Here is a 144,179-nt window from a genome sequence, read left to right as displayed (position 1 = left end):
TATACATTACAATTGATACACATTGCATGATCGTTCGACTGTGTAATTGATCAGCGCATTCTAATTTTGCAGTAGGACATTGTGACCACGATACAGTTGTCATTAACACTAGGTTTACGGGCATTTATCGTGTAGGTATCTCCACGGCACGCGTCAACGAACCCGCAGATTTTCTTTAAAAAACAACTTATTTTATATAATACACAATTTATGATCTCTGAAATTAATGCATAGCTATAGAGATAGGTATACCACATAGAGAATTTCGAGGTTAGAAAGCATTCGAAATGCGTCAAAATGACGCGTCCCGTAAACCTAGTGTTAAACGGTTAGGCTTCCTTGATACCGAAAAAATCCTATCAAGAATTTTAATTGCAACGCATATAAACGAGTGAACCTCTCCCTCGATATCGGCCGAACAAAGCCAACAGCAGTATCAGAGAGTATTGTGGAACATACACTTTTCGCATGTATACATTATGCAAATTGATTCCATCGATTGGCCGTTACACCATACACGCGTACATAGACTTCTCATGCGTTACAGTGACGCTGCTCTAGCTTCTGCTCTCCAACAACGCAACTGTCCAGGGACTTCCATTTACCGGGCAATTTCTAGAAAATAGCATCGTTTTAGGGTACGGGGCGACAGGCGCCGGAAGAGTTACTCGAAGATTACTTTGCTATTATTTCCGCGTTAAGATTAGTTCCCTTTTACCTAACCCAGACCAAAACTATTTTGAAAATTCTTATTATATTTGTTCTATTCATTATATTCTTAATTCTATTTCATTCGAAGTGGTTATGGACTATGCCGTATGTATATAATTTCCTTTACGTGTAGTATTAAGAAATGCCACTCACGTAGTATGGAAAATTGTATCGATTCAATTTTTATTTTTAATTGTTCATTTAATGACTTCTCTCCGTCTCGTCGATTACAAAGTCAGTAGCGACGGAAAATGATGTGTCCAAGCCTGAATAATATTATTTTCTGGTTTTAAGACATTCGAAGAAAAGACGATTTAATAGATTCATTAGACTTTTGTATACAATCTGCAATTCGTAGATACAATTTTTTTGTATGACATTACACGCTTTAATAATTTTTACGTTAAAATGTGAATAATATATTGATTTTTAGCATATGGTCATTAACAGTAGTGTTTCCTATTTGGCTGTAGAATCGCATGTTTCATTTCCCATCATGCCCATGTAAAAAGGAATCTATTATAATAACATCTTATCCTATTCTGTAGCGTTATCTCTACGTGTCTTGTATTTCACGAATATATTCAGATTTGTTATTGCGTTTTCTGTTTCTATAATGATACCCCTACTATTATCCCCTTAGAGTCCCTATAAACTGTGCTGGAACTTCATCGTAACTTGACTTTTACTACTTTCTTGATAATGTCGCACGCTCTTGTATCGAATCGGTTCATAACGCGTAGGAAAGTTCAGTGGAGAGTAGTTGAAATGCTCCGGCAAGAATCGTATATTTCTCGATTAAGGGGCACGTTAGACTTTCAGTTGCTATAAAACGTTCCCTACGTGTATTGTTGTACATATTTGGGACATTGACTGTCCTCAACGCTCATAAAATAGGATGCAACGACAATCTTCCCGTCGATGTATCCGGCTTGGTTGGTTTTGCAGTCTTTTCAATAACGTTTTTTTTTAAATCAACCCAATTCTGCTATCTTGCTACGGGTGCACGTATCTGTGAATCTGCGAACCGCTCAATACGCCGAGCAGTATTTTATTCGAGTTTACAGACGATTAACGATCACTCTAATTATCTTAAAATGTTCCTTAAAATGTGGGAGTAATGAAAGAACCGATGATCGTGTACCGTTTATATTGACGCCACTCTTCTCAATGGTACGGTGCGATTAAAGTAAATGGGCGAAGAATACAGTAAAGATACGAGAAACGCGTGTAAAACCAACAATAGTGGAGCGGTCCGTTAGTATTTTAGCGATGATTAAAAACGTTCAATGAAGTGGGCGGTCAATAGCGAGTATAATTCGGTGTTCGTCGATATTCACGAATAGAAATATGAAAAACATCGGAAAATTACGCGCGGATATGAATGCTTGTAGAACAAGCGGTTGATCAATAAACCGTCACAAACGCGCTGTTTTATTCGCTACATTTATTATTCACGAACGAGAGAATATTCGCGTAACGGCGGAGCTCGTTAAATTTATAACGGCAGATTAATGCAGCAACTGCCGTACCTAGTATTTAACTGTTTCACTTTTTCGCAGAGCCGATATTTGTATCGGAGTATGTATTTATTTTCGACGAGGATATTTCATATCGAGGACTACATATTTTACCAAGCGAGATTCAACATTCATCAAAGATGGCGTCCCGTTGCATGCAACGGAAAGAAACGTCGATGGTACAGTTTTCTTTCCTGCCTTCATTGCTCCTTTCTTACAATACATACCCTGAATACAGCTTGTTCACCATGTCAACGGCATTTTGTGGTAAATTGTAAATTTATTAATGTAATTTAATTATATAAATCCACTAAATAATAATATTTCAACAATTTCTTTATTAGAATAAAAATATTGAAAATACATATGTTACAAAAGAATCGTTATACATTTCATTAGATTATTATGACATTATAATTAAATTTATTATTAATCTATTTTTTTCGAGCAAAATTCATCGAAAGTTTTGCACTCGATACTTTAAACAGTGAAGTGATGTGCAGTTATTTGAATCTTTGTAAAAAGTAGCCAAATATGGAGTACCATTTTGCTTTTCGAATGTCACTCTTGCAAAATCAATCACATCAAATAAATGACTTTTATGGGTATTCAGTTACATATTTACGGTCAATTTAAGAGCAGTCTTATACATATTCCTAACGTTATGAACAACGTACAATGTTGAAATAGGTACCCCTATGAAATAGGTACCCAAATATAGAACACTGACATTAGGTACAATAGTTTCATGGATAACAAACAAAAAGTAGTTTTTTTCTTCTTGTTGCTTAAGGCACTTTGGTTATAAAACCATGTTCTAAAATATTAAATAAGAAATAGCTATTACAAATAATCACATATCCAAGTGTCAAACTCTGAACTAGCACATTCGTCATATTCCAAATTTGGAATTTCACTGAGTTAACAGCACGGTATTCTGCTTTTCTAAAAAAATCACACAGCTTCGTAAATACTTTTGAATATCACGGGCAGATGTGTCAACAAAAACAACAACAAAAAAACAAATAAACATAGTAAAATAATAACAAATACGACAAATACATCAAATTTATCAATGTTAAAAGTTTTCGAACAGTAGCAAAACAAAACGATCCTGCCACGTCACTAGCGTTTGTTTGATTGACGAGTCACAATGCGTGCAGTGCCAAAGTGAGTGTGTGGGATAGGTTATAACAGTTGGATAGATATTCATTTGTCATATTTGTAAAAATAGGTACACTATTCCATATTTGACCTCTGTGTTCTACTTTTTACAGAATAAAAACTTGAAACTAGAATAATCACTTAAAATAATTTCAGTCAAATAACACTCAGGTCTATATGAGTTCTATACATATATAAAAAGTGAAGGATAAGAACAAAAGCTAGATACATCTAAATACGGATTCGAAGGACAGGCCAGTGTGGCGCCTAGATTCCCTGAACTTTACATACATATATCGTATATCGTGATTGCTTCATGTAGCAATGGTAATAGGCGTCAGTAGACACACGCTTGGCCATCGTCCCTTTAGTAGTAACTGGAATATCATTAAGAATCCATACGCAATTACAAATACTACGAAACCAACTTCGCAGAAGAATTTTCTCAACCGCGTCAGAATGGTTGAAAATAATTTTCACCCTACAGAATGTTAATACTCGGACATGAAGAAAATTCTCCAAACCAATGTAAAGATTAATCGGACGAAACGTAAGCGTTCATTACTGTGTAAACGCCTCATACCAAACTATACAGCATCGCTATTGATTCCTATCGCGTGTTTAATTCCGTTGTAGAAACGGAAAAAAGAAAACACGTACAAAAACGATTTAACGATTGCTCAAGAGCAGAACATGGTTATAATGAGGGTTCATTTTCGCTTGCAGTCAACTATATGCAATTATCTGGTGGTAATGCTCGAAAGTCGTTAGTAAGATTAGCCGTTTTCTTTCGAGAGATTCCTTCGGCTCGTTATCGCATGGTTGAATTATATAACTGAGCACTCTGCTCACAAAACATGATGCATTACAATAAATTGCAAAATTTTCTAGTTCACGAATTGATAAGGCTTTGAATCTTCTCTTTGATTTCGAATTTAACAAGTTCAAGATAACTAATGTATATGAGTTTAATAGTGTCACTCATTTTTACAACGCCGTATAGGCTTGTTGCGGAACTGGCGTTATCCCGTATGGGGGATGTGCGATCGGGGTGGTAGAAATGAACTGAATTTCGGACGGTCTAATGGAGATGCACGTAGTTTTATTTAATGTCACAATGATCAAGCGTAAAATAACTGCATGTACTTAATTTAGAATAATAAATATAATTAAACACACTTGATGTTTCACGGTTTAATAATTTACTGGTTATAGCTTAAAAGCTACGTTCCACGTGAGTGGTAACGATTGGCTAGATAAAGAACGGTAAGCACGTGGTGATCGATGAGCGATTATAACGATTATAAAGAATCCAGAAGTCACCGGAAAACGCAGTGACGATCTGAGTTGCTCAGGAAGGAGAATTGCGCGCCTGACCGAATTGCGGGCCACGCGCACACGGTAATCGCGATTATTACGCCAATAACGTCGAGGCGTTCGATTGGTTCTATCGCGCACCTTGAAGGCTGCCGAATTCGGCACGAGCCTCATTTCCGGAACAGGCTGATTATATGTATACATATAGAGTGTATGTCAGTGCTTCTTGTGTTCTTCAAACTTGTTAAAACTGTTTCATGAAATTATTAAAGCACAACACACTAACTTGGAATCTGTATATGAGTTGTAATCTATAATTTTTTGGAAATTCATACAAATTTTTGTTCTTAGTTTTCTAACCTCAATGATATTATGTTCTGCAGATTTTTCTTACAATTAAAGATGTTATATAATTTTGAAAATGTTATGAATTACTTATAAATGTATGTGCTTACAATAAGTGTAATATATTTAACGTAATAGAATAAAATAGCCACAAGCTAAAAAGCCGCGTGACGAGACCTGCCTGCTGTTTCACGCTCTAAACAAGTCACACATGGAAGTACGGAATGTAGTCTTCAAATTAGATTACCAATCAGGACATTCAGTCGTTCAGTCCTGAAATGGCTATAAAATGGGCGTCTTTAAGGCGTCATGTGCTATCTGGGATATGTATAAGCCTTCAAAAAGTGGACGGTCGCGCATATTAGGTGATAAGTACATCGAAGCGAAAGGGTTAATACTTATCCATGTACAGTTGTACTACAAATATCACTTGCCTTAAGCCTAATATGTACCTTGTGTCAATGTAACACAGTTTTCTCCTAAGAAATAACGTTATTTTTTAAAATAAGAAAGAATTTGCACATTTAACTATTTAGAACTTCATTATATTAATTTTTATCACAGGGTTAATTTGACACCGAGGGGCATATTAAATTGGGAAAATGAGGGACGGATGAGGGTTAACGTTTTCCTTCGCCGTTGCTATTTCTTCACTCACTTAATCAGCCACCTAGTCGGAATATTATAACTGTTTCCCTATTTATGTTGGCCTCCAGCCGGTCTCACCGACGCGACACGTCAAACAACAAGACCATAAAACCGTACCCTCTGAACAGGCTAAGAAAGTCAGCATGGTCAAATGTTGTATTTATTGGTTAAAATGATTGCATTCAGTTTATGTCTTAATGTTACATACCATTATAGTATTTTATGTATTTTACTGTACACTCGTTTCTGTACTATATTTTGTCATAATTAATTTCTTCTCTTTGCTTCCTATATTATCTTTGGAATATGTTTCAATTAAAATAATTGTATTATGTTTATATCTTAATGATCAATGTATTAATGCACTGCATTTCTTCATATTATGTTATATTATGTTATGGTTTATTTATACGTTATGTCGCGATGCGAATTCCACGTTATTAAATATAGTCCGATTTATGTCGGGTTTGGACTTATTTTCATCAAGAGAATCTCCTACATTTATTCATAACAGTTTTAAGAAAGTACACTGAAAGGAGTAAAAGTTTAAATTTTTATTCATGGGTAATTCATTCCGTGTGTTACATTGTAACCCGAGGGCCCGAGAGTCGGTTGCCGGCGGACAGATAACATCTCTACACGCCGAGGCTACGAGCTTCGAGCTTCTAGTGCCAGAGCCTCGGGTCTCCCCTGCGATCATAAATCTGTCACCCGAGCTCGTTCAAGTAGCTCGAACAAGCTCGAAGTATCAGTTCGTTCGAATAAGCTCGAACAGCAAAGCTCGGTTACCCATCACTACCTGGATCACCTCTAGTCAAACGTATCTTTATTATTGGCCGAAACGGTACACACACAATCGGACTGTGTGACGAAGAGAACGAACGAGACACATCGAGACCGAGTAAGATAATGCGAACCGCAGCGATTACAATGTAACCATTGGCTGGTGAGAGCGTCGCAGGCGGCCTACGTAGTCGAATCGAGTGGAAAGAGATGCTTTCTATTTCTGTTTTTCACTCGCTTGTCCTTTTCTATGTCGAAACACTATAAAGACCAGCTTCCGAGGCTCGACTTTCGAGCAAAAAACTGATTGACGAGATGCTGACAACTGTCCGTACTCACCGTGAGTGTGACTCCGCGGAACGGAGGCATTCACACTTCTCGGGACATTACTGTATATCGTAAGAATATTATCAAGGAAATACTGTATGGAACATTTATTCCATTTATTGATTATACATTTGCAACACTTTTTGAATGTTCAAATAAAGTATTTAATTATATACTAAAATTGAAGACCCTACTATAAATAATGAATTTTAATGGTATATTGTTTTATAAAATAAATATTTGAAGCTGTATTCCCATATGTAGAATACTTAGAAAACAACTGTTTATAACTAGCTTTTTTTGATACCTACTGGAATCTGCGCAAACAAATTTATATTAATAACCTACCCTGATAACCAATTGTGTACAAGTTTCAAGCAAATTGCCAGCAAATAATGACAAAAATTGTCTAAAAAACCATAGCCATCTGTTTCCGCATTTGGCTTGGGTTTTGCAGGCAACGCCAGATGACAAAATGGTAAAGCAAATTGGCAGCAAGTCTTGCAACATAACATATGTCAAATTAGAGGCAAAAACGTAACAGAGCCTGCGCAGGCAAATTTGCTGCATATGTTGCCAATTTGCGCGCAAGGTGTTTATAGCAAATCTTGCATGAAACTTGTACCCATAACTTTACAACAGGCATTGTACAAAATTTGGTTTTGCAGGTTTGGCTGACTGAGACGGTACAAAAAATAGGTCATTTGGTTAGAAAATGTCAAGGTGACCTTGAAATCCCTGAAATGCCTCCACTTACAAAAAAAGCTCGTGCCTTATAAGAGGTACCCCTTGATGCCATTTAAGTTCCACGCCTCAAAATTTTCTTAAAGTGTACCGTTAAGTCTCTGGCACATTTCAGTTGGAACACACTGTACAACCTATACTTTCTTTGCATATGTGGAATAAATATGTGCAATATACCGTTTCAAAGTTGTCGTTGTTTAGAAGTAAATTACATAATACACATAAAAGAAAGAATGAAGTCTCCACAAAGGTATATGCAACCTTAAAGTCTACAGAACATATCTTTAAGATCGCTATGGTATTTGTAAATAGTCACAAATTCGTATGACGTGGCGTAGTTCGACGTAGGACCGGTTGGAACGAAATGTAATGTCAAGTTGAAATCAACACAGGACTGTAAAAGATTAACAGTAATGGAAACATCAAGCACAAAATTATGATAAGACAAATTTATTACGAGATGAAATTAATGACAGCGGAACACACAGATATAATGTGAATTCTTTATTCTTAATACTGAAGAGAGCGTTTCGTTTGTATGTCATCCAGTATTGTCCTAAGTTCTTCGTCCTCTAAACGTCCTTCCAAACTGGGGATCAAGGCTTTCGCTTCCTCAGGCGTTTCAGGACAAAGATTCGCCAGCGATGCAAGTTCAAATTTGTGAAGCTTCTTCTGCATAAGTAAACTGTGACATAGACATTTTTGTCGAATCATTATACTAATTTCATGCATTACATAAGTTATATTAATGTACGAGGCATACTTACTTTCGAACTGCTGCGATGGTCTCTTTGTTTTTAAATCGACGGAATCTATTCGTGTACGTTAAACTCTTCATAAAAACTTCCGAGAATTCTTGTTCTTCTTCGGCGGATTCGTTTTGTGCTTTTCTGTGCTCCAATAACATCGAAACTTCCGAGATTAACAGTGTCTCTGCATTTTCAAATTCTAAAGACAAAAATATTTATACGTGGAGCTTCCCTTAAATGATTGGCAATAATATCATTACAGGGTTATTCTTTTCAATTAATTCTGACCACATAAAAATTTCCAGATGTATTTTATTCACGTGGTCCTTTATAAAATACATTTCATTAATATATTGTTAAAAATTATATAAAGCATAAATAACATATTACACGTATATTTAAATGTATTAGAAGCATAAGTATGCATATAATATTATTACTTATTTATTTGTACACTATTACATACACTGTATATATTACTTTCAGTCAATTTCCTTAATTGCTGTATTCTGTGAAGGAATAGTTTGTTATAAGTCTTAATGTTTAATATCACAACTCCGGCCGTACACACAATGTACAAAATATTTATAAAATTTGATTTCTTTTTACTACACTAACAAAGTGTATGTCATTGATGTGATTTATTTATGTATCCTTTTTCAGTAAGAAAATCATAGATTTTACGTGTTTTATTCACATCAATTTTAAGCAAAACCCTAGCTTGTGCTAATCTAAGGTAACCATTCTTCTTGTTTTCTCCTATTAAAAGTTGCTTAAAATCAACATAATTAGCAGGAACTATGCGTGTAACTGAACAAAGTTCTCTTTCAGCCTGTGTAAGTTTTTCATAACCAGGAAGACCTTTTATTATAAGAGGTGGTGCTGTTTTCCGTTGTGAGATTACATTTGGCATTGAACTAGTCGAATTAATATTGCAACCAGGCAATATAGATTTCCAACTGTACTCAGGATTATTTAAATATTGCTTTCTCTCCCTCTCATTTTCTTGTCTGAGTTTGCTCAATTTTTGGAACATTACAACACTGTGAAAATATTTTAGACCATTATTACGGAATTCAAAGAGTTTATTCAAATAATTTTGAAGTTTTCCTATGCGATGTAGCCCTTCCATAAAATAGTCAAATTCTATACCACCCATTAATTGCATGAAAATTAACAATCTCTCTGCAAGGGTTCTAGTTACTGTACATTCATATCTTTGTATCCAAGACATGGTTTTTCTAAATGCAATCAAACCATGATCTCGTATGATCTTTCTTCTTCTCATACGTTCTTTCAATCTATTATTATAGGATTGCACAATAGCTATGTGCAGCGCTTTTCCCAACTCATAATGATCATCACTTGCATCAAATTCATCATAATTCAAATCAGAAACTAATAATTCTGCATGATTGTCAAAATTGACTTCAAAATCTGACCTTGTTGCATTATATCCTGCCAAAAGTTTACAATTGAGAGTGTTAGTTGCAAAACGTGGTGGTTCTTCCAAGTCGTGCAATTTGAATAAATAAGGTATAGGTTCACAACCAAATAAACTTGCTTCAGTTTCTTTGATTCTTGGCAAACCAGGTAAACTGGGATTATCAATATAATATTGAAGATAATGATTTTTACATTCTTCTGGTGACTTTTCTTGTATTCGTTTTGATATATCTTCCCAATTTCCAAAACCACACTCTTGCAAAATATCAAGAAATTCTAATTCTTGCTTAGCAGTCCAACCACTTCCGTGGATCAGGGGAAACTCGTTCTTTATGATAATATAGTCATGATTGTTTTTATGATCACCAATTTCCGATCCACTGGAGAAACAAAAGGGACACAGATCCGTGTTATTACACACCGCGCAACGAATATAAGGCTCCGTCAAAGCAGATTTGCATACGCGACATGTTGGGTCTGAAGTAATGATTTCATCCTTCACGACTGACACGTCGAGTTCAACGTCATGCTCGATTTTTTCTGTTCTACTCGATGAGCAGTCTGAAAGAGGAAAATCGTTACTTAAGGCCATGCCGCATAACCAATTAAATTTGTGATATCGACGTGTCACATTTTTTGTTGCATGACATCTCTCACCGAGAGAAAGAGGATGAACGTCACGAAATAGAGGTTAGAATCAGTCAAATAACTTGCATCTTAATGAATAAAACGTACCCTTAGGAAACTGCAGATCAGCCGCGTCTTCTTCAGTCATATCCGTTAAATTTGGATTAGCCATGGCTTTTTGTATGTTTTTATAAAGTTCAATGTAAAAACACAACCTCTTTTCATATGTTTATGTACTATTACCACCGACTAGGTATAGAATAGACCTATCATCCAATGCTTTTTTCTGTCCCACGTTCATAGGAATACGTAACTGTACGTAACCCTGTTACCATTTTAGTGTCAATACCCGTCGTTACCGATAAAGCATGAATCCTGAGTATTATTAGCACAAATGAAGTGTTATATATTCCATTCATATCGCGTGTACTACCACCGACTAGGTATAGAATAGACCTATCATCCAATGCTTTTTTCTGTCCCACGTTCATAGGGCTACGTAGCCCTGTTACCATTTTAGTGTCAATACCCGACGTTACCGATAAATCATGAATTCTGAGTATTATTAGCTCAAATGAAGTGTTATATATTCCGTTTATATTACGTGTATCTATATGATTTGACGGGAATAAAAATATCCGATGCTTCAGTTTAAGGTTATGGAATAAATATGACTGTCATGAAACATGAAACGGGAATGTATATATTTTTTCACTTAACTATAAGACAATCTATTCTAAATGCATCGTTAATGGAAATTTTAAAAAAGTTTTTTAATTCCTAAGAACAATCCTTTAAAGTCGAAAATAAATAATACATATTTTTTTAGTCTTCATTGATAAAGAATAAGCAAAACACACTACAACTTGCAATATTGAGAAAAAATTGTTTAGTTTTATTCCGGATGTTTTCATTTTTTTTTTTAGAACATAAAAGATATATCTTGTCCAGATCTACAAGTTTTGTCTGATACCTTTTCTGATACAATCAATAGTTTAAAGGAGACTCGAAAGAAACCGATTTTATGAGTATTTAATTAATTATTTTAATGTTTAAGAGCCTGGGAGCATATTTTCTCATTACCCTATCGAGCACAAATTTTGCACAGATTATTTTGTTATTAATTGCACCTATTCTGCGGGGTGCTGCAAGAAAAACTGAAAAAATTTTTATCGAGAGTAAATAAGAGCCACCCTAGTGTACATACATATGTATATCTAACACGTATATCTATTGTATCTGATTTAAAAGACGTGCTAGTACGCATGTTAATTGCTTTTATACTGAATTGTTCGATTTCGTATTCGAATGGCATGTTGTTTTACTGACCTTCACGATTTTACATATTCAAGCTGTGTCTACGGACCTTTCGTGATTACCAAGGTTCGATGCTCTTAATGTACTTAACGTACTTGGGAGTTATTTATACTTCATACCTTCTTAGTTCTTCTTTAAATGTTGTTTAAATTAAATTCAGAGACTTCTGAATAAAACAAAAGTGCATGAATCTCTACATTTTAATACGATTTAATGGGTTTAAAAGTATTGAATGAAAACAACATAATAGCAGATAAAAAAATGTTTTATTAAACAGCTTAATAGACATCTGTACACTTCATATTTATTTTCAAATACATATAATAATTAACAAAGAGAACTTAGTTCACATTTTTTGGTTCAAAATTTGAGAAAAATTATTGACTTGGGAACAGAATGGATAGAACGAAATATAAAATCTCTTTCCAGTTATGATACATATCAACCTACTGTGCACATTCGATTTTCATTGCTTTTCATTTGAGCACTTAATAAAATTTGTAACCTCTTATAAAATATTCGAAGGAATTATTTATATAAAACTTTATCTTCTTTGACTAGCAATTAGTTTCAAATATTTAGTCGGTATTTTACTGGGGGTACCACCTCCTTTTGCGGTCGGCCCACGAGGAGACAGCGTCGACAGGTGACCCCTCGACGCTGTAGGTAGTAGATGGTGGGACGGCATACAGCCGTTCCAGGAGCCGTCCCGATCCAAAGAAGAGCCCTCCCTCAAAGGCTAGAGGGAGGGCAAGGGCGGAGCGGGTCGCGGTGAGTGGTCGAACGATCCCGCGGTCAGCCCTCATGTCCGAGAGGGTCACCGGGGGGGGGGGGGTTAGCGGGTGAAACCCCGCATTAGCCGTCTCTGCCCCCAGCGGAGGCGGTGCACCTTTATCAAGGTTCCCCCCAGTAAAAAAAAGTGGTATAACATGCGGTGAAAGATTGGTTGCAAAAATGTTGTCCGATATTAGTTCAAAGGCTGGAGGATATGTTCTACAATTGTCCATTGTCCACGGGCAGAAGGGCCTCGGTGTCCCTAGGAAGCCCAAGCTTTTAAAAATTATTTTTTACGTCTGGTACAAAGTCATAAAAAAAACAATTTTTCAATAACTCAGCAGTCATCCAGGCGTATGATTCAGCTTCATAAATAACAGGCAAGTGGGTGCGACCCTTAAAAGCTTTAGGCTTCTTATGTTTTCCAATAAGAAAAGGTGTCAGTTTGTGAGACTCTGAAGCATTTCCACACAGTAAAATACTTAGACAATCTTGATTCAATTTAATGGATTTGATGGACCTTTCTTCGCCTCTGACTAATGTCGTATTCCATAGACAATGCCATACAAGGACATTCTCGTTAGCATTGTACACCTGACAAGGGGATAAGTTATGCTCATTGACGATAGTATCGAATGATACCTTATACAGAGTGTAACAAAAATTTGCCGACTTGTTTGTTGGGAGTTTCGTAGTACTAGCGCGGTGCGTAGCCAACGCTATCGCGGGTCCTCCGCCGGCACACTCGCGCGCTGATTAGTCGGAGTTTTTCGTTAATATCTCTGTAACGAAGCCTCAGATTACATTGTTGCTAAGGAAAAAGTTGTTCCAATTCACCCCCCGAGTGTCCCATTTCCGGGTCGAGCAACATTTTTGTTACACCCTGTATATATATGTGTGTGTGTGCGTGTGTGTGTGTGTGTGTGTGTGTACAGGGTGTAACAAAAATGTTGGAGGATCCGGAAATGGGAGACTCTAGTGATGGGACACCAAGCCGGATTCAAGTCGATCAAGTCAGACGACGTCACGGGGCCTCGGTTCGCGGCGACGGTATCTAATCCCTATAAGTCTTCGGCGACCGATGCTCGGGTTACAGAACGAATCACCCATGAATAAAAATTTAAACTTTTACTCCTTTCAGTGTACTTTCTTAAGAATGTTATGAATAAATGTAGGAGACTGTCCTGATGACAATAAGTCCAAACACGACATAAATCAGACTATATTTAATAACATACAATTCGTATCGCGACATTAAAGGAAAGGTGGGATAATTGGTCACAGTTTTGCCTTTTCGTTGAAATAAAAATAAGTGTTTATTTTACTTATATCTCATCATTTGCATAAAAATTCTTAGTATTGTTGTAGTATTCTAACTTGCAAAGATTCGATAATAAAAATCTACTTTTAAGTATTGAACTTGGTGCCATTCGTGCATTGTTTTATTATGCTGATATAGTATTGGATGTTCTATTTATTTCTTGAAACAAAATTTAGGTACTTTGCTGCTGGTGATATCTTGTGAAATGTGATTGCAGCATCTTACATTTAATTGTATACGTAATTATTTATTTATATAATTATGTAATGCAATTTTGTATTTTAACCACAGTTAAATAAAGTATTTGGAATTATTAATTAAGAATGTTCAATCTGTATACATAAAAGAAAAAGTCTTACTTACTTCTTTAATTATAATTTTGTTTAAAAAAAATTTGACCAAATCTCGAAATCTACACGAGCGAAACCGCGAGAAAAAAGCTAGTAAATCAATAAGCGGCTTATCGATTTCCAATTCATTCCTATCAAATGTGTATGAAATTGCTGGTTCGAGGTTTCCGTCTACGGCTCGGTTCGACTCAAACGGCTCGATTACCCATCACTAGCCGTAGGCCGTAGGTATGCCATCGTTCTCCTGATGGGCAGAATTGTAATAGGGGACATGAGGCAACAGCGTAAGAAAACTCGATCGGTCCGGTAACAGCGGTAACAGTACCTTCGCGTAGTAGATACACAAACCCAACTTGATGGTAACGGGGAACAAAATTTATTTATAGGTACTGCCGTTAGATGTCGTATCATCAAGCCGTCCCAGTTATCGGTTACATATGTGTTTTCGCTAGTGTCCGATTGTTTACATCAGTACTTCGATTGATTCGGAGTTAGCCCCGAAGGAGTCTCCTCCCTTAAGAACCACTAACTTAATGTAACATCAATGGTATGTATCCCTATTTTAAATACATACTACAGTAAAAGGTTTCTTTCTATATTTCAATTTCATACATAAATATGTACATTCTACTTTGCTAAAAAAATACGTAATGTTAAGAAAAAGAAAGAATGTAACACAAACTTTATTGAAATCCTTTTTACAAGTACTTTTTTTTAGATATGTATGTATGTTTCGAAAATCGTCCTAATAGACAAACATTTTGTACGAATGCTTGCGTATACTACGAGCTTTCTGTTGTACAGTTATGCGTGTATAAAAGTTATATTCCTCTCATTATTATTATACAGTTAACTTAAAAACACAAAGGAAATTCGAAAGAATGGAACGTAGATATATTTCTCAATAATAACAGTTAAAGACTTAATTAACAAATTTAAAATTATAATCTTCCTTCGAATAAATCATATTTTACAAAAATATGAATTTATATAGAAATCTGTGGCCTAATTATAAGAATATTTCATCGATCAATTTGATCCTCTTCACACTAAAACGTTCCTTATTAAGCCAACGTGAACTCGCCTGCGATCGTGAAACAGTGAAAAATCGTTTAGCTTTTCTCTCGCAACGGCAACGCTCTCCGGACAAGAAATATGGCCGACATGACGAAAAACAAAATGAACATCGCCGTGAACGACGACAACGTGGGTTATTGAAGGCGAGATTTCGGTACGACGACACCTGAAACTCCTACATCGTACATAATAACGTCGGTCGTTTCTTCACATACGGGAATCGAAAACACAGTGAACTATATACATATCCTCGATAGGCCGAATATATATATATATCGAGCGCGTTTCGCGTCGACCGGTGGCTTCCGTTTTCGCGACAAAAGGTGACTTTCTCAAGAACCGATAATGAACCCTGAGGAGCCGGACTTCTCGAACGCGAGGACGTTGCAGCTTCACAACCTTGAGGTAAAAGATGCTGTAAGAAACGAGAGCATTCGGTCAGCACGGGGAAACATCTTTGACAACGTCTATAAAATGACTACCGTCAACGGGTAGGTTTTGTTTTGTTGAATTATTGAAAACTTTGTTTACTCTACATATTTTGAACATTTCTAGTAAAAATTCGTATACGTTACCAGAATACGTAAATTAATCACTATGAGTAATATTTATTGTATGACCCTCTTCTTGGAGTAATCAGATCTTTTTCATTTAAATTGTTTGTTAAAAGATTTACCAATAGTGTATTGAGCATAAATACGCGATTCGTCAATGATTCTGATGATTTTAAAAATTAGATGTATAATGGATCGCTGCGGCCATTCTACCACGGAGTATACCAATTGCCTTTAAAGAATCCTTTTTATTTGTTCCATTGAAAAGCATTTTCATATGTACTAAAAATTCGGTATAAAGGAAGTCCCAAACAAAAGCAAAATACATATTTGCAGCTGCAGCGAAATTCGTGTGTTTGTTCACACCGAAGGGCGAATTTGTCGCTACCGCTTTATAACAAGTGCATCATATTTTGTTGTCATGCGTTGAATTGCGGTGATTGAATATCATTCATAAATTATGAGTAAGTCTCTTGAATTTCCATATCTGGATGTTCTGACTGAATATTTCGATTTTCTAAATTATTGGCAGATTGTTTATTGGCTTTACTATTTGTACAATCAATATCGCTATTTGAAGCAGTTGTAGCATAAATCAATTAACGATTAAAAGCTTTCATTTGGTTGGTTCTTACTTATTTTTTACTGTTATTTATTATTTATATTGTCACGATTTTAGAGCGGCAGCAAAGAAAACACCTTGGACAGAGAAATATATCCGCCGCGGAAAAAAACGCTACAGATTCGCAGTCTTAGCGGAAATTGTTTACAACGGTATGAACGCATAAGCCGCCACGTTCACTATACTGTTGTGAAAATGTAGCCGCGAAATATTCGCTGATGCACAGTGGCACAGAACGCCGATTTAGGAGTTCAGAAGTTTAATTTGGGTGTAAAAATGGGAATTTCAAAATCAAACCTGGTAAGCATGTAGTTAATATTCATATTTATTAAAAAAAATACAAAATAAATAAATTAATATTGACCAACAAAATTCAGTTATTGACCCGAAAAATGAACAAAAGAGCAGAATTTTTAATGTATTATTTAAACAAATGAATTTTTTTGAAATCTATTAATATATCTGAATACCTTATAACAGAACACACAATACTGCCATTTAAATCGTTTTTGTATCTCCAATAGTTTCTAAGATATTCGACCAAGCTTGTGTCACATCCGTAACTTTGAGGTCTGTTTTCACTCCTTCAATATGGATGGTAGGAATTACACTAGTTCACCAAATCCAAAAAATTCTATGTGATACATCTAAATTTGTTTTCATTGAAGACAAATACGTAATTCGCCAAGAAACGGGAAAAAATAGGGAAAAGGTTGAGAATAGGCACTTCTATTCTAACGCCCATAATTTCGGTAAATTTTCGATTTCAATTTCGGCCCCAAAAAATGAAATTTTTCTAAACTATTGGTCCGATTGGAAAATAATGTAGGAACGAATTGTATGTAATTTAATTACCGTTCACTTAAGAGTCGTCGCGATCTAATCGGTCATCTATAACGCGAGACACGACCAAAAACGTCGGGTCGTCTTTTTAAAAAATTTCCAAAATATTCATCGGACGATATCTTAAAAACGTATCCATAGAATTACGTCTCATGTCGATTTTTGAGTTTAGACGACCACCTTCCATAAGAATTTTCTAGTGGAGACTGGATCACCAAATGACTGTAAACTAGTGTTATCGAGAATGATATACGAGAACTTGTAATTGACAATGATAACACCGTAAACAAATTCTGTTTCTTTTGTTTATACAAAAATTATCATTAAAAAATATTACATAACAATTTTGTATTCTTTTAATAAATATGAATATTAAATACATGCTTACCAAGTTTGGTTTTGAAATTCCCATTTTTACACCCAAATTCAGCTTCTGAACTCCTAAACCAGCATTCTGTACTACTGTGTGACGTTGCGAATGTTTCACGTTGGCCTGCGGGTTCCTTAACAATGACTAACGAATTTGTTAAAATGTACATACATATTTGACAAACAGGTTTCCTAGTTTACTATACGTGTCACCAATAAATTTCTATTTTTGGGGAACATTAACACTAGAACTACCGGCGCTGAATGTACTGTTACGTGTGAAGAATTTTCTAACATACCCCTCGCTCTGATAGTCTGAGCTGGTACCCGGCAAAGAAAAACGCCCTTACGTTTTCGTTATCTCCTAAGTAAGCGAGGGAGTAAAACCCGTTCCCACGGCGTGATAACCAAAAAACGAAGAAGCGTGACGCAACTTCAACCGTCAAAAATTTCCTTATATGGAGATTTCATAGCATTCCCACCAATTTCTAGGCCTATATGTATAAACCCGTTGATTTCAACCCTCGGGGGATCAGAAGCTCATCTCGCAGCTCCTCAGCTACGCGCTGAGTACGTCTGCAAAATCATATCCTAGTGACTCCCCGATTTCGCATCGGGTTCGTTCACGAATTTCATCTTCCTGCACATGAGGCAACAACGTCAGAAAAATCGATACTGTCTGGCAACATTGTCTTCGCGTAGCAAATACACAAACCCAACTTGATGGTAACGGGGAACAAAATTTATTTGTGGGTACTCTGCCGTTAGATGTCGTATTATCAAGCCGTCCCACATATCGATTATGCGTTGCCGCTAGCGTCCGATTGTTTAGATCAGCGCTTCGATCAATTCGGAGTTGACCCCAAAGGAGTCTTTTCTCCCCCCTTAACAGGTTGAACGCCACGGGGGTCACCGGTGACCGGCACTTAACTTGGCTGTGACGCCATGGGGGCCACCGGTGACCGACGTGCCCGGATTGAAAAAAAAATAAGAAAGGTAGACAAAAGACAACACTTATAATTTCTTATTATTATCATCGTTGATGTAGTGGTCTGAAGAAATGAATGCAGTATAAAACATTTGAAAATAGTTTTATTTATACATTTAATATAGTTTTATTATGCGCGCACGCTACGATGTGTCGTATTAAAACATTCTAAACAAAGGAAGAGTGAACCAGCACAGTCTTTACAATATGTCACGACTATTTTGGTACAGTTTTTTGCAATTATTCTTCCTAGCTTCTCTGAATTTTTTTGATAACAAATTTTGCAAAATCTTCGCGCCGTTCGAGCTTTTCCCGGCATTGCTTTTAATTCATGTCGTGGTTTTTTCAGCAACCTTTCATGTGGAGAAATGGAAACTTCAGCTTCATGATCACGACATTTTGTTAAATACATTGCCACTTTCATTCCGAATTCGGAAATTTGAATATCTTTCCTTGTTTGAGATAAATGACAATCGCGCGAAATCGTACTCCAGCGCCACGGAGGTCACCGGTGACCCCCGCCGAAATTAACATGCCAATCATGTTTATACGTTGTAAATTATCTATTGTAGATAATATTTCAACATTATATGTATCGCTAAATAGAAAGTTCATCGTGGCGCCACGGACAATCCCGGTAAAATTGGCGTGGCATTTAACCTGTTAAACACTTTCTTTTGACTTCGGAAATTTTTCACTACCTGTGGGGATTGGAACTCGTGACTTATGGATTACTGGACAAGCTACTTCCTAAATGAGCCGTGTAGACCTTCTGTTACAAAAATCATTTTTCTATATACAGCGTATTTCAGGTAACTTGACCACCTTAAATATATCGCTTATTTTGTATGATAGAAAAAATATCAAGGGAGAAGAATATCCTGTTCGAAAGCGCCAATACGGTGATGGGCCGAATTTTTTTCTCAAGGTCATTTTTTTCGAGATTTCAAGGTCACCGAATTTTTTTTTAATGGGACTATATATTTTCACTACAATACTCTTATAGCATATAAAAAAACAAATCCAACGAGGTGCAATATGTTGACCTTCACGTGACCTTTAGCGAAAAAATCATGAAATGTTTGTCAGTAAGCTCAGTACGCGTTCCAGGACGGTAAATGAAGGAATTTCAATTTCATTGGAACAATCTTCAGCTAAATCTTCATTTTAGAAGGTGTTCAAAATGTGCACCATGAATCTGGATACATTTTTGGAGGCGGTAAATAAATTCTTGCTGTACATTTTTAAGTTGCTCTGCAGTAATTGATCTACATTCATGTAGAACCCTTTGTCGCATGTTTTCTGCCTATGAAAGGAGAATACGAATGTCTGTTCACAAGCACCAGGGACAATTACACGGTACACTGTTCCAATGAAATTGAAATTCCTTCATTTACCGTCCCCGAACGCGTACTGAGCTTACTGACAAACATTTCATGATTTTTTCGCTAAAGGTCACGTGAAGGTCAACATATTGCACCTCGTTGGATTTGTTTTTTTATATGCTATAAGAGTGTTGTAGTGAAAATATGTAGTCCCATTTAAAAAAAATTCGATGACCTTGAAATCTCGAAAAAAATGACCTTGAGAAAAAAATTCGGCCCATCACCGTATTGGCGCCTTCGAACAGAATATCTTCCTCCCCTGATATTTTTTCTATCATCCAAAATAAGCGATATATTTAAGGTGGTCAAGTTACGTGAAATACCCTGTATATTGTTACGCCTTGACGTTCCGTCACACGACAGAACAGTATATTGTATAACACTACACAGCACAACGTTTATTTACAACTGTATAACTGTACAACGTTAATTATATACAAATACATACAACTTAATTATAATACGTCTGTTCTCTTTTATATCATATCAGAGTCTCTCTTTTTAAATACTGGCGGTTGTCAGCGAAACGACTGACCGATCCACAAATCGATCCTCGAAGTCGAAGGCATCTTCAGTTATAACGCGAAGCCAGCTTCGTGGCTTCAAACGTCACAACAATATGTTTTTGATGTATATATGTTTCTACTGTTTTTATCGGTTATATTCAAGCAGTTTTGTGTGATACGTTAGCATACTTTCTTCTAATGGAATTTCTCCAGTGCTATTTTAAGCCTGTTTAATGAACACTGAAAAATACGTTTACCAATTACGCGATAGTGAAAGTAGACGCTGTGAGAGTGGAGTACACGCTGCATCGATACACTTTCAGAGATTTCACTGAAGACAATGCGTTACTTCCGTTCCTATGCAAACACACGCATAAAAAGCACGAATTCTGATGAAGTTTCTACCTATAACATGGATCCTCTGTTCAGTGATACAGGTACTATTAGCTAGAAGCAAGTGAATTTTACTCGGTCACCTACAGTTATTATTGATTCCAAGTACTTGGAAGTACCGATCATTAAGTATCGATAGTCTCGTAGAAGTATCATACTGATATCGATTATATTTGATACTATTCAATACGGTATCATAATTTGCGGGCTGGAATAGATAGGATTGATACGGTACCATTTCGATTACTACAGTACCTACGCGACAAAAAGATAGCACACTCAATAAATGTAATGTTTTCGAAATTCTACATAATAAAATCCGCTTTCGTTGTTTATAGATATTTATTACACAGTACAATCTATTAGTGTAAGAAATTGAAAGAAGTCCGATTATTTAAGTATGTAACAAGATAACTAAAAATCGTTGCGACAAAATTGTTTGAACTTGTACGTGGCCTAACGAATCTTTCCGGCACGTCGTGCTCTCGCGAATCGTTACGGCGCTGGGAATGTCTGTGTGTCTTTCCAAATCCTTTCCAATCTATCCTCCCACTCAAGTGGAACTGCGATGATGCAAGCCAATCTTTACTGAGTGATCTCCTCCGGAACTGAGCAACCCTTGAAATTTCTCAGTAATTTCGTCTGCGCGTTTGTCAGTTTCCTGTCTCTCGTTGTATCCGTAAGTAGTGATGGGCACCATCGACTAAATTAAACTATCGACTAATGATTATTTAGTCGCAATATACTATCGACTATTTAGTCGATAGTTTTTAGTCGACTGAAATTTTGCTTTATAGGTTATGTATAGATTATGTCATCAACTTTTCAGCACCATTGGTGTATTTACCTTTGGAAATGTATTAGTTCATAGATAGAATTTCAAAAATATAAGTGGTAAACAAGTTTTTTTAAACAATTACCAATATTCGATTTTTTGTAAACTATTTAATATTGGCACTTAAAAAATTAACCGCTCTAAATTTTTTATGAAAACCAATTAGGTTATAAGCAATAATTCGCACAGTTCTTGGTAATGCATAAAAAAATATATGAAAAAATTACAATTCGTTTGCATCGCGAAGAAAATAATCAAGATCCAGTCAATAGCGATCAATAGCTCGATAGTTCGAGCGTGTCGCTTGAAGCGACTAAGTTTAATCGACTAAAGTAGACGCTTCAAGCGACTAATATTAGTCGCCTGAAAGTAATCGCTTCAAGCGACTAATATTAGTCGACTGAAAGTAGTCGCTTCAAGTGACTAATATTATTCGCCTGAAGTTAGTCGCTTCAAGCGACTAAAGTAGTCGACGATTGAAAAGTAGTCGACTGAAAGTAGTCGTTGGTTACTATCGACTTAGTCGATAGTTTTTAGTCGATGGTGCCCATCACTATCCGTAAGACGCCGGATTTACGACCCGCGCGTCCGCATTCAAAACGTGCCTCAAAGTTCTCATTGCGCGTCCCTCTCGGGACGACCCCTCGGCACCCGGTTCGGTACGTGGCGAATTATTCTGCTGTCGAAACAAACAAAAATAATAGCACATAATTCGAATGTTTTTATAAATATCCATGAAAATTATTGTTAATATTTTATATATGCTCCGGTATTCTATACAAGTTTCGACATACACTTCAGTAACAATTTATATAATTTTTATTATACTTCTTTACGACCGATTAGAATCCGTTTTTGCTCATTGTAGATATTGAAGTCTGTAACATTTTCAAATTGCCTTCCTTTTTCATACCCATCTCTTATCCAATCGTGCCCAACAATCAGGAAATTTCGCTGACCACTGTATGTAAAATATTTTTTTTCTTTTGATCGAAATAGTCTGTTAGGCACTCCGCAGTATGTAAACGTTCGTTGTCTTGTTGAAATATACAACTTTCATCAGCGATTGTAGTTCCGCATTTGTTGTTTATTATTTAAAATTACAAAATAGTGTAGTTATACAACATTGTCCACCGCCATATCTAGCAGGACCTTCTCAGCTGGAACCCAGCTGACCTCCAAAACTATTTACCTGATTAACTTAAAATTTGGACACATTATTCCTTGTATGTACAATGATTTGCAATGTAGTGTATGATGTTTTTAACACTTTAATTTCTTTAACTTTTATAAACAGACAAAGTTAATATTCTCCAGTGAACAATTTTTTTGTCATAAAGCTGTCATTTCGTTGGTTTCTTATTTGGTTCTAATTTGAAGTTAATCGGATGACTATTATCGGAGATCCGATGGCTGCCAGTTGACAAGGTCCTGCCAGACATGGTGGTAGACAATGTTGTGTACTCCCCATTAAATAATAGCCAATGTATTAAAATAAAGTTATATGTTCCCTAACACCCATTAACATTAGAACTAACAACACTGAATGTATACTAAATTAAATTGTATAATATAGTAATATACTCAATATATAGTAGAATTTAACGTAATATAATATAACATAAAATGTTTAGTAAATTAGAAGCCAATGTAAATTTCGCCTAAAACACTATTATAATTTCAGTAATCCTAAAATAAGAAACCTGCAATCCGTCATTTTGACGGGTTTAGTAGTTCTAGTGTTAAGAAGAAAAAGATATAAATATTTTATTCAATAATTACCCGAGTATAAAATTTTTAATTTTCCTATTCTCTTGAACCTACAAGGTATACCTTTTTAACGTAACCACTTAAAAATGTTGTGTAACAAATAATCATTTTACTTGGGCAAATGGTACAGTTGACAAAGTATTATTTAGAAGTCATATTTACGTTTAAGAGTTTTCAATAGCGAATAATTGTAAACAGCATTACAGACAACTTGGAATGCGAGGAATTAGAAGAAATTTGCATTGTACCATCAGACGTTCGTTTAGATATGTCCGAGGGTCAGGTGACGGTCACTCTTCTGAGGTCATTGAAATTCAGTTAGTGGAAATATACAGTCTCGTTTCACAGGTCTCGTGTCGCGCCAATTTTATGTGATTTTCCATTCAGGTCGCGTGTGTCACCGGTGGATCCACGCTGGCATGTTTACTATACAGGGTGTCCCACCTAATACGGAACACATACATATCATCTTTACCCTTAATGACGTTTCAAACACGGTTTTAATAGTTTCAGAGAGGAGTATTGTATACGGAACATTTTTTTCTGACCATTATTATGGGTCACGAGTGACCCGGCCATCAACTTTCACGGTCCGGCATGCGATGATTAATATATCATCGACATCGTGTGCATCGAAAGTGAAAAAGTACGTTGATGTAAACTCTCACGTCCTGAACCGCAGACAATATCCGATCTATAGTTATACGCGTGGCACGAAGGTATGTAGGACAGAATGGGTTAATTGAATAACATCCGTGGTAGGAGGAATGAATTTCTGTATAATTCCTATTATCATAAAGTAGTCGATAAAAATGTGAATTTTGCATAATCATGGACTTTCTAACTACGTTGGGCAATATTTAAAGTAATTTCTACGTACACACTTATTTAAATAAAAATTTTGGAAATTCAAATGAAAAGAAGAGATGCTTGAAGGAAGTGCAAACAGGAAATTATAAATAAATTGTTTATGCTATTACTAAAATGCATTTCGTTCATGTAAAAACTTTAGTTGTCATTTACAATTAAAATCATGTGCTCATTTCTTTTTCATCACATATTATTTGAACAAAATTTTGCCCAACACTGCTGTACAATTATCATTCCTGTATTATGTGTCGATGAAAATTAAAGAATTCCTCGGTGACCATAACTCACTTTCGTTGCGAATCGAATTCTCAGTGCTACCTATTACCTTCAACGACGTTCGTGCATGCTTACGTAAATAGCAATTTGCGCTAGAACCGCATAATGTCGTGGTGTTCGCGTCCAGGAATGGGATTTACGGTGAATCCAGCGAACTGCCTCAGCGGTTGACTGCTCGATGAATATTCATTTGGGTCTCTGCGGGCTTCCTAATAATCACGCGCAACCGGCTAATCGGTAGCATTCTACAATTAAAGAGGGTGTTTACGCCGCAGTCGGACAATCGGACGAGATTCACAGATTAGATGTACAACGCATGTGGATGGGTTACTTTGCAGTTGCGTGAATTGTCGCAGATCATCAAATCGATCTCGAAACGAGCTGAAAATGACAATGAGTATTATTCGGCATTTACCAGAAGCAACGATCGCTAGCCAGCCACACATTTGTCCTCCCCGTTCGAATCGAAACGATATGATTTTACGATGCCAATGATCGATCGATTGGTGCAAAATATAGTCGTCAGAATATTTTCTTTATTCCTTCTCTTTGATCCATCAGTTAATGTCGTCACAATCGAATGATTCATCGGGATAATATACTCGCCCATTACGTCGTAGAACGGAGGATATAAAGTTCGTCGCAAGTCGTACCTATGGTAATTTGGGTGACAAAGAAAAAAGTTCATATAAATTAAAGTGTATTAGGTGTACCAATAAGTACTACACTATTTTTTTGTAAATAATGATACGAGATATTCTAAAACAAAATATTTTCCTAACCATTCACCGAGTAACAATGTTATAGGGCGCTGAGAAATCAATATGAATATTAACGAAACTGCAGAGATTCTTGGCTTTCGTAGAAACAAATACTGATTTCGTCAAGAAATAGTGGATTACTGATTGGCACATCCAATATTAATGAAGGCATTTCATAAATTTGTGTTGATGTTACTATGGATGTTTATATGAATGTTAGAAACTTAAAATGGCGTATAAATACATGTGCATCTATATAAGTGCATTTCTTTATGAAAGTTTAAAATAAAGAATTACAATAATTATTTTGGAAAATATTAACGCGCATGCCTTCAAACCATTGGAGAACCGTTTGTTACAGGATATGACTTTATACACAATCGGCGAGTGATTCCAAAATATTCACCAATAGTGAATGTATTGAAAATAAAGTTTGAAAATTTATATTGCGCAAACGAGAAACATAACTTAGGATAATATAATTAAATTTAAGAATAAACATTTCCTTATTTATATGATCGTCATTGTATTTTTTCTTCAGTATTTTCGTATCAATCTTTTCGCTTATGGAAGTATCTTACAATTGAAGGGTTGGGTACAACAAGAGGAGTAGCGCTCAAAAATGCGAAAAAGTATCGTCTACATGCTACAAAAGATTAGAAAATTAAATGTTGTTAAACTAGATTTTAAAAAATATAGTGTAGTAAGGCTCATCACGACACACAGTTTTTCTATATACAGTTGTTTTATCCAATCATTATTATTCGAGATAAAAATTATAAACGAAAAATTTGTCTTCGTCCAAAGTCAATATTTTTTGTAACATAAACTGCGATAACTTGAGTAAATATGAATGGATCGTCATGAGATTTAAAACAATAAGTTCATAAAACTCTAGCGAAGCCGTAATGTGTATGCACAAAACCTATATGTTATAGATATTTCCCAACGAAAACTGGATATGGTCGTGTTTTAAACTGAGTATATTTTTTTCCTCGTTAAACTTGCCGACCAGTTTGTTTCATTTGTCATCAAAGGTATGTACCGCCACTATTTTGTCTGGTCAACGACACATTCGTGGAAACTAATGGGGTGGGTATTCTTGGAAATTCAATTAAAATGTGGTCACGAGACTGGTATAACGCTTTATCATGACTAGCATCAAAATTCAGACGACATCACATTTTCATTTATTTCGGAGCCAATAAAAAGATTGAGCGAAACCGGCTTAGATTTCACATCGATTTCGCATACGCCTAACATCGTAACAATAAATTTAAAATTAGTTTTGTCATGGACCCCGAAGTATCGGAAAATTCCCTTTTCCCATTAATATGCAATTACATGCGGTATCGAGATTCGTGGATGCACGAAACCTCCAATTACTATTCCACCTACAATATTCGACCTTTCTTCTATTACTGTCGTCGCGACTCTTATTCTTATTGTGCAAGATACTATTGGATGGATCCAAAAAATTGTCTACTTTCGTTAAATAACTTAAATTTTGTACAATATTAATTTTATACAGCGTGTATAAACTTTACCTTATAAAAGTAAATAATAAAATAGTAATATTAGATTGATGCAAATAGTCTGTCTTCTTTTATCTGAACCTTTACTTTCAACTACGTACATAATTTCTTTTACTTCATAGAGGAAGATACATATTATGTTAATGTGAAATCTAAATATTTTATTCTAACAGCTCTGATCCACCATTACCCAGTTAACTGGTATAGATAATTTAATTCGTCATATGTGTTTGACATCATCTCACAGTGGTTTTTAATCTTTCTGCAGTGTTTTGCCTATATTTGTTGTAGAGTGAGATAGATCAATGATTTTTATTCTTCTTTACATTTGCTCTATAGTATATTTAAAATTTAATTTCCAAGTGTATGTTTTAGAAGGTTACGTACTTATTATTACTTATAGAGTCATTCCACACCAAATCGATTACATTTTGCATTCTCTATCAGGTATTTTGTTCAAAATTAAGTATGTTGCAGTCCACGAGAAATCAAGAGGGGTTCAAGTCATCATTTTTCTGTTCCTGAATTTGTTTAAAAAATCAGAAGTTTAGAAAAGATTAGAATCAGCGCAGGAATTAGGGCGTAGAGGTTTAAGGAGGGAGTAAAGGAAGGGAAAGGAAGAAAGTTAGTAAAAGAATGTTTAAAAGAAAAAAAAATCAGTAAAGATGCAAACTAAAAACAGGAGTATCTAAATAGAAGTGGTATAGATATAAAAGGGGTACAGTTAAGACGGGAAAGAAGGGAAGAGATCACAGAGAAACTAAGAATGAGGGACTCCGAAGTACAACAACAAGTGCAATATAATAAAGTACAAAAATCAAAGTAAAACCGAAGATGTAGATATACAGGGTGTAACAAAAATGTTGTAGAACCCAGGATTGGGAGCCTCGTGGGGTAATTTGAAACAAGTTTTTCCTTCGCAAAAATGTCATCCAAGGCTTTGTTAACGAGATATTAACGAAAAACCCGGACCAATCAGAGCGCGAGTCTTCCAGTCGAGTTCCCGCGGTAACGTTGGCTACCAATGGCAGCGTCTAACCAACGTTACCGCGGGAACTCGACCGGCAGACTCGGGTAACATTTTTGTTAAGGAAAAACTTGTTTCAAATCACCTCACAAGTCTTCCTTTTGCGGGTCCTTCAACATTTTTTGTACACCCTGTATAAGAACGATGCAATTACCTGGATACCTAAAAATAGAGGGAAAGGGTGGTAACCAAAACCTGATAGCACAGACGAGGTGTGGGTCATCAGAATGTTGGAACAGGTACTGGGACACGAAGGAGAAAAGGCAATGCGAGCTTTGCGGAGGGGAATTTGACAATTTACATAGTTAGAACATATGGCAAGAGAATGCATGGAGATAGAAAGTGATATTAATCTAGAAGAAATAATAAGTGAGAAAAGAATGGAAAATACGGTAGAATGACTGAGAAAAATTAGAGAAGAAGAGAAAAGAAAAGTCTAAAACTAGGAACAATTAGGACATATGTAGGTAATCAGCGGATGTAAATAGATTTAGATAGATGTTATAGGTAAGAGAATGTGTGATCGATAGGAAAAAATATGAAAACCGAGTTCTTTTCATGGCCGGGAGGCTGAAAATAAATTATTACTATTATTACCTTGAACATTATTTAAACATATTTAGATGTCTATAATAAAATAACAATTTATATCCTTTTGTTCGGAAGAGTTCAGAGAATTATTTCGTGTCGAAAGAAACTGAATAACTATTACTGTAAAAGCACAACACAACCTATCAGGAACGCCTATTGAAGATTACAAAAATGAAAAAAATATTTTTATTCGTTGTACAGTGTAACCTTTGACTTTGGACGGAGCTGTAATGAGTGGTAATGAACTTATCTTCATTTAACTGTTGGTAATTAGTAGCCTGACAGTTCATAAAAATGTTGATGGGTTCGAAAATCCATAATTGGTGACATTAGAATTTAGATTTCTCTGTTTCCGACCACTTTACGGCGGTTGAATTTATATTTGTACATGTACAAAATTACTCAGGACATTATCCTTTATAATTATATCAAGGACGTTGAAATCGAAAAGGTGTTCCCTACTGTACAGAGTATTAATAAACATGTAACACACTTTTACGAGGTCGATTATTCACGCCAATTTAAGACGAAAATCACGAATAACAAAATCCTGCATACAAGAATTACCGAAAATTTTTGTTAATATTTAATGTAATGTCAAGTGCCGGTAATGAAACGGTCATTTCACGTGTAACAATCTAATAGAATGGTTGCGATGTTAAGCAATTCCTATTCATTTCAATTTTATGAATATAGTCACTTGAATTGTTCGTAGTCTCCTATACGTATCCATATTTTCATACAAGTGGAACAGAAAGGTCAGTGTTATATAAACTGCCAGAATAGTGGAGTGCGGTGTATATCGCTATTGAAAAGTTTAATGGCCGAAAAGGTGAGGTGTAGTTTTGAACGTAAGAGTACACAGGGCCGATCGCCGATAAAACGGTCACCGTGGCTCGAGACTAACGGGATAACTTCGATAAACTTTGGTTATACATTCTTACGAAGCCACTCCTAGTAATGCCAATGCCCGCGTCTCTGTTTATAGGTGTCACGGTATGCGTAGTCCAGACATTTACGATAACGGCGTGCATAATCGACCCAATTCGACTTATCCTAGTTTAAGACAGGTTTCGATGTTTTTGCAAAAATAACATTGAGCGAAATTCAGGCATGTAATTAACAGATAATGGTCGTTTATTTCGTAGTTCGCAGGCGATGCTTTTATTGTTAGCCTTGTGGCTATAATAATAATGATATAGGTCGCGTTCCGTGCTGAAACCGACAAACTTCTACGGTATTATATTCTTGTTTTATATTATGAAGTTTAATGTCGCATCAAATGCTTGAATTGGTTATTAGCGTCAGATTGGAACAAGTAGGTTGTTGTAATTTGCATTATTTTGTCGGTTAGCTCGGTTTCTTTAAGAAATATTAGTATCATAGGAATCTTGTTTGTTGTAAAATTATTTTTTTAAGGTGGTTTCAATCAGATTCTTTTGGCGTAACATTGAAAATTACAGACAATCTAAAACGATATGTTCGACACTTATTATGCAATTACAGGCTTCTGAATACGTTGGATCACATTTAGTTATTAAATGGGAGTGTGTATGACCTTAAGCTTATTGTTGGTATAGCCGATTTTTAGTTTACTGATAACTGTTCTTTTCTGCTAAGACTTGAGTAATGTGTGTTGGTGTAATGTTCTTCTATTTTCTTTTCCAGTTAGTTTTCAGATTTGGGGGCAGAATTTAAAAATTGTCTGTCATTAGTACGAAGGAGAAAAGTTTCTCGATATTATCTTTAATTGCATCCTTGACTGCTTTGTCGGATTTTTCATTTCTTATTACTTCGATGTGTGACAGAATCTAGACAAAGAATATTGTTTCTTTTTCTTTTTTGATTTTATCGTAAGTTCCTTAAATGTCTTAACATTACATTTTTGGCTAAGGATTTATCATTTACTCTTCCGTATTCTTGTCAGGTAGTTTTCAATGAAGAAGTTTATGCGCACTATGAGTCAGCTTTCATTCAATACTGCACCCTCATCCTTACAAAAATGTTTGGTAAAACTTTAGTTTAGGGGTGTCAGGTCTAATGACCTTGACCTTGACATATGTTGTCAAGGACAGTCTACTGAACGAACTCCAAGAGGTTTTAGTCGTCTAGCAGCCTCACATGTTGGCCTAATTTTCATTTCGGTATATGAAACAGTCGTATGGATTCCTAGATCACCAATTTTTTTTAAATGAATTTGCATATTTCACACTCTGAATAAATTTAAGATGCGTAGTCTTGATTAATCATTACTCACTTTGAATTACTATGACATTCAAATCATCTCACATTTATGCATATTAAAAGACATACAGGTTTTATTTTAAGAAATGTTAGTGAGGTGACCTGAAATATCTTTAATGCCTACATACCCAGAAAAGTATAGGGAAACAAGCATTTTTAATATCGTTAATATTTTTCAGAATACTGAACAGTTACTCATTAGGTGTTTCTATCTGTGTAAATTTAAGAACTAATAGAAAGTAACGTTTATTTAAGAAATTTATTTGTTCATTTAATTGATAATGATCATATTCAAAATAGTAGCGAATTAATCAGATACCATCCGATCAAGATGAGGTCTGTCGAATCTGACAGTTCCTGCTCCCGAACACCATTTTATTTACGTTTCGTCTACATACCGGTTCGGAATCTTAATCAGTAGCAGTGCTCAATAATTCCACGGTTTCATCACGCGTAGTAATCCAATTTGACTTTTAGAGTGTTGGTGGTTTGGTTATTATTAAAAGTAGAACGTTGCCCACCTGACTCAATGAACTCCCGTCACTAAATGAGTTTCGATCGTCGACTGTTATGCAAAAAATCACCGTCGAGCGAACGCATCCTGTTATCGTCGGCGTTCATAGCCGAGCCACTCGTATCTGGAGCTAATTATATTACGCGGCTTCGATCCTCGTGGCTTTTAATTTTCTGGGATCCAGCGCCAGATAGACATGGTACTCACGTGCAACAATTATAACTGTATTCCAAGTTGCCAAGAGATTTTTCACGTTTGAATCGTATTTGATGCCTCCTCTTGATTACCACGCAAGTGCGTATTTATATATGTATAAGATTGAGCCTTTATTTCCTTATTTCACGTCGAACACATTACCCGGAAAACGAGGACAAGGCGTAAACTCGGGGGTAGACAAATCAGGTCGATGGTCCCAGAACGATTGGTAAGACCCGTTCTTGGAGAGAATATCAGGACAACATCATACAGAGATCATCGATTATAACTGTAATTCTCCGGAACGATGCATGATGTCTTGTCTATCGGATATATAGTTGACTCGAATGGTCTGAGGAGTATTCGTTGAAAGTTGACGGATAGTAACCACCCATGCGTGAGAAAGGTTCATGGATCCATGGACTGGTAGATAATAAAAAGTCATGTGTTTTATTGAGATTGCTTATAACATAAATCCTGTAAGTTTTAATTTTTTTTATAATTACGGATTTGAATTCACTGTATCGTTTGTGTTCTGCAAAGCAGAGCAGAGCACATCTCAAACCGACGAACCTCTAGCTTTCGTTCAGCTCATGCGGTACTGTTCAATATTGATACAAATCAATTGACGAGGGCAGTACCTCCCAACGATCACCAACGAACCGACCATGCAACAGCCGATCAGCCATGAACGATGAATCGGTAATGGTCGGCATCATCATCGTAGACTAAACACACACCACGCACCAATAGCGGCGTGTGGCGTGCGCGTCGCTCACCACGCGCCAATAGCGGCACGTGGCGTGCGTGTTGCTTAGCGAACGCACCAATTGCATTCATCAACAGTGAGACGTCACATCCGCCTTCCTTACAAGCAGGCGGAAAACGACATCTTGCATTCATTCTTTGACTGTCTCTTTACCGTCGTCAAGCTGTACTGATCGCGAACGACTCAACAAGTTGTGAACAGTGTATACCGTGACGAAAGGAACGAATCATCAATGTACAACTCATCTTACAGACCACAGGTCGACTCATAGAAAATAGACAATCACTTGCGACCACGAGGTGATTTGCAACCACACCGTTGCGCGTATCATCGCAGTGATTTATTCATCTACCCACGGTAATCACACACAACTCATTTATTAATTAGAATCTCGTACAAAAGGAAGCATTCATAGCGTGGCCATTTAATTTATAATAAAAAGTGATCTACATTAGACCTTATCAATCAGACTCATATGGCCTAATCACATTATTCACATCTTGTTCGTTCGCTCATTCATTGTTTTATTCATATCTTGTACGTTCGCTCATTCATTGTTTTATTCACATCTTGTAAGTTTGCTCATTCAGCGTCTTATTACATAGATTGAAGGTTAGCTCTCTCATTGTTTTTACCAACACTGACTCAATAAAGTAATCGTAAAGCCAAAATGTGTACATTTACTTGCCACACAGCTGTCACAAGACATCCAATTCCATCCTGACTCGTTCTATGCAAATGCAAATCATATACAGTCCACTAAATTCTCTTAAGTATAACTCATGAACCGATCATTACTCCACAGGTACCCATTTATCGAGCTTTTTGCATTTACCGTTTCCTGAGAAATAACTGTTGAATGGTCAACATTTAGTACCTCTGCAACCTGACGAGACGTTTTGCGTGGATCTGATTCGATAATGGCCTTTAATTCGTCATTGTCGATCAGAGAAGGCCGTCCGCGACCCTCTTCGTCTTCAAGATTTTCGTCACTATTACGAAACTTCTGAAACCAATGTTGAGCAGTACGCTCAGTCGCAGTCCCTTGGCCAAATGCTTGATTAATATTGCGAGCAGTTTCCGCAGCTTTTCGTACCAGGTTATACTCGTACAACAAAATCACTCGAATTTGCTTTTTTTTCCTCTTTACTTTCCTGACTAAATACAGCTACAAATAAACAGTCAGAAATAAGTCACAGACATACATCGATAAAACCAACTATATAACGCAATTCTTGAAAATTTAGACTTTTCATTTACGTTTTGAAAATGTTGTTTATGTCTTTTCGGAATAACAGACTACTTGTCTATTCGGTTTAAGGTCTGCTTCCACCGAGGCCGTTTGAGAGCGAATCTACCCTATTTCAATTCAAAATAATCCGAATCCAAGTACATTAGGAACCAATACTTACTATAATAACCTTTATTAATTTCAAAGTGTATAATGCAACTGTGAATTTTTTACACTAGTTTAGCCTTACTCTGTACATTATTCTAGAATTTCCCAGTATAATCTCGTTTTCGGTATAACTGTCTAGTCAACATCACATATGTAAATACTATTCCTGACAACTGTAAGTGTAAATCACGATGTATGACGTCTCACCTCACAGGTTGACTTGAATATTCTGACGTGTCTTCAAGAATGATTGATGGAAAGTGACCACCAACGAACTGCAATTGAGAAAGATTCAGAAATCGGCAAATCGATGTTTTTGACACAAAATAGGTTTGAGAGGACGCCCTTACGTGCGTAAATTCCGAGTAGAGTGCCTAAAACATAGATAGCAGGTGGATCTTTCTTACGATACATTTTCCAGCGGATGGTTTCAACCATAATTTACGTTTCCCTGGCATCGTTTCAGTTTTAACGTCACACTAACGGTATCTCTGATCTTCGGCCAACATATGTTCAGGCCAATGCTCGCCACTTTCTTTCCTTGTGTCTCGTGACTTCACGGAGGTCTTGCGAGAAATCTATCCAGCTGTCAAGGTGATATAACATCGTGTCATAAACTTTATCTAGCCGTGTCTGCAAACACTTAATTTTAAGACACATAACTATAACTGTTTTGAAATACCCTTTATGCACTCTGTTTGTCCGGCGACACACAAGGCAAGTTACCCACATGGTAAATAAGTTTTGAAAAAATAATGCATAGATGTTATAGTAGTTGACCGTCTAAGAACCGAAATACGTATCATTCACGCGAAAAATTTAATATCGATCAAGTTACGAGCCAGGGTCGCGAGCAGCACGAGAGGCCGGCGAGTGTAGGTTTTCCTAGGAATATCGTTTATCAGTTTGTTAGTGAGGTGCGGAGACGAATCTGACGTGAAGCCAGAGAGCCGCTAGGATGATTGAAAACGAGGACGAACTTGATGCGAAATCAAGGAGCCGCAGGAAATGTTAGTTAAGACCCGTAACTTGTTTTACAAATTTTGATACAACTCAAACGGTAAAGTTGTATCGTGTGGGAAAGATCAACTACGACTATAATGATTAAAATCAATGAATTTTAATAATAGAGTTACTCACATTTATTAAAGCATATTACTTGAATATTATACAATCAGTGTTTGGTATAAGTATGTGTAGTGTAGTGTTTTCGCAGTACAGTGTTAAGTGTAATATTACCAATTAAATGCTCGGTGTTAACGCACTGACAGTACGGGGATTAAAAACCGTTTTAAATGATTACCGAAGAGAACTTCGACCGAACTCGCGGATTCTATAACGTTGACTGTTGATTCGAAAGGGGAACATAAGCCCGATCTCACTGGATATAATACGTCGTGACTCTACAAGTGACTGTACTATTCTGGCCCGCAGAGGGCTAAAATCAGAGGGTTTATATAATCCCAAAACAGGGTGGGGTTTCATTAGAATTTCCCTATAAGGAAATCTTAACCGTCTCAAGTGAATCATGATTCTGTCTCTGGTTGATATGCAGTTGGCCGAGATTACGCTCCCCCTATTACTCGAGGGATAAACAGACGGAGTTTTCGGGCGTTTTCCGATGCGAGGCTCGCGGCTGAATACGATAGAAAAATGAAAATTATTCTCTATACGTAATAATTAGGAAAATAGCATCAAAGTCCGTTATAAATAGCTCTGAAAATAGATATAAATAAATTTCTTTGCGTTATTTTTTTTAACCTTTTACGTTTTTTGGAAACATGCAAATAAACTAACTGGAAAAGAAACAAAAAATACCAACATGGGGTTTTTGTTCAGATCGACTAAAGTGTCATGCTGTTAATCGAGCAACCTTTCAGGATCTTTTACGCCGCCAAATACCTTAGATAGAACCTTCCGTGTGCGAACACCCATTATCCGAATACCCTAATATTCGAACGTTTCGTTATCTGAACAGAGTAACTGCCAGCAAGAGATGTCTTCTGCTACTGCAAATATGTAGCGCTTACATACAAGCCTACTTTTTTCTGTTCGTTTGTATTTTAGATTAGTTACTTAGGTTAAAAAATTTCTGTAATTTAACAGCTAAAAAAGATATGCGATCCATGAACATTTGAACGAACTATGACTTTTTCGATCTCTATTCGCATAAATGAAGTTCAGTATCAGAAAGGTGATTGCTCTATTATTCAAAAATTCCTTTATCCAACCACTTATGTCTCTCTATTAGTTCGGCTACGGGACGCTATACTGTACTTTATGTATAACGAACTTAGCCTGTCGCGGCTACTCCTATCTTCGAGAAGCAGTGGGCTGAGATCCGACGTTTCATGTGTTTTTCTGTCTCAATTCGGCTCGAAACGCGAAGTGTCAACCAATAATCGATGATATTTCTTTAATTAACGTCGACACACTTCTTCGGTTGCGGTTCACCGACCTTACTCCAGTTGGACTTTGTCGACCCTGGACGCACACGAGATCGTGGCGTTGATCTGCAAGAAAATGCTACAGGGCCCTGCGATCCGACGACAGGACGTAAGGTGAAATTCATAACGGTACCTCCGATTGACCTTAACTATTGTAGCGGGCATGCGGCATGCGCAATCGATAAGCTAATCAATGAATGGACTGAAGAGAAGAACGCATTATTGCTATTGCCCTCGATTGAAGCCTGTTATCAACAGCGACTTCGCTTTGCGTTGCGAATAGCGGTGCAATCGGTATCGAACAATAACGTAACCGACCGTGCCCACCGACTGATAAAGAATTTCGAACGGGTTGCAAAGTGTTCAAACGATATGACGAATGTGTACTCTAACAGTCTTTGTTCGAAACTAGATCGTGGGTGGCAGTTATCAGCTGCATCGAGACGCATCAAAGCTGAATTAGCAACACTTACTAGACCGCGAATTTTATGCATTTGCTGCAGACTCAAGTTCTGCAAATTTGTCATTTTATTCCTCGTGTAATGCCGCTTTATATACGAGGGATAAATATTACTCGAATTCTCTGTTTTGTAAACTACATAGTCTGCCATAAAGTGAATTTAAGATACTGGATTGTCCCGTGAGAAATGTCGTTTCGTCTTATTAAACTACAGTGTTGCGCCGTATTTTTTAACGTTTCAAACATATTTTTGTTATGTTTTTACTCTTTTCTCTTCTTCCGATATTACTTTTTACAAACTCTTCAGTTTTGTACCAATTTATGTTGAAAAATGCGATTAATTGTTGACAGTATAAAAATATATATGCTACACAAAATAAAAATATCGCATTATCTTTGCAAGAAGTCAGTTCTAATACTTTGCCTTTCGTAATGTAATACTTATTGTATTACATTACGAAATATGGATGTGTTCAATAATGACATTTTATATGTATTAATTTAATGCTAATAATAGATTATCACTAGCTCTATAAAGTTCGCACTGAGGATCATAGTGCTATATTTTCGATGATTTTAATGGATCCCAATAAAATCATCGATACAATAACATTTTTTCGTCCGAGATTTAATTTTCGAGAAAATCAAATTTGAAGATTCATCTGTAACGATGTATTAGTGCTGGCAATAAGTAGAAACGGAATCCGATGAACGGACGCGTTGGCCAAGTCATCACTCATCACCCAGTGTTAACGACGCACCCAACATCCTATCACACTTCACCCAGTGTTAACAACGTAACCAACATCCTACCATACACGATGTGCACGGGGGTCCGATGAAGAAACTTTTTTCCTATTTTTTCCTTTTTTTTTTTACATAAAAATAACTAAACATGTCTTTGGTGAGATGCTATGTGCGTTGTTAACACTGGGTGGTGTGTGGTGGAGTTTTGTGGACATGGTGTGTGTGTGTGTGTGTGCGTGCGTGCGTGCGTGCGTGCGTGCGTGCGTGTGTGTGTGTGTGTGTGTGTGTGTGTGTGTGTGTGTGTGTGCGTGTGTGTGTGTGCGCGCGCTCACCGACACATTCGCGCGCGCACATAGTACACACACCATGTGCAAAAATCGACGCGGCGCGACGGTCAGCTTAAACAGACTAGCCTATGCCTTTTTTTCCGCTGGGGGCGGAGACGGCCAATGTGTGGTTTCACCCACTAAAAACCCCCCGGTGACCCTCGAGCGTAGGGCTGGCAACGGGATCGCTCAGCATAACCGCGACCAGCCCCGCCCATTGCCCTCCCCTATAGGTGTTAAGGGAAGGGCTCTTCTCTGCAGGGGGGCGATTGCCCCCTCTCCCACCACCTCCTACCTACCAGCGCCAAGGGGTTACCTCTCGACGCTGTCTTCTCGTGGGCCGACCGTGAAAGGAGGTGGTACCCCCAGTACCACCCCCTCGGCCTGGTTGCCCCGCGGGCGACGCAAGGGTCGTGGCGGCTGTGACCCTATGAATCGCGCCACCCGCGGGAGACTAGCATATGCCTAACCCAAACAGGACCTACAAAATACGATACGTGGTATTGAAAATATTTCCGCGTATGTCTCTGAAATTAAAGTTGAACGATGGTAACATGTACAGGGAAAATCTGGGGAATCTGGGAAAATCTAGGGTCTATCTTCTTTGTAAAAAAAATAATAAAAAATTACCGTCTTATCTTTTGCATAACAAAATTTAGTGAAGGTACTTACTTTTTATCTAATTCCGGTTTTAGTTATAGGGTAGTAACGAAATTAAAAACAGGAGAGACCAGGGACAAACGTAACACGGGACGAATGTAACAAGTGTTAAAAAAAATGCACATCGATCAACAGTTCTCTTCTCCCATTTTTATACACAAATTCCATCTGTCCCGCAACTCAGTTGTCGCCAACACGCAGAACTACCCTATTGAAATAATCCTATATCAAAGTAACTTTACACTATCTGTTTTAATTCTGTATCATTTTGTTTCAATTCCGTAAAATCCTCTGAAAGTCTTTGTGCTATATTAAATAATTAATATATTTTCAGGTAGATATAACATTTTTCATGATAATAAGTTAGGTTTGCATATAGTAACGTGTTTATGAGGGGTAGCACTAGTAGGGACAAAAGTAGAGTAGTAACAAACTGTTAGTTATGTCCCGATTTAAGCTGCCCTAAAATTATCCTGTGTAAAAACGTTTATATCGTGAATTCATTTCTACACAAACACAAAAAAAAACATATTCTTCGTACTGTGGGTCTAATCATTTGATCACCATTCACTGTATTTTCGCCAGAATGATTTATCGATGAACAACAAGGGAATTAAACAAAAATAACAATTGATAAATCCACTCGTCTCAATGAAAGAAATATACATGTCTATATCAAAGTGTCAATCAAGCGTTTCAATTCAACGGTCGCCTATTAAAATACAGATTGATGCCTATAATGAAACGATCCGCGGACTGTCTGTCCACCCAATGTAGGTTGAAACCCTACCACAGTTTCGCTGGCTGCTTCTGGGACAGTAGTTTTAAAGTTCCCGTACGATAGTTTTGAAGCACGGAGTTCGAGGATCTAGCGACAGTTTCTATAACTTTCGGAAACTCGGCCAAACTTACGCATCACGTTTTGCCCATGTTTCTAGACAGTAGACGTTAACAAATGAATCTCACCCCGGGGAATCCAGTAAATATACGCTACGAAAGTGTAACTTACGAAGTGTATACGGTTGTTGAACAACGTTCGTTCCGATTCTGGATTTAGATCATAAGAAGCTTTTCGATTCGGTCATCCCATAAGTTCGCGCTATGGTTTGTTTATGCACTTCTTTTTAGGCGTGGTGGTACTATTGAAGAATTTTGTATGTTAAACTATGAACGATCGTTAAAGGCGTTGTTTTCTACAAATAACTGTAACATTTAGTGTTCTATTAAGTTGTACCGTATGAAATAACCGTTTCTTATAGATCAAAAGAAACATATTATATTCTTCAAAGAATAATTTTTATGCAATCAAAAGAAATTTTGCACCATCACAATTAATAGCTTATTCCTAGCGAGATATTAACATTAATCTGTGGGTAACGGAATACTCAGTATTTCTCATTTTAATGGTTGTCCACAAAAACCTAATATTTTGTATTATTCTCAATCTTTAATCCCTATTGTTACTCGTTGATCTTCCTTGATCATGTAATTTTGTTAAATATGTATGATTTTAATGCTCAAAATTCCGTGAATTTTATTACACTCACCGTTTTGGTTTCGAATTTACCAAGGATAAGCGTAAAATACCCACAATTAACTCATGCATATAATTTTTATAATAATTGTTGTTTTTACGTTGTACGAATTCTTAAAATATTGTGATTATTAACTCTCGATTAGGAAATGTTTTATTTCGTATCCACTCACACCATACGTACAACATGTATTACACATTGCATCGGTATTAAAGTTAAAAATACTAATTAGAACCAGCATTCATGTAAAATATAGTTTATTGAAAAAATTACATATTCATTCGTTATTCGCGAATAACGAAAAACCTGATTCGTTGTTATTCGAAAATAACGAATTAATCAATATTACTCGTTATCGTTTTAGTCGTTATTGGAAATAACTTTTGCCCCACGGTGCTAGATACTACAATTGTAAAATACAGTGATGATTGGCTAGTGTCTCTTAACAGTATGTAAATCCTAATCCAATTGCTGGAACGGAACACAATGGTACTTACTCAATACGATTCTCGTATTGTTTTCAAAGCTTCGGTGTGAAGCCACGCGCGCACTACGCATCGGTGTCCATCGGAACAAAATAAATGCGTCCGTGATGCATAATCATTTCAGCGTCGACCATGGAGAGAAAAGAATAATTTTTCCGATGCTTCGGAAATCACTGACGCACACGTTATCTATGCTTCGTAGAGAGGTCGGACAAAAGAACAGATGGACGAGAATGTATAAAACCGAATGTCCAAACATTCGTTGGAAGCTAACGTTGAATTAATACTAATATTCCCAAACTTTTGTTTTTAAACATCATTTTTTTCTCCATAACATCACTCTATTTAATATTCCTTACCATACTTTATAAGAAATCATCTGAATTTTTAGTGTTTTTTTTTTTAGTAATTTTTAAGTAATTTTTGGTAAGTGGTGCCAACTGTGTATTCAAGTGTGCAACTTGAAAAATAATAAAATATAGGCACCTCTTAGGAGTCCTTGCAACAGGACAGTAGGTATATTCGGATTAAAGTAAGTCTCATCCAATCATTTCTATTACAATACTGAAACCATGAATATAATAAATCATTATAAGAGGAGACAGATGTATTTTACATTTCATTTGAAAGCTCATGAAAACTACTATCTATTGTTAGCTTAAAAAATGAAGAAAAGTAATTTCCAAATTTATCCAATAACTCAAGATGAGTTGGCAATTCAACAGCTACACCGAGTGTATCCGGTTTAGGTTCAATGTTAGTGAAAAATTAGTAACCATTTATCATTCGTATTTGTAGTAATTCTGTTTAGTTTATGTACATACAGGGAGGATGGTTCACCTAACATGACTCCCACAATACTCGTAAATCGTTGGATGTATGTAGAAATATTTTAAACAAAGTTGCATGGTATTAAGAGGTATATACATATAATGAAATAATATGTTTTTCACTGTATTACATTTTTATCAAGATGTAACGATCACCTTCAGTTTTTTAAATGGAATGCCCAATATCTCATCGAGAATTTCGATAAAGAGTCAAATACTGTATAAAAAAGTATTATATCATATTGGGTTTAAACGGAACAGTTTCTGAGATATCGGTAAATTTTTCTAAGATATTGGTGAAATTCGTCCGATTAAAATGAGACCAAGCATGACATAATTGGGACCATATTCCTTTATTAATAATAATAATTATAAAAGTTAATAATATTAATATTAATAAAGAAATATGGTCCAAATTATGTCATATTTGGTCTCGTTTTAAACGGAAGAATATCACCACCATGTTAAAAAAATTTACCGATAACTCAGAAACTGTTCCGTTTGGACCCTATTTTACATAATACCTTTTTATTTGACACTTTATCGAAATTCCCCATGAGATATTGGGCATTCCATTTAAAAACTGAAGGTGTCTGTTAAATCTTGATAAAAGTGTAACATAGTAAAAAACATATTGCAATATATGTATATCCCTATACTATTATCATAAAATACTAGATTATGCTGCATTGATAAAGTAAATATAGATACATGTGTACATATATCCATATTCGTATCGTTTGTGTCCATAAACGTCTGACGGATTGTGATTTCTTATTCATTCATTTCAGCGATACGAAATCATGTCATTTAACCACAATATTTCGAAATATCAGACTAACCGATGCTTACAAGCATGATAAAATTGTTGGTAAACATGAGCAAAGACGTACAGAAGATACGTTGAAACTTAGGCCCAGATATAACGTTGTAAAATTACAGTTTAGAGAATAAAAAAAAGGCATCAATTGGTGTAGAGAAAAACATATAGTTCTATTTAAAGACATGACGGTAACCTTGAAATCTTTGAAAATCCTTTAACACCGAAACATATGTACATATTCACTATGCGATGCACACACTAAACCATTTGAAAGGAAATTTTTTTCTACCTTCTACCGTTTTAAAGCTATAGGTGGTCTTGGCCTATTTGCGCGGAACACTTTGTATGTCTATACCCTGTGTATTATATCTTTAATAAATGAACAAAGATTAGAAAGGTCGATTGATTCTAGCAAGTAAACAAATTAACCAAGCTGGTAGCTATTACGTCTACATATAATTTTTTCATTTAATACTATTAAATATACATTACATTTACCGCAACAGTTAATAGTACGTTACTAAACCAAATACTAGCATAATTATTTATTTAACGCGTTTCTTATAGCAAAGCAAAACAATCCAGATGGAATGTAGACTCTCGTCCATACAAATTAAGGCAGGTTTCGAATGTGAAATAGACTTGAAGGGCATAAAAGCTCTTAAATAAATATTCTATAAAAACGATTAAAGCTTAGTACCTTATTATACTTATGCTAGTGTAATGTAATGGAAGTAATATAAAGTATGCAATTTTTATTCTGACTAATAAAAAAGACAATAAGTGTGCTCATATTTATTAATGGGAGAATACATACACTACAATATTTTAAACTTGGTGTGCATTCAAATAAAATCCCGTCTTTATTGTTACATTCTGGTAAACAGAAAACAAAAAATGGGAAATGTACAGAAAATAAAATTTTGTCCAATTTTGATTTTGATATATTAGTGTGCAAAATTGTAGATTGGAATACACATGCACGATCTAATCATGTATAATGTCTAAAAATCGCCTCAAAATCTTTTAAAGATAGGTTTTATTATTAATTTTGTTTAATCATATATCCCAGTCGTGAAAAAACCTTGTCAGAATACGAGCCAATATCGCCTATCAGAAATACTCGAGAGTCGCATTTTTTATTGGAACGGTATTAATTTGTGAGTTACGCTTACAAAAATATTACATATCTACGTGTATGTGCTATTATACCAAGTTTACAAAAAGATATTGTATAAATATAAGGGAGGAGAAATCTAGTAGAGCTGCGTGCGGCTGGCGAGCCGCAGTTTGGCCACCGAGGGTATATACGGTTGTCCTGGCCAATCAAGTGCCATATATCGATCAGTTCATAATTTATTTAACATTAAAGCAATCTGATTTGTCAATAAATTGATTGTACTGTATACAAACATTCAACAACGATAAGCTGAAAAGTGTGCCATTTATTAATAAAATGTATTCCTAATTACTTTAGTGCGGATTTTATGCATTTTTCGTAAATGTGAATATGCAAAACAGAATACGAGTACAGACAAAATTTTTCGTAATATGAGTATAAGTTTTTACATTACTTTGAACACAACGAAACCTTCACCAGAGGAAATAAGTCTTTGATATAATTTGTTTTCTGACACAATAATCCGAATTTGCATAAAAATCCGGAGCTTATCAATTACATCACATAAAACGGAGTCTCAATTTATGATATAAACAAAAAGTATAAAATGATCGAATACAGATAATGATTCAATTAGTTACTCGCGCTTCGAATTTTACGGATTTATGGAATATTCTACACAGGATATAATAAAAATTACAATGAAATATTACAGAATAATCTTCTTATACTTAACCCTTAAAAATTCCGAATAGAACAAATAATTTTGTATTTAACGTGAATGCTTGTATGGGAACTGCTATTTACAAAAATCAGAGTGCTAGAATTTCAGCAATGAAACGGTTTATTAAATCAAGAGTATACAGGGTGATTCACGAGAAACAGAACATCTAAATATCTGTGTGGGATTGAAGATAGAAGAAAATGTTAATCATGAAAGTAGTACAGTTCAAGCAAGCAAATATAATGATATAAACAGATCTTTTGATTGTTGTTCTCTTCAAGACTTTTTTAAAGGTCATCGGTGTGAGTGTTCAGACGTCATCCCCACCGTTGGAGGGAGTGGGGGGGGGGAGCTTTCGAACACTCATAGATGATTCACTGTATGATGCCACTTCAAACCACCGATGACAATTAAAAAAAACTTGAAGAGGACAATAACGAAGATCTGCTTGCAACATCAAATTTGCACCCTTGAACAGTATTACTTTCCTCTTTAACATTTTCTCCTATCTTCATTCCTAACAGAGATATTCAAATGTCCTTTTTCTCGTAAATCACCCTTTATAAAAAAATTGGATTACTCTTCACAAACAGTTGTACTCTTTTGTATTTTATTTTATCTATTTGTAAGAATCTAAACTCACGTACGATTTGCAATCTAGTGATTATTTTACAAATATAAGGATTAAATTCTGCAGAAGGAGAAAGAAAATAGTATAAGTCCAATTTTGAAAACAATAAGTTAAAGTTATTTTAGCGATATATGGATATCTTCTTTTTATATTTATAATGACGAAATCAATACAGTAGAATACTCTCATGAATTAGTCAAAAGCAGTTTGACTGTTAAATTGAATTGCATAAATGTTGTTGTTTTAAATAGCTATAAGTGCATTTGCGGTTAACAAAAACATTAGATTTACTTAGAGAATATTTACCAAAATAGTCACATATAATAAAATTCAACGTGTCCAGAATCTTGAAGACATAAAACAAGCTTATTAGCGTTTAACAATATTTTTAAATACGGAAAATATTAAACACTAAATATCTCGAAATAAAGAAAAGTGCACTTACACTACTTTACAAAAAAAACCCGGCTCAAATGCTTGGATGAAATTGAGAAGTATTTCGATTATTCAAAGCATTTAACATAATAATGTGTTTACTATACTCTGCACATAAGAACACTAGCGCGTTCCGCGGAACTTTATACGATTTGAATGTCAGTGCAGGTAGAGCAGATACATATATGTACATATATTTCTTGGTTCTGTTCTGGCGGCACGGGTGAACGTTCCGCGGTCGAATCACTTGATTTTTGGAAAATCCGTCAGAACGTCTCCGAGAGTACGGAAAAAGGAAGAAGAGATGATTGATACGCGGAGCGGCCGAACGGGAACGAGAAAGAGAGGGCGAAAGAGGTAGGGAGAGGGCGTTTAAATACGAGGAGAGACGCGCGTGCTCCTTCAGTCCGGCGCTAACAGTCCAAACCGATTCACATCCGGAACCCGGTAGAGAACGGAAATTAGTCCTGCTCGTTCCTGAAAACCGAACTCGATCGAAAAATCACAAAGAATACGAGAAAAGCAAAAGAAAGAAAAGATCTCGAGACGGAACATACGAACTACTTCCGAGAACCGCGGGACTCGTGCCGGCTTAAAAAGGAGATTAGAAAGTGGACAGTAGGCTTTTCAGAGGATCAGGACAGTGTATGTGGTAATGTGTCGGTGAAAAGTTTGACGGGAAAGGATCCAGAAGAAGCAGCAGGAGGAGAAAAATACTCGAGTAGGAAGCAGAATGACCAACAGCATGAAGCAAACAGTTATTAAGTGAGTTTTCATTTGTGTACATGAAAGTTTACTTCGACAACAGGAAACCTCGTGGAATGCGACGCGGTAGATACGGTCGCATATCGTACACGAATAATCATCCATAATCATTTATTATATAACTATGGAATTGCTAGATTTCTGTCAGAATTAGTAGTCAATGAAATATTTCAGTTGCGTTCATAACGATGTAATAATATTTCGTTTTTCATTGTATACTGTTGTTGACGCAATAAAGTTATGAAAAAAATAGAAAAGGTTCCTGCGATTATCAGTGTACAGGTGAAGATCGAACAAAAAGTATTGCAGTGTTATTAGATGTATGCAGAATATAGTGAATTGAAAGAATTCAACTTTTCCCAGAAAAGTAACAAAATGTAGGTAATTAGATGAATTATTTCGAGAAATAGATGGTCTAATAATTACTGAACAGTGGTAACGATTTTCGATGGAAACACAGTCATCACTTTTGCACACATACATTCGTATAATATTAACGCTAAAGGATCGTACGGCTAATGTCTTTCAATCGATCCATGCTATTTCTGCTGGATAAAACTGTCCCTGTGACTCTGTTTCACATTTTGTTTTTATTTCCTTTTAATTAAAGGTACAACTTTACGCTTCCTCGCTATATATTCATAAAGTTATATAAGCGTACTGAACACCAATTAGCGGTGAAACCTTGTAATTTGAAACTGAAACATAAAATCGTACCTCGTTATACCGGATAAAGTGTCTTATCGTTAACAGATCGGTCGTTATCAGTGCCAACGCATATCCAATATTATTATGCTGCGTCTATTTGCAAGTATTTGCGGAATAAACGCGTGTCTTCTAGCTGCGATAGTATCAAGTAACTCCGCAAGTAGTTACGTGCGTGAATATTCAGGATTACAAACAAATTAACCATTAACCCTCGTGCACGGTTCAATAAACCATTGCATTACTATTCCTTGAATTAAATTGGGCCTGAAATAAAATCGAATTAGGGAAATATATTTGCCTGTCGCTAGATTATACTTTTTGTAAGCTATTTGTGTCAGATTGATATACAAATTTCGATAATAAAATATATACTTACGCATCAAACATTGGCTTCGAGTCAAATTGTGTCGAACACTGCACGAGGGTTATACAAAAAGTAAAATAACATTTTTCTAAACGAATTTTGTATCTTCAGCCAATTACAATATCATTAATGCTATTGGCACTTCATTTTTTGCCAATGCCAGGTGTCTTATCACAACGGTGACTTACCATTTACGATTACATCGACTTATAAATGAGTAGGTACGTATTGATTACCAAGTGAATGTCCAAAAGTGTCAGATGCAGTATCACTTGTCGCAAACGGAACAAAACTACTTTTTGGTGCAAATCGCTCTAATCTCGTTATCTCCACTGAAGAATTCTTACCTTATTGTTAACGTCCCCTGCAAACGAAAAGAAAGTTAATAAACACCTGGAAAGAGAACAGATAATGATTGATAATAATGACCGTTCTTGAGAACAATAACAACGATAATGGCTCACGAAATCATCCACGTGGTATTTCCTTTCGATTTCCAGGATTTAGCAGTTAATGTCGTTGCAAACACGTCGACCAAACAACTGGACTTACTTCGATGCATTATACAGAGCGATTCGAAATTGAAGTGACGCGCTTTGATAGTGTAACTTACACTGTATTCTGAAAAAGAATTTCTTTAATATGTAAGTCTTAAAACCATCTGTTCTTGTAACTTGAATATTTCTAACTTATGGAGTATTGTTTCAGAGCAAGTTTTAAATACGGCGTCTACTTGGAACTATCCCTAGTCTTATATTTTTATATATTTTCTGTTACACTGCAACTGTTTCGTACATTTCTTTGCATTTTAAAGTAAACCATAAATTTTAAATAATTTTAGATACAACACTATACGTATAAAACTTCAATACATTTGAAATCATAGAGTTATCCCAATCTTTTAGTAATTTATTATATGAAGAAATTTGTTTGAAAAATAATTCAGCGAAATGAAACTTGTAAATTGTTTTATTCGGAACATGATAAAACTGGAAATAAATTGAATAAATTTCTGTTTGGTTTCTGTTAAATTTCTATATAAATTTAGATTTATGAAAGAAACAAGTTCTAATTCGAATTATGTAGCGGAAGTGTCTTCAAGGCAAATAGTTTTCGAAACAATGTTCACTGCAAGACATTTTGTTCGACTTTTAAGTATAAAATTACTCGAAAATTTTATGACTCCAGGTGGTTATGACACACTATATAGAATCGTTCTTCGTCTCGGAGAGAAACCTCGTGATTTCAACGCAAGTCGGCATTCTCGGTGATAAAACACCGACCAGGCGTTGATGTTACGCCGCACTCTTGTCGTTATTGTAACCGCAAGGCTCGTGAAAATCGTCGAAATTCATTGGTAAAATGGACGATAGGATTGGTTAATTTCACTTGAAGAATTTTAAGATTACAGGGATTGTTTAATCTACAAATCGATAACACCTTTGTGTTCCCTTTTTTCGACCAAGTACAAAATAACTGAAGCATAGAAAGAGTTCTCATGTTTGTTGCACTTAACAAAAATAGGCCTTCTTTGTAGCAGTTTATTAAATAAATTTTCCATAACACATTTCCATTTGTTAAAATGCATTTTATCGATACCAAAATAATTGAAAACGACACCGAAAACGTACCGATTTGTGCTGATACTCTTCAATTTCTTTCAAAAACTAAGGATCTAGGCGAAAACGTAACCGCAGTATGCTACAAAGCAGACCTTTCTGCTAAAGAAAATCCAGAAAAATACGCGGATGAATTAATAAAATAATGCAAATTGATATAAGCGTTTATTCTATGTGACCTCTTTCCTAGGTTTCTCTGTTTTAATAATAATTAAGGAGTGACTGCGAATGTTTATGCATTTAAGGCAGAGCAGCATAACTTTTGCTTCCGGAGTTCTTCTCTCACTGCTAGGGTACTCCCACTACGCGACTCAGGCTGCCTCGAGCGCTGCGTACGGAAGTCGCATGCTACAGGGAGAACAAGAGGCTATCGCTGGCAATGCGGTGGTACCATAGGCATATACATATAATAGACTGCACGATCTTATGGTATGGATGAAGCGAGTCCGAAGGACAGAAGTAGCGCTGGAGTAACTCCTCTCTTGCTCGCATATCGCAGAGGGAGGGGAGAAAGCGACTGGAGGGTGATAAGGAGAAGGAATGCTGCACGCATGTAACGTCTCCGTTACAGCCGTAGGAGATTCCCCCACCAACAACCCCATTAGAAAGAGAGAAAAGTTACTCCAGTTACTGTCCTCACTTTCTAGTACCGACTTCATCCCTACCATAAGACCGCGCAGTCTATTATACATGTATGTTTATGGGTGGGAGCTTCTCTTCTGCTCACCCCATAGCATACGATTTTCGTACGGAGCGCGTGAAGTAGCCTGAGCCGTGTAGTGGGAGTATCCTAGCAGTAGGAGATGACTCCAGGAGGAGAGGTTATGAAGCTCTGATTTACAGTATAAAATTGAAATTCTCTCTGTGTTTATAAAATTTACATGAATGTTCGCAAGTTAATTATGAAACATACTTGTATACGACGCATCAACAAGATTTTCCTCTTTTTCCTTCTAATTTTTTCCTGCTACAGAGATACATCCTTCTCCTGATTCCGTTTCAATTCGTCTCGTAGTACCTGCATATTGCTTGTTGGGCATAACAAACTATATTCTTTATGTTCTGATTAAAATATTGACAAAAGTACACGTTTCATGTTACCCAGTATAAACTGTATCATTAAGCCATTTTCCTCTTTCAATTTTATTAGTCACTTTGTAATTCCTATTTTTTGTTAGTAGTATGCAAATGAATCGGAGCGCTGAATGATGACTGAAGATCGCCAATCGCTTTAATGCACTTCCTTGACAACGAATCGAATTAACACGGTGTTACTAATGACCCCGCTTCGTAGCTAGGAAAAAGTGTTAGCAACATTGAATCTCTTGAGCAGTATCAACCTGCTTGATTTCTTTTCTTGACCTTTTTGTGTTATTGTTACGAACGTGTAATTAGTGATAAGTACAGTAGGCATTCAATTCCCGCGCTACCGTTATCTGCACGGAAGCCACGCCCCTTGCTCACACGTATTTCTCACACACGTACGCGTACCCTATGCTGTCGCACAGAACGCCCAGGCCGGAGCACATACGGTGTCGCGTTTAATCTCATTACAGTAAGCGAAATGTATATAATACTGTTTTAATAATGTTTTTATTGGTGCAATGAATATTGGTGGCAATTTCATTGCTTCTTGTCTCGCAGATCACACGTAATGGGTAAAAGATGCTAACCAAGCTAGACATTTGCCACTAAAATATGTCACGAATTATTAACATTTTCACATAATACCTTAATACTTTATTACGCAGCATGTTTAGAAGAATCGATTTATGTAAGAAAAGCAGTATTTTTATTCCATAGTATTTCAATATCATTAATAAAAGAACATAATTAACTTTGAGAACTCAAAAGATCCTTCATCTACGAAGAAACTGTTACTGCTAAGTAATAGCCCTCTCCATACTAAAAAACTTCTGTGAATACACTTTTCTGATATCTCTCAAAATAACGGAGATAATTAACATAACCATAAGCTGCGTATATCCAGCCCACCCTGCATAGAGCTGCGTCGCACAACTGAACGGCCGAGTGGTGGGGAAAGCGCTCGAGTAACTGGTCGCCGATTCCTGCACGGTTCTAGGAAATTTAGCCCTCTACACAGTGATGCCACAATTGTGGGATAACCGCGCGAGCGCGTACCCTCTCCATGCTTCCTGTGGGTATTTTACGCAAGCATATTCGACTCTGTCCGTGAGCTCTACTCCACTACGTCCTACTCGGCGACTCCCCAACTCAAGCGGTTTCTGCCTCTGTCCGTCCGTGTGCGCTCTGCTTCGGGTGTTCTCGGCAAAAGTCCTACGTCACACGTTTACGACGCGACGGCCAAGTGGCCCAAGCCAGGTCAAAAATCCCAAATCCCAACCAACCTAAAGTTTACGTCCTAAATCCTCCGAGAGCTGCATGATTTCTCTCACACGCTCATGATAAAGACCCCGTTCAAATCCCGATGCGACCGTTTTAGTTTTTATTTTTAATTATTGTATAATTTTACTTTGTAATAAATCAGTAAAATAATAGCTTCGAAAATATTAATTTGAGAAGTATTTTCAAAATTCGATGTTTTTATTAATGATATATTTCGCATTTCCGAGAACCGTTGCAGTTGGTCCGCGCACATGTGGTGTTAGTAGTCCTTTACTTTTCTATATCTGAAAAGATTTATGCACATAATTTAAACCGCAATTGGAATAATAGTACTACTACCGAATATTACAATGCAGCGCGTATATGGCGTGAGAGCTATGGTCTGTTTTTCGAAAGATGATGCCTGGGAGGTAGGCCCGAGTTTTCGCGGTGTTGCCGCGATCGCGAGACACCAACGGCACTTGTCTGTTGTCTCACTTTTCGCGTCTTAACCAATGACGTGCGACCGCCGACGTGAGTCCTCGCCTACGGTCGTCTGTCTCCATCACACGTATTACAAACCTCTCGAGAAAGACCTACCTACAATCTCAAAGAGTGGGGACTGCGTTCGGCACGTGGCCGTCAATCATCCATTGTCTGGACATGGCGGAGAATGTTGACGAGACGCAGAACGTTTTCACACGTCAAAAGTTAAAATACATGAATAAGAAAAAATTTATTTCTTTTGAAAGAATGTATTGTACTCAAATATTGAGCAACATATTAAAAGGGGATTAAATTAATACGTAGGTTATTAAACGCTACACGTGGAAATTGCAGGGTAAAGAAGGAAGTTGGTTTACCGAGCGTCTGAGCGATAGGCTCTCGTGCCGAAGTGCTGGAGGTTGGAAAGAGACACACAGTGACAATGAGACCGTCACAACGTCGCACGAAATACGTAGCTCACGTTGGATCTCCGCCAGGCCACGCGCCGAGGCAGGCCAACCTCCCAGGCATCATCTTTCGAAAAACAGACCATAGTCACGGGAACATTACACATACACCCAGACCAGCCCCGCCCTTGCCCCCGCTCTTACTAAGGGATGGCCCCCCCGAGACGGCTGTATTCCGTCCCTTCACCTCCTACCTACAGCGTCGAGGAGTCACCTCCCCTACGATGGGCCGACCGCGAAAGGAGGTGTTACCCCAATACCACTCCCTCGGCCCTGGTCATCGCGGCTGAGACCCCTTGAGCTCACGCCCTCCGCAGAGCAATTTTGTGAGCTTCCACCTGAATCAGTTACGTGCGAAATTTTCAGCCCAAGGTCATTTCAAGGTCATAGTGTTATACATTCGTCGATACGTTTTGTTCTCTTCTTTGCAATGGTAAACAAAAAAATAGAGCATTCCATTTAAAAAAAATGTCACCATTAGAGAAGTTTCAGAAGATATGACCTTGAGATGACCTTCAATCTCATAGCCTAATTTCCCCCCTAAAATATACTAATTTTCTCCCGAACCATTTTTTTGTACCGTGACAAATAAGAGAATAATTAAGGGTGGCAGAGTTAGATGGAACACCCTGTATACCTCATTCAATGAATCTACTCAGTAACTATACACAAGATGGCTATTTAGGTTCAACAGGCACAGCCACAGTTGCCTGCCAGTAGCTGAGCAGAGCGCTCGAATGTTTTGGTTAGTCTTACTGACTCGTCTTGTTGAACAGCCAATAATTTCGATCATCCTATAAAAACAGTGGAAGAAATTCTGTACATTCTAATATTCTTGGATTTAATACTACAAATAAAACTGGGGCGTTTTGTCACAATAATGGTCCAATGTTGAAAGAATCATTTTCGCATAAATGAGAGTGAGTTCGATCGGGTAGTTCGACGTATTAAGATACCGAATGTGTAATAATCGATGCCAATAGAACAAGAAGAAAAAGTAGCAAGGGACCCGTGTTTTTTTGTTCCTATATCTTCTTCTTGTTCTGGCCGTTTGCATGCACTCTTCCTCGTGCCCCATTCAATTTATACATTTTACAAGGAGAATGAGGTACTCACAACAACCTTGTTAATTGTTCACGCGAGCACGAACATTAAACGAACATAGCACGAATATTAACGAGTCGTTTGCGCGCCTATTCAGTGGCTTTGGCTTGAATTTATATGGAGATCCGACTACATCACACGTTTGTACCTTATAACATTTTAAGTTTTAATGAGCACTCGTTATAGAAATAAGTTATCAGTAGATTCACTAGACTTATCTTCGTGAAACAGTCTATTTGCACTGTTGCAAAAAAAGGCACGTTTCCAACGAGATGGAAGTCGGGCATTATCACACCTATCTTTAAATCTCGAGACAAAGCCAATATTTCCAACTGTAGACCTATTAGCGTTCTTAACGTCATGCCAAGTGTATGCGAAACCATTATGACAAACAAAATCACCATAATAACCAAAAATCTAATAATTAATTAACAACACGGCTTCACCTCAGGGCAATCCACATCTATTGTACTAACCGTACACTTTACCAAAATTTTATCGCTAACGCTATGGAACACTCAAAGCAAGTAGATGCCACTTACACAGATTTTCAAAACACTTTTAATTCGGTCAATCAGAAAATTCTGGTCAACAAACTCGAATGTATAAAATGTTACGTTCATATCTTACAAACTAGAGAAACCCATGCACACAACCTGGTATAACTATGAGCCACTTCTGAGCCACTTTTGAGGCTCTAGGGATGATCACGCTCGAACAGCGTACTACTGCAGATATAATTTATATTCATGAAATAGTAAACGGATTTACTATATGTCTCGATCTACTACAGCTAATAAACTTTTACGCTTCATCTAGATCTCTCAGGTATAACGAACTGTTCCATATAAGTCATCATAGTACCACGTCTAGATTACATAGTTGTGTTAATTGCATCTGAAATCTACTAATTCCGTTAGCACTTTCATCGACTATTTCCAACATCCCCAAACTCTTTTCAGAAAGCAACTATAGACGGTCACTAATAAGTTGGAAAAATTATGTAACATGAATGTACCGTTACACGCTATCAACTATGTATCTCAATTAGGTACCTACTCTATGTATTTTATTACCAACGGGCGTAGACCAGTAAATAAATTATTATTACTATTACTATTATGATTATTATTATTACTATTTAGTTTCTCTTCAGCCTTTCCCACTGAGTTTTCTCTATTTTACGGGTTAAAACCAAGTAAAATAGAGGTTCACTATTTTTATGTTAATGTATTCAAGAATTTCCTGACCAAGTTGCATGTGAGTAGTATCACTGCTTTCTGGATGTTTGTATGTTTATTTTGTGTAAGTTTTCTGTGAATAATTGTGGAGTTATGCCTTTTGTTTCCAGAGGTTCTTTATTTCTATGGCTAGTGGTGTGTATTTTCCTATTTTTTCGTCTTCTTTTTGTTTTATGTTTGTGTCATTCGGTATTGCGATGTCTGTGAGGTATGTGGTTTTGTCTTTCTTGGTGGTGTATGTTATGTCTGGTCTGTGTGTGCTATTGTTCTGTCAGTGTGTATTGTTACGTCCCAGTATAATTTCGTTTGGTCATTCTCTAGTATTGTCTCTGGTTGGTATTTGTAGTATGGTATTTTTTCTTGTATTAGGTGATGTTTTAGTGCTATTGCCTGATGAACGATTTTGGTCACTCTATTGTGTCTGGTTGTGTATTCTGTCGCCGCAAGTAATCTGCATCCAAGTAATTTGCATGGTTATACGATGCATTGTTTCTGTAAATTATTGGCATCTTCTGCACTTATCTGTGTGCATGTCTGGGTCTTTCAATATGTGTTTTCTATAGTTTCGTGTCGCTATGGTTTCATCCTGTATTGCTATAGTGAATCCTTCTGTTTCAGGGTGTAGTTTTCCTTTAATGGTTTGAGTTTAGTTTTGTTTTTAGTATAGATTTTAGCCGATTCTTGTATCTATGGAGTATCTCTGTTTTGCTATGTTTGTGGTCTAGTCTTGCGTTTTGTTGGAATCCTAAATATTTGTATGTTTCGTGCTATTGCATTGTTTCTATAAATTCGTTGTTTATTGTTTCTATTTTTTCGCTCTGAGTCCATTTTCCTTTTTCTGTTGTCAGTACTTTACATTTGTTTATTCCGAATTCCAGTATGTCTTGGTTGATGTCTTCTATTATTTTGATCAGGTACTTTATTTGTGTGTTTCTTTACCGAACAGTTTGATATCGTCCATGTATAATAGGTGGTTTATTTTGTTATTATTATTATTATTATCATTATCATTATTATTATTATTATTATTAAACACACACTGTATATGTTACTGAAATTATTTCACATCATAATGAAGATTTTGTCTCACGTTATTCGATTCAAATCCCTGGAAGGCTTAAACATCTTTTAACAGTACTAGGTATCTGTAGACACTTGTACTAATATCGACAAAACGGATTAATATTAATACGTTTGTGACAAATATGTTTATCATTATTGCAATAAAATTGAAGATAAATGACATTAGTTGGATTCAAAGGAAGAAATTCAAAATAATGGCGACCCAGATATGCATTCGATTAAAACAGTGATTATGTATAAATTTTAATTTTCTTCTAAACTCAAGTAAAACATACCAAGACCTTTGCAATCACCTTATATTTCAGATGATTCTGTCAATCTTCATTGAGCCATAGGTTTACAAGTTTCTGTTCATGAAACAGCTCGAAAGCCTTTGATTAATTAATACTGTATCGAAAATCTTCGTAGGAGGCCAGTACACTTTCCCCCAAATGCATTAATGAAAATGGCTCTTGAAACGTTAAACATTTACAAGGAATCGCATCCTTTCAACAGAATCATTTGGTTTGCCTCGACGGGACCTCGACACAATTCCGTCGAAAGTTCCGCGTCCGTGGTTCGCCTAAACGCGACTGTTTAACCCTTTCGTCTACAATATCGTGTGAGAGCCGTGGTACGTATATCGGGCCAAACATGAGAATTTCAAAATAATTGATCTTCTTGTTCACTGATGAATCGTTCGTAATTACTTATCTAACATCCTACAAAAAATTAAATCGGTTGTACCATAGACATGTATTTACATATTAGAAGACGTGTGCGATTTGCACATCTTTCAGCGCACGTCCAAAGCGTGAAATGGCTCGACGCGTAACCTCCAAGGCGTTGATTGTAGCACGCCCCGTCGGAACTTAAATCGTAGGCGAAAGGTTTAATGTTACACGCAATCACGAATTGTTTTTCTGTTTTCGGAACGGTTGCGTCAAAAAAGATTTTGCGATTGAATTTGTATACGCGACACGTATCCCGTGAAGAGAAAACACGTGGTGAACGTAGTACACAATTTCGTAGCTGCAATAAGCGTGTGCCCCGATCAATTCTCAAGCTCGACCCGATGAAAGTCCTGGGAAGCTAGATATGTAGTTTCACGCTCGAGCATATTATGCTCGGTCTCGAGGTTGTACACAGATCGATACTCCGATCGGGTAACGATGTACTCTTGGTGCCATTCTCATTCCATAGAAAACCCTGCTCCATTACAATTACAATAGACCTCCGTTATCTGAACCCTGCTTTTCCGAGTATTGCTCGGTCCAATGCTTGATTATCCAAACGATGTCGCCTGAAAGGACATTTCAATGTACGGTAGAGCCTCCAGTATCTGAACACCCATGAAACAATATTATATCTGTTCATACGTCCTGTAATCTAATAATTTGTATTGGAGGGTGTACGACAATCTACATTGTACTGTAATTATGATAATTGACAAAGTAAGAAATGTAGAAAAATACTATTTGTCATTTACCTTTTGTATATACAAACGTTAAAGCCGAAATACCTCAAAACAAAAAATCCATGTATACGAGATAATCATTGATGCGTGTAATAATCACATTTTAGTTAATATTTTATATGTGTATGAATATTCTGTGATAAATACTCAATCTTACACGAAAACATCATTATTTGGTCGCCCGTATCGAATATAATAAAAATGTGTCACCTGACAGAATTAACTGTAATCAAGATTTCCTTGCGTACAGACTTCGCATAATATCTGGTGACGATAACGTTTATAGCATGATAGGACTTTATCAATATTTCTTTTGCGTGGACAATATTTGAGGTTTATTAATAGAAACGTGACTATATTGAAACAATTTTTCGATTCTTTTGTTACTTTTAGGTTACGAGAAATTAGAAACAATTACGACTATATTTACAATAGATAAAACAAACTACTGTACTTTTATATACTTACAAATATATATAAGGCTTCTTTAGAGAAAAAGGTACAGTTTTATCTCCTGAATGCAGTATCATATAAATGTACAGAAAAATAATGCATAACATCCGCCGTAATTAGTAATCTAACCTAGACCACTATTAATAATATTAGTAATAATGTTTTGGTGTCCTCAACTGGTTCAATGACACAGCGACTCCCAGTTGTCCGTAATACTTTTCAAAGTGTCAGTCTGTATTCTTTAAAGTACCACGCACCATCCATTCGCGATTTCTACTACGCGCTCATAATTTTTCTTCGTTTAATACACTTTATCGCCTCCTCAGCGTTGGTTCATGATACACTATCTTGTTTCCTTCTTCGAAGTTGTACGCACGGTCGCCTCCTAAATCATTTTAGCAAACAATCGCTACTGCCTTGTATCACTTCTCGTCGATTGCACAACTAAACCCGCCGCCCCCCTCTTTGAACTTCAGCATTCTTTTTCTACGTTCGAGCGCCAGTGGACAACGAACAGGGCCGCTCTGTAGGCGATAATTTTGAAATTTATTTTATGCAAATGATTCTGAACCGGAAGCGGTCACCAGGTGACGTTGTGTCATTATCGGGAGAAGAAAATTCAAGTGTGATTCTTACATTTGGGCTCAGAAGTAGGTTTCTTCGTAAGAAAGTACTTTAAAATCATTATTCAAATAACAAACTATGTCATCGAACCAAATGTAACATTCAAATATCTTTTTAAATATTTTACAAATTCTTTCCCATATTTTTTGTACAATTGTATGATAATATCTTTATTAGATGCTTTTACGCAACATAGTGACACTATAAAAAATGGATTATTATGACCAAGTGCATTGAAAACCTGTTTTAAATGTGTAAATTTCTAATTCAGGTATAATATAATCCAATGAATAAACAAATAAGACGTTAATAAAAGATGCATCTTGTTATATTATTTACTTGAACTACAAGGTGTAATTTTTATAGTCTATAGAATTAAAAAGGTGAAATTGAATTTATATGTATATAAATAAGCGAAAGTAAAAGGAAAGGAGAAATGAAGTGAACTTCGAAACAATTGCCTTTTCGAATATAATCATCGTACGTTACAGGTTCGAAATTATAGTTAATAAAGATTAATTAAAGGTGATCATTAAGCCCGTGGTAAGTGACATTATTACGCCATGGATATAAAATCGTCGACTTAATTGAACAACTAAATTTACCATAAAATTGTTAACGATCTTTTCTGGGAAGTTACACATTTCCTGATGACTGTAATTCCGTGGATGTTACGGTACTTTAGAACTCATCTGAAGGTATATAGACGATAGGCAATATTACAATGATATTTAATTAGGAATGGTTGCCCTTTATGCCGTTAAAAAGAACAAACGGGAAGTAATATAGATGGATCGCTAAATAAATTATTTCATGCAAGAATTGGTTTTCTTCCTCCGTTAAGCAAATTGTTTAAGGATTTCTGCAGTGATCAAACACACCTGTCGAATTGAATCCAAACAATTGAAAAAGTAACGTACACAAATTCTCATTACACCGTGTACGAACATCCCAGAGTTTATTAAAATAGCATCACTCATATAATAGCATTATTACCAATAATATTTGTTGGTGACTGTCGTTTATCGTTTATCCTGACGGTATGGAAAACACAGTCGACATTGGCCAGAAAATATTTCTGCAACTGTGTGAACGATCAAAAATAATTATTTTTCTTTGGCACGTTTTTCAACAATACAACCTGCTCCGAAAACCAAAATGTATCGGACAAATCATTTCAGGCATTTGGAAAACACGATCATTACGTGATGCAACGAAAGACTTTTTAATATAAATCATTATCTTGGGGAAACAGATGATCGGTAAGAGAAATAGAGATAAAAGTTAACGAGGTTGATATGATTATAAGTCCGACAGAGTTAAATTATTTGTCAGCCTACGGATTCGAAAAACTTACGTCAAAAGTAAGTAAAAAAAGAAAGGGACACGTAAAACTCTTCAAATATATACAGTAGACTCTAACTCTAAGCCACCCTACACACTATGCCACTGAACACATTGCCTTCACACTTCTCCTTCACACGTACTTTCACGCACACACATTCGCTCACCCACCACGTTGCGTACGCCGGCGCACCAGCACGATTCAGCTGTTGCGCAGGTGTTGAGGCCGAGGCCATGGCAACAGAACTTAGCATGGAGAGGGCTCTAAACTCATTGCCATTTTACTCTCCTACAACCCCGAAAATGGCATTATAGTTAGAGTCTAATAGTTCATAGTTAAATATACGTACAAAGCTAGGAACATCAAAGTTGTGACCGTTTAAAGCAACGAAAATCGAGGAAAGAAAAGAAAATTTACAGGCGTCAAATATTTATATATTAGGAAAAAATTCCAATTTATAAAGTCGTTAAAATCATATGAATTGGATACTTTAGAACTGAATAATTTAAAGTAATTTTTATTGTCGATGGCAGTCGATCGTCGTTCAAATGAAGGGAGTCGTTCGATCGCAATATCAATTATTAAGAGCCGTCGCTTTTACCCCAAACATCCGCTTGATGATGTTACTCCCTTACGATACCTGTAACGGACATTATTGTGTGGCCGTAAGTGACGTCGACAGCGTCGCTGCACGTCGGGAATTTCATAGTCGACAGTTTAATTAAATTCGTTTCTATCTAATAAACGTAATACAGACCAGACTTGTGTGTCTCCTCTATCGAGAAATTCTGCGAAAATCTTTCCTGTACACGATCGATAGGTACATGCAAGAACCGAGGAACACGGTTAATTGAACATGCTGTCATCGATAAATCTACTTTTGTCTAAAAAATGTAATAGAAACAATCGAATTATGAATCTGTAAGCCACAACAATTATTTATGAATGTTTTCTTCTTTGTCTTAATATATTTTTATTTTAGTTCCTTTTGATATGTATTTTTATTTATTCGAGGCTATTAAATAAGAGAAAAGAAATTCTTTCGCGTGTATTTAAAAAATTCGGAATTCCAATTTTGCTTATATTTATTATATTACATTGTAAATTAACACGAATTTATTTTTCGTATGGAATGTGACCGTCTATTTAAGATTAAAATATTAGGAATATATATTGTTACATAACATATGTATAAATAATATACATTGTTTTTTAGGTGGTTTTTACATAATGGTATAATTTTTCTGTTACTAGTCCGACGACTTCCAATAAATCTGTATTAATTCCTATTTAATTAGTCTAATTATTTAAGAACTGAGTACAAACTGTAGTTATTTATATTATCAATAGGTATTACATTTTTATACGTTTCTATAAATATAATTGTTACCTAACACCTAACGCATCGGAAGTCTGCAATGTTACGTAAACTCTAATGAGATATGCAGATGGATTTTGGCTAGAGTAAGTAGGTACATATAACTATCATTAACAGCAATTGTTCTAAAAGCGGAGGAGAAAAAATAAGTTCAAAAAAATGAATCCTTTATAAAGAAATGAATATGAATATTTCGTACGTTCCACTTTTCCATATTGAATTTCTCTGCCTTTGATAGTATTTCTCAAGTACGAGACACCGTGTATTTCTGGTTTATAATGTTACATCGTAAAAATAAATTGCAAATTAACCTCGCTTGATTCAATAAAATGTTAATCCAAAGACTATCATAACTCGCAGCTTCTATACGAGCCCACTTTCCAACGGAACAAACTCCAAGAAACGAAGGGAACAGATGACGGAAGGAGACACGTTTATTCCAAATTTTTGCAGTAATTTCGTAACAGGAGAAGTGAAAGCGGATCGCTCGATTTCGTTTTACTGACCAACTCGGTGAAATCTCGCGGTCTTGAAATAAAGGGAAGCAAATACACGGGCTGCTCTCTGTGCCCGCATGAATTACAAAAGTCCGCGCGCGATGATGTGTTGCAAACAATTTCCACGTATACGACACTTCGCGAATTGGGGGATCATAACAAGAGACATGCACGGGAGCTGATCGTGCAAATGTTTGAAAACAATCGCTGGCAGACCTTGTGTACACACTGAAATCGATAACCTTGAAATCGATTGCATTCATTTGACTGTAACGTGTTTAACACAAGGCGAAATTTGTCATTTGATTTATATAAACAATGCAGTATATTGAGTACTAAAACAATGAATGTAGCCTGATTTTGATTTGTCCACCTTGAACAAAAGGAGGACTTGCTCATTTATGATCTCAGAGGTATCCATGTCTTGATTACTATCAATCACTCCTATAACTGAATCAGCATTCAAAAATATTGATTTCGCCATAAACAAATATGTAGGTATATGTCCGTCATGCGCGGTTATCATTACACACATTGTATATATGTATGTATAATATTGTATAAATATCAGTAATCTATTTACAATACTTGTTATTTTAATTCGTAAAAGTCATCCAGAACATAACACTGTATATTTAAATAACGAAAGTAATTAAGTTGTGTATCTTAAAACCTTTTTAAGACGTTCTATGACTTCGGTTAATTTTAGTTATTTATGAACGGCACAGATTTAAATACATAAAAAGTTCTAAAAGTCCCCTCGCCTTTCAATTTCTTCATAGCGTTGCTGACGCTATTTTCGGTTATTCAAAAAATAATTTGTTATTTGGTTTAATTTATACCTACATATACATATATTTAAATTAATTTATCATTTTTGTCAGTCCACAGTTTTTAATTTGCAATACCAGGTAATTTAAAATTACAGGACCCGACTTTGCCAGTATGTTCCACGAGTAGAAGATAAAAATTTTATATTTACATACAGTATGTCCGTTTTAAATGTCTATACTTGATTATTTCTGTAGATATCAGAAATACGAAAAAAGGTTTCAGACGAAAGGTATATGGTATCGAGGGGGACGTATTTTGAAGATAATTGTTTGTCCTTGCGGTAACCTTGGAATGTGCTGCGAAGGTCACCTCTGAATGTTTAAATAGAACCCTACATTTTGTATCATATATTCGAATAGCTGACGTCGAGATGTATTCAAAATACTCGATATACTTGTATTTGTCGCAATATTTTGTTGAGTTATTAATACTCAAAGTTTACGTGCCGCCGGCATTAGCATTACCCAATGTACATCACCAAGAGGTTGTTCAGTCGGACGTTGTACATCATGGTGGCTCGAATAAGAAGCGATCGAGCGTGCAAAAACTCATAGCAAAACAAAACAGATTTGGTAACTTTCCTCGACACTTTCCTGAGCAGAAAGCCAAAACCAGCACGCCCTCAAGCTTGTTTCAATTATGTAGTCTTCTGTAACGATTTTTTGGAACACTTGTATCTGTTAATGTATCAATATAGAAGAATAAATGTATAAGTTCAATTTATGCCGACTTTTAAGAAATTCTGTCAGAATTTCGTTTTTCTACTCGTTCTTGAAAATACCACTTTCATAGAGGGTACGTACCCGTTTGTGTTCGAAAAATTCACATGTCAGATTTAAGGTAAAAACAAATGAAATAAATTTATCTGTTTTAACAGAACAACAGAATATTTCTACAGGACCCTCCTTTTTGTTTAAGCCCATTTTTTAAGGTTTCCGTTGATTTAATTTAATCATGTTTCTTTCTGATGTTTCAAACAAGCTGTAATAATATACTTTTTTGTAAGAACAGAAAGCGTGTAGTTTGTGTGACCGATTCTCACTTTTGTTAATACAATTTGGTGTCTTATGTTGAATGATGAAGCTCAGCTTACTTCGAAGATGTCATTTCCAATATGTACTATGGATTTTAATTGGCTGCAAATCTTTTCGAAAAATCTTCAGCTTTTCTTTAAGAATTTGCAGGATCGATTTATTTACTTCTTTGTGATAAACAAAAGTGTTTAAGCAAACAGGCTTATAATAATTCAGCAGCCTGTTTGACAGTTGTATCACGAAGCACACACCTTTTTCGACGCCTACTCGTAATCTATTTAATCAGACAGTTAAAGAAACAGGACCGTGACGGTGATTTCTCAGGAGTCATGGCGATTATAAGATTGTTCGTCGCTTGGCGCAGAACTGGAGAATTGAGGAAACGTCGTCTGTAACGATCAAGAACTTCAGGATCGTCGATTTGGCATTTCAACTGAAACGAGACAAATCGCGTAATTCGCGGAAATGAGGTGATCGTGTAACTCGCGATAATGGACAATTTAATTCACTTAGAAGAAGTCGGGGCAGGAAGATCGTGATCAGGATATAAAGAACAAGGAACGATGTCGCAAAGTAGTGATGTGGAAGTGACTGAATACTTGGAAAAAAGTTTAGCGTGTTATGAAGGTCTCTACTAATCGAATCAGTCTAACAATAAGTAATCTAAAATTAGAAGTACTTAACACAATAAACATTACTTGGAAAATTCAATTGATATAATTTTCAAATCAATCGCTGAACAATTCGTATTAAAATCACAAACTCAAGACTTCTCATTTTTTTAGATTTTAGAAGGATATTAATCCATAGTCATATTTGCATTTTTAAAATGAATAGCAATGTAACGTATTAAAGAACATGTCATTTTTGAAGCTTATCTAAAGCTCTGCGAATAGGGTGGAAAATCTGTACAGACTTTCAAGTTGCGTGGACAAACCGGATGCGAAATCGGAGAGCCACCGGATTGGAAATACTCTTGGAGAAATGTAATTCACGGACGAACCCGATGCGAAATCAGGGAGCCGTTAGGAAAAATGTTAGTTGGTGCCTCGTAACTTTTGAATTAATAATTAATACAACTCGAGCGGCAAAGTTGTATTGTTGCGGGAACGGTCACCCTGATATTATTCTTAACTAGAGGAAACAAGTATATCGATAATTTCTGGACTGTGTTATGGGTTGTTCAAAGTTAGCTACACCGATTTACAAATGAAACGCTAATAGATAAATGAACCGCTTTATAGATTAAATGCGTGTGAAGTAGATGAAAATTAGAAAATTAACGAATAAACGTATGCTCGGTGTTAACGCACTGGCGATGCGGGGGTTGCGAGTGAACTTTACAGAGAATGCCAGGTAATAATTTTAGCCGGATTACAGACAAAGTCTTCGCGGTTTTCTACGAGGATAACTAACGATTCGTAAAGGATCTTTAGCCCGATCTCTCTAACGTAACGGCCAACGACAAGAACGTGACGCGACGTGACTCTAAAGGCGACGATGCTGTTCTGATCTCCCAAGGGTTGAAATTAACGGATTTATACATATGCCCAGAAATGGGTGGGAATCGTCGACGGTGGAGGTTGCGTCAGGCTTCCTTATTTTTTGGTCGCTACGCGTCGTGAGAACGAGGTTCTACTCGCCCGCTTACTCGAGAGATAACGAAAAGACGTAAGGACGTTTTCCTTTGCCGGAGACGAGCTCGAAAACTATTCGAGTGAGAGGCATGACAAAATATTTTTTGTACGTAACAAATATCTGTATTTTGAATAAACCTACGGATTCGAATAATTATATAATATTTGACTAAAGTGTTATCATATAAACATATTATAAATAAATTTATTTATGATATGTTTACAGTTCATAATGTAATAAAAAAAAATGCTTGACACACATAGAATGTTCAATACCAAGTCTGCAATGATGTCTCGTCTTTGTACTCTGAATTTAAAAAAGATAATAAAAAATTATATATAAATTGTGGTTGAGACTAAATTAACAGAAAATTATTTCACAATGAAATTATTAAAGGAATGATCACGCAGTGTTTTGTGGACACATGCGAGTAGGAATCGTTTACATGTTAACATGAAACTAAAAATCAGTTTCTGCCATATCAATGCGCTATGATCGTACGTTTCTCCATTAACGAAGAATATGTATACTGAAAAAGTAAGAGATAGCTTGGCCACCGAATATTAATATCTAAAAGAGAACAAAACAGACCATTATTCCAATATCATGACTGCAGATGGCCACAACAAACAGCCTATTGTTTAAGTACGTCTGAAAGTTGAAGTCAAGATTCAGATTGAATTAAAAATGGCAGATAAATACAAGACATCTTGATAAAAGATGAACACTGGGATGTTTATGCCATTCAATTTCTTTAAATTCTAACTAAATCTAACTGACAAGGAAGGTTTCCCAACCCGGAGACGCCGATTTCAATGAAACTTCGTACGTTTGTTGAGCAAGCAAAAATAAGGGACACGTATTTTTTTTATCGGCTAACATTTACTTTAAGGGGGTGAAACCACCCCTCAAAGTTTCGACCCAGAAATACTATCTCGAAAACCAGATGAGATACATAAAAACTTCTAATGAGCGAGTTTTATGGTTTTTCATGTACAATAATATGGTGTTAAAAAATTGTCCAAAATACAATTTGTTTATAATACAAAAATTTTTTGATAACTTTATTTTACAACTTATTCAATTTACATGACAAAAAATGACGAGCATTTCATTCTAACTCTACTGGTGTATATATTTATGAAATTGCCTCCTACAGATTCGCAAATTTTTATTATTATATATCCTGTGCGCACGCCCGCTGACAAGGAAGGTTTCTCGACCCGCAGATTCTGATTTTAATGAAACTTTGTGGGATTGTAGAGGGCATCCACTTATGCAAGGAACGATTTTTTTCGGCTGACATTCACTCTAAGGGGGTGAAATCACCCCTTAAAGTTTACAAGATATACTGAAAAAACGAAAAATTCGGTGTATACTTTTTAAGGGTTAATTAAGCTTGTTATTTCATTTCTATTAATATAGAAACCTATAACACCTATTCAAATGGACAGAACATTTCCGCCAATAATACAATGACTAACGAAAATGTTGGAAAAATAGTTTCCATTCCATATTCTCAGTTTTGTAATATACAATTATAATGTTTCTATACACTCCGTTTCTATTCTATACGCAGTGTAACGTAATGTTACACATAAAATAGTAGATATATTGAAATAAATCTCAGTAAAATTTTATTTATGAATTATATAATCATACAATTGGGCAACGTCTATTCCCCTACAATAAAATGAAAATATGCAAATATGAGACACAGTTTAAGTGTCAAACGAAAATTGGAAGCATGTTTTCCACATTTCCGTAGGACTCTATTCCGTACCCGTTACCGAAAGTGTTTACATCCCTTCGCCAATCTGCTCGATGTTTTGTAGCGAAGCATAATTGCCTGGTCAGTGACGCGACAAATTTGAAATCGACCGAGGCCTTAATTCTGCTGTCCCGAGGGCAAGTGATGGGGAATTAGAGGCGGCTATCCTCTTAATGCTTGAATAGTACCTGATACCGTGTTAGAATACAATATGTTTCGCAACTTTAAGAAAAATCACTTATTTAATATACACAGTATGCCTGAATAATAACGGGATTGAGAAGATATTAATTCAAACACTTATATATTTCTAAAAATTGTTAATTTTATTCAAAGCATTTTTTTCGGCATTAATATAACGCTTGGACACGGTCAACCAATAAAGGACAGAGAACGAATTCGTGAAGCAGTAAAGAGATCGGCATCAGTAAAATCAACCATCATTACAAAAAACCGAAATGGTCCCATACATGAAATGGAAAAATGTTTAAAGACTTGGATGGAAGATTTATTACAAAAGAATGTTCCAATAAATCTCATGACCATCCAAACTAAAGCGCGCAGTATTATTACTTATCGTTTACGATCGACCTGCTTATGTTTCTCGATTGCTTCGTCGTCCGATAGTTGGACGATTGTTGGCCGTCTACAAAATGACAATCGTCCGTCTTGTGTCGTTCGACAAAAACGCTCGTATGGCCCCGGCCTTATTAGAAATATGATCGGTGTTTGAATCAATATATTGTCAATCCTGTTATTTTACACACATAATGCGTAAGTACATATCTTCGTATTCATTTTTACTCCTTCTTTATTAATCCTCGGAAGACGGACCCGTGGAAAGCGAGCCCAGGTTCGCATAATAAATATGTATAATTTTGATAAAATATGTATAATTTACATATTTTATCAAAATTGTTAGTCTGCGTTTTAGTGACTAACTCCAGTAGTAATCAAAGCCTTGTCTATGGACAGTGATCATTACATAAATTTATAAAGAATGATTTACATTGGTTGACAATTTAGCAAAGACAATTCAGTCCCGTTAAATCTAGTTAATATGAGTTAACGCGAAGAAGGCATGATTGATGTCCCAGCCAATATCAATTAAAGTCAATTGAAATTAGGTAGAGCAAGCTTCTCGGGTAATTCAACCTAGTAAACTGCTAATTTGTATACGTTTCGTAACTTTTAATCGTCGAATCATGCATTATGATTTCCTGCTCAGAGTTGACAATGAGTAGTTTCGAGCTATTAAATTAAATTACATGTATTTTGCCTTCCTCAATTTGAAAGAACGAACGTACTGTGAGTAATAAGAGGAAGGGTTTACTTTAAAAAAGCTTCATCATATTTTGCTTCCTTTCGTCATTTTTTTCTTCACGTTTTGTGCGGAACTCCTTCAATTTTGCCCTAAAAATGATACAGTAGTTCAAATAGACCCTTTTTTATACCTGCACTCGTAATATACTATAGTATACATACGTAGTTTTTAAATTCAAAACATATTCCAGGATGTTCATAAGACTTAAATTTCGGATGTTCTGGAAACGTCCGTCTCGGAAGTCCTATGGATATTCTGAAGATATAAATTTCGCATGTTCTAGGACTGTCCATTTTTTCAAGTCTTATGAATGTTCGTAGGATTTACATTTCGGATGGTTTCATTTAGTTATATTGGCTCAATGTCATTTCATACAAGGTGATCGAACCCTATAAACAACGTGTCATTCTTTATAGAATCAATAGATAACTGTAACGACACTAGTGGTTTTGTGCGGAAACTTCTGAAAATTTGAAAAAATATTTTTTATCTTATACTGTCTCTAATCAACACACAATCAGTATTTTGTTTTGAAAATAAAAATAAACACAATGTACAAACAGATCATAACCCCCAGACCTATAATTTCATTATAATTCCTTAGAGGAAATTTAACCATTTATTTTTTAGGGAAAGTTAATCTTTTATTTATAAATCTAACCGTAATTTTAAACATTTGGGAAACGTTTCTTATACGTCTTTTAAGACATTACCATAGCGTTTTTAAAAACTCTTTAAACGTTCCCAAAACGTACAGAGAAGGTTAGTTTTACACATTTGAAAACCGTTCTGAGAATGTTGAAACAGGACGTTCTCAAGACGTTCCACTTTGTAAATAGGATCTTCCTAGACCATTTAACCCCTTGGGTACATTTTACGTCTGAGACACGTCATTCACTTTTTTCCCCTAAGAGCGGATGACGTGTCTAAGACGTCAAACCAAAAATTAAACTTTTAGGTACATTTGACATCTGAGATACGTCATTCACTTGGTTTCCCTAGCAACTGATGACGTGTCTAAAACGTTATTTGAGGTTAGGTACAATTTTGTTCTTGGGTTCTTCAATTACAGTATTTGGGTGAACATTATTCGCGATACATTGCCCCATTATGTCAAAAGCAAGGAATATATTTTATGATAGTGATAGCGAAAGTGACGTAGAAAAATCTTTACGAATTATTAGAGTCTTGAATGAATATTTTTGGGACACATTAGTAGAAGAGACGAATAGATATGCCAGACAAGTGATAGAAAAAGAAGGTTGTGTAACAAAAAAAAACCAAAGGTGGTTTCCTGTAAGTTCTGATGAAATGAAAGCTTATATTGCATTATGCATCTTGATGTCGCAAATGAAGAAGCCAAAAATCCATATGTATTGGTCAAAAAGATATGCAATAAGTACTCCATTCATTTAGTTTTATTTTGTTGTTATTAATTTATTTTTGTTTTGCAATTCTAATTAGTTGAAGACATCTTAATACTACATATGTCACCAATATTTTAGAAATAAATACATTCTTACGTAAAATGTACTGCCTTTACATACTACTCCAAGCAACCAAAAATTATTTCCGTTCCACATGCAAATATTTTCTCAAATAAATCCGTACCGAAGGGGTTAAAGAACTTAACGAGATCTTAAAAGACGTCTATGTCCCTCTTTCGAGGGGACCTAACAGGGAGATATGGACCTTTTCGAGACATCCTACGAATGTACAGAACGTCCGGAATGTACGTTCTCCGGACGTACATAAGACGTTTTTGTGCTATTTGGGAATAATTAACAGACACTAAGATATTTGAGCTTCAAGCTGCGAAACAAGTTCTCTGAGAACTGGTACGATGGAGGAGAACAATCGCACGCCCATCGTTACTTACGTGTCCGTTATCAATCAAGCAGTCACCGTTCAAGTATCCGCGATCTTTCACGGTTGTTCGCCGATTGTTTCGCTTCTCGAACACTTCGATACGGCGCGGACAAAGTGTGTCAGGGTGATCGTTGCCGAGTTCTCACGTCGCCAGACGGTCACGCTCGACTTGGTGGTATGGCTAATAGCACGGAAATTTGATTGCTCTACCGAACGGGTTGGGCGGGGGGTGGGGGGGGGGGAGTTTTCGTAGTGGCAGCCAATAACTGTGATAATGTGTATAACACGAAACGATCGTTCTTAACCAGTGAACGATTTTCCCTGGCCAATACGAACGATTTGCAATTAGGTTTCGCGCGTGCGTGTACGTACAGGCCGTTGACTTGGTCGCCACAGATCGGCGCAACGCGTCCCGATGTACACTGTCCCTGAAGGAGGTCAATACACCCAACTTGCATCGCGCCGCGAACTTCATTGTACCGCTCCGCGTCGTGCCCTAAAATACACTGATAATCGGCATGAACTAATTGTAAGCTAATTTATTTACATTGTCTTCATTGCATAGGCTTTGGAATACACAAACGTAGGATAGGTCTCATGCTCGGTGATTATTAATTGAAATAGTTTATAAGACGATCAGGACGGTGGGCCAATGGGATAATGCGCCATTTCACGACGTGACTCACGGGTTGGGTCACCGCAGGCAAATATGTTTAGAATAATGATACGAACTAACGTAATGTAGGCCGAGATGTTTAGAAAACTATTCTTTTGTATAAATGTATATTTTATTGTTTCAGATCATTAATAACCTTAAAATTAAAAACTTAGCGTTATAATGATAAAGAAGCGTAACATATTAAAATGAACATATACACCAACAAAATAACGATTCGAAGTATACAGAACAAGTTAGCTAAATCATTGCGTGAAAGTAATATGTTTATAAATATAACATTAGCCTTTCTGATGTTCAGATTTAAATCTTATTGGTTATTTACAGAATCATTTGACAGGAAACATTTCAGTAAGCAACAGAACAAAACATGTTCGTAAACCTATCTTTCCTTTTTTGTAAATAGGTTCTTCTCATATAAAGGGAGAAGCAGCGAGATATTTTGTCGAATCATTAGAAAAAGTATCAATTAATTTGCACGAGAACAGTATAAACATGAATCAGTTTTATAATATACTGCTCAAACCAATTAGAGGGTCTCTAATGGCTACCCCTATTGCACCCATAGACGTATAATACCTAGACCGCGCATTTGGCCGATAAACCGTCAAACATGGGCGTAGCCAGGGGGGCGCAGAAAGGGCCTTACCGCCCCCCCCCCCCTGGACAGAAAAAAGTAGCTATTGCACTACTCTAGAAAAAAAAATTGGATGTGCCCCCTCCCCCCTTCCGGGACGAAAACAATTATATTGCTCCCCACCACCCCACTGATAACCTGGCTATGCTCATGCCGTCAAATATTAGAAAAGATAACATGCTTTAGTTCACCGTCCTGCCTTCGTCTGACATTCATTACTTTCCATTCCCTCTACTTCTCTCTTTCCCAGGCAACGAATACTTCTCTATCGTATCACGCATCGTTAGAAAGACAGGTTGGTGACCGTACAGCAAACTCTTTCTAATTTTTGACACGGCCTGACTACGGCAGATATTTAGAACGCGCGGTCCAGGTACAGTAGGTAGGCATTCGATTCCCTCACTACCGTTGTCTGCACGGAAGACGCGCCCCTTGCTCATACGTATTTCTCACACACGTGCGCGTATCCTACACTGTCGTCCAGCACGCCCAGGCCGGAACATATACGGTGTCGCGTTTAACACGCATATCTCATCACAGAAAGCGCAGTGTATATATAATACTGTGTTTAATTAAATGTTGCAATGTTTTTATTGGTGGAATGAATATTGGTGGTAAATTCATTGCTTCTTGTCTCGCGGATCACACGTAATGGTTAAAAGATGCTAACCAAGCTAGACATATGCCACCAAAATATATTACGAATTATTAACTTTTTCACATAATACCTTAATATTTTATTACGCAGCATGTTTAGATGAATCGATTTATGTAAGAAAAACAGTATTTTTATTCCATAGTATTTCAATATCATTAATAAAAGAACATAATTAACATTGAGAACTCAAAAGATCCTTCACCTACGAAGAAACTGTTACTGCTAAGTAATAGCTCTCTCCATACTAAAAAATTTCTGTGAATACACTTTTCTGATATCTCTAAAAATAACGGAGGTAATTAACATAATCGTAAACTGCGTATATCCAGCCCACCCTATATGCAGCTGCGTCGCACAAATGAACGGCCGAGTGGTGGGGAAAGTGCTCGGGTAACTGGTCACCGATTCCTGTACGGTTCCTGGAAGTTTAGCCTCCTACAGCCCCGACTCGTGCGGGAATCAAATGTCTACTGTATTATACATCTATGATTGCACCAACTAAACGGATCAAACAAAATAAACGCCACAAATTTCATAAATTGTTATTTTTTTCCCTACGATACTAACACCCAGTTTTATTTTTTTACAAAATGGGTTTAACGTCTGCCATACCTATGTGACCCTCCAATTATTTAAAGCAGTGTACGAGCAAGAAATAGATGCCTTCTGAAAACTATGTTTAACTAATTTAACTGTTAAATAAATCTTGGAATTTCTCAACGACTTCCATGTAATTTATTCCGAGTCCAACGAACTTTGCACGTATTTTGAGTTAATGGCTGTCATCCAGTTTTCCTGATTTTATTGGTAGGAATGTATTATGCATTTCCAATAAAGAAACGAGTTCATAATATCTTATTTCTCATTTGTTATCGAAGCAACAGAGACGTGTTAAAATTATCTTTTTAGTAGAATGAAATTAGCGACGATGTAGTCTTTATTAAAACCAGCATATTCATGAAAATGCAATTTAAAGAATCTCGATTATACACTGACGTTAATAAATCATCAGATAATTGGTTGTTCAAAAGAATGAAGAAACTATGTGGTACTGCACGGTTCAACCTGTCCAGCCGGTGTACTTTGACGAAGCATTAACGTGAATTAATTTTCATGTGGCCAATTTCAAAGAGTCTATGTTTTGTAAAGTTTCTCCATAAGGAGTTCAAATAGGACTATATCTTGATTTTCTCCCAAATTCTTCAATACTACCCCACTATTACAAAATTACATTTCCTTAAAAGAATTGCAAAATAAACAGTTAAAAAATATATCTTTCTTAACTGAAATAATTTTTATTGGGCTCTCTTATGTCTCCGCTATAAGCATTCACAAAGCTCATTTTGATCAGTTATTAGTTCAACAGTTATAATTTATTTTAAAAAAATGATAATTTATTGAGTAAATGACACTACATTTAAAATAGTTGAAAAATCAACAATTTAAAAAATTTGCAAAAATTATTCGAAATACGTTTACATATCACTAAAGACTATAAAATATCCAAGATTCGACAAAATTCGAAATGTTACTCCAAAAAGTGTCTGATTTCGTATGGAATCACAAGTATGTATCGATAAGTTATGAATAGTAAAAAATTTACTCTGCTTCGCTCTACGGATATAAACTCGATCAAAAAGCAGTAGAAAGAGCTCGAACTATATTCAAACATTTGGGAAAGATGCTCTTAATGATCATAAAGTACAATTTCGATTTACAAGATTTCGATCTGGAGATACATATGTACATGGTCCTGCAAATACGGTCTCAGAAATATAATCCCGCAAAAGTTATTGGGATTTGTTTCATTTCATATCAATGTAAAAACTAACGGCTGTCATTTTTTCTGACCATATCAAAATATTGTAAATGCCTTTTTGATAGAATTTCTCTGTCTTGTCATTAAAGCATAAATGTAAAAACGACTGAATTTTTCTTTAAACCTCATGCATGCCTCATTTTCTTCAAACCGCAGCCATAAGATGACTTTCAATCAACTGTAACTTTGTTAAGTAAAGACTTCGCTTCTATTACAGTGCGAATATATTAAATGTCTACTTTTCATACGTGACACGTAACAAGTTGAACCTGGTTAGCCTTGGATTTTACAATACTTTATTGGTGAACATCATAATGATAAAACGGGTATCTGTGATTGATTTTAAGAAAATGTTATGTCTACATACATAGGTACATATATATATATATATATGCTATTCTCTTGTTAGATTGAATACCTGATGTCCCCTTTATCATGGAGCCGTAATAAATTCCATGACCGCGAAGTAAAAGTTCGACTATTCCATCCTGTAAACTTTGTTTTAATGTAATATTTTAATAACACCTCGCATCTGAGACATTCCATCGCATTCATTCTTAACTTTTTAATTACATTGACTTATCTTTTAGAATCAACACTTAAATTTTTGTCGTATAACGAAAAAAGTAAATACTTACCGGGATATTAATTTGTGGAAATATGCGATTATTACTGTTATTAATACCAGCCATATAAAAATGGAAAGACAGACGGAGTATATCGTTTCACATGTCTATGCACAAAGATTGAGTTTCTGTGAAAATAAAAATCCAATCTGCTTCGTAAAAATAATCACAAAATTTATGTTATATCTTTTAATAAATTTTAGTGCGTACGTCTTTTTCTTCCTGTAGACTCTTGAAAATACAAATTTTTATTATTACATATTACACGTAGAACTCAACTGACTGAAATACAAATATTTTTTAATTCATAAATCTTTTATCGTATCAGCCTATTTGACTCTTAAAATAACAAGTTAACCTTCGATATGCACTTACATACGTCTTTCGATGGTGTGACACATCTTTGTTCATTCGCCTAACTTTACTCAATCTTCCTGCAATTGAATGTAGTGTAATAGTTCTATTATAAAATACATAATTATTTCTTAAATATTCTTGATTTATTTCTAGTTACGGTTATATAATCTGCGTGGTCACTAACGATAAACAATTACCTAATATTCACTCAGTGCCTAGTAACCTCTGCAAACTCTACATTCCGTGGAAAAGTATGTTGTCTCATCAATCAAAATTTTTTTTAATTGCTGGCTGGGTCGGTATGCATGAAATAGGCAAAAAGTCATTGTTAACGGTGCATAAATTGTAAAAAAAAAAGCAATTAAGTATATCAAGGCAAGTGTGTCAAGGAGCACACTGTAGTATAATCTCTTAAACGCGATAAATGTTCGCAGACAATTGGAAACGCCGTATTCGGGAGAACAGAGAGCAGTCTATTAGCCATATTAGTTCACGGTTGGCTGCCGGTACAGGCAACTTTTCGCTATCGAAAGGCAATCTAGTTTCACACGACGTCACTGTAAAAGTGCATCGCGACCATTTGCAACGTTACCGTCGTACAGTTATTATTTGTCGAGAGTGAAAAGGTAATTGAAAATGATGTATAACAAGTCAAGGAAGAAATCCAACCACACATTATAACGGTAAAAATGCAATTTTCTTCAAAAATGTCAAGTTTGACATAGATTTCCAAGGTCATAACTTGCGTGTGATACTTTTTTCGTATTTTAAACTGATTCTGCGATGTCTTAGCTTTAACCTCGAAAAATATCCATTCTTCTATCTTATTTTTATCAAAAGTTCCACTATTTTAACACAAAACTGAGCAATTTGTTCTACTGCGCGCTGCGGTGCGCTTACCTGAAAGGGTAGACTACAGCAGTCACTTTTGCAGCTCTTTGTGAGGCAAATTTTAATTGATCTATCTCTTCGAAGAGCTCAGTTTGTAGATAAGATTCCAGGGAATATGACCATATTTTTTAAAATTTAAACACCCCTTGCCTATCACAGAGAAAATCGCGGAAAAGGAATTTGTTTACAATTTTCAGTATTAAAAAATTAATTTTACATGCAACAAAAGAATTATTATAGTAGAGCAATCCTTTTAAGTTAAAATAATCGAAGCACGAACTCGGTACGATAAATCGTTTCTAAGATGAAAATTTTTCAATACCTACATCGCGGTTTCACGAAAATAGTAAAAAATCATAAAGTTTGGAGGCCGTTTTTTTTTAAAGTAAATTCTTGGACAAAAAATGGAATTTTGAGTGACCCTATCATCTTTTCCAGGCGCTCAGAACTCGATCGAACACTCCATTCGCCCCGAATAACGTGCCACGTTACTTAGTGAACGGTTTCACAATCTATTCAGAAACGGAAGGCAATCTCCTGGCACAGTATCGAATCGATTCGATCGAAGGTTACTAGAGGACGCCCATTATTAATTGTTACATAGCTGCCGTTGAGTATCAATTACGTAATACGGGGCTCATTGTAACTAGTGATGGGTAACCGAGCTGTTCGAACGTGTTCGAGTAATAAGGGAAAATCACGAAGCTCGTTTGAGCTACTCGAACGAGCTCGGGTGACAGATTTATGATCTCAGGGGAGACCCGAAGCTCTGGCATTCGAAGCTCGAAGCTCGAAGCCTCGGCGCGTAGAGATGTTACCTGTATCCCTCGGATTATAATGTAACACGCATAAATCGAACTATATTTAATAACAATACAATTCACCAATTTTTAATGAATCTTTAATATAGTAAAAGAAATTATAACTGTTTCCTATCTGAACCTCTTTTATTACCCTCCGTCAAAAATTAAATTTATATTCACTCAAGTTATTGCTGAGTTTGTCACGATTACTTAATTCGTCGCTTATTCGTGTATGCAATTTTGAATGATATAAGTAATATTGATGAGAAGGATTAGCTATAAAACTGAGATAAATCTGAAAGTTGCACATTTTTTAAATTGAAAGAACAGAACTTGTTTTGTACGACTTACATGTTTAAGTCGCATACACTTACATTTAGCATTTAAACACCATCTATGCTTAATAAACGAAACAAATCAATTTAAAATATAAAAAATCAAAGAAATTTTGGGTTTACATTAACTTTTTTTAAAAATTGGCTACGCTATTTGTTAATGCCTCTTCGAGCTACCCCAAATTAAAAAAAATCATCGTTCTACGGTGATTTGTTGCAGAGAAAACCTAAATTCTTCCGACTCCGCGAGATATAACGTACAAGATCAATTTCGAGGTCTCGAGCTCATTCGCACGGCCAGCTCTCTCCACTCCGCTCCCGTGCGCTGACTCATTCGCATACCGGTACTTTGTTGATCTCTATCAGAGAAGTCTCTGAATGGATTAATTCGAAAATTAAATAACAGATAATTCAACTCTTCCTCCAGAATTCGTCCAAATTTGAACTCTTAATGTTGAAAAGTGACGCTACAATGATTTTTCAAAAAAAAAAAAATTATCTCGGCTCTTAGTTAACATAGAGTGGAACATTTTATTTTAAAATGTGTAGAAACATAGCAGCTATCGAATGGCCTATACAGCAATTCGATAGAGTCGAAATTAAAGAAGATCTTCGAATTGTTTACAAGAAAAAAAGATACCCATACTTTGGAACCATATTTGGGTGGTTTAATTTAAAAAATTCACTTCATCTGGAAGTGTACGTGATAGTACAACTCTCCATCTGTAAAAAATATACCCTCTGGTTGCTGTCTGATTTGCCCAAGATGTAGAAATTAACTTTTCCGAAGACGCTTTTCGGATAAACGAATGACTTTTTGTAAAAACGAATAAATATTTAATGCTGAAATTTGGCACACTTCTTAACCGTACTGAAGACCACATTCTCTTAAAATTTTAAACTTCTAACTCCGTTCTAAACCTTCCATATCGTCATGATTAAATGTCATTTAATTTTATTTAAAACAAACTTCAATCTTTGAAGATTTATGTATTTTGTTGTGGTGCATTACAAGCCCTCTCCCCCCCGCTTTTCGACCTAGGGGCCCCCGAAAATTCTGATAGCCCTGGGCCACAAAAAATGGCCTAAGTGAGCTACTCCATTGAAACGGCTTAATTAAGTAGAACCCATTAAAATTATCTAACAAAGGTAGAAGATATTTACTTTTTCTCAGAACTTGACGCCGGAGAGGAACGGTTCGCTAAATCATAGATGTTCTCAAAATGTGGATTGGTACAGAGTAATATTGTCTTACATAAAAAAATGAATAGCCTACAACTATAATATGTAACACACTGTTCACTAACATCTCGTTAACTATTAGGTTTAGGACGTATGAAGGTCAACACATTTTTACACAGAATATGATTTTAATTTAACTCTATCGATCTATGGTATAAAAAATAGGTCATTCCGTTAAAAAAAATCACGATGACCTTGAAATCTCTGAAATGCCTCCACCCACAAAAAAAGCACGTACCTTATAAGATGTGCCCCATGATACCATTTACGTTCCACGCCTCAAAATTTTATCAAAGTTAACCTACCGTTAAGTCATTATTCAAGGTGATCAAGTTAGCTAAGACACCCTGTATATGTATAGGTATTAAAATACATATACATATACAGGGTCTGTCACGTAATCGGGATGGGTTATATTTCGAATTTGGTAAGGGATAGATAAAAACTGTAGAGGGAAAAGTTGAATGGTATGGTAATATCTATTTTTCTACAACTTCACTTTTTCTATACGTTTAATAATGCACCCGAAAAATGCAAATGCAATTATTTTTAATAGAATTGCATATTTGTTTTACTCGTATCAATTCCTCGAAACATTCTGCGCGAAAAGGTATTAATACAATGTTTCGTGAGAGATCTCACATTTTTGATAAGTCATACGTTTCGTGGAAGATATTCCACACATTCATTGTAAATACTTGCGAACGTAAGACATGTCAGCGATCAACAACATTCGACTTGTGAGATATCTCACGAAATATTGGTTTTTAAACATTGTACCCTAATACTTTTTCACGTAAAATGTTCTGAGAATTTAATATGAGTAAAAAAAATATGCAATTCCATTTTAAAAAAAGAGTGCATTTACATTTATCGGGTGCATCGTTGCACTGAAGATGAAGAAAGTAAAGTCGTAGAAAAATAGACGTTACCATACCAATCAATTTTTCCCTGAACCATTTTTTCTTCTATCTCTTACCAAGTTTGAGATATAACCCGTCCCAATTGAGTGACACACCCTGTATACATATAATACATGCATAATATGTCAGCCAGCAGAAGAGTTTGAATCCTGCTGTTCTCACTTATTTTTCACGTTTGCATCCCTTCGAATAAAATGATTTTAAACTTTGAAATGATTTGTTCTTAAGAAATAGAAATACACAAAAAACAGATGTAAAATTTAAGTACGTTGAGTACTAAAACCGAATATTTAAATTACCTATGGAAATATAATCGTCATTCCGGGTCATGTAGATCCGAGGAGAACAGCAGGGTTAAGCCAGAAATTTCATATCAATCTTTAACAGTGCAGTCAGTGAAAAATTAAAAATTGAAATAAATGAGGCACATTTTTACAAAATTATTAAGAAAGCAGTTCTTTATACTGGAAAAAAGATACGATTTACAGTGTATAACACTCGAATAATCCTTAATATTGAATATCCTATTTGACTTTTCTTTCGTAGAAATCCAACATGGTGGAAGAGGCGGTCGGCCTTAGAACGAGGATTGACTGTGATAGCAGTTTCCGGAGTCCTTTTGTGCATTTCATTAGCTGTTGCACTCGGAGTTCTGACAGCGAACACCGCGTCCTGTAATGTGTCACACAGCAACGGTAAGAAAACAATCAAATACAACAATAAAACAATCAGGATAGGGAACAAATTTATGATACAATCGAGCATAGTGGTTCTCAATGAAAAAATTAATCAAAAATGCAAAATAAATTTCTTTCGCCCGAGTCACCGTTTCCTAGAAAATTAGATTTGAAAACTTATCTAACATGCACGTATTCATGCTTACAAGAAATAGAAATAGCAAGAACTGAATAAACACGTTAGCCGATATTCGATAGCATATTTATATTCCAAATAAATTTTCAAAATAATATTTTTCGAAGCTAGAGCACTACAATATTTGAAAAAATTTTATTTTTGATTTTCGATTTTATATGAACTATTTAATGTGAAAGTGCAAGCATGTTTGATTGCGTTTGTTAAATCTGTCATTTACAGTTAGTATTACGTAAACAAATAGACTTAATTCAACAGATTAGTACATTATTTGAATAAAGTTACTTTAAAGTCATTATTCAAATAATTGTCCAATTACTTATTTAATCAAATCTAACTTCCAAATGACTATTTTTTTTTTTACGGGGGGAAAACCTTGGAAAGGTGCACCGCCTCCGCTGGGGGCAGAGACGGCCAATGTGGGGTTTCACCCACTAAAAACCCCCCGGTGACCCTCGGACGTAGGGCTGGCAACGAGATCGCTCAGCATAACCGCGACCAGCCCCGCCCATTGCCCTCCCCTATAGGTGTTTAAGGGAAGGGCTCTCCTCTGCAGGGGGGCGATTGCTCCCTCTCCGACCACCTCCTACCTACCAGCGCCAAGGGGTCACCTCTCGACGCTGTCTTCTCGTGGGCCGACCGTGAAAGGAGGTGGTACCCCCAGTACCACCCCCTTGGCCCGGTTGCCCCGCGGGCGACGCGAGGGTCATCGCGGCTGTGACCCTATGAATCGAGCCACCCGCAGGGCAAATTCCAAATGACTCTATGTTAATGCGTCTAATGAATCAAATGATTTTATTTATTAATGATCAATGAATAGTGCCCCACTTGTTTGTCCTTGCGTTGAAAAGCGTGCACATTATTTATTTTTAAACATGCCTAAATGTATACATACATAACGGAAATATCAAACGCCGTTCGCGGTACTAACGTCGTTTACGTGTAGTCGCAGCAAATCTGTCCGTACAGCGGTACAGCACCGCAGCCTGTGCCGCCATAGCTAAAAGCTTAAATAATAGCATTTGAAAATAATATTTAATACTTTTGTAATATTTCTCTATTTTCCTACCATTGTAGCAGTTTTACACAGTTACCAATTACGAATTTTAATATCCAACAAACTTATCGAATAGAAAACAAATGTTCCCATGATTAATAGAAATCTGTATTGCCAATCAAACTTTCAATTTATAAATTCGCAAACGAGAAAACTTTTACTGTTAACCACTGACATCTTATACTTCTACAAAGAAACTAGCAAAATCTAGTACAGGTTAATTTCATTTGTAGGTACACATTTATCACTTCAATATAGTCTCTCTTAAAGAGTAAATAAACACCAAAATCTAATATTAAAAAACCAATGCATTAGGGATCTAACACGTTAATCTTGTAATAGTTAGAATCCCTTATTTTGTCGGTCTTCCTCTTTTCGTCAAGTTTCGGCTGATAAAACAGCATTCAAGATTCTGTCACAAGAAGTCCTGTTACCTACATGTCCAATAACGGTTCTGCAGTATAGGAAATAGTATAAAAGAATTTCAAGCGCGTGAAAGTTGGCCCGACAGACTTGCAATCGAGTCGTCGTAAATTTCATTGACAACTAATGTCACGTATGACCTGTTTCCTCGCTCATTTAAAATACGATTACACTGACTATTAGGTCATCCCATAAGTAATGCGGTTGTTTGGTATATGTATACATACAGGGTGTTAATAAATATGTGAGACACTTTGATAGGGTGGATTATTCTACATACAAAACTAATACGAAAATCAAGAATGATAAAATCACGTTTGAGGCTTCAGTACCGAGATATTCATTTTATTGTATTTCATTTACAGACTTAACTAGGTCATCGATCGATACAGTGTATCAGCTGGGAATCAACTGTTGCAAGTAACGCAATTTCGTCATTCTTGATTTTCGTCTTATTGTTAGTTTGGCGTGTAGAATCCACCCTGTGAAAGTGTCCCACTTTTTTATTAACACCCTGTATGTTAATGCGAATAAAGAACTTTTTATCAGTAATTAGTGGTTAATATATTATCCACTTTTGTGCCAATTCTTCAATAGTTACTGACGAATTTTATTCAACAGTAACATGTAAAGTGTCTTCATGTAGTTTTATAAGACCTCTCGATGGAAGAGTCCTCATTAATGCACTCAAAGATTCTTGAATTCTCTTCCGAATTTATTTACTCTAGCAATCAATACGCTATTCACCATATACCTGGAATATGTTTTTACTAGCGTAACAACATACCCCTGATACATTAAAGAAAAGGTCTGAAGTACTTCTAATTAAGTTAGATTCCATAATACAATAAGTGTAGGTATAATAGACTAAGTATATACATATAATCTTCTATTGTCTGTTAACTTTTTAATATTTAATATAACAAGTTATTCAATTATAAGAGTAAACCGTTTATATTAAATTATTTTAAATTGGATTGTATTCGCGACAAGTTTCATAGTGTTTTCAAGGGTAGAATTACAGTATATAATTATATTCAATTAGCGTATTATTTGCATATTCAATGCTTGTTACGACATCCTCCCCATGGGTCTAGTCAGGTTATCAGTCGGAGGGGGGAGGGTGGCAGAAATATTAAGGGGGAGATTCCGTGGCCCGTGCACTGTGTCCGTGCACTCACACAATCAACGAGAACCGTGTATGTATATGCGATGTACGAGAGAGAAAATCGATTTCGAAAATTCCAACTTCTGTCTCAACAATTGCACAAATGAATTTTTCACGGGTATAGAACTCACGGGTAGACTTCCCTACAGGGTGGTCTGGTCCGAATAAACACCAATAAACACGTAGAATTGAAAGAATTAGAATTTTAGAAAGTGTGTAATTATGACAGACGCCGATGAAAACACACAAGATGACTGCACAAGTCACATTTTGTTAAATATCACACGATTTAATGGTTTTCTCGTCAAACGCAAACCAGACCACCCTGCACAACACTATCACGCTATTGTAGAAATCCAATTTTTGTCAATTTATCATTCCTGGAAGGCAGAAGGCTTCAAGCGTGGAAGGGCAAACCCTGCTATTTGTTTTTGGCCAAAAATTTGTATACAATCGCGGTACAACAAGCAAGCGCTACAACAGATGCAGTGACAGAGATACGTAACGCGATTCTGAAAGCAGATCTCCAAAAATCTGTTCATAGACTAGTTTACCGTGTCTAAGCGGCGAAGCTAGTTGTGAAGTAATTAATACTGAAGAGATATACTTTGAATAAAATGAACGACTTTTAGAATATGGTCACTGTTTAAAGTAATACATTTTCGATCCCGTTATTTATCAGACATACAGTAGAACTCCATTTATTTCACCATATCGGAAACCAAAACAGTTCATATAACTGGATCGGTCATATAATAGAGATCACTGATTTTCCCCACTACCCATGATTTTTCGTTCAAATAACCGGAGTTCATAGTTCGGATAAATGGATTCAATCACACATTTGCTCATTCATCTGCTTATAGTAATGCTTCAATCCTTATTAATATATTTGGAAATAAATTGGCGAGAACTGTAATTTCGTAATGCTTCATTAATTAATTCTTTATTTATTCTGGAAGAAAGATAGAGGTATTTTTTTTATTAATTACAAAGAAAATTAACTACCTAAATTCATTTAAAAACTTCAATAAATGCGAGTTTCTTCAAGTTTTTTCACCTTACAAGTCAATTATATTTAATGCTGGTTGTGCTTCGAACGATTTAATAGCTGCATTTAATGAACAAAATTAGTCAATATGTACATTTAACATTACATTCATATAAATGGACTTATTCTACTGTAGTGTGTACGAGTATTTGTCAGAAGATTTTTTTGAAAATATCATTATCTATGCAAAGAATAACTAGTACTTCTATTACTCGTACGTAAAGTTCTTGCTGTTCTAATTCTTGACTGAACACTCGTTTTACGTGCTCCTCTGCCGTACGATATCTCAGCCAACCGTGGTAACCAATAGTACACATGTGTACCCACACACCTCTATTATATTCTCAATGGCCTAACATAGTACGCTGCATCTTCAACCGTGTGTTTCTCTTTTCTCCCGTTGCCTTTGTTACAACAGACTCAGACAACAAACGGTAATCGCTTGTTTAATTCGGAACGCGTAATTTGACGTCAAGAACAGTGACGTCAATGAGCGTGTCGATTCTGACGCACCTGGGGTGAATCAGTAGGTATATTGTTTTTAGTGTTACTCACCCGGGCCAGATTCATACTTTTCGATCTTGCCCCGACGGAGAACAATGCGGGAGATCGCAGGAAATTCGATTGTATATTTTCATCGAGTGTCGATGGCGGCCACCCGGGTGGTTCATAAAAGAACCGACCACTGAATCACGGGAACATTTTTAGAGATCATCGAAAAATATCGATGTCTTCGGGACTAATCATCGGTACGGTGGGCGCGATTTAGAATGTTTCCTTTTCTTTTTTCGTTTAGGAACGAGAACAAATTCGATCGACGAAGAAAATTAGTAATAGACTACGGTAAGCCTACCGCGTTTTACTACATTCATGACCGTGGATTGTAATTCTTTCGATCCACCTTTTCGAAAACAAGTCGATGATGACTAATGCTAAGGGAGGCAAAGTGTATAATACTGAAAATAATTCTATATATGTGAGTTGTGTCCAGCAGCGAATAAATACACGGCACAATTTATGACGGAACAATACGTCAGAAGTATTGAACAAACTTCAGAAATAAATCGTTAATGTTAACAATAAAATTGCATTTCCTGTAGAGTTTCGTTTCAGTGGGAATTGAATTTGAAAAATCGTTGAATAAGAATTAGTGTGTCGTGTGTAATAAACAATTTAAGATACTGAACGAATGTCAATACAGAAACGTGTGCTTGTTTGTTCTTTTACACAGTATTTTATGTCAGATTAAAGAAATTTCCAAGCGATAAAAGATATTACTCGTCTATTCAATATATTGATAGCTTAAATGTTACATGCTTATATATTTACAATTTTAATATTGATTTAACACTAATATTCACTTATTGTTAGACAGTACATTTGTTACATCCTTGTTTGTAATAAGTTTCTGTTACTTCTACATAAGTTACATTTTCTAATTAGTTTAAAATACCTTTGAGTTATGAATTTTTATTTAAAATGATTTTATTGATCTAACTAAAAATTCTTATTAAAATTATACGAATATAAACTATTAAGTTGTTGTTAAATAATATTAAACCTTGTGCACCGTTCCGGTCAGTCCAACTAGAAATCAATGTTTATTTATTATCTATTTTTAATTATGCTTCTGATTACAGCAATTTGTGAGTCAATTTGACATCAATAGCTAACTTATAATAAACTTTAGTTCAGTTTAATATCAGAATTCTCTTTTAGAAATCCCTGAATGGAAGTTTCTGGGATTAATTAGGCAATATTTCGTAATAAAATTCACATGTTACTAATGTCAAAAAAATATCAGCATAGAAATATATGTAACTGCAAATCCACATAAATCTACCAAAATGCAGTAGTTTCGTGGCGTTGCAGATTACTCCTTCTGAAGAAGGTTTAGAACAAAAATTCAACCATGGTTATATTTTATATATGTATAGGTGGTTCTTAATAACACAGACGAAAAGGACTGAAAAATTTTAACAATTACGGAAATAGCATCGAATAACAGAAAAAATGTGTATTGCTGCTCAAAATCTCACACTTTCTCGTATACCCAAAAAAAAGTGATAAAGTTGCAATTATTATTTTCGTTCATACTGTAGAAGCACTTCTTCCAAAAGTCTGTGGTGCGGTTTAAGTGAATATGTTCTTAACTTTTCGAGTTATCCACAACGTTACGAGGCTACTGCCTTTTTGAAGACTTGTGTGGATTTGCAAATATATTTATAAATTGATGCTGTTTTTACATTACTGAAAGGTGAATTTTATCTGTCAGCTAAGTGGTTCTAGCTCAAGCCTAATTAATTCCAGAAACTCCCATTTAATTATCATTTACCAGCTCCGTAAGAAGATACTTCAAAAAGTGTCTATTTGTTGTGTCTTTAAACAAAGCAACCTCCTTAACTCTTTAAAACCCAGACTCTTAAATTGCCATTTAAAAATGATGAGACTGGTATGTTGTATCTTGTTATTTTCAAGTCAAAAGTATCGATATTAAGCAGACCAATTTTTTTCATTTTTTCTTTTTTTATTTATTTTTGGAGGGAATACTTGAATTGCTCAATTAAGAACGTGGAGATCTACTTCGCATCAGTTAAACTACTAACCCTTGCTGACAAAAGTTAGACCGGCGACAGAATTTGGCGCACTTTCAAAATGTGTGTTGCATCGATGCAACACAGGGCGTTAAGAGGTTAAGGAGTAGAAAGTTAACAGCTATTCAAATAATGCACGAGGATTTAAACCAGTAGCTTATTAGTCCAGCTTGAGAATAAGCCGCTACTAACAATTATTAACAGCATCATTTTGCCTTTTGTTTTGCAATCGCACCCTCATCCGCGCCTGCACGAGTATAGATCCTGTTAACTCTGAAGGATTACCGCTCACAGCCGGCGCCCTGAACGGATATCAACACACAAAAGATATTCAAATCGTGGAGAGAGGCGAAGACTTGTGTTACACACCAGAATGCGTTCACACGGGTGAGTAAAAAAGATTCTTATTTCCTATTAAAAGGCTCTTTAACCCTCCGAGCACGGAAACATGGTCACCGGTCCCTATGCCATTTCTGACCCCACACCGATATTCTACTACTACACAGCGACGGCGAGGCTCGAGCTCGAGGCCCTCACCGATGTTACTACGCAGTGGCGGTTGCTCGAGCTCGAGCTCGAGCCACCGTCACCGTGTATACTATGTAATGATTAGCTGGTTCCACATTACATTTGGATTTTCGTGGTTCTTATTACACTAACTAGAATAAAAATCTTGTGAATTATAAAACAAATTATATTTATTAATCAATACTTCTGCAGCGTCTTGGCCCGGTCGTTTGCATGTAAACAAACATCGGTCGCTACGCGATTTACGCGACAGCTCACAACTGTGTACGTGTCGCTCTCGAGACCGTGTGTCCCTACTCCTGACTCTGTCACTGTGTGCGTGTCGCTCTCGACATCGCGTGTCCCCACTCCTGACTTTGTCGCTGTGTGCATGTCGCTCTCGCGAACGCGTGACCCAGGGATCGTGCTCGGAGGATTAACCCTTTGAAATGTCCATTAATCACAATAAATGGTCATGATCTTCAGCGTCCAGAATATTGAAGAACATGGATCCAGAGGTGGAGCCGTGCGACGACTTCTATGATTTCGCGTGTGGCGGCTTCCTGAAGACCATTAATATTCCAGATGACAAAACTAGTGTAAACACGTTCACCGAGATCAGCGACAAGCTGCAAAATCAATTGAGAACCAGCATCGAGGAGAAAAGCGCGCTAGACGAGCCAAAACCTTTCCTGCTCGCGAAAAATTTGTACAAAGCTTGTATGAACAAGAGTAAGTACCATTTTTTTCAGAGCAAAGAGCAATTATTATTAGATTACATTTTTCTTGCAGAATAAAATAAATATGAGTCAATTTTACAATTCTTGTACTTCTTATGGTTTATTATACATGAAGAAAATGTAAGTCGGTGCTTCTCTTCTTCTTTTTCTCTTTCCAGTAATTTTACCAATTTGAACTTTTAATTACTCGCATGGGGTCATTGTAATTTCGATGTCTTCATAAACGCGTAGTTCATACCCGTTATCGTAATCGGCCCGTATAGCTTTCTGGTTAGGTCTTCTTTATGAGATTCTAGTAATGGCTGACCCTATGCGACTAGTTACGCAAAGAAGCAGACATTGGTGTCCTACAAGACCTCATTCGAACAATTTTGCACAAAGCGAAGTGCAAGTAACTAAAGATTAAATGGATTTTTATTAGATGTACCATTTATCTGAATTTTCGTTTCCTTAACATCCTTTTCTGCTATCGTTTTATAATGTAATATAGAAGATGTGTCTACAGCAAGGATGAAGTGTATAATATAATATGAGATATACCAATGAGTAATTTATCATTTTCTATTTTCAAATTTAGTATCAGGTCGTTGCATATGAAATGAGCGATTATACTGATAGGTATATTTGACGTTACTTTTATGAACGAAAATTGTTAACTTAGCTCCTTTCCTTAATACAGAATTACAGTGTACTCTACTCGTTTCAAGGTATTATCTAACATAACAGTAAAATCGATTACGGTAAGCAATAAAGTTATTTAAGGTAGAACATCAATCTCATTGTCAGTGAAATTCAGCCATTTCCTCCACGTGTATTAAAAGATAGACAGTTAACCAAATACATAAATACACTTTATAAAGATGCATACAATGTAAGTTTCTGTTATTAACAACACTATTTAACGATGACTTACACTCGGCGAAAAGATAACAGCTAAAACAGTCTTTGAAGTGTCATCTTAAAATTTAGTATAATAATTATATAATGAATATGACATGTATCTAACACTCATATTTCAATGAACAAGATGTACTGAGTCTATTCAGTCTAATTACTAATTACTCGTACTGTATGTACTTGTTTTTTGTACTTTGTCTAATGAAATGCCGATAATAAAATGATCATTTCATGTGCAACAACCTAAGACATATTCTTAAAGACACAGCAGCTAAAGTAATCTTATATAGTGTCTCTCATAAATATACCAACCCCCTTAAAATTTATGTATCCTGACCTCACGGAATAAATTACACGGAATAATTTGCTCGTGTTCCGATTCATTGCTTACCAATCAAAAGGAATTTTAATTAGTCAGCTGAACAATTAAAAAACTAGCAGGAGGGAGCTCCAGATTGTGTTCAGGTGGTGTCCCGTATCCCTGTTGATGTTATTAAGGTGTTTCAGTATCTCCAACTGCACGCCGTTCATTGTCGCCGCGGTTAAACTTCCTACATTTATGACAGGCTCTGTACAATCAATGAATTTTTATTATTAACTATTTCATACAGGAGGATCGACCTTTAACAACGTATCTTTGCTTCTAAGGCTTCATTGATGTTTTAATGAAATAGTATTTATTTATTTCAGCGGACATCGAGAAACAAGGTCTAGAGCCTTTGATGAAGATTTTGCGGAAACTTGGTGGTTGGCCGATACTAGAAGGCGAAAACTGGAACGAAAGCGATTTTAATTGGAAAGAATCTGTGTACAAGTTCCGGAAAATGGGATACTCTGTCGATTATTTCATCGATTTCAGCGTCGGCGTTGATCTAAAGAATAGCACGAAACGGATAATTGATGTACGTAAAACGAAAGAAAATTCCACTAAAATTCAGAATGTTTGCCGTGAATTCGCAGATAATATTACATCAGGGAATATCGAAATCGATCGTAAAACGATGTACAAATTAATAACGTAAATCCAGTTTGATGCGTCCTAAAATCTGTCTCACTTAACGGCATCGTGCAACGCGTTTCTAATAATTTATGTTCCGAGGCGACAAGTGGATAACTCAATGTTTACGAAACTTTTTAACATATTTGATATTAGTAACGTTCATCCATGTTGTAAAACAGTAGGTGTTACTCTACATATGTAAACGACTGAAGAAATTGTGAGAATCAAGGGGGTACTCTAATGTAGAGGCTCAAACAGAACGATTTTTTGTGTATTATCTCGTAGTTTCTGGCGTGACAAATATTTCTGCAACGAAATTTGATGAAATTCAAATTATTATCAGAAGTATAGACGTCCAAAGGTAGAGCCGCTCGTACGGTGCAGCGATAAATAAAAACTTTAAATGCGTTTTCCTCGAATCAAGGTTTTTTAACGGTTTAAATGCTGAAGAATTTTCTTGGACATATGCTAAACATGCGGAGTAAACTGCATATTTTTATTGTTTGGAAAAATAATAAAAATGATAATAATTTACTATAATTACATAGGTATAGCAAAAATATTTAAAAAAAATTTTTTTAAATGGAAAATGAAAATAATAGATAAATACTTTCATAATCGCTACTAAGCAATTTGTCACTACTTCTGTCATAAGGAAGGTGGTAGAAGGAATGTTTCGACGCACTTTCGCACGTAATTAAATATATTTTATTAAGAGATTCGTTCACAGACGCAAATAACAGCAGAATAGACATTCGGATTTTTGTTCGAATTTTATGAACTATTACCGACAATACGACCGAACTGTCGACCAAATGTTGGGACTTGTAGCTTATTATTTATTGTCAAGGGTATTTGAAAAGAAGAAAACGCTTAAAACAAACCCGCTATACAGCGACCCGTATGTTACTGTTGATAATTTTGGATAAACGGAGTTTCTATGTGAATGATGCGCTTAACTCCCTAGTCTTCAACGCGGCCGGATTTTGGGACCACACACGCTCTCACATTATGACAAATATCTTCTTTAGATATTGAGATATTGCTTTAATTCATTTTGCCCAATATTCTATACGCTATAACTATTTGATTTCAGGTAGAAAAAAATTCGATTATTTTAAAGTTAAGACGTATGTAACCCCTTAAGAAACTTATGACACCGACTATATCTATGTACAGTATACATGCGATAAAAAAGCGCTCAACCAATTCTAAGTATTACTTCAAACATACCGCAATATAAAAGCAAAACGCTATACAGTAGTATAAATTTATATCTTTTGTTAAATAAATTCCCGAGGATACTGTTGAAAAATATACAGTTACGCTAGGCGGTACGCCCTTAAGTAATTTTTGTTAGAAATGAGTACTGGTGGAAATTCAATCAAATTTTTGCTTTAAAAAATTTACTTATTAATCAGTTTTACATACATTTTTATTAAATAATATTAAGAATTTTGTTTTCTTTAATAAGATAACGCTACTGCTGGAAGACATTCTTCCAACTTTAATTGTGTTCCTATATGCAAGAAATCGTACATATTTAAAAAAACATTCAACGCTACAGCATCGAATTTATATTAAAATGAATCTGTTTTTAGAGTTAATGAAAGATTAGTATCGAAATTAAAACAAAAGTAACATCGTGGAGAACAGTATAATACTTGTAATTGTGAGAATATTCTCCACAAGTTTTATTTATTCCTCGTATGCATTAAAGAAAACACGTGTATAAAGTTTCAAATATAAATCAAGCACTCAGCCCTTGTCTCACTTTTAAACCGCATAGATTAATTATTTTTTAAATTATGTATCCAAAATTTTCAGGATACATTTTAAAATTTTTTCAAGAATGTATACCCCCTAACGATGGAATAACATAAGTATAGTACTAAATAATTAAAAGCATATGTTTTTGCAGCTCGATCAAGCATCTCTTGGCCTCTCACGAGAATACTTGTCGAAAGGTTTTGATGACAAAATCGTGCAAGCATACTACAGTTATATGGTGGATATCGCTGGAATTCTCGGCGCTAATAAAACTCTAGCGGAGACAGAATTAAAGGAGTCATTGGAATTCGAGATGAATCTAGCAAACGTAAGTCTCCATTGTAATAATTTTTATCCGGAAATTCCTTGAAAGCACTCTTTCATTCTTCGGTAATTATTCGTATGAATCTGTTTATCTCCCTAAAATGTCAAAATGGGGACTTTTTGAACATGACCGTCACCACTGTTTTTAATTTTTTGTAAAAACTTGGATACCAATGAGAAAAGCATATTGATAAAACTTTAATGTCCTGCGGGACACTTTTCCTGAATTATAGTAGTTTGAAAATCATAAAACTGGTCCATTTTCGCTTAGCAGAGGTATATTAAAAAAATCATAACTTTGCTTATAATCGGTCGATTGGAATAATTCTTTTTGCGTTAGTTAGGGAAATGTACATATTTTCAAAAAAAAATACAGTATTCCTTTTCCGGAGGAAAAATATTTCAAGGATAATGAAAACGTACTTTATCCTTAAATATTTCGAAACCAGCATCTTCGATTTTTTTCATTTGTTCATACGTTAATTACCATAGTTTCTCGGTAGCAGACTGTACAATTTTCATAGTGGAATCGCAATGGGTTTGGAAGATACATACATATATGTATAAGCATTTTCCTGGAGACATGTTTGACAATCGAACTAATTCTTACACTAAATGCTTGCTGAAAAAAAACTTGAAAAAAACTCAGCTAAAGTTCTTTTCCCTCTTAAATTTACTTGCATTCTCATACGATTAAAACAAAACTAAAGTAATGTTTTTATATATTTTTATTTACACAATACGAATAAAACAATTCTTAAATGGAGATAAAGTATTAAAATGACAAAAAATTATTATTATTTGGATTCTTTGTCGCTGTGTTTGAAGTTGTCAGTGGAAGCAGAAAAAAATTTACATGGAACTTCTCTAGTATTTATTGATACAAAGCAATGTACCTGTTGCGTTTTTGGGATGTGTACAGAGTCGTCAAACCTGCCTTTAAGAAAAATCTCTGTTACGTTATATTCTTCTTTTATGATGTATGCAAAGATCATATTGGGAAGATGGGATTGTGCCCATTCATAAAGTCGAGAAGGAGCCGCAAGGTGATTATATTAAGGCCGTTGTAAACTGGCCTTAGTCGCTGATCGTTTTAAGGTACCACCGAGACCTAAGTTTCTAAGTTTCTAGAATGACCCAAATAATAAATGTAGAAGTTAAAATACTCTCCGAAAATTTTTTTACGGCTCTTCTTTTTCAAAGGTACCCGAAGATAAGAAATTAAAATGACAGACTTTTTTAAATTTAATGAAATTTCAGAATGAAATATGAATTTTTATTTTCAATACATGAGCACCCAGTTTGACACTTATGTCGTTTCGTTTTTAGAGACACTTGAAAATAATTTCTCCAGATTCTTAAAATGATTTTATACATTTCCAGCATGCTGAAGTATACGAAAACTATATAAAGCGTAAACTTTAATAACGTTCAATAGAATGATTATTGCGTTTTCAGTTTAATAAAAGTATTAACGAAGAAAATCAAGTTCTGTTTGTCTTTAATATTCAAAAATTAATAAAAAGAACTTTTAATTTGTATAAACATCTGTCGTCGACTTATGACATTAATAGATTAATATTAATTACCGGCAGATGCATTTACTGACATGCAATATCAATTCTTTAGATTTCCTTGCCGAACGAAAAACGTCGTAACGCCACCCTCCTCTACAACCCCATGACTGTACAAGAATTATCGCAAAGATACCGTAGTATACCATGGAAGGAATACTTCAACACGCTTTTGGCGCCAAGTGTTCAGGTCGACGATGACGAAGTCGTGATAATCAGCGTGCCGAGTTTCATCATGAACTTGGAGAAGCTGTTGGCGATCACACCGAAAAGGGTCCAGGCGAATTATGTGATGTGGAGGGCGGCTGCGTCGTCGGTGAGCTATCTGACCGAGGAGATTCGGAAGAGGCAGTTGCAGTATTCGACGGCGTTAAGTGGAAAAACAGAAAGAGAGGCTCGATGGAAAGAATGTATCGACACCGTGTCCGGTAGTTTAGCTATTAGCGTCGGCGCCCTTTACGTTAGGAAGTACTTTAAAGAAGATGCAAAGAAAAACGCTGTGGAGATGGTGGCTGATATTAGAACTGAATTCACAAAGATATTGAAGAAGGTACGTTGAATATTCATACAATTTTGTTCTTTAACAGAGCAGGTGTCACGCATAGGCGACATCCGTCCATGGTTCTATGTATACTTATCAAACAATGTCAGAAACATGTCAAAAATGATAACAAAAACAGTAAAAAATACCTCTTTATTATATTATAATTTTTTCCTCTGAGTTAATAAATAGTAACCTTTTACAATAAATTGGTGCAGCTCCTTGGGAACATCGACAATTATTTAATGCATTCGCATCGAATGCCTTGATTAATTTAATCGATCGAAATATGTAACTCTCGACGAGATATGTATGTGTATGTATATTACACCTTTGCTACAAAAGTGACACGCACCCTTTCGACGAAAAACGTGTTTTTCGAGTTATCAGAAAAAGGCTGTTCGACCAATCATCGAAAGAATAATCTTTCAACTTCACAAGTTGGTTGACAGAGAGCCGTTAGGTATATCACTCTTACTGTTCGGACTCCGAACACGGAGTGACACTGTGATGTGCGATAGTCCTTTGCATTTCTTGAGAATCTACATTTTTGTATTTTACTATGTTTTTGAATTCTGTCAATTTTGTAGCAAGAGTGCGATATGTGGAGGATAATGACAGATCTCAACCAAACCAGTAGGATTTTTAAAGGTAGAACTTTTGATATTACAGGAGAACTTAAAAAAGAATTAAGTTATTACTGTTGAGGCGGTCGGGTGTAAGCCTCGACACTGCTGAGTCAACAATAATAATAACTGTATTATGCCGGGCCGTGAAAGCCTCAAATCTCTAATTACTTGATAGTTTTTGAGATTCTTTGCACTTTTTTCAACCGATATGCATTTTATAAGACCACTTTCTATAATCGCTTGTTTATTGTTGCCACTCCGATAGAATCTATTTTTGCTTCATTTATTGAGTATTTCAATATGTATATCGGTCTTTGGCACTTGTAGTTTTCTTATATTGTCTTGATCTCTGCCTATTGCTACAAATATCTGTATTCTTAAATTTTAGATTCATATTTCATGTATTTTGTTCTTTAAACCAACATCATTCTGTATCCACGTTAATGACTTTCTATTCTTCAGGTCGATTGGATGGACGATGAAACAAGAAAGAGCGCACTCGACAAAGCAGCCTCTATGTCTAGTCACATCGCGTACCCAGATGAATTGCTGGACGATACAAAACTCGAAGAATTTTACCAAAATCTTGAACTGACGACCGACAATTACTTGGAGGGTATCTTAAACCTGACTCTTTTCGGAGTGGAGTATTCATTCGGAAAATTGAGGAAGCCTGTAAACAAAACCGATTGGATAACACACGGAAGACCGGCGATCGTAAACGCGTTCTATTCGTCGATCGAAAACAGTATTCGTGAGTATTTTTCTGGCGAAGGCTGTCGTAAGAATGCGTATCGAAGAATAAAAGACATTTACGTAACCATGTTGTTCGCAGAATTTCCCGCTGGCATTCTGCAAGGTGCTTTCTTTAACAATGATCGACCGAAGTATATGAATTATGGTGCCATTGGGTTCGTGATTGGTCATGAAATAACGCACGGCTTTGACGATCAGGGCAGACAATTTGATAAGGCAGGAAATCTCGTCGATTGGTGGGCACCACAGACTAAGGAAAAGTATCTCGAAAGAGCGGAATGTATTATTCACCAATACGGGAACTACACCGTCGAAGATGTCGGCTTGAATGTAAGGGTCATCTTTTGTTATTATTTTCTTCGCGTTTACGTCACTTGGTACACATATTTATTTGATAAGGAACCTAAATTTAAAGCATCCAAATAGATTGCTTCATCGGACACACGTATTGCTTAAACTTTTCTTTTATCGTGCGTAATATGCGAATAATACACGCGAAACTAGTCTTGGATGATAAGAATATCGGGCAGAGTCGTGACGCGAACCTGTAGCCCATAGGGGTCAAACTCGTTCGTGGTACTACTAAATCAGCAGTTAGATAACTAAATAAATATACAGCAAAATAACATAGTAACTGTAGAGACAACGGTAAACGAGATATCGAATAGTTCAGACCTGTTGTATCGTCCACTGAATCCTAGTTTTTTTTACAAAAATTTAGTGATGTTATCGCTTTATGTTTTGAATTAGATATTTTGTCAAATTTCGTTTTATAATGACAGAAGGCAGACCTGCCAGATGTTATGGAATTAGTAGTATAGTTCGAGAAAAGTACATTCCATGTGAAATATTGAACAATAGATATTTTAAATTCGACGTTTCCTTTCAGAAGGAAAACGTCATTGAATATCTTTTAAGGGGGGAGACTCTGTGGCCCGTGCGCTGTCTGTCCGTGCACTCACGCAATCAACGAGAACCGTGTATGTGTACGCGATGCACGTGAGAGACATTCGATTTCGTAGGAACCAAAATGAGCCTCGATACTTGCACAAATGCACTTTTCACGGGTATAGAACTCACGGATAGACGTCCCTACAGGGTGGTCCAGTCCGTATAAACACCAATAAACACGTAGAATTGAAAGAATTAGAATTTTAGAAAGTGTGCGATTGTGGCACACTTTGGCAGATGCCGATGAAAACACACAAGATGGCTGCTCAAGTCACATTTTGTCAAATAAAAACCCTATACACCACTATCACACAATCGTGGAAATTCGATTTGAGTCACATTTTTATTCCTACGATTTGACGCGTCCAGACTCAGAAAATAAACAGTGGTATAGTTCAAGGATTCTCTGCTAGAGGCGTTTATGGTATTTGTCAGCCACTTTGGTCTGCGTTACCACGAGCATCGATAAAACAGAGGGAATCGGTAAATTTAACCTCGCAACACGTGCTGGATCATATCAATTGTTTTGTTACTCTGTTGCCACATGTTCCCATTACAATTCTACGCGTCAGGAGAACGATGGAACACCTACGGCCTATGGCCTACAGCTTGTGGTGAGACTTCGATTCTCGCCGAACGTAGGAAAAGAACGGCGCGAGAGAAAGAAATCCGAGAATTAAACAATATGTACTAATGTGTGCAAAGATGAACCTTTTTATTCCTACTTGCAATGATGCTTATTTGTTTAATTAATGAAATTACATACGAAATACTTGAAATGGTATTCCCGAGAAACAATATTTATTTATCATTTATCGACATAATTGACGCAGGTGTTATATACTTACACAAATATTTCATAAAAGGGACACAAAAGGAACAGAATTAATCGCATACGCTCTGTCAATCTTGCATTCGTCGCCCAGCGAAGATTGATTTTGTACTAACAACTGATTGCTGTCGCATGCGTACTTAGCGTATCATCTTCGCTGCGCCGGCACCTGTTCCACTACGCACTTCCTTTTTTCTCACAACATACACCTCTACCGTACTTCAAATTTTCATCAAAGTTGTATGTTTGCATCAAACGAAAATACATACAGCAAGGAGCAAAAGCGAATACACGCTCTTTTGTAAACATTGGACCAAACGACTTGAGTTTTTTTGAGAAGCTAGAAGGATTAACTTATTAAATAATAACTTATATCTTCGTGTAGAATTAATCCTTTTCGTGTATCACCAACATACATAATTATTTTGCTTATAAGGATTATTACAGTCATTCATTACTCAGCACTTGCCGTATACATAAACATACTAACTTCGAATATTATGCTTTAGTACAAAATATGGGATTGCAAATCAAAGTTTATGAAGAACATTATGTGCTTCTTAAAATAGAATAATTTAAATGATTTTAAGTACAAATAACTTCTACAAGCTCTACAAGAAAAACGTTAACATATAACTAGATGCAGTAGACTCTAACTATATTGCCATGTTCGGGGCTGTAGGAGAATAAAATGGCAATGAATTCAGAGTCCCATCCATGCTGAGTTCTATCGCCATGGCCTCGGCCTCAGCGCCTGCGCAAAAGCTGGATCGTGCTGATGCGCCGGCGTACACAACATGGTGGGAGAACGAATTTGTGTGCGCGAAAGTACGTGTGAAGAGGAAGTGCCGCTTGTGGCAATGTGTTCAGTGGCAATATAGTTAGATTCTACTGTACATACGACGCATCTCAAAAATGAATAATCCGAAAATGACTACTTTGTAACACTTTTAATAACCAACTGAATATTATATTTCGTTACTGTTCTGGAAATAGTATGCTGCTTACTGTCAGTGGAAAGTGCTTAAACACCAATGCTTCAAAAGTTCTCTACTAGATTGTGATAGTGAAAGAAAAATTCAAATTTATTTTTGGGATGAGTGGGCTATATAGTTATAGGTTAATATGCTGTAGTAACACCATTTGGCTTCAGTATCGAAATTTTTCGATGATAATTATATTTGACAAATACCGAAACGATTTATATTCTATTTTATAGCTAAACGGTATAAATACCCAAGGAGAAAACATTGCTGACAACGGTGGCATAAAAGAGGCCTACTTAGCGTACAAAGACTGGGTCAGACGAAACCAGGAGGAGCCAAGGTTACCAGGACTTCCCTATACGCCAGAACAATTGTTCTGGATCAGTGCGGCAAACACATGGTGCAGCAAGTACAGGCCGGAAGCGATGAAGCTACGCATCACCACTGGATTCCATAGTCCTGGAAAATTCCGTGTCCTAGGACCGCTCTCAAACATGGAAGAATTCTCAAAGGACTTCAACTGTCCCCTCCGCACAAAAATGAATCCCGAGAAGAAGTGTGCGGTCTGGTAAATCAAACACCAACGAATAATTAAGCGGTTGCTCAAGTTTAAGAAGCGGCTGACATTGGTCAAACTTGTTCTTCGATATTTTGAAGAAAATCGATCCTGTTCGATCGTAACTGTTATGAATAAGATTGGCGTGGATTTCGACAGATCGTCGTAAATTTTGATTGTATCCGTTGGAAGGGAATAACAGTGAGAAGGTGCTTGATTGTGGAACTACTGATGGAATTCAATTTTTAAGGCACGATCGTACTTGATCTCTGAAGACGCTCAAAGGGATCCTCGACTTCGTGAACAACTATTGAATTGCACGGTTATGCTACCATAACGGTGCATCCACTATAACATTGTTTATTAATACATAAGTCTTTTTATAAGAAAAAGTTAGATGTGCGATGAGTATTGTACATAAGATGAAAGAAACAAAACCTAGGACAGCACGTCATGACAATTTAAAATTTTATAGAGTTACGTTCGAAAAAATTGAGAAACCTATCATTAGGTTCAAGTTGTTAAAGAGAAGAGGACACGTCAAACTGTGATGATTTTATAGGAATCGACAATAAATACTGACACGGTCTTTCGGTTTAACCTTTAAGCTGACGCGCGCAACAAAACAACACATTATTATTATTATTATTATTATTATTACTGTATATATTACTATATATATTTTCAAATGACATCGTTTTACTGACTTACAAGTCAATACATGTGCTTTTTGCTATCTGTATAATGTTCGTTAGGCTCCGTTGAGCAGCGTAAGATTGTTGATTAGAGTTACCATTTCTAAGTACTTAGATGATGTAGTATTAATCGTTGTTTTTAATAACAGTTATTAAAACAGGTAACAGAAAATGCCTGTGGTTACTTTTCTACCGTTTTCGCTTTTTGCATCTATGTATCACATAAGCGTTTACTTGAAAATCGTAATTTCTTTGTTCTCGTTCTACAATGACAATTGTACCGCGTCTAAGGCAGAATCGCGATATTGCTATTTATTGCAATACTGTATTATTTTAAATTTAAATAGATAGATGTATTTAGTGTATTTGTTTATTATAAAGTTTTAATATAAAGAGAATGAAGAAATGTTTGACCTTAAATTTCTGTTGTAGATCTAATCGGCTGAATAATAATAAATGAAGATTTTATAACAAAATCAATCTTTATAAATAGAATTTTTACTGCCAAACAAAAAGAAAACGTTCTTGAATGGAATTTCGTTAATCATATTTTTAACTTATTCTATTTGGTATAGAAGACGAGACTTTCTACAAAAAGTTTATCAAATAAAGTAATGTTCTTCTTTTTTGAAAACTTCAAAAAAGAACAAAGTATAAAAACATACAAATGCAAAAATAAAACAGATGTTCATCGTTATTACGTACAAACATTAATTGCACTAGCTGTCAACAAAATTTTTTTTTACACTCCTTTGAGTCATTATTATTGATCCTTAATAGATACCTACAAAAGCTCTGAATCTAAATCTAGCGACAGATTTGCTCCAACACAAGGAATAAAGATTACATCTCAAAAAAATTCAATGGTCGGCAAGAAAACATACATTAAAGTAAGTTATTTACATCATATTATAGAAATGCAGTTACATCAATTTACTAAGAGTGTATAATCCCTGATAACCAGTTGGGTACAAGTTTCAAGCAAATTGCCATCAAATAATGACAATAGTTGTCTAAAACACCATAGCCATCTGTTTCCGCATTTGGCTTTTGTTTTGCAGGCAACGCCAGCTGACAAAATGATAAAGCAAATTGGCAGCAAGTCTTGCAACATAATCTATATCAAATTGGTGACAAAAACGGAACAGAGTCAGCGCGAGGCAGTTTGCTGTATATGTTGCTTCCAATTTTCTACATATGTTGCAGCATATATTGCTGCCAATGTGCGCCCAAATTGTTTCTAACAAATCTTCCATCGAACATGTAGCGACTTTATATAACAGGCATTGGACAACATTTAGCTTTGCAGGTTTGGCTAACTGGGTAATGACTGAGGGCTAAAATATTTACATAAAATTTGGTTTTAGCCTATTCATATCTAAACTACGGCTGATGGGTACTCTAAATAATTTTTTTTTATTATTAAAAGTATTCAAACAAAATACCCAGTCAGCCAAACCTGCAAAGCCAAATTTTTTCCATTGTCTATTATAAAGTTATGGCTACAAGTTTGATGCAAGATTTGCTATAAACAACTTGCGCGGACATTGACAGGAACATAGGCAACAAATTAACAGCAACATATGCAGAAAATTGGCTTGCACAAACCTTGTTCCGGTTTTGCCCTCAATTTGACATAGGTCATGTTGGAAGACTTTCTGCCAACTTGCTTTACTATTTTGTCAGCTGGCATTGTCTACAAAACCCAAGTCAAATGCGGAACCAGATGGTTACGTGTTTGAATGCGAGTTGTAGCGGACCGAGTCGATCATTGGGGGAAACGACCGCCCAAGGATAGCTACTTCTATTCTGAAAAGGATACGGAGTGAATGTGGTGGTAGATTGAAAAAACACCGGACTTGGTGTTGAGATCGTAACATGATCACACACGGAAGGCACTGGGGAGCCACGAAGTGGTGATCGAGAGTGCCATACGCAAAATAAGAATGACGATCACGAAAATCGTTTACGCGAGTCGCCGAATATCAGCACGTATTATACTCCATTTGTTTATAATTTATATGTATGTAAAGCCACAGAATAAGCTTTAACTGTTAAATGTTCTTGACATAAACCAGTTTTGAAACTAATAACTAATAAATTGAATTCAAACTTCAATTCACTTCTTTCGAAGTTCTCTATATTACAAAGTAACATTTGTAATTTTCTTTGGCATTTATGTCATATATACGTATTTCATTAAGTTTTGTTACATATACTACTATAGTTGCGTGTGCCCATTGGCTTTAGTAGTTGAGGGGGGACCACAATAGTATTTTTTCTACGGTATTAAAGAATATTCATGTCTTATGCGGATATGTTGAATGGTATAGAAGCCTTTACCTAACGTACAATTTTTTACTTTTCTATGTATAGATTTATTAAACTTATATTTCATCATGGTACATATTAAAAATTACCTAAAGAACGTACAATTTTTTACTTTTCTATGTATAGATTTATTAAACTTATATTTCATCATGGTACATATTAAAAATTACCTAAAGAATTATTCTAAGTTATGAATGCAGAATGTAATGGCATATGGTTTATTTTCAATCAAAAAAATGCTAAGAATACAAATTGTGGTTGAATAGATACATCGTCACGTTCTACAGACGAGAATGATGTAACATTTAACGAATTAGAACTGATGATAAATTATAACACCAGAAGCAGAAAGGCTATTTCATAAATTCGTCACATCCAAATAAAAAACAATTGTATTAATACTATTGATATTCGGCTAAATATACCTACTGTTTCTGTGTAAAGCATCCATAACTGAAATCAAATACTTTATTATTCTGCTTCTGGTGTTATAATAAAGAAACAATTACAGAGACTCTCCTATACACACCAAGTAATCAAAATTTCCAGTTATATTTAACAATTTTAATTATTTTGCGTTTGTGGCTTTGACCAGTCTACATTCAGAATAAGATGATCGTAACCATAACCATTGAGCGTAGCAATAGCTTTTGCAGCTTCGTTTCTATATTTAAAGTGCACATATGCAAATCCTTTGCAAAGATTGGTTTGCTTGTCTTTAGGAAGATAAAATTTGAGTACAGATCCAAATGGCTTAACAAGCTCATCCAGATCTGCATCGGTGGTACTCTCTGATAAGTTGGAGATACGAATGGTAGTAATGTCATCTCGTTTTTGCATTTGCATGGGATCCCCTCGTTTGTTGCCTCCATCACGCATGCTAGGTGGAACATATTTGCTACCTTGAGGCTTCAACTCAGCCACTGCACCGGGAGTACCAGCGTTAATTATTGGTTTTTTGTCATCCGGTACTTTTCCTGAAAATTAAGTAGTATAAAATAGAAACCTTTACAAACTCCTTTAGATTAAGTTCACAGCAATGAAACATACCTCCAGCAAGGACAGTGTCTTTGTAAGGACATTTTGAGGTCCAGTGATCTCCATTACAATTACGGCATTTTACTACACCTTTATCACCCATATTTTTAAGCTTATCGAGATTATCCTCTTCAACCTTATTTTCTTCTTCCTTGCTGGAAATGAACTGCATAAATACATCTTCACTGCCAACTGTGGTGGCAGGATTGGGTCCAGGTCTATCATCTGAAGAATCTCCAAACTTAGCCCAATTTTTGCGCACAGCAATTGTCTTTGAAACTATGCGCCTTTCTATCTTGTACGTGCGAACCACTTTTACTTTTTTATTATCTTGATTGTATTTGTATTCAGTGAGAATTTTAAACCCATTTTCATAAGTTTCTGAGGGTGGTGGCAACACTCCTCCCTCCTCTTCTACCTCATCAGCCCAACTTGATTTTATATCTGCTACTGGCATCTTTGAAACCTATGGAACTAATACCAAGAAAAATTATTATTCATGTTTTCAGAAATTGTCAGACAATACGTAACCATTACCCAAACAAACGTTTACTTTTACGTGTAATATAAAAATGGAGTAACTATGTCAAATGCGTGATAGACATGTCACAATAATTAATAGGTTAGGTAGAAACATCGATTCTTAAGTACATTTGACACACGATTATTAGCCATATTTGTATTACGTATCGACAAATTACAAGGAAACATTAAGAGCCGTCAAACTTAGGCATAGAAGTCATCAAATGGAACTTAGAACATTAATCTTTATATACAATGAACACACTGCCATCAAACACGTTTACATACACTACGAAAGATAAACGTGATGTCTAAGCAGAGAAATTTATATTGTATTAAAAGTGTATTACTGTAAGTAGTCGCTGTTTGAAACAATCACAGGAAAAATTTAAACTAACACAAACACTGTGAAAAATTCACACTGAAGCAAATCTACTCTTCAACGTGAATTGTGGCGTGAATGAAAATTACTCGAAATGGAGCAATGGAGGAATTTCCGCATGTGATAAATCGGCGTGTTAGCGGCTCTGGCGGCAGTTTTATGAAACGTGAATGCTCTGAAATTAATGGCGACGTCTAGCGTTGTCGTGTTCAGAGTAGTTCAGAGTGAAAAAATAATGTTTCCGGGAGCCAAATTTCGATCGTGTACGGAAAGGTGTTAACGAAGTTAGAAACATACGTAATCAAATACAGCGTAAAAGTGAAAGAGTAATCGCAATAATGGACCAGGCACCTGCAGGTAAGAAACGAATGTTGTGATTTGGTGATTCGGTCAAACGCGGTCTTGCACATTCCTTCTTCGAGCGAGCGTATTAACAATCCACATTCCTTATTAATCGTAATGCCTGTGATCTATCGTTTTAGCATTTTAGTTAGTCAGAATTGAGGATTTATGAGTTTCGACACGACGCAAATAATGAAATACATTCGAAAAACAATAAAAGATTAGATTCTAGATAGTAGGTTATGTAAACCTGTGCAACACAATAGGTTACCATTATAAAACTATTCGATCGACGAATTAATTTATCCAGAGACAGATCTTCATAGACGCATTCATAAAGTGACCATTTTCAAAACAAATTCAATATTTCAGGTTACGATGGGCTGATTTAGGACTACGTACTTTAAAAATAAGAGATCCTATTTCAGTACTGTATTGAAATATTGCCATTTATATTGTAATAATTGTATGAGTAATCGTCACACTAATTCTATTCATTTTGGTATAATACCTAGATACAGAGTTACGGAACATCATAGACAAACTGGCACAGTTCGTGGCTCGCAATGGACCCGAGTTCGAGCAGATGACAAAAAACAAGCAGAAGGACAACCCAAAGTTTGGTTTCCTGTTCGGTGGAGAGCACTTCAACTACTATCAGTACAAAGTGACTACAGAGCAAGCCAGTAAGTGGGATACAGCCCCTTAACAGCTACAACAATTGAGAAGCATAATGGCCATGCTTTATTCAACGAAACAAGGAATGACTTTGAAAAAGAGATACGGGTGAAAGGGTCTGAATTCATCATAGCGAATATACAAAACTATTATTCATCGAATATGAGCACTTCATTTCAAGATTTTGGAATTGCTATTTATTAAGCAGAATGCTTTAGCTAAAGACGTATTCTATTTCTTGGCAATGATGATTTTAAGAAGATGTAGTTTTAAGATTCTTACTGGAGCTTATCTAATATGGACTACATTGTCAATATATTGCTTCAATCTATATGGGAACTGTAATCCATCTGCAATAACTATATACCCTGTAATACCCTAGTACAATATTAAAAAAAATAATATATGTATATGTACGTGTATATATATATATAAAAAAAAACAGGGAAAGAATATAGTGTTCCCAAAAGACTTACTGAATTTTCAATATACTTCTCTCATAAATGCCAAGAATTTTATTATCCACTGGTAGAAGATAAGACTCAACAGAAATTGGACTATTTGTATACTTTTTCAATATCCATTGAAGGAATCAAACATCTTACAATAATCCACCGTCATTCGTTTACAGTTTTAAAGCAAAAAGGAATAAATCCAATGCAAAATGCAGACCCACGTTTAAACGTTTCGCAGCAGCAGCAAACAGCCGCTACCGTCGCGCAGCCACTGAATAACGTCAATCTTGCAACTGGCCTAAATACTCAAAACAATGGATTAAACCCAGTAGTGGGAATTGGACCAGTGGGAAATCAAGGTGGTCCCGTTATACCTGGAGTACCTGGACAAATTGGAGGACCAGGAAATGCAGGACCACCAATTGGACCAGTCCCTGGTGCTATGGGAGGTGTGAATCCACCAATTGCTGGAGTCACACAACCGGTTAACATTGGAGGACCCCCTGGATGGCTTCAGAATGAATTAGCAAACCTGCAGTCACAGCAAACTACGCTACAGGAACAAGTTAGACAATCAGAACAAAATCTGGCTGCGCAACATGCTGCATTGATGGCACAGCAACAAGGAAGGGTTGAAGATGCTGTTAGACAAGCACAAGAGACAGCTTTGCAAAATAGTGCACAAAGCACAAACACAGATCTCGCTGCATTTGATGCAGTGTTACAGCCTATTATTGATAGTTGCACAAAAGATAGTATAAGTGCAGGAAAAGCCTGGATACTTCAGAATTCGATTACTCCACAAAGTAATCAAGTTGTTGCAGATCATTTGCTGAAAAAGTACGTTTCTCTGAAGTTATATTCGCATAGTGTTGCTTAAACTACTTTTAATAAATTAATATTATTTATTTCAGAGTAATTCAAGCAACAAATTTTAGTCATAAACTTCATATTATCTATTTGGTCAATGATGTCCTACATCATTGGTAAGTATGATGAGACTTATTAACAAATCATTTGTGGATTACGTAGTTTGGAACGTTTATAAAAATTAAATGTCCATACGTTTACACGTGTTCCATATCATCAATGTATCATGTGACACAATGAATATAAATCTCAGAACTTCCAATTCGCTACAATAATACATGTACTTATAAAGCTCGACAACTTTACTTCTTAACTGTAATATATTTGTACGCGGTATTTAATTTTAAACTTCTTTAGTGCAAGAAAAAAGTCTATGGATCTTCGCAAGGCAATGGAAAGTGTTGTTGTTCCTATGTTCTGTAACACTTCACTAGCTGCATCAGAAGAACAACTTAATAAATTAAATAAACTACTAAGTTTGTGGGAGTCAAAAAATAATTACTTTGATGAAGGAATTATAGATAAATTGAAGCAACCAAATACATCTTGGTCTGAATATCAGGCTAATCTAGTTGCACAGCATGCTAGTGCAATTACACCAATTACAACATCAACAAAACAAACCTTTGATAATTATCAAGCACAACATCAAGCGTTTGTTACTCATGCTTTACGACAAATTCAAAATATTGAACAACAGAAGATAGCAATTGATCAACAATTGAAAGCTCCACCACCACCACCTCAATTGGTATGCTCATGACTGCAATTCAGTTTTAGTTTATAAACACTAGAAATATTGACAAAAAGTAATATTTTACAGAATCAGCAGAATATGTCTATACCACCTAGTCATTCTGGTCCTCCAGCTCCAATAGGCAGCGATGTAAATTTCAGTCAACCACCACCTGGGTGGGGTGTACCACCTGGGAACGACCCCCCACCATTTACAAATGTCCCATTACCAGATTTTTCGAAACCTCCGCCTGGATTTGGTCCACCGCCTGTTATACATGAACCCTCTGTTGAAGATTTAATGCCCAGTATGCCTTACTATGAACTTCCCGCTGGTTTGATGGTACCTTTAATTAAATTAGAAGACGCTGAATACAAACCACTGGACCCAGACGCTATTAGACTTCCACCGCCTGCTCCTCCGAGTGACCGACTAGTAGCCGCTGTGGAAGCGTTCTATGCACCACCAAATCACGACTCTCCACGGGACAGGTAAAATTAAAATATATATCACCTTAAATCGAAATAAAGTATACTAAAAACTTTTAAAATATAATGAATATGTATTCCAGCGATGGATGGGAGAAGCTAGGTTTATACGAGTATTATAAAGCAAAGAATGCTGCGCGTAAGCGTAAGGAAGAGGATATTGTGGCTGGTATAAGGCAGAAGTCGAAATCACCGTCGCCAATTTTAAGGCCAAGATCGAAAAGTCCTAGTCCACCAAAAAAACGGTATCGAAGTAAATCGAGAAGTAGATCACGTTCAAGATCGAGGGGTAGAAGTAGATCCAGATCTCCGACAACTAATCACAGACGTAATAGTCGTAATAGTAATCACAATAACAGAAGCAGGAGAAGAAGAAATAGCAACAAGGATCGAAGTCCTGACAGAAGAATGGACAGACAAGATCGGAGTCCAACTCCGCCCAGCTTCCTGTAAGTAGCAATGCAGTAAGCTATGATAACATTACAGTTTCATAAGTACCGTTGCTTATGGAATATTTCATTACAGAGGGTCAACTTACAGTAAGGCTCCTCAAGAAATTGGTATCGATGAGAGTAACAAAGGCCATCAGTTGCTTAAAAAAATGGGTTGGAGTGGTGCAGGACTTGGTGCCAATGAACAGGGTATCGAAGCTCCTATTTCGGGAGGTGAAATTAGAGATAAAAATGATCAGTATAAAGGCGTTGGTATTAATCTAAATGATCCATACGAAAACTTTAGGAAAAGTAAAGGTCAGGCATTTATAACTAGAATGAAAGCGAGAGCGGAAGAACGTGCCGAAGAAAGAGGCGAACGGGACTGAATATAACCAAGTAAAATAATGAAATTGTCTATAATCATTTCGACGACAGATGTAATTACCACGTACAGTGTAAATCCACGCGATCCCGTGATCGACACAAGTTTTAAGTGATTAATCCTGTCACTGTATCGTGTAAACTGTAAACAGTTGAGGATTGATTTCCAGAAACCAGTATACTTTTAACTTTTACGATCAGCGATGAATGAATGTTTACATTTCATTTCTCATCTGATTACAGAAATGTTATATAGTAATTTCTTATCTTTGGATTGCTAAGTTATGCACGTGTATGTTATGTAATTTTATGTTCTTAGTAGGAATAATAATGAATTATTTCATAATACTTGAGCGAAAATGATGTATATGCTGTGTCGATCATCCGCGGAGACAAATCGTTTATCTGTATATTTCCGAGCGTGGAAAATACCATGAGTGAATGATGAAAATAAGGACAATTGTTTATAATGATCATTGCTTGTCAGTTTATAAGCACAACAAAGATCGCCGTAAGTTTGCGATAACGAGAGTGCACCAAAGAGTGGCTGTTATTTACTAAATTGAATTTTTATGGTGCATGGTGCAAAAAGAACAATTTTATACATCTCCTGTACATTATGTACAAAAATCTTTGGCGAGGTTACCGCTAAATAATAATAGATGGTCTATTAATAATTCGAACAACTTGATGAATAATATTAACCTTATACATACCAAAAGGACCGAATAATCGTATTTAAAAAATATGTCATCTACGGAATCAAAGTCGACCAATTGTGCAGTTTATCACCCATCACGAACCTAAACATACGCTTACAATTTAATTGTATCCTTCCTTGCATCACACTAAAGTTCGTTCTCTTACCATATTGAATGATAAACTAAACGTTAACACACCCTGTCCGTGTACGGGAATAAGGAAATATACTGTGTGCAAACACCGTTTGCATGTGAGAAATACGAAACGAAAAAAAGTACTTGTATTTAGTAAATTAAATAAATGATTATATTGGATAAATAAGAATAACTGGGTGAACAAATGGTATGCGTTCAATGTGATAAAAGGAAACCAAAAGAAATTAACGATGAGGAGCACGTGAGCAATTAGAATTACCGTGACCTCATCGCGTGTTTGATGTGCATTCAAATTCTATAGAACAGCAAGAACGAAACTTACAGAAGAAGTTAATTTAATTGGCCTAAAGATATCCTAGAATAATAGGGCTTCTTAGATTATTTTTAATCTATGTTTTATCGCTAGCTATCACGTGTATGCGGATTGAAACACGATTCAAAAATCTCGGTAACTGGCTAAGAACAGCTCGACGTCCGACGACACTTAATCGGCAGTTGCCTTCTTGAACTCCCCCAGCGGCAGTCGATATCGAAACCGAATAAATCCAACGGCGAACCGGTTTCACGACGATAACAGCCGGAATGCTCGCTTGGAGGCGTCAACAAAGCCAGACTGATGTGTACGCGTTCTTGCAGGCATCCTACAAGGTCGATGAAGCTCTGATATTCTTTTTACATCACGTGATATTTTTCATCCGTACATTCGCGCGAATCTATATGTCTAAAAGAAATATTATAAAACTTTCACAACGGATATCGAGATTCGAACAGATGTTTCGGGTTAGTCTTTCGGATTACAATTTTCATTTATTATTTGTTTGTGGTGTCATAAATATGGTATGTCACGGGAATTGTAACGTCGGTTCATAATGTTTCTCGGCAGTACTGAAGACAAGTAATTTTCAATTCAGAAGAACCGTAGAAATTCGTTACGATGATGATTTTGTAATATTTGTTACACTTTATTGGGAGACAGCTTTGTCAAAAGCGAAGGTCGCTGATAAAATATGTACGTATACATACATATGTATGTATAGTTGTGATACTTGTGCATACCAGAAAGGTTAGTATTCTTTTCCGTGTGATGCACGTAGTACTACATATACATATGTATGTACGTCAATGCCTCACGAGATGCACTGTGTGTCAATGCACTGTCCATGATGTACGAGTAAATCTTGCGTTTCCGACGCGATTGATAATTAGGCGAGTTAATAGAGATCGCAGGGAGACGCATTAGACAACGGTCGGACAGCAACGACCGGTGTGCCTCCTAGAGAACTCGTGACACCACGTTAGCAAAACCCGTTGCAAATGTGACGAAGCAACGCATTTTCTGTGGTCCAATCTCTTTCTTATCTCGGATCAAAAGACGATTGTATTTAAAAGAACCGACTACGTTCGTGGGACTTGATATACATACGCATATGTATGTATACATACGTGAGTGTACGGAGTCGCTTCACTGATGCAGCACGTTTGAGTAAAACGTGACACCAGGCTCGAAAAGTATGCAAAGATAAAAAGTAGATTACGTTAACGATTTGGCAGCGGCACGTATCCGTCGGATGCAAATGCTTTGCTGAGTGGTATTCTTAGAACGTAGTGTTAAAGTTTCGAAGAATATTCTTATTCTTAGAGAGTACCGATTACACCAGTTTACAAAATCCAAAAAATTATATGTGATCGAGACTCCGCTATGAAATTCTTATGTAAGGTGGTTCCCTAAACTCAAAAATCGACATGAGACAGAATCCTAAGGATACGCTTTTGGGATAACGCCCGATGAATATTTTGGTACTTTTTTTAAAAGACGACCCGACGTTTTTGGCTATATCTCGCGTTAGAGTCGACTGATTTTATCGCGACCAATCTTAAATTAAAGGTAATTAAATTATGTACAATTCGTTCCTACATTGTTTTCCATTTCGACCAATAGTTTAGGCGGAATCGAGCGAAACTTAAGAAAAATATAATTTTTTGGGGCCGAAATTGAAATCGAAAATTCACTAGATCGCCTGGAAAACATAGAAATTATTATGTGACCTCCAGTTACTTATTTTTTACATAGAGTACACACCCTTACAAAGAAAACAAGTCCAAGGAAGTTGTGGGCGATAGAATGGCAGTGCATATTCTAAACTTTTTCCCTATTTTTGCATTTCTTCCTGTTTCTTGGCGAATTACGTATTTGTCTTCAATGAAAACAAATTTGAATGTATTTTTTTCCACGTCTTGATTTATTCTTAATGTTATTCTTCAATCATATCTCGCGATTTGAACTACTGAAGTGTTCAACGCCATCTATTGTGAAGTAACAAAATATGTCTATTTATTATTGTGTATTGCCGGCACTTTGACGCTATGAGAAGTTGACATTCAAGTATCGATCTTGTGCTGTAACATGCTTTTTAGTTCTTTATTCTTAAGTCTTTAAGGATCCATTTCCTCCACTCGCATTTGGATTTCTTCCTACCAAATCATGGTGTTGTAAGCAGTGAACATGGCGAGAGATTTCATCAGCAGATAAAAAGTATTGAGAGACGCTACCAAGGATTCTGGGATGAGTCAATGATGGGTAACTACAACTGGTTCCTTGTAAGAGAAACTGATACTTATCGATACGGGTAAAAGATACAGAAAGAAGCTAAATTTCTTTTCAAAAATAAAATAAAATACATTTCAGTTTGTTGTCTTCGTAAATAAAGAAATACGTGGAAAAAATACATTTAAATTTGTTTTCCTTCAAGACAAATACGTAATTCGCCAAGAAACGGGAAGAAATGCAAAAATAGGGAAAAAGTTGAGTATAGGCACTGCCATTCTATCGCCCATAACTTCTTTGGACTTGTTTTCTGTAACTAGACGTCACATAATAATTTCTATGTTTTCCAGACGATCTAGTGAATTTTCGATTTCAATTTCAGTCCCAAAAAATTACATTTTTCTTAAGTTTCGCTCGATTCCGCCTAAACTATTGGTCGGAGTGGCAAACAATGTATGGACGAATTGTACAGAATTGAATTACCTTTAATTTAAAATTAGTCGCGATAAAATCGTTCGACTCTAACGCGAGATATGTAGTATCCTTAGGATTTTGTCTCATGTCGATTTTTTAGTTTAGGGGACCACCTTATATAGGAATTTCATAGTGGAGTCTCGATCACCGAATGACTGTAAACTAGTGTTGTTGTCGGCCAGTGGGGTAAGGATAAATTAACCCGTAAGAAAATAATTCGATTTATTGCATTCTTCGATGTTTTAAATGTTTCATAAGTATCTTGCTCCTTGTCTCGTGACGAAATGCTTATCTTATTATTACATTTTGTTTTATTTAATGTACCAAACGCATAAAATTCCAAACATGCTCATGAATTTGTTTTACACATGGGCAAACATTAGACTTATCTTAACCGGCTGAGTAAATAATTATACCAGATATGTCTGTGAAAGATAACCCATACAATGTGTAACGCTGTGCCCTTTGATCTTTCAAGTACCCTTTCCATTGATGGAAGAGAAATCTAATTTTAAAACAGCATAGCTTGCAGTAGTGTAGATATTCGTGTACATGTGTACCTACACAACATTTGCACGGAATGTGAGTGCTAAAAGACCAACCTGTAGGTTGCACATCTCCGGCCGAAATTCATTTTTGTTGTATATGAAAATTGAGAGAGCAAAGTGAAACTGGCAAGTGATAAAATCGGAACTCACGCGAAACACCATTCTGAGCACGTGACTTTTTATCGCTATCAAAGACGAGAAAAATCTTATGTTACCAACTGCAGAAACAGGCGTCGTATATCATTTTACCCTTGTACTTGTGTCAAGATTCTCATGGACTCGCAATCGATTTTCCGTGGACGTATTACGTCCGCGGATCTTTATAAAGACATATCGCGATCTTGTCTATGAATTGCAACATATTAAATAACTCCATAATATTGTTGTATTAGTGTAAACAACTCTAGACAGTATTATAGTATGAAAAAAAGACAGCAGGAACTGCAAATTAGCGATTAACAATTCCATTTTTCATTCAGCTGTTTACCGATTTCAGGGGAGCATACTACTATTCGAACGCAGACGATAAGTCACGCTTTATCATAGATGACCTCATAATTGTCACGCAGAAACTGGATCTTGCACTCACGGCGTATTTAGACCGGAAGTGAACCTGTAGGGGGACAGCTTTAAACAGTCACTTGTAATGGTTAATTCCTTGTACATAGTATTGATAACGAAACTCCACCATCGATTTCAGACAAATATCCTGCATGATCTATTTTTAGTGTTACAATAATTCAGCCATAATGAACTTTCAATTAGAATATAGTAGGTAACATATGCATAGAACTTTATCTGAAGTGGATTGTTCATTGAAGCAACGTGTTGTAACGCATTTTACATATGATTGTTGTTCCCGTTAACGAAAATCTCGAAGGCGCCATTAGAATAATTTTCGACTGCAACTTAAGTGTAAGACATAATGGATTTCTCTGCGACCAGAGATCAGAGTCTATGATGTTAAATTAGCAAAGCCTTAAATAATCGACACGAACGTTCTCAATTATCCCCGCCAACGATCCCAAGATCTAATGTCCCTCAAGATCATTTCTCGGTATCGTTACGAGCTGTACACCTATGCAGTTATATGTGTGTATGTACTTGCAGAAAAAAACTTCGAGTAGCCCGTTGCTTTTTTTATTTTCTTCGAGCAGGACTTCTCTTTCTCCCACAACCGAAAGGTGCACGCGAAGAGTCACTACGGACAGAGGTAGCGAGATCGGCATACCTGCGTGTCGACCGACTCGAAGAGAGAAAACGGGTTAGCGTGACTCGTGAATTAGAGAGAAACGCGTACACTCGCGACCGTGATGGAAGAGTGGTGGCGCAGACAGAGTGCGAACAATGCGAGAGACACATAGGTGCGAGAAAGGGAGAGAATGTACCGCGTTACATTCCACGTGATCCGAGAGAGAAGGGCACGCCTCGGCCGCCGAGTCACGCGCTCGACCACGCGTTTACCCTTCCCGGCACGTGCACGCAATGTGTCTGACTGTGCGCTGGACAGAGCACAACTGGTTACAATTTTGCGTCACGGTGTGCAATGACATCTCCTGAATGTTGGTCCGTTATGCACGTCGAATCAGTAACTATACAACACCCTGTTGCATCAGTGGCGGTGTGCAATAGCGCTTTGAAAATACAACGTTTTTACAGGGTCCTGTTTAGATAATGCAACTCGAATTGTGTAATACATTCTTTCCGCTCTATCGTTATCCGAGCATTATTGATATACGACTTCAATAGGTAACTGGAAGGATAAATCACTGCCACGTTATAGTTTTCGTAGCTGAATTATTAGTTTTCAATTATAAAGAGGCGAACGCCAAGATAATAGGGCAAAAACGATAGGATAAGTTTGGTGGTGATTTTAACCCCCCATGGACGGCGTCCGATGTCACACGTCATGCGCTCGCGGGAGCGAACGCACCCAGTGATGGGACCTCAAGCCGGTTCAAGCCGACCGAGTCAGATGACGTCACCGCACCTCGGCTCTATACGACGGTTTTGGCGAGCGACGCTCGGGTTACAATGTAACACGCAGAACAAATCACCCATGAATAAAAATTTAAACTTTTACTCCTTTCAGTGTACTTTCCTAAAAATGTTATGAATAAATGTAGGAAATCCTCTTGATGAAAATAAGTCCAAACACGACATAAATCGAACTATATTTAATAACAATACAATTCGTATCGCGACATTAACGGAAAGGTGGAAAATGGTTGCATTTTTATAAGAAATTTGTTAATTTGTTAAATCAAGAAATAAATTGTTTTAACATACTCGCTATTTCTTAAAAAATTAATATTTTGTGCGGCTATTGTGCCGCTATTTCTTATTCGAAAATTCTAAACAAAATTTTGTTTCTTCTACTTTATATGTATATGTATATTATAAGGACCTTATTATCATTTTTGCCCTTTCGTCCTGGCGTTACACCTTAATCATATTCTGGTAGAATTTTTATCGTGTACCCTCGGGGAATGTATACAGCCGTCAACAAATTTAGAATCCTTTCGTTTGTTAACATATTTTATATTTATGCCGGAGTAGGAATTTCACTTAAAAATTATTTTTTAAAATTGTAAAATAATAGCAACTAGCAAGTTATGTTGTCCCTGAAGTTTATCGATCGTAATATAATAGAATTGAGAAATTGTGTCATTCAGAGAAAAATAAGAAAAAGTATAATTTACAATTGAGGGGAGAGAAAAATTAAAGCGAATTTAATTCAAGCCCGTTTGAAAGAAAATTACCACAATTAAATTGGATAGCGGTATCTAATCATAAGTGGATATATTAGTGATGTACGGATCTAACACGACCGGTAAAATGAATGGTTTTATTACATATTACAGGTAGTTTACATTTTCTGGACAATAATATAAAAAATTAACAAGTTTTAGTTGAATTTTATGGTTCACACGATCATACAATGATCAACATGTTCTTATTCTATTATATGTACATATATCTATCAGTATAAATAGCCGGTGACTTATAAACGAAAGCGCAACTTCTCTGATAGTTCAGATGGATTGTTAACTCGTAATAGGGGAACTTAAAATAGAACGTGAGATAGGATAACGGAATTTGACGGATAGATTTGCGGGCAGTTAAAAGGAAAGAAACGCTCTATGGGATTTTCAGGTTCAAGTACGATGCTGAGTTCGGCGTGTGCTTCTTGGGAACGCACGGACCTATTAGGACTTCTCCACAGGATCCAAGACCAGTGTCTAAGGGTAGAAGGGAACGTCGTTACAGCTATAATTATGCAGTGAGCGAGCGAATGTTCTAATTTGCCAAGGACAAACGAGCGGACATTTCAACGAGACGTGATTTTCAGACGATAATCGAGGGGAAGCACCTCGATGCACCGCGATACAATCACCGTGACGTAATTGCTTTCACGTGCCCTCTCTCGACCCTTGTGTAATTTTCTCTTCTTTGTTCTAAAACCGTGGGCTGAATGGAAACTGATGTCAGTTTCACTTTGTCGCGTTGTTACTAATTTAACAACGTTCTTGTGTTTTACGTAACGCAAGTTACGCATTCGTTAAATAACAACTTACACAAAGTCAAGACAAAGAGGACGAAGAAGCAATCAAATATCTACTGATAATAATGAAACATAGTCTCAGTTGGACAGTTTATAGCATGTAGGTTATTCGATAATTGTTCGATTGTATCAAAGGGGAAAAAGATAGAGTAAAAGATGATTAAAGAATATACTGGAGTTAATCCGGTACTGACATGGAATAACTATTTAACCTTATTCTGATTATAGTTCTGACAATAGTCATCTAATCATTCATTGGAAAGACGTTTTTCAAGAAAGCGACGTCCAACATTAACCATCGAATCCACCGTGTTTGTGAACTTTGCCTAATTTATAACATATTTATGTATACTTTCTCTACTTTAATAAAAAAGAACAAAGTCTCTTTTCCAACTTAAAATTGTTACCAGCCTTCTAGAACCTATTGAAGACATTTTTTAATTAATAGAAGAAACTTATTTGTTGTTGTCTTGAACAAATCATTGTAACTTGGATCGTTTATGTTTCCAGCTCTTTTCCTAGTTTTTTTGTCTAGAACATTAGATAAAATGTAAGTTTCTAAATAATGGATAAAATTTACCGGACGTTCAATAACGTGGGCGCGTGACTTAAGCGCAATCTCCTGAAAGTAAAAGAAACGGAATGTGTTAAAAATGATGTAAATTGCTTCATGATATTGCACGAGTTTCCCATATACATCTTTTAAAATAGTATTTAAAGTTGAAATAGTTCTTCGTACAATTTCCACGGTTCCGTTGAATATTAATATTACCTAATATGTTACATCACCGTGTCCGAATATACACGTATGAGAACGAAAACACGTAAACAGTAAACATCATTGAATATTCATCGATGTATGACACCCACGATAGTTGTTCGACCTGAATGTTACGTAGGTTCGATAGAACATGATCACCGTTTGAACGATTTAATTCAAGCACAAAGAGGAATCCGTCGAGTGTTCTAAGTAGAAGGAATTTAAATTGTTCAGTCTCGTGGCAGAATCTGAAATCAAAGGTTAAAGATCTATCCACGATTACAAGTCGATGACATCCTATCAAGCTCAGTTGGGTTTAACGTTCGGGAGTATCAAAATATCGTCTTCTTAATGTCACTTAATTGGGAAATATTAGCGTCAATAATTTCATTTGAGCGTGGCTCTCGAGCGTCGCGATTAAACGCGACGTGATGCACGTAATGGTGTACCAGATCAAGAATAACTCGGAGTTGCCACAAATTGCGTTTATTTTCTCCCGAGCGGTGCAGAAAATAAGACATCTATTTTCAGATCGGTCGCGTTACGCGCGTACTCCGCGCATACAAGTTCGCAGCCACTTTAAAGCGGACAGAAGCCAAAAATTCACTTTCTCGGTAACGTGAAACACTCGGAACAGAATATGTATACATATACATTGTGACTCCTTAGTAGCAAATAATACTTTCCCGTCACTGTCCCGTGTCATTGATTTTTTGTAAAAGTTTTCACTGAATGTTTCTTTTGTATACCTGATCGCAATTATATCAATTTTTTTATATTAAAATACCATAAATTAACGTCAACATTTTGTAAGTTATTTATTATTAATGTCTTTTTTTCTGTTTTATCCTGGAGATTCAGAAATCGATTTATGCTTAACATAACATTTTATTTCAGTATTTCGGATGCTATTCTTAGTTTTATATGATGAATATTTCTTATACAGCATTGTATATTTTTGGAATGTAGGATCTATTTTACGGTGAAGCGATATATGTATGTACATAGTATCGGTACAATCTTTATTCTCAATTTAAATAAGGAGTGTAATCAAAATGATAAATTATACTAACAAATAAAAGTAGTCTAATTTTACTAAAGTACAAAATGTTATTGAATCTGGAAATACGTTGTGGTATTATAATTTATAATTTATAATTTATTGACAGTTTTTTATTATCGTATTTTTAGAATAACAGGATTAAATAACGTTCTTAGAAATATTTATGTATTCCATACGGATATTGACTATTCATACATTTAACTGTAACTTCGTCGCAGAATTAGTTGTCTGCTGACAACCCAGCGTTTACATAATCACAGTCGCTTATATGTACTTTCTAGTCCGTTGTGCGTCTGCTATAATTTCTCTGTTTTATGTCAAACGCATAATCACTAATCAGCCTTTGAACGTAATCGGTCGCGTGGTGTCCAATGGTGCGTAACTGCAACGAAATTTAAATTACACAGGTGTCCTAAAAAACTAGAAAACTAGAAAACTGTGTCATCTAAAGCGGCGTCACGACAAAGGTTAAATTTGTACTTGTGTAAGTCCACTGTCGTCATTTTTCTTTTTTTACTCCTCCACACTACTCCACAGTTTATCATCATCCACGATGCAGTCGTACAATGACCTATTTCGTAAAGATTGACTCTTCATTAATCGTGACTGCTATATGTATTATTTAAAACGACTAAAGCCGGTAAAGTGGTGCACATTTCAAATCGCTGCACCGATAACAGATCCAACGCTATATTCCGTAACCATACATAAACCAATAATTTCGAATCTCTTAAAAGTTCAATCTTCTGATAATTTTCATTGAAAACAACAAGTGATACTTAACAAAACGCACCACCTAATATTCTACCGTGGGTGCATAGTAAATAAATGAAAAGGTTAAGGTTTCAATAAGCACCTTCTAATAACTCAATTCCCATGGCGCTAGCTAGCACCGGCATTCGTTGGAAGAAATATCGCTGATTCTGATGCTGAACAATTAAGGTGGTTCGTACTTGACTCTCTAACTGTAGCCAATAAAGCTTCATATTAATAATTGGTATTAAACAACCACTAATACACTTTAATGATGCATAAAAATTACATCTATGAAATTCAACGACATTTCCATTGATCATTCATCAGTATATTGTAAATAAAAAATATATTTTTGTTAGTCGTATGAGTCCACTGTACTCGTTCCTGGTTTTAATTATATTCGCGTGCATTATAATTTAAAAAATTAAAATTCACTAAAACACAAAACAACTAAAATATTTTTTTAAATGTATTTGTATTTGGCGGGTATGACCCCAGTTCAGCAACGTTGCCAACTCTTCCACATAGTCCCAATAACCATCCAATAACCTACATACATATCCTAGACATTATTGTCAAATATCTTCCTGGAATATCCGGTATGGTACAAGATTTAGTTCATTATCAGAAAGCCCAGGATTTATACTTTCAGTACCTAGTTTTTAGTCCGCAATTCTAATTTTTGTGAATAGAAAAGATTATACTTTCGGTAAGAAATCGTAAAACTGCCAGAAGAGCTGTGTTGAAAACTCAACTTTTGACAAGCTTTTTTTTCTTATTTATTTGATCGGTCACCAAGTCTCAAACTTTTTTTGTGTGTGTATTTCGTTCCAATAAACAATCTGTATGAACTTTATTTAGTTATCTAGTCTATCGAATTTGGTACGAACCACCTTAAAATTCAATGCCTTGATGAAAATACACCACGTCCCGGCTATAGCGTATACATATACAAATAGGTATGCGAATGATCCGCGCGCAGGACGCATTGCCGTCGCGCGCAGTTATAAACACGTCGTTGCAACGTACGCGAGAGGGGCTATCATTCTTGTGTGTCCCCCCCCCCCCTGCCCTATGTTGCGATGAAGCCGGAATACTCGCCGTGTCTGCGACCGTATGTACGCCGTTTGGATATAGCTGAAGGAGTATAAAGAGAAGTCGCGGTACGTAGTACGTAGGCCGTGATCGCGAACGAACGAGGAAAAAGGAGAGAAAAATAAAAGGTAGAAAGAGAGACGGTCGTTGCGGTGGTCTCGAAAGGAGGGATGCAGTCGCTGCTACGGCACGACAAGATACAGGGGAAGGGAGGGATAGAGCGAGCGCGTGACAGGACACGTGACCGGGAGCACACGGTGCTCGCGTGACCGGCCCCGTGACGTCACGCGCACGTGTCACATAGCGTGGTAACCGCTCGTTCCTCTCCTCCCGGAGCTCCGCGTCCCGGCGAACGTTCCACACCTTCCGTACCTACCCCTCCACATGTTCACCACTCCAAGTCCTGGTCAGTAACGTCTCAAGTCCCCATTTCACCCCCTTCGTGCTAAACTTTCACCTGGAAAGTCACCATTTCTTCCCTCCTGCGCGTCACCCTCGCCACGCTGCTAGTCGTTGTGTGTCTCGCGTCGCGACAACCGGATTTGCATCATCACGCGCAATCGTTACATGACACAGTGGTATTCCTCGTCGAGGAAAAAAGAAAAATGGTTGAACTCACTTTGGGCATCGTTGAATTGTATCGAGGAGACATCAGAAAAATGGAAGGGTGAAAACGTCCGCTCACGAAATTTCATTAACTCTGTGCTCCGATGCCGAGTATCGTAACTCTGGTATTGCATTCGATAATTTCGAAAATATAGAATTATATCTGTGTTGTAGTCGTTGAGGTAAACAATGTTACCTTCTCCACTGCGAAATCATGGGTCTTTGAATTCATGACATTCTTGATACATATACTATACGTACGTTTAGATTGTGAGTATTACGAACACGCGTTTGTTTACACTAATGAATGAGTGACAGTATACACATGGTGCCGTCAACTTGTCGCGTAATTATCTTCGCCAATACATGATTTAAATTTCTGAGTGAAACGATAAATAATCGGCACATTATTTTTGTTTAACATTGTCACTCGAACAATAAGCAATATTTACGTATTACGAGTTAAATAACATATTACTTGTAAAATAACGGATCGATAGAAGGAAAAGTTGGTGAGAAACACATCTCGAATCGTGTTCGAAACAAAAGAATACCAATATTCAGATAAAGATTAGTATTCTTTGTTTTTGTTCTTATACAATATACACACGTATCGCCGGAGGTATTTCAAGATTGCTATACCGATCTATACGTAATATTATCGACACGTGATGCACCGAGAACAACACGTCTTATCAAATTTCGCAAAGCTAACGGGAATACACTTGCATGTATGTTACCGTCTCTCAAAGATATTATAGATTAAGACAAAAATCAAACTACGTAACGGTCATTCAATTACTATCTATCATAATGATAGCGCAATTTCAATAAGGTCATCGAGGTTAGTTGGGCGATAAGGATGAAAATATAGCTTTGATAATTCTACTTGAATGATTGTATTGAATAACAAGCCAACGAGATATCAATCGTTATGGTTGGTCTTGAGTTACATGGCTCCAGAATCGATGGTTCGTGCCTGAGACGGCTCTGGATCGCTCCCACCAGTGGTCTCCATGCCACACCGTGGCCCATCGCGAGAATCAAACAGGGTCGCGCGCATTATACGCGTAGTGTAACCCGCCAAGGAAACGACGAACGCTTGTACACGCCGTAGTACAAACTGTTTGAGCTATCCACTTTATTTTTATCAATTGGAATTCCACCTACGATCTCGTTTGAGATTGTCGGTTGAAAATATAGAAAAAGGAAGAGAGGAAGGGCGTGCGTGTAATTGATTAGGCATTCGTGTTCTTAATACAATCATTGGTCCAGAATATATCCTGAGCGTCGCTAAATATTGTCGCTTAAAATTAACAAAGTGCATGCAGGCTCACCCATAGATATACATATACGTAACTGTAGGTAACCGATACAATGATGCGCGAGTGAATGCGCGCGGCCCGTTCAATTTTTACACGTCCCTGCCGGTTAGTACATATATCGCGGAATTTCACGGTCGTACTTACGAGTCAACGGCCTTATCGCTTAGCGCTTAGCGTTTTAAGTATCAAGATTGAACTGTATTTCATTCTTTTCATCTTATAACGCTTTTCCTAAAGTAAAAAGTTTTCTTGAGGAATTGTCTGTGGAATCGAGATTAAACACGCGATCGTTTGCAGGAATACGAATCGATCGACGATTGACGATTCTAAAAAAAGTAATTGGGAAACAGAGACGAAGACGAAAAAGAAAAGAAGAGGGCGCCAGCACAGATATATCGGCGAGTGTGACTGGACGGAAAGACGTGGGCGATTCCCAAGTACCGGCCTCCTGGCTCGTCGTGTCGTTACGAGTGTGTCAGTGAGTATGCGGAGGCGAACCTAACCTATTCATCGAGTGCGCACTATCGATCAAGGAGCCATTAGTTTGAAAGAGGACCCGACTCTTTTATTTTCGATGCGCTGGTTATGCACGCGTTATCTCGCGATCAGTGGAAATATTATCTGTGCGTCCATAAGTTTTCCGCTCAGATATACAACAAGACAACCGAGTTTTGATGTGCGTGTTTCAACCGTGAATTAAAAAAAGAAAGTTCTCCAATTTTCATCTTAAGTTTACGGCGTAAGAAAAGGAAAAGGGGAAGGTAACTACCGAAAATCGGAAGTGATCGTGCCGCGCGTTAGAAGTGATATTCTATGCGACAAGATGATGGACACACAGAATTTTTGGGAAGACAACTCTGCACATTCTATGCAAGTAAAATACGAGAGGTGAGTACTGATGATGTTTTAACAGAATTTTAATACCATTATTCCTATCGAAAATGTTGGTCGTCACATTTTTGAAGAGCAACATTCAAGAGTCTACATTCGTTTACAGTGAAGTCGACAAAATTTGTGCTTCCTTCTTTACACGTCTGTATCATGTTGTTAATGAATCATCACTTCTAATAAGATCTTCGTACACTACACGAATCACCGTCTTATACAGTTGCTCACGAAAGTATTCGTACGCTTATATTCTAAACCTTTAACAAACAAGAAACACGCGTTAGTTTTATGTTTTCAAACTGATACTATAATTAAAATAAGATACAAGTCATGAGAATGTACACGCGAAATTAGAAGAAAATCTGGCAATGTACACAGAATTGGTACAATACTTTGTGTATACATACCGTTTATGAGGGTCACAAAAATATTCGAACGTTTGCATTATTTTTGTATAATTTCATTTTAATATTCAGTTGGACCACCTTTAGCAGCAATTACACAGTTAAGTCGACGTTCCATACTGTGTACTAAATTTTTCATTGTATTTTTATCAATAATATTCCATATTTCCATTAGTTAATTTCTTAATGTTTCCTTTGACCATATTTCGTAATTATTTTAGCTTTCTCCCAATTTCAACCCATAGGTTCTCTATGGGATTAATATCTGGGCTCTGTGGAGGAGTGTCTAGTGCATAAGGGTGTTATATAATATCCATTCCTGTATAACCCGAGTGGTGTGCTGCGGGTCGTTTTCTTGTTGAAAGTAAAAATCTTCCAAGAAACTCAGTTCGATTGTACTTTCTTTAAGATTATTTGTTTAAATATTGAGATATTTATGTTAGTCTAAAATTCCGTCAATAAAATCCAGGTTTCCAGTGCCACTCGCTGACATACACCCCTATAACATAACGTAGCCGCCTCCGTGTTTCACGGTTGGGATTATATTTTGAGTATCTAGTTGTCTATTGGGCTTTCTCCATACGTAATGCTGTCCGTCTGATCTGAAAATGTTGAATTTACTTTCGTCCGAAAATATTATTTTATCCCACAACGAAATATCTTTGTCAATGTAGCTTTTTGCAAAGCTAATGTAGCTTTTCTGTCTACTTACTACTACTACTTATATACGGCTTTTTCCGTAGTACTCTGCCATTAAATCCGTTTTTTTTTGTAAAACTCTGCGACAGAGTTCCGGATGCACATCCTTTCCGAACATGTTAGTCACCATTCCTGCAAGTTTGGTGCAGAAACGCATGTATTTTTTTTATTTCTCGCACAATGATCTTTTCTTCCCTAGACATTAACTTTTTTGGACGTCCTGTACGACCTTTATTTGTGATGTTTTCTTCAGTTTTCCATGATGGTCCGCGATTTCTTTATACGATTTTCCTTGATGTATTTTTAGTGTCAGTTCACGCTCAAACTTGTTAGTTTCTGATTTTGTCCCACTCACAATTAACATTTGCCGAAAGTACTATACAATTATTATTTTCACTGACTCTGTAGTACTCAAACGATGTCTTAGCACCGACTACATAAAATCTGTTGTCAACATTAGGTACGATGTTTACATTTCTGAACTCGACGCATTCGAATACCTTTGTGACCCTCATAAACGGTATGTATACACAAAGTGTATGCATGTATACCATTACCAGTAGTATGTATACCAATTCTGTATACATTGTCAGATTTTCTTCTAATTTCAGCTGTACATTCTAGATACTTGTATCTTCCTTCAATTATAGTATCGGTTTGAAAACTTAAAACTAACGTGTATTTCTTGTTTCTCAAAGGTTCAGAATATAAACGTACGAATACTTTCGTGAGCAACTGTATCTCGATTCTTCTTCGGCGGGAAACGAGCGTTTCAGGCTGTTGGTTTTTTAATGTTATCCGGTCTAACAGCATCCGAAAATATTTACATGGATCCACAACTTGCATCGAAAACGCTTGTTAAATAGGGTGAACCAGTGACGCGTGACTTGCATCATACGGACGTATTACGTATTCGTTACAGGTTTTATACGTACACGCGCAACCGTTCAGGTAGAAGCGAGCGCAAAATAACCCAGCGACACGATAAGTCGTAAGCTTGACGAAAATTTTCAATCGAGCATGTGACTCAGGGATTATGTAAGGCCATCGAGGTGACACGCAGAACCACGTATACCAGTTGATGTTACGCTTATGTAGATCGAAGACGACCAATCTTTCTGAATTAACCAGTCATTTATGTACAACCATTCCATTTTAATTAATTGACACGTATGTAGTTAATTCACTCTGTTTCAAAGATGTTTATATCGTTTCATTTAATATTCTATATATAAACAGCGAGTCATGAGTGAAATTGTTGAAAATCTGTACGATCTCTGGTATACGGAAAACTACACCGTCCGTTATCGCGAACACAGGTGCCTCATTTTGATGCCCCCTTCCTCTACTCCCATCGTACAGCAATATCTTCCCAACCGGTGATATCAATAATTAGTTCTGTATGTTAGTGTTATCGTTGTACAGTGTTTCTACTATAAATTAAAGAATGTAACACTTCGACTGCCATATCACCCACTACAATACAAAACACCTTTGGGGCTAATAGTAGAATGTTTAATGAAATAAATTTAGTTAAGGTATACAAGGTTTGAGAAAGTTAGAGAAATCAAAATGATTAGTCAGCAGGTGATAAATGTTGTGCTATACAGATTTTATTCTGTTAAGTAGAGGGTACTAATTCAGTGAAAGTTTTGAGGTCTGGTCTGGAAGTCGCAGTGTTCTGTGTACTACATACCAGGAAAAAGTATTAGTTTAAGTAAATAAATTAAGTGTAATGGCTTTATAATCTAAGAAAATTAAAATCTGAAAGTATAATTTCAGTTAAATACTACTTTCTAGTGTTAATCTATTTTTAAATATCTTACGTTGTATACGCCCTTTTTTTAAACAAAGAAGATAAAGTGTTTTAATTTGATTTTGAAATATCGTTTGCTTTTGTGTGCACTTATAGTAAAATAATTAAAACCGTTTAATAGTTGAAATTTAAGATATGTAATAGAAACTTTTAAACGGGCGGAAATTGTTAAGAAAATCTATTTTCAAAATGTGCAATTACCGAGTTTCAAAACGTTTTAAGAGATTTGGTTACTCGAAAGTTTGTAAGAAATCTCTGAGGCCTCCATAGATTTTGAGGATTTTAAGGGTTTTGCGAAGGTGGTTTTCCATAGACTCGAAGATCTCATGGATGTGAAAGTTCTTAGAGCTTAGTGGTTATAAAGATTCCGAAGCTTCTAGGGGAATTTAAGGGATTCCATGTATTTCATAGAGATTCTCGCAAATCCGTAGGGACCCAAATGTTTTATAAATATCGTTAATTCTGGGGAGTTGATTGTGCAATTTCATAGATTTGAAGGTTTGTTAACAGGAGGTTTTCTGTAGATTCGAAGATTCCACGGATGTAGAAGGTGCCAGGTGTTCTAAAGCTTAAAGTTTCTCAGAAATGTAAAGGATTCTGCATATACATATTTGTGGGTACTGTTTTACCGTAGATCTGGCGAATGCCAGGATTTCGAGAATGTTAGTTGTTTAGGCTTTATTGAACTTTGAGATCTATGGATTTAAAAAATGTAAAGAGTGACAAAAGTATCGAATATTCTCGAAAATTTAACAAAGTATGCCAACAGTTGACATACAAGGGTCGTTTGATAAGTGTGTTAAAATTTCCCAGAGATGGTGCCACAATTCATTTGGTGACGTCACGGCTGGCAAGTATCACTCTTTCAACTAGCTTAGGCCAAATTTCAACCAGAAATGACGCGTGGTTCACGTTTTATAAACGTATGAAGCGAGCATTGTAGCAGTTGCCACAAAAATGAAAAAAAAAAGGATTTCGTGCAGTAATAAAACATTTTTATTTAAGGGGAGGTTTCGGATCTTTTGGTTAAAAAAAATCGATTTTTTTATATATATTTTGAATCCTTATAGTGTCTACAATACACCTCTAAAAGGATTTTTCGTAAGTCGAATTATTTCAATAGGAAATGGCGACATGAGCGTAACGCTTCACCGGCCAGATTTAGCTGTATTTGACGCGCTGGTATAGAACCGCTTCAAGGGTCACATAACTAGTTTTATTGGTATTGTGAAGTATAAATATGAATTCTAACATTAAGATGGCAGTACCGGATATATTAGAAACATGTTAGTCGGAAAAAAAATTAGCGTCAGTGTCAGTTTTCAGAATTATGGCCTGTGTTATAGTTCAGTTGAGTGTATGTATAACACAACAAACAACTGTGAGCAGTTCTTACGGCTTGGCAATTAAGAGTGATGAGCATGATTCTGCTGAGGACATGAGAAAAGCAATCGGGGCCACGTTTTTACATAAATGTTCCACTAACGACAAATATGAACACGTACATTGTCCCGAAGGAGAAAAGAGCTAGTGCAAGTGGCGCGTCGCAGAAGGACGAGGTACACTGAGTTCTTTTGAATATGATCCTCCACTTGCTCCTGAGGTACAAAAAGCAATAAAACCCGTTTACGAAGCGTTATCGCAACCGGATTTATTTGAATGATGTACTGGAGGTAACACGCAAAATAGTAACGAGAGCTTCAACGCGTGTGTCTGGCGATTTGCTCCGAAACATTTACATTGTAGCTCTAAGACTGTGGAAGTGGCAACATATTTAGCTGCTGGTATCTTCGACGGAGGATATACTCCCGTGATGAAAGTTATGGAAATTCTGGGTATTGAAATTGGTTTTCAAGCGAAGAATTTCGCCATAAATACAGATTTCCAGCGGACAGCGGCAGCAGAGTCACGAGCGTCAATTTCCAGCAAACAGGCAAGAATGGACCGATGTGCACAAAATCGAGAAGAAAATGAATTCTACGAGGTTGCAGAAGGTCTATTGTATGGCGCAGGCATCGCTGATTAGACTTAAGTTTAAAAAAATGACTATTATATACAAAAAAAATTGAAATAAAACTTTAAACGCGTTTTTCTTGAAACTACATTTTTTGAATTGGCGAGATAAATAACTCTTCAACCGATTAAGCTATCGACTTCGGAATTTTTTCCTCTTAAAGTTAATCGTTTTTATTGGATGATGAACTAAAAATATTTAAAAATATTCAAATTTAGTATTTTTCCTGGCCCGCGAGAGTTTAAAAAAAGTTACCTGAACATAACCCCTTTCTTTGATAAGCCGTAGTCCTTGCACAAGATGAAGTTTATCATGATTTTTTTAGTTCATCCTCCAATAAATGTAATATACTTTCAGAAAATAACTCGATTTTCTTTTTCACGTATACCGTTTTGGCTGTATCAGTCTCGCCAATCGGACAAGCAGCTCTAACTCGGCTATAATGCCGTTTTTTTGTCTTGATGGTATTGGAAATTTTTCTTCAAACTTAAGTAAATATCATCTGAAAAGGCGAACATCTACATGGAAATGCTTTATTGTTGAAAAAATTTCTTAAAAATGCCTATTTTTTAGCCAAAAGATCCGAAACCTCCCCTTAAAGAAGTGGACGGTCGCTCAGATCAAAGCAGAGCTCGTTTCAATTGATGGTACTGGGGTTGTTGGAGTCTTTACATGTGTGGCATCCTGTTGAATGTCTTCTAAATAGTCAATATCCATTTATTGAGTTACAAACGTTTGGAATTGTCCAAGAAAATATAAGGTCATGTCGAAAAAACATAGGGAAGACATGTCGGATTCTGTTGAAACTTGGATATGGTGTAGTTTGTTGTGATATATAAACATATCTCGAAGGATTTTTGAAAATTCTTAAAATTGTTGATATTACAACATTTAAACATATAGACACTTGAAAATTGGCTACGTGGAAATTCATTAACCCTCTGTAGACGGTGTCGGTGTCACCTAGGATTTTGGACTTTGAAAAGAGCAGAAGTGACTATGAGTGAGATATTTTGGACATAACAGTTTGGTTGTGACTATCAGATAGGGCCATTTGTGAGTCAGGAAGCTGGTTATCTAACAGGGGTGCCTTCTCGTAAGAGGGCTGTGTTGGACCGCACGGCACGTACCCCAGAATCTCTAAGGAATACAGTTCTCGTTTATAATCCAGGCATCGACACCATTTTTCTTACATAATAATAATCAAAAAATATATGTATTCAGTTAATGCAATTGGCACGAGAAACATTTGCATAGAATTAAGCATGACTCCAGACGTATGATGAAACATGTTTTATATGTTTCGATACAGTTCGTGAAACAATCAAACTTTCACACATGTTGTCACGTGTGAAACAATGAACCCGGAATAGTTATTGACTCACGATAAATGTCGACATTCCAGTTGATACGGAAATTTACCCATAGTTTAACTTGTGATGAATATTTGGTGTGTTTGTATAGGCAATTTCGATAATGTTTGTCGTATAGAAAACACATCGCCGAGCTATTAGATGATTTTACTAATATGTATCCAATAACATCCAAATGTTACTTTTATGCATGAAAATTATTAACATACCTCTTTCCTTCATTAAAAAACAAAATTACACAGTGTACTCCACTCGTTTCAAAGTACTACAGAGTCGTTTCGATTATCGTCCCGAATTCGGGTCCGCGCATGGACTATAATCGTGGACCAGGCGAAACGCTTCTGACCCTCGTGAATACGTTTTTGCCCGAAGCTCGAGCCTCGGCACTCGCCTTTGTAGTATTCCGAACGTAGAAAAGGACAAAGTAGTAAACAACAGAGAGAAAGCTTCTTTTCCCACTCGACTCGTCTGCGTGGCCCGCCTGCGACGCTTTCGCCGACCAATGATTACATTATAGCCGACCATACAGTCCGATTGTGTGTGTACCGTTTCGGTCAACAATAAAAATACGCGTGACTGAATGTGATCCAGCTACATTTTATTCGTTGGCAGCTCTCTGAGCATCTGTAACAACCAAACCAAACCAACCCAATAGAAATGACAAGAATCATTCGAGTTGTACATACTTACCCGTTTTGCGCTTGTGTACTTCTTTCGCCGTTTATAGCAAGGGAGATAATGATTTTGGGCGGAAAATTTCGACGTGTTGCGATAAGGCTTAAGCCACTCCGCTCGATACGATTCCATCTTTCCTCTTGAAAATCCCGTTCCTCCAGCTATGCGCAACGTTAATTACTTTTTTATGGACACTGGCCAGCAAACTATGCTCCGTGCGATTCCGTCGATGCCTACTGATCGGCATGGTCGATCTAGGCGAACAAATAGAAAAGACTTCATTTGTCTGTACCCAATCATCAAAAGAAAGTTTTCAGTCCTTTTTAGGGGGACACATCAGCTAGTAGAGCTAAATAAATCGGTAAATTCAGCATTTTTCTCTGAGACATGTATTGAGTTTGTTACGTACGAAGACACTCTCGTAACCTCTTAACCCTATCGGGAGTTGGAATGCATCCGGCCAGATTACGTAATTGCCCACGGGGTGTTATGGCGTGGCCAGATTTTTTTGGAAAACAGTTTCCGTTGAGAACAGGCGTGTCCCCCACTACTTTTAGACTCGATTTTCGGGATATAAAAAGGGACGCGTACAGCTCATCCGCGGATCATACTCATATCAGAAGTCTAGCTAGTGAGATCGGGTATTAAAATCCTTGTCAAGCATTTCTAAAAGTAAGCTAAACTCTGCATAATAAATCCCCGAATTTCTCAGTGCATGAAAACCGAGAACGATGGAATTGGCTTCCGCGACTACACTTTACAGTACCATTTGTAAAACCTTTACTTTATTGAATATACTTTTATACGTTTATATATTTCTAATTCAGTGTTGTTCATTTCAACTCTAGAATAACATCTAAATTCCCAGTTAGAAGCGAACCCACAAAGGCACACTTTTACCGCTCGAAGTGTACCGAATTCTTAAAAGTTACGAGACCCATACTAACAATCCTAGTGGCTCCCTGAGATGAAATAGGCTCGGGTTCGTCCACGACGTCTAAACCATCCTAGTTGCTCCCTGAGATTAAATAGGCACAGGTTCATCCACATAACATACTATAAAAAACCAAACTTGCCATTTCCTCGGCTCTCGCAGCCGCTTAGCCCTGGCTCGTAACAAGTTAAATATTCAGATCTTTTTAAGGGGTGTTAGGCAAAATTTTAATATTTATTTTCATGCATTAGTGATTATTCACAATTAAAAAGTGGCAGAGTTATATAACATTGTCTACTGTCATGGTTGACAAGATCTTGTTAGCTGGCACCTAGCAGATCTCTGAAACTATTTCGGATCCGATTAACCTCAACTTTAGACACGTTATTCCTTATAAAAGCATCCTTAAATAATCGTATACGTAGCGTACGATTTTTGAATAACTTAAAAATAATAAGAAAATGGCAGCTTTATAGAGAAAAACATTTTTTTCATTGAAAAATATAAACTTGAAAATTTAAAAAAATTTAACAGAAATGAAAAATCGAAAAAATGATACCCTACATTGTAGAGAATGTTATAAGGAATAATGTGTCCAAATTAGAGGTTAATCGGATCCCCGGAATAGTTTCGGAGACCTGCAGGGGGTCAGTTGCCAAGGTCCTGCCAGCCATGAGGGCAGACAATCTTGCATACATCCGCCATTTTATAATTTTAGATAATAACTAACGTATGAAAATAAAGTTAAAATGTTGCTAAAGATCCCCATATTTTATTCGATAATTGTCCAAGAAAAAGAATGTTTAATTCAACTATTTATTTGAGGCCTACAAGGTAGTTCACCCCGTTAATGTATAATCATCCGATCGATGAGTTTTTGTCATAGCAAATCTAATTTTTAATCCACTTATATCCTCTATTTCGACCACTGTGCAACGTGCCTCGACGGACGTCCAGTGTCGTTCGAGAAAAAGTGAGAGTTACCTTGGCTCTTTCTACGTCGCCACTCGTCACATACTCTGAGTTAGCGCGCGCGTGCGCAAGCATACTCGAGTGGTGGGGCATACCCACTGACCGATGAATATGCGTGCACGTGTGAGTAGTGATGTGACTGATACCGTATCGATATTAGTGATACCCTTTCTCCAAGTTTCAATCGGCATTGATACATATCAAAGACGTAAGTATCACAAAGAATCGATACCTATTTAATACCTACCCAAAAGGATCGATACTAGTTTGATACCTACACGAGAGTATCAATGCTTATATGATACCTACTCGGAACATGAATACTTTTCGGCAGCGCATTTATTCCGAGGTGGCAAGCGTCGAGTGCTGAACGTCGGGTGTAATTCATACATATTCAAAAGTATACATTTTTCACGCTATATATTTCAATTCATTTATTATCATAGAAAACACATAAACATAAATTAGCAATGCTTCCTAACAAATCAAAGAAATAAAAATAAAAACCATATACTGTATGTACTATATGTATACATATTTGTATACGCAGGGATAAAATAATCGAAGTAAAACACAAAAGATATTCCTTTTTTAAAATCTTAAAACCGTATAAATCGAAGGACGGGTATATGTGTATCGCCAACTCGGCGTTAGCATACATTCTTGTCGACCCCACATTTATACAGACTCCATGTCGTTTAACTCTCGGCGGCTCGAATAAACACGCTGCCGAAAATATCGATCTTTCGTGTAGATATCATATAAGTATCGATACCTTTGTGAAGTATCAAACGGGTTTCGATTCGGTGCTGTATTGCATTGGTATCGATTCGAGAATAGTCGGTATTGATAGTTGATACCAAGTACCTACCCAAAGTTTTGATACGTATCGATACCTCCCACTGAGCACTTTGGGTATTGAATCGATTGAATATCATCAATAGTATTGGTATCGATCCCATCACTACGTGTGAGTGGGCGTGGAAAGTAGTACAGCGATCTTATTTGCGACGGAGAGGATGATTCATTATGAAAAATTTCAAATTGTTGGAACGTAGGGGACCGTGGAGAGATGAACTTTCGCTTTGCCGTTTTTATTACGCGGCTTCGCGTTTTGTCTGACAATTCTCGATGATAGTTCTGGAATATTCGAAATCCACATTTTCGTTTACTTTTTTAATGCTGTGCATTAAAATTTTGTATTGTAGAGGTATTTACAACGCAAAACAGAAGTATTCGGGCGATGGCATACTGAAAGATTCATTGTAGATTTAGATACGTATTTTAAAATTACTACATTAGACTATAGACAGTTAGGTATTCTATGTACATATAACTACATATGTATACATATTTGTATTCACATTACGTCTGTTTATTACACTCCACTTCTACTTATTGTCAGACCAAATTTTCAAATTCAATTATTTCAGAAGCAAAACATATGAAAAATATTTATTCTACATTTTTCATTTGTACTGCCCGTCCTGGCCTACCTTGTATATTTAATACAGTAGAGGAAAATTTTAACCGATAAATGTCCTTGAAAGGCTTTGAAGGAATCGGATGACTATTTCATCTATAAGTTATATTGATTATAACGGTTAAATCGATATTTATAACTAAACTGATCATATTTCTTAATCGGTGCGATTATGTGTCATATAATTTTAAACCATTAGATAGCATAAGAAAAAAAAAGAAGCATTTTCATTACATGGCTGTTTATTTGTTATTAATAAAATGTGATCTGATATGTAATATGTACTAAAGTAATATAAATATGTTATTACTTAATTATTATATGTTAGGTGTTCATTTATTCTTAATATGTATAAATATGTACTAGTAAATGATTCTTTTCTCACTCATATTCTATTTATTATTTCCATTCGCAAATGTCTCACTTTTAAAGATGGTATGATTGAGCAGATCGGTTGCTTAAATCGTACCTTTTTCACTATGCCATAAAAAATTAACATGTATAACAAATTAAGCCTCGAAAGGCGAATGGTGTGGGACTGACGCTGCAGACGAATGTAGGATCAGTTTGAGATGCTTGTCTAGAAGGAATTGTGTGTAAAATTTTATGTATATTTTCAAGTTCATATGTTACATTTACATATATGTACATGTATAATTAGTATAATTACAAAGAATATCGCGACGGTTAGAGATGGATCAAAATGACCCCGAATTCGTTGTATGAGGGTTAATTTGTTCTAGCCAAAGGGTTAAACATCTAATAGTAGGTGTCTTAAATATCAAGCAACAATGTCTAATACTAATTAGTTTACAAATTTGTATAACTAATTACATAGTGCCAAACAGGAAATATAACGTAAAATATATTACGTGCTACGACACAGGCAACTCTTACCTACATATGTATATGTAGACAGTCATACTTTACACTCCTTCACGGATTGCATGGACAGCCTACAGAAGATTTCACGTTTAATGTAATTATAAGATGGACTTGATACAGTTGTGTAATAAAGACTCAGTCAACTGTTGCCGTGCACAGGATTTTTCTTTCCGCGATTCGGTGTTTTCGGTCTTCTTAACCGGGGCCGGAGCGAGTCAAGGTTTCGGCTCGCGGCTACGCGAAATCGGGGTCACCGCGGACAGATTTAACTGCGCCAGTGAAACTATTTGTAGGATTATGAAATATACTCCGTGATCGTTGCTCACGGGATAACGAGCCTGTATTTTGTATCCGTTACGGCTTGCACGAAGAAATTTCACACAGTTTCCTTATTATTTATTAATTTCTGAATTTCTGCTTGGAATGAGCGAAGGCTTGAATGCGCTCTCGTGGATTCACGAACAAATATTTAGAAAGATCAAACCGGTTGGTTTATTAGTCTCCGAGAATGGAAGCTGGCGATTTAAAAACTAAAAAAATCGACGCGAAAAGAGCAGCGTCGCAGCCTTAGAATTTAGAATCACGTTGGAAGATTTAATGAAACCGGTTTTCGTTTCTGTCAACGATATCGCTGATGTTGACGCTAGATACGAGGGAAAGATAACGACTGTTCTCATTTATTAGCTTCCATTGTTGGTTATTTCAGAAAAAATGAATGGATTCTTGGCTAATTCTGAGGATTTCTGATTTTCTGAAGTGAAATATTTGATAAATTAATCCATTTTTCTGCGGATTATATAATTTTTTGGCAAAGATGTACTACACTCTAGTTGTGTTTTGTTCCAGAAATAGTTGACGTCCTAATGTATATTTCTGCGGTCCTTTTTTTAACACCATCTAAAAGTACTGTTACAGTTATCAATCTTGGAGATTAAGCCTTTCATTGGAAAATCTCATTTTCATACGTAAATAATAAATTAAAACATTACCGCTATTGTTTATGAAAAATTCTTTCCATGGAATTGGACGAGATTTCAAAGTGTCCTCAATCCTTCAAAACGTCCACAATCTTCTTTGTTATTTCGCTGCCTCTCCGATTCTGCGAATACACTGAAAAGTTAGGTACTCGACTATTTCCAGACTATGCTTATAGTCATTTGGACTGTTATAATTCACATGATGTATGTTCGACACTTACGAAACGTAAGTATCAGTCGAACTGAACGCGAAGCCTAACTGATTGCTACTCATAAAAAACAATAGAAAAGTAGCCCCTGTTAGTTTTCCGACATAACGCTACAATTTTCGGACGTTTTTCCACGTTGCCGTAAACGTGATCGCGTACAGACTGCATCTCGACGGGCAGGAGGTAGCCACGGCTGGCACGTATCGGCGAGTCAGGAGTCACGTTGCTTAACACGCGCTTTGAGCTACACTCGCGATGTAGGTTAGCATTTTTACACGACGAACCTGGTAAATATCTATATGTATACAAATACGGCGACGGCGGCTCCCGTAGGCTGGGTGGGCTGCGCCTACACGCGCTTTGAGCTACACTCGCGATGTAGGTTAGCATTTTTACACGACGAACCTGGTAAATACCTATATGTATACAAATACGGCGACGGCGGCTCCCGTAGGCTGGGTGGGCTGCGCCGGACAAACAATGCGGTGTGTGACCGACCATGCTACGTCCTAGCCTAGCCCCTGCCACTTTAATATTCCCCCTACGATTTAGTGTGATTAACGAAAGACTCATGTTAAGTTTCATGCTGTTCGGTTTGTCGCAGGACACGGGGCAATGCGCGCGAGACTCTCTCGCGGTCTAATTGGTTTATAGGAGCTATTTGAAGAGGTGTAATAAAAAGACATTTGAATGTGGTAGGAACGTTTGATTGATAGGCTGGTTAAAAGTGACTGCAATACCTTATCATATTATTATCGAGTCTACATCGACTTTTTAGTAGCGATCGATTGATGTTAAGTCTTTAATAGACCGTTAAAGAGTCTGGATATCTTTGATCCTCGACACGTTGCACGCCACGTGGGTCATCGGTGGCCCACGGTATACAGAGTGATTTAGAAATGCAGATCGATCGATTGGTAGTAGGGGACGGTGAAAGAAACGTTTCTTCTTTTACTCCTTGCCTTTCTTGACATCTACAGTCTCCAGAATTACTGCATTGGTACCTGCGAACTTGTTTTCCAGAAACAAAAGGAATTCTGTATTTATCGCAAGTGTACAGTTATTCTGAAATGTTAAATATTAATACCAGCCGAATAGTATTTCACTTCGAACGATTCAACGTAATCGATTGAGTTATCTTTTGTATTTACGAAGGTGTAAAGAAATTTCCGATAGAAAAATATAATTGAATAGTGCTTTCGACAACGAGTTCAGTGACCTATAATTCAAGATTATTTATAATTCAAGCTCGAGATACGACTTTAAACCACGATTTCTAAGGCATTGCTATTAAAATCTTATAGCAGGCAAATTGAAGTATCATACCTACATATGTATATGAAGGTTGATGATAATAAAAGGAGTTAGTTCATGTTACATTCGTACATTAATGTGATTTCGTAAGAATCATTGATAATACTGTACGCAAAGCCGTGTACTGACTTGAGTATTTCTTCGCGCACAAACTAGTTATGCTCTAAACTCGCGTATAAATCAAAACATGGTCTGCTCTGATCGATCTAACTCACGCGTATGGACAATTCCACGCAAACTCACTCACTCACTCACCTTGTCAGCGTGTCTCCCGATTTTGATGAAACTGTAATATGTTGGAGTCTATGTAAAATAATGATGAGTTTATGTCGTCTTTTTGCTGGATTCAAAGTTGTTAACAAGTTATAACATGTTAAAAATAGAAAAAAGCGTGTTTTTAACCAAACATGACTGTAGAAATGAATTTTTATCTCGGAAATTATTACACTTCCAGGCAAAATTTCTTTCTGTTCGCATTGCAAAGACTGACCATTCAAAATATGTTTTTAATTCTGTCGTATTCACTCTTTTTCAATATGAAAATATTATATATATTTTTCTCGCGTTTTTAAAAATCTGAAAAAATGTCTGTGGCTCCTTGAATTTTTCTCCTGATATCTATTTATCGGTTGTATAGTGAATTTTAGTGTATCCTGTATATGTATGAATAAATGTTTTTCCAGGAGTAACTCCAAATATACACATTTCAATTCGTTTATACTTCTACCAATCAGTCCTAGAGGTATTTGTTGTGACATTTATTACATATTCAGGAACTGATACGGCGTGGTACATACATACATATGTATATCTGACGTATTCAGAAACTCATCTGGCGTGTAACTTTTAATAGTTTAGATGTAGAAAACACAAAGGAACAAAATATAAACGCATCAATAACCTTACCAAAATTATCGGTTTGAAAGGGTTGAGGAACGTTTCATGTTTAGGGGCTCTACGGTCTGTTTTTCTAAAGATCCCTGGGAGGTAGGCCCGCCTCTTCGCGGTGTTGCCGCGATTGCGAGACATCTACGGCACTTGTGTCTCTCTCACTCTTCGGGTCTTGACCAATGACATGCGACCGTCGACGTGAGTCCTCGTCTACGGTCGTCTGTCTCTATTGCACGTATTACAAACCTTTCGAGAAGGATCTACCTACAATCTCAAGGAGTGGGGATTGCGTTCGGCAGGCGCCCGTCAATCATCCATTGTCTGGAAATGGCGGAGAATGTTGACGAGACGTTGGACGTTTTCACACGCCATGAGATAAAATACATGAATAAGAAAAAGTTTATTTCTTTTGAAAGAATGAATTGTACCCAAATATTGAGCAACATATTAAAGGGGGATTAAATTAATACGTAGGTTATTAAACGCTACACGTGGAGATCACAGGGTAAAGAAGAAAGTTGGTTTACCGAGCGTCTGAGCGAGAGGTTCTCGTGCCGAAGTGCCGGAGGATGGAAAGAGACACACAGTAGCATTGAGATCGTGACAACGTCGCACGAAATACGCAGCTCACGTTGGATCCCCACCAGGCCACGCGCCGAGGCAGGGCGACCCCCGAGGGCTCTTCTTTAGAAAAACAGACCATAGGTAGTATGTAGTTCGACTTGAAAAACAGCTGCGCACTGGTGTGTTATACACGTGCACACCCGGATTCACAAGAAAGTACACGCATATACATGTGCAATATGTAGTTGGGAACGAATACAGGTATGTGTCACGTAGAATCCACGCAACACACGGAACGTTGGGCGAATTATGTAGCGTGGTTGCATCAGCAGATAAAGTGTCACGTACATTTTTCTTTTTGTCCGTCCGTTACCTACGTACACGTGTGCCAGCATGCGACACTGTGTATTTATGCATCGTGACTTTCCGCTTACCGCTAAACGCGTACGCGTCTAACTATCGGCCATGTAACTTATCGATCGGATTATGTGTGGTCCACACTCCACACGTGGATGATAAGAAGGCGCTCGGTGAAACGAGCTCTTGTCCAACAGAACTGTTTAGCTATTTGAAATATTCATGCCCGAATAGCATGAGACACTCGAAGAAACTAATTTCATTGCAATCGACTCACGTGAGTCACGTGCTCCATCGTTTGCATACATTTGATTAACACTTGACACAGGCTATCAATCACGTAGATCAACATCATGCGCCATGCATCATTAAATTATCGAACATAGAGATTTATCATTTAATATACATATTTTGAATTTGATAGTTTGTTGGGGTGGCGGGGGGGGGGGGGAGCATGGATTGTCATTTACCTATAATGCGGTTTACCCTTTGGATACGTCTTAATTTCGTTATATTCAATTATACTGTGGAAGTAAGTGTACAATTTCTTGAATAATAATTGGTTTGAAAGAAAGTCGTGACGTCAATTTGATTGCCTTTTTTACAGTACCTAGGAATTACGTAGGTACATAACTTTTATTTTAAAAATTTTCCTCTTATTCCTGTCGTTACAGAGGTACTCCAGGTAGATATTGTTGCGTGGACGCGACATGACTTCCGAATAAATAAAGGCAATATTAATAAAAAGGAAGAATTATTTATTTGGAGAGGAGGAGTACTTATCTTAACACGTCTTTTCTATTCTATAGTCGTATCACGACTCTACTCTGTCTCTGTTTTGGCGTTGTTACCAAAACGACGTCGCCAACCTGAAGTCTCTCGCTTTAACATTATACAATACGTGCTACCTATCGGGTAACACGTAACAATATCAATAATGATCTATTTTAGGTATTGCCTTCATTCCTTTAAGAACAAATTTTTAAATACAATTTACTACGATTAAACTGCACATGTTCTGTAAATTATATCATTTTTGGTGTAATTGATAAAAACGGACATTATACAGATATTCAGTTTTTATAATATTTCGAGAATTTTATACAGCTGAAATATGTTTTACATATTTCTGGAACATACAAGTGTCTAAAATACTAAGAAATGGGAACATTAGATAGGACAAGCAATGTTTTTAGTACATTTTTAATTGTACGAATCTCTCAATCGACGTTTCAAATGTTTGTTTTGGTTTTTTTGTCAAGATAGTCGATTGAAATTGGAAGTTATGTAAATCTTTGCAGTCCATTCATAACAAACAGAAAATAGTACCGTTATTAAACAACTAAACAAGGAAAAAATAAATATCATTTATGTTTTATCATTTTAGATTTTGAACGAGTAATATTAATTTGGTGTTTAATGAGGTACATTCGTTCCTCGTAAAATGCTATTTTATTTGCCAGGTAAGGATTGGATGATTATTGAGGATATTGATAGAGAGGATTATTGAGACCCACAATAGTAGTGATATAGGGTAAAGTATTTGCAAAATTAATTTTTTCAAAAAGTGAACGCGTTGGAAAGAAACGGTTTGTAGATTTGTATTCAGTTCATAAAGATCTATGAAAAACGCATAGTTTGGGCCTATTAGAGGTTACGAAAACGAAAAAAAGTATAAATTTGTTGAATAGTGTTATCGATGCGTGTACGTTGCTGACACTGCGGTAGTGGACATTAAAATTTGCGTTTGTGGTTTTACAATGAAAAATTTTCGATATTTTCTCGGTGACTATTGCGGTTGCGCTTGCAATAATCTAAGAGTCTAGAGTCACTCTGTACGATAAATGTTTTGACACCTAGCAATCATCCGATAGTTATCATTGATGATTCATAGCTTGCTTTGAATAATGGTTACAGGAAGTAGGTGAGCGTCTGTCTGGATGCATGAGATTCCATTGTCACGCCAGTTTTACGTGGTAATGTCCACAGCCACAGCTTGTCAAAGAGATACCGGATCGAGTTTGCTGGTCGTAATACAGATATGGACGACGTGTAAAATCTTGGTAACGATAAGACAACTTTACGGAAGAACCTTGTGATTTATGACAAGTATCGAGAATTGGGATTGTTTGGTCCGAATTAACGTCGCGGAATATTATACTATAATACAATAGAGATATGTACGTTGTAAGGGATAAATTATGATGTGAAATGTCCTAGAAGGATGAAATATTTACAAGGTGATTGCATTTGACTAATTATTGTGAGAATATTTTATTGAAACATTGCTCAACTCTGGTGAGTCATTTTATCTTTCATACATTCTGCAATTTTTCAACTAATAAAATAAAACTGGGGAGAAAATTGAATACAGAACACGGCGTTAATAATAAATCTTCGTCTTTAATCATCTCATGATACTTTGTTAGAACATAAATTAATGTTAATCAAAGTAGGTATTATAATACATACAGTGAATCTTTCGCGACCGCCTACAAGCTCTTCTGGCGTCCTCCCAGGGGATCGCAACCCACACTTTGGGAACCACTAGAGTAGACGCTATAATATTTTTCAGTCGAAGTAGTGTAATTTTTTTACAAGTTTGATAGAACGTAATGAAAATGGACTTTCTGCTTGTTCATACAATTTCATACAGTATTTCCTAGAAAAAACGAGAAAAACGACGTGTAACTTGTGTACTGTACACAGTAAATAGGTATAATCAATGTACTCCTGGAGTATTGTACCTGTTCATGAAAAAAGGTAACAAAGAAACTGCGCTTGAAACTCTACGAATTTTTCGGATAACCCAGTATCATAAAGTCGTTTAATTTTATGAAAAAATAGTAAAATAAGCACTTTTAAAAGGTGTTCGTATTTCTTTTCTTTAAGTAAATCTATCTACTAATACCACGAGATTTTAATGCTTGTCTACACTGCATTACATTTACTTCCTTGTAACTGGCACATCTAACCTTGTATTCACTTCTCTGAGATATACAGGGTGTTTCCGAAATGATGGTACCACCTGAAAGAATATTATTTTACATGCATAAATAAATGGAAAATATAGAGTAACACTTTTTCGTATGATGCTTCATTCTCAAGAAAATCGAATGTACGACACTAACTCACGACTTGAAATAAATGTGATCAAATCAAGACCGCGATGATCGATGCGCTCACGGCAACTTAATGACGAGAGGGCTCGTTTAATTCGAGGTGTGATGATGGAAAAATAATCCAGTACACGGTTATTAAACTAATGTATTCACAAGTTGAAATGATGGTGTGTGGTGTGTGTACTCTTTGAGTGCTGGTGAGAATCTGCCTCCTCTTCCTCACAACTTCCCCAAAGTCTGCCGTCAAGAGGGTGTCTTTCTTGTCGACGAGAAATGCCAAGATATCATGGAAAGTGTGGGTGTGGCTGATGTGTGATTGGTCTTTAGTCGTGGTTGTTTCCTTATAAGGACATATTGGAGGAGGTAACTAAGTGGGTGTAGAGTAGGGGTGACTGCAAGTGAAAAGTAAGAAGGGTGGTGGAAGGAAAGGTGAGAGTGAGACGGTTTGAGGAACAGGATGACCTGAGAATGAAGCGTATGGTGGTGGAAAAGAAAGGTGCAAGTGAGAAGGTTTGAGGACAGGGATGAGCTGTGGGTGATGCGTACGGTAGTGAGGAAGGTTTATGACTGTGTTTTCCGGTGATTTTTATGAGTGTAGCGGAAACGTTTTAAGATTTTTATGGTATAATCCGGGCGTTTGAATTTTAGGCACGTAAATGAAATTATCAACGTTTCAGCTAAGCTCAAGGCTCGACAGATTGTTGTACGGCGATTTATGAGTCCGAACATCGAATTTGAAAATCTACTGGATACGCGTGCAGTTGAACAGGACTTGGCTAACGCGTCTGTTCATTCCGTTCTGTTTCTAGTTTTCACTTATCGTCGCTATGTACACTCGCGAGCAAACTCGGCTTCCGCTAGGGAAAAAAGTGACGTTTACTGAAATAAATGTTAAATCAAATGTTAATTTGACATACATTTCAATTATTCCCGAAACCAAATAGCAGGAGGTCCTTTCCCTACGTCACTTTTTCCTCTAGTGGAAGCAGAGTTTGCTCGTCGGTGTACATATGTATACAGGGTGTTCCGCTTAAAGTAGACCACCTAAATATCTTCTCTATCTGTGATCATATGAGAAATATTTTTTACGTAATTTAAATGCTTTCAAAAGACGAATCAGATGGTGGACAAAATTATATAAGTGAATCAAAGATTTTTAGAGTAAATATTTTATATGTAAGTTCAATATTTTTAGAGTTCAATATTATAGTATTATACAATGATAAATGCATCATAATGTTGGCTATAACATGCAACTGGAAAAATGATATGCATATACGTAAAAAAATATGGCTGATTTGGAAAAAAACATTAAAAAATGACATTTATAACATTTTCCCGCCATCCAATTTGTCTCTTGAAACTATTTAAATTAAGGAAAAAATATTTCTCGTGTAATCACAGATAGAGAAGTTATTTATGTGGCCTGTTTTAAGCGCAACACCCTGTACATACGCGTTTAATGAATTTTGAAATTTGATTATCTTGGATACGAAGCATCGTATAAAAAACTATTTTTTTACGTTTTCGATTTATATTTAAATGTAGCATCACATCCTTTCGGATTGTAACATCATTTCAGGAACATCCTGTGTAACGAGAGTTGCATATTTTGCTTTTGTAATGAAAAGATCATATTAAAGTTACATAAAGACGTCAATTTTAGAGAAAAAAATTAGTTGGACAGTTCAGAGTTTAGAAAACACATTAACTACGGAAACTCTATTCAGCATAGACACATTAACCAGTTGCACACAGTTTTGGTCAGGCAGATCAACGTGTTTGAAGCACTTCTAAGGGCACATTGTAATTTAATTGAAAAATTACGAGAGTAACATTTTTCAACATAAATATTGGGCAATCAAAATGAAACAACGAGGAACCGGATTAGGGGACTATTTCCCTAGTTTGAAATAAGATGATTGACAAATTCTTAAAACGAGCTCCACAAACATTCGTGTAGGATCTAAGATAATTCTTACTGTTGCGATGGAAAAATAATGGTGGAATCTAATCTAAGCGAAACAGGTAGAAATACGAGAGGTGTTCGTTACTTTTTTCGCACACTTGACATCCATTCCAAAGTGAAAGAAAAAATTTATTGCCATCGTTTTTCATTCGCAACGCGTTTTGCAATCGTTACGCGATCCTTTCACGGCAACAGTCGATGGAAATGATAAATTATCCCTGAGAAATACTTATTGTGCCTCCGTGATCGGTCGGTATTCGACATCGCAGATTTAGGAATTTGTTATTTACGTGTGGGCATTGCGTGGACAGCGTACGCACGTGCGTGAACTTGTGCGCGACGACGCAATAGAATGAGAAAGTGAATGGCGCCAATGCATATGCGTCGATTGACGGTAAGTTCTTAGAAGGATGTCGCCGACATTGACTCTTGACAACTTGCGACGTTGTCTCGATTTCGAATTTAAATTAAGCGTCGTTACATAATTGCCTAAAGAGACTTGTAGATCTCTGGCTCCTATCGGTCACATGATGTTTACCTTATTCCTCGAGTATCTATTTGTTTTTTCGGTTACCGACTTCTTTCTGAAGTGCCTAACCACCACGAAGTTACATAGATTGTTGAATTTTTGCGTGACAACACGCGAATTGTATTTTATCGCGAAACAGGTGGGTTCGTGATAACCTTTAGTTTATTAATCTTTTAACCGTTTAGTTAGTCACAGATATGGCTAGAACGATAGCAGGTTGTTTTATTGTGTACACGACCTTATTTGTCTAACTCCTTCATTTTTAAGTCGTATAGTTTGGCAATTACATGAATTCAACACAATTAAATCGTAAATTCTACTCGCGTATTCCATTATGCACAATATAATGAAAGAACAACTGTAACGAATATTGATCAAATTTTTATCTTACTTTTGACCTAATGAATTTGTTATTCAAATTGGTTCTTGAAAAATCATGTTTGAAAATTTGTCTTTCGTGTCTGCGTTTGAATACAGTTGGTAATATTCATAAGTATTCACATTGGTAGGCTATTATCTCTTTTCCATCTATCTTACTATCTGCTAATTATCAGTGTCTATCGAATTTTTGTAGGAAACAACATCATATGACTGTCAGTGTTTATAAGCACTTTGACTTAAGTGGAACTAATCAGTAATACAACTACATAGAGATACAAAAAGTCGGGACACGCGTACATGATATATTCTCGACATAATTACAGAGCCTAGTACGAACAATACATAGGACTTATACATAGGATGTCTCGCAACGAGTGGTTCATTTTCAGTTGATTTCATCGTCTATCGCAGTAGAATGACTACATACTTACTTTCGCTGGACTGATCAAATGTACCCACTGGAGTAGGTCGAGGAATATAAAATAAGTCTGAGCATTGTAGCTTATCAAAAACAAATAACAATACTTGAATCGAAATAAATTTATTTCGTAAAATCTTGCAGCTCTTCGTGTCATGATACAATTTTATTTCATTTTGCTACTTTTACTACTGGTAAATATGTATTTGAACTATACTCTTGAAATACGAAACGAAAATATTGGTCATATACTATCAGGTTTGAGTTGAGTTCATTTTTAAAAATAGAATTCGAACTACGTACCTAAGAGCTGTTTTTTCAAAAATAGTATATTCTGTTTATATTTATAATCACAAAGTGAATACAGTATTCTCATGAACTAGTCTGAAAAAGGTCTGTCTGTTAAATAGAATTGCATGAATCTTTTTTCTAATCGGTATAAGTCCATATTTGCAACAGTAACGTAATTTATTTCATACTTTTTACGAAACAAAATGAATAAAATACGAGTAGCACTTATTAATACATATTATCTATTTATACGATTGTACTTTCATTTTTTCAGATTGTTCTTTTATTAAACTTACTATAATAAAATTCTCAGAAATGTGTACTGTGTAAATCTGAATATATGTTTTGACATTGAATCATATACATTTATTGTTTTTATTATAATAATTATTATTTATATTTTAGAGTTATATTTCAGAAAGGTTTACTTCAATTGAATCATTCAATTTAAACTTGGTATTAATCATGCTTCTGACAATTGATTATTTTCGAAAGTGGCATTAGTTTAGTTGCGGTTAACAAAAATATACCTTGACTTAGAGAGTACTAATAACAATGGCCACATAATAAAATCGAA

General features: G+C 36.2%; 5 protein-coding genes across 9 annotated transcripts in view; 3 read left to right on the top strand and 2 right to left on the bottom strand.

Annotated features, from left to right (window-relative positions):
* Window positions 1-8,059: 8,059 nt before the first annotated feature.
* Window positions 8,060-10,614, bottom strand: LOC107185629 (DNA-directed RNA polymerase II 16 kDa polypeptide-like). 2 transcript variants are annotated; one of them, XM_015573359.1, is made up of 3 exons: window positions 10,490-10,614; window positions 8,327-8,507; window positions 8,060-8,244 (listed from the first exon to the last, which is right to left on the bottom strand). In XM_015573359.1, the coding sequence occupies exons 1-3, from the start codon at window positions 10,551-10,553 to the stop codon at window positions 8,070-8,072; spliced, it is 420 nt and encodes a 139-aa protein (XP_015428845.1). In that variant the 5' UTR covers window positions 10,554-10,614; the 3' UTR covers window positions 8,060-8,069. The 2 variants fall into 2 exon arrangements, with proteins under 2 accessions (XP_015428845.1, XP_015428844.1); XM_015573358.1 differs by lacking the exons at window positions 8,060-8,244; window positions 8,327-8,507 and adding an exon at window positions 8,937-10,315.
* Window positions 10,615-45,306: 34,692 nt separating this feature from the next.
* Window positions 45,307-97,674, top strand: LOC107185623 (membrane metallo-endopeptidase-like 1). Its single transcript, XM_015573349.1, has 10 exons — window positions 45,307-45,654; window positions 78,809-78,957; window positions 85,690-85,815; window positions 86,422-86,667; window positions 88,263-88,474; window positions 90,494-90,670; window positions 92,296-92,790; window positions 93,873-94,164; window positions 94,246-94,496; window positions 97,169-97,674. The coding sequence occupies exons 1-10, from the start codon at window positions 45,623-45,625 to the stop codon at window positions 97,505-97,507; spliced, it is 2,319 nt and encodes a 772-aa protein (XP_015428835.1). The 5' UTR covers window positions 45,307-45,622; the 3' UTR covers window positions 97,508-97,674.
* A 3,057-nt stretch (window positions 97,675-100,731) lies between these two features.
* LOC107185625 (eukaryotic translation initiation factor 3 subunit G) lies at window positions 100,732-102,593 on the bottom strand. Of its 3 annotated transcripts, none has more exons than XM_015573352.1 (3): window positions 102,549-102,593; window positions 101,568-102,029; window positions 100,732-101,494 (listed from the first exon to the last, which is right to left on the bottom strand). In XM_015573352.1, the coding sequence occupies exons 2-3, from the start codon at window positions 102,010-102,012 to the stop codon at window positions 101,082-101,084; spliced, it is 858 nt and encodes a 285-aa protein (XP_015428838.1). In that variant the 5' UTR covers window positions 102,013-102,029; window positions 102,549-102,593; the 3' UTR covers window positions 100,732-101,081. The 3 variants fall into 3 exon arrangements, with proteins under 3 accessions (XP_015428838.1, XP_015428837.1, XP_015428839.1); XM_015573351.1 differs by having other exon boundaries at window positions 102,428-102,562; XM_015573353.1 differs by lacking the exon at window positions 102,549-102,593 and adding an exon at window positions 102,109-102,169.
* Window positions 102,594-102,619: 26 nt separating this feature from the next.
* On the top strand, window positions 102,620-106,917 carry LOC107185624 (calcium homeostasis endoplasmic reticulum protein). Its single transcript, XM_015573350.1, has 8 exons — window positions 102,620-102,816; window positions 103,317-103,487; window positions 104,111-104,774; window positions 104,849-104,920; window positions 105,162-105,555; window positions 105,628-106,031; window positions 106,112-106,477; window positions 106,554-106,917. The coding sequence occupies exons 1-8, from the start codon at window positions 102,798-102,800 to the stop codon at window positions 106,846-106,848; spliced, it is 2,385 nt and encodes a 794-aa protein (XP_015428836.1). The 5' UTR covers window positions 102,620-102,797; the 3' UTR covers window positions 106,849-106,917.
* A 14,209-nt stretch (window positions 106,918-121,126) lies between these two features.
* The window catches only part of LOC107185633 (hairy/enhancer-of-split related with YRPW motif protein 1-like), an 85,798-nt gene continuing 62,745 nt past the window's right edge, over window positions 121,127-144,179 (top strand). For both annotated transcript variants that reach the window (XM_015573367.1, XM_015573366.1), the window contains exon 1: window positions 121,127-121,325. In XM_015573367.1, coding sequence (XP_015428853.1) covers window positions 121,261-121,325 — 65 coding nt within the window. In that variant the 5' untranslated portion in view covers window positions 121,127-121,260. The remainder of the gene's footprint in view (window positions 121,326-144,179) is intronic.

Source organism: Dufourea novaeangliae, unplaced genomic scaffold (genome assembly GCF_001272555.1).
Source record: "Dufourea novaeangliae isolate 0120121106 unplaced genomic scaffold, ASM127255v1 scaffold63, whole genome shotgun sequence".
NCBI classification, from domain to species: Eukaryota; Metazoa; Arthropoda; class Insecta; order Hymenoptera; family Halictidae; genus Dufourea; species Dufourea novaeangliae.
This window is presented reverse-complemented; position numbering and strand designations above follow the sequence as displayed.

Bases quoted from the DNA above. Each gene is read 5' to 3' on its own strand.
- LOC107185629 (XM_015573358.1), bottom strand. From the start codon at position 10,553: ATGGCTAATCCAAATTTAACGGATATGACTGAAGAAGACGCGGCTGAT. The intron at 10,316-10,489 runs GTACGTTTTATT...TTCCTCTTTCAG, and splicing joins TGATCTGCAGTTTCCTAAGG to ACTGCTCATCGAGTAGAACA.
- LOC107185623 (XM_015573349.1), top strand. From the start codon at position 45,623: ATGACCAACAGCATGAAGCAAACAGTTATTAA. The intron at 78,958-85,689 runs GTAAGAAAACAA...GCACGAGTATAG, and splicing joins TAATGTGTCACACAGCAACG to ATCCTGTTAACTCTGAAGGA. The intron at 90,671-92,295 runs GTAAGTCTCCAT...TCAATTCTTTAG, and splicing joins TCGAGATGAATCTAGCAAAC to ATTTCCTTGCCGAACGAAAA.
- LOC107185625 (XM_015573352.1), bottom strand. From the start codon at position 102,012: ATGCCAGTAGCAGATATAAAATCAAGTTGGGCTGATGAGGTAGAAGAG. The intron at 101,495-101,567 runs GTATGTTTCATT...CTTAATTTTCAG, and splicing joins AGACACTGTCCTTGCTGGAG to GAAAAGTACCGGATGACAAA.
- LOC107185624 (XM_015573350.1), top strand. The intron at 104,921-105,161 runs GTAAGTATGATG...AAACTTCTTTAG, and splicing joins AATGATGTCCTACATCATTG to TGCAAGAAAAAAGTCTATGG. The intron at 105,556-105,627 runs GTATGCTCATGA...AATATTTTACAG, and splicing joins CACCACCACCACCTCAATTG to AATCAGCAGAATATGTCTAT.